General features: G+C 42.3%; 4 protein-coding genes across 5 annotated transcripts; 2 read left to right on the forward strand and 2 right to left on the reverse strand.

The window, feature by feature from the left end:
• Positions 1-13,394: 13,394 nt before the first annotated feature.
• LOC140070563 (uncharacterized) lies at positions 13,395-16,008 on the reverse strand. Its single transcript, XM_072117212.1, has 2 exons — positions 13,895-16,008; positions 13,395-13,628 (listed from the first exon to the last, which is right to left on the reverse strand). The coding sequence occupies exons 1-2, from the start codon at positions 16,006-16,008 to the stop codon at positions 13,538-13,540; spliced, it is 2,205 nt and encodes a 734-aa protein (XP_071973313.1). The 3' UTR covers positions 13,395-13,537.
• A 3,952-nt stretch (positions 16,009-19,960) lies between these two features.
• On the reverse strand, positions 19,961-44,040 carry C7H16orf87 (chromosome 7 C16orf87 homolog). 2 transcript variants are annotated; one of them, XM_072117214.1, is made up of 5 exons: positions 43,827-44,030; positions 35,333-35,429; positions 34,957-35,139; positions 33,801-33,914; positions 19,961-20,461 (listed from the first exon to the last, which is right to left on the reverse strand). In XM_072117214.1, exons 1-5 carry the CDS (start codon positions 43,890-43,892, stop codon positions 20,343-20,345), a joined length of 579 nt encoding a protein of 192 aa, XP_071973315.1. In that variant the 5' UTR covers positions 43,893-44,030; the 3' UTR covers positions 19,961-20,342. The 2 variants fall into 2 exon arrangements, with proteins under 2 accessions (XP_071973315.1, XP_071973314.1); XM_072117213.1 differs by lacking the exon at positions 33,801-33,914 and having other exon boundaries at positions 19,967-20,461; positions 43,827-44,040.
• Positions 44,041-48,718: 4,678 nt separating this feature from the next.
• Positions 48,719-65,735, forward strand: GPT2 (glutamic--pyruvic transaminase 2). Its single transcript, XM_072117215.1, has 11 exons — positions 48,719-49,010; positions 52,596-52,685; positions 52,769-52,877; positions 52,954-53,087; positions 54,349-54,592; positions 58,674-58,753; positions 58,966-59,102; positions 60,280-60,454; positions 61,131-61,286; positions 61,506-61,618; positions 63,509-65,735. The coding sequence occupies exons 1-11, from the start codon at positions 48,795-48,797 to the stop codon at positions 63,597-63,599; spliced, it is 1,545 nt and encodes a 514-aa protein (XP_071973316.1). The 5' UTR covers positions 48,719-48,794; the 3' UTR covers positions 63,600-65,735.
• Positions 65,736-80,362: 14,627 nt separating this feature from the next.
• Positions 80,363-85,874, forward strand: LOC140068889 (borealin-2-like). Its single transcript, XM_072114250.1, has 10 exons — positions 80,363-80,598; positions 82,187-82,315; positions 82,564-82,607; positions 82,688-82,739; positions 82,813-82,898; positions 84,416-84,483; positions 84,865-84,948; positions 85,051-85,168; positions 85,368-85,454; positions 85,696-85,874. The coding sequence occupies exons 1-10, from the start codon at positions 80,460-80,462 to the stop codon at positions 85,756-85,758; spliced, it is 870 nt and encodes a 289-aa protein (XP_071970351.1). The 5' UTR covers positions 80,363-80,459; the 3' UTR covers positions 85,759-85,874.
• The last annotated feature ends 15,299 nt before the right edge of the window (positions 85,875-101,173 follow it).

A 101,173-nucleotide genomic window follows, 5' to 3' on the forward strand; every position in this document is an offset into this window, starting at 1 on the left:
CCTATGTACAAGAATATAACTACTATAAAACTGCTTCCTAAAGCCCAGCCCCAATATTCATCCAGCCCCCCAATATACACCCTGCCAGCCTCAGTATATAGCCAACCTGCAATTATACAGCCAGCCCCCCAGTATACAGTAAGCCAGCCTCAGTATATAGCCAGCCAGCCCCAGTATATAGCCAGTCACTACCCCCAGTATATAGCCAGCCAGCCCCCCCAGTATACAGCCAGCCTGCCCCCTGCATACATCCAGCCAGTTCCCTGCCCAGCACATAAAAATAATAAACCATGTACTCACCTTTCCGACGCTCCCCTGCAGCTCTGCTACTTGACGCAGTCCAGCCGGCAGTAACAAGTCCGTTCACAACAGTGGCGCACAGACTATGATGTCAGCCGATTGCCGATGTCATAGTCTGTGCGCAGCCGGGGTGCATGGAGCTGTCACTGCCGGCCAGACTGCATCAAGTAGCGGAGCTGCAGGTGAGTACATGGTTTTTTATTTTAAGACCGGCCCCACCAGCCACAGACTGGCCCCACATCAGACCCAGACCACTCGGCCCACTGGGATTTCCTCCGGTGGGCTATATGGCCAGTTTAGCCCTTGTCACAATATTACATATAAATATACACACACAAACGTATATATACACATATACTACCACGTAAAAAATACACATAATTCACTTACAGTTTACACATACATACTCACACACCAACCTATCGAAATACACATACATACACATACCGTATATACTATTAGCACAAACACATGTACTTACAATATTACCACATACATTTAATACCACATACATACAAATATCCATATACAAACACTCATACACAGTCACACATCTTGAATTTACAGTTTACACATACATTTATACATGCATCATTTATATGAGAACAGAAAGAAATGCAGGCAAGCAACTGCTGCAGAAATTTAAAGAAAAGGCCCGGAAAAAGAGGGGAACACAACTCATTACAGTTAAAAGCAGTTTCCTACTCTTTACATGCTGTGCAGTGAGTGCAACCCCCTCCAGCATCATCTGACTGCACTGGGAAGAGGAGGGGGAGATGATTAGAGCCTCTGAGCTGTTTCCTTCTCCTAAACACTCGGCCATCTATGAAGGTCAACATGCAAGCCGCTGCTTTGATATAGCAGCAGCAGGCAGATTCTCTAGCTAAACATTTTGGACAGGCGAGCAAACAGGTTACATAAAATGAAGTTTGAATCATGACATTAACTTGACAGTGGTCAGCCAACATGTCTGCTGTATCTAAGATGGCAGACAGTCCCTTATTCTGGGATTTCTTAAGTCAAGATGGCGTCCGAAACCAGTGCGATCTCCTTAACAGATGGCTATGGGCCCCTGAGTATTGTGGGGCCCATGGCAGCTGCCCAAATCCTCCCAAAGAAGATCTGTCATTGCTAGCAGTTTTACCTGTACACAATGGAGGACAATATTATGAGTTATATTTTGTTCATAGGATAGGATGAGTGTTATAATCGGAATGATCTTATATGCCAGTAGTAGTGATATAAAGTTAATATTCCTGTGCATAGATGGCAGTATTCTAGTTATTATGTATCTGTCCATAGAGGGCAGTATACTTAGTTCTAATTTTTGTACACATGAAGCAGAATTAGCAATTATATTCTAAAACTTAGGTATTATATTTTCTTGTCCATAGGGTTTATGACAATTTTGTTTACGTAGGAAACTGCAATATAGTAGTAATATTCTTGTGCATGGGATTCTCTACTATAGTAGCTATATTCTCATCTAAAGATGGCAGTATTATAGTAGGTATATTCATATGCATGAGATGCATTATTATAGCAGTTATATTCTCATCCATATGAGCAGTATTATAGTAGTTCTATTCTCCCTGGCATGCAAAGTGTCTTTTCACTTTCAGTATGTTATCATTGCTAGGCTATAGGTCCTTCATATCTGACCCAATCTAAGTAATATCTTTATGGTTGTTTTGTCCTGATCCTTACATACAAAAGCTATAACATAAGAAATCTGAAACTTATAACGCAATCAAACTGGGATTGATTTTTGTGAATTTTGACACAATGGACTTCATGCACAAAACATTACACGTTTTCATTATATTTTAGAAACTTTGAGAAGTTTAAAAACGTTGTTTTTTTTTACTTTACATTTTTTATCGATTTTCCAAAAGTTACAAGCATATAAAGTGAGGTTAATCTTTATATAAAGCAAATGTTTACAAATATGCATAGATTATAACAGGAATTTTAAGAGTAGATAAATAAATCGTAAGGAAAATAGAACAGACGAGGAGAACAGAAAAGTAGGCGACCTTGCTAGAGATTTCGCAATGTGAGTATAGATATAGATTAGTATTTTAAGGCTAAACAGTGATTACATTATATAAGGAGGTGTTTTCTTATGTCATAAACTTAAAAAAGTTAAAGAATTCATCAACTTTAGTCCTGAAAACTTACATTTGGTCTTGGATACCAGCCATGGAGATATCTAGAGTTAGACACAAGCATAAATCACAGAGATTTCCAGTACAAGAGGCAATAGAGGAGACTGAGTGTCCGAGTGGGAATACCCCGAGATCTGATAATGGATATAAAAGTTATCCCAGTGGTGGTAACAGCAGTCAACACCCATTGGGCACCTCTGGGAGAAGGACCTGGCTGTACGTTGCTAAGATTATTATTAAAGGTCATTCCCTACAAGCCCCAGCCAAAAGTGTACACTAAGTCTAGGAAATAAAAATAGCACTAGCCAATGCATCATTCCGTTATTTCAGGTGCCTAGTGTCTCCGAAGCCAAAATGAAGTATTTAGCATCTTCTACTACATATGTGGCAGAGTCAAATGTATCCTAATCACAATGAATATCATTGCAATATCAGGCTCTATTATTTTATACTATTTGTACATTAGAACAAAGCACTGGTCATTTGTCCTCTGCTTTGAAAATCTCAATAATCACAAGTTGCCACTCACACGGTTGTTGCTATGGTCGCAAAACATACGGGGCACGGGCCCCGATGCATATGTAAAGAATTTTCAGTAGTATCCACTCAATTACATAACCCCACCACATTTGCTTGTGCCAAAAACAACTGTACGTAATACTTACAGCTACAGAAAACACATGAGAAATTTCTTCTTGTTACAACCAGTGCCTGCAGGTGATGTGTCTTCTATCTTCTCCATTAAGCCCAGTGTTATCATGTCTCCCCTGCCATGTGTCCTCGCTGTGGAGCTTACTACACAGATTCTTCATTGTTCCCACATCTTGGTCCCCACATAGTGTTATCATGTTGCTATCCCTAATACTCTATCTCAAATAATTTTATAGACCTACACGGAAAGTCCTCCTGCAGAAATAATAAATGGTTCTTAGAATAATATATAAACTAAATAATATCCACCCCCACTGAATAATTCACCCTCACTAAATAAGTCTCCCCAGTAAGTAATGTCCCTCACAGCCAGCAGTATATATAACAGTCCCTAGTAATGTCTTACACACACCCCAGTAATGTCCCAGTCCCACACAGCCCCCAGTATATGTCTCCCACAGACCCCAGTATATAATATCCCCCACAGTGCCCAGTATGATGTTCCCCACATCCCCCAGCATCTGATGTCCTCCCATCTTTCAATGCTGAAAGATCCAGGATACAAGGCCAGGTCTTTTGATCTAGTGACGCCCCTGCTAAGTGGTGATCTCTAAACAACAATATAAAACTCATAGGCACAGGCACTGTATATAAAAACAACTATCAGGTAACCACTGCCTGATCGAAGTATAGTAGAGAATTTCTGCTGGTGGTTCCTGAGAATATAAATTGTAACACATTGAAGAGGGTTTCCACTTTCAGCAAATAATTAACATTGTTTGTGTAATTAAAAGTTATAAGGGCACATTTCACTATGTGCAGGTTTCCTGTGTAGTGTGCAGGATGCGCCAGATTCATGATTTGCGGCGCCCGTTCTACATGAATAAACTTTTTTTCGGTGCACCTTTAACATGGGCGTGCAACACACTTCTGTCATACTTTGCATGTTAAATGTGGCGCACGGTCCGACTGAGCACCGAAAAAGCCCATTTGAATTTAGAAATTTGTGTCGCATGAAGAATAGAGCAGCTGCGACACAAAAGTATTGTGAAATACATGTGCAAGCAGTTTGCACATAAAACAACTTGCAAACTCCAACAGTGTTGAAGCATAAAAATGTCTTTATTGATTTGGTAAAACTTTGCTACTGCTTGAATGCTGGTGGACCAAAATACACCTTTCCAGTAGTACTGTTTCATCATACTTTATTCTGAATATTTAAAAACAAATTCATAAACCTGCCTGACAGGTAAAGCCCTGCTTACACAAAGAGAGTTATTATAATAAAGCTTTTATTTATTTTCCAATGAAAAGGTTTTAGTGTGTCAATTAAGTGTTAAAACCTGCAACTTTACAGTAAGTGTCTTTTTTAATATTTTTAACTGGTTATTTTATTAAAGGGAACCTAGAGAGATCTTTTTTAAAGATGACAGGTTCCAATTGAGACAGAAATGTCCTTATCACACATGTTTTTACATCATCTCTAAGTTACTTAGTTTTAGAAATATATTCAATTATAAAATTTACCTGGCTCCCTGCCCGCTCGTGCATCAAAGTCCTGGGGGCTGTGCCTTTCATATTGTAACGGGTGCCTGCTCGTTCGAATCTTCGCTCCACTCGTCCCCCCACTCATTAGCATTCACCTCACATTCTCCCTCTATTCCCTCTCCCACCCATTACATGGGCTCATTGAATAAGCAAACCTCGAGCTTACGCGATGAGCCATGTAATTCTGGCATGTATAATGCCTCAATGCTCACTGCGCATGCTTCGCTTTGTACTCTACCTATGTATGCACTATGGAGGCATGTAAACTCACTGCACAGTTTGCATACAACCTTGGTGCCTATAAAGCCAGCGTACAAAGCGATGCATGCTGAGTGGCAGCAAGGCACGGCGAGCCAATCGCTGCTCACTGCACGTGTCAGAATTACATGGCTCACTGTGCAAGCTCCAGGTTTGCTTGTGCGGTGAGCCCATGTCTTGGGTGGAGGGGGAATAGAGGGAGGGGTGTGTGGGGTCAATACTAATGAGCAGTGGGACAAGCGGAGTGAAGATTCAAACGGGCAAGTTCCCCTTTGCAATATGAGAGGCGCAGCCCCCAGGACTTTAATGTGTGAGCTGGTAGGGAGCCAGGTAAATTTTATAGTAGGCTATTACTAAAACTAAGTAGCTTAGAGATTATGTAAAATTCAAGTGTGATAAGGACTTTTCCCTGTCTCTATTTGAACCTGTCATCTTTGAAAATGTGTGCTCTGGTGACAGGTTCCCTTTAAATCTGAGATAATTGTGAACTCATAGGTGGTTGCCATACATCCACTAGAGCATAGCAAAATTGAAACGTGAGAGAACTGGTGCTAGCAGCCATGTGAGAAGAACATAAACCCTGCATTGAGGGAAGCTGTGGCTGAGATGGCAACACATCATACCCTCCTGTGATCTTTCATTGTAAAACCCCCTTAATGCCTTCCTGCAAATGGACATAACTGTACGTACAAATGTACAGTAACTCGTAGTACTGGTGTGCAGTTACAGACATTACAGAGAAGCTGTACTTACACAGATGCTACTGGAACTTAGTACCTCTACGACATTTGTGGAGAGAGAGCTAGAAACGTCAGCAGTTGTACACTATGTTGGCGGACCAAGTTGGGTCAAGAATAAATTATATAGAGACGTAGCACCATGGTGCTCTGCAGAGAACCTTTGCTCATATGCATATTTTATAAAGATTTATTTCTTCTAAATGCGGCAATTGAGAGTTATACTATCAGATCAGTGCAGCCAGGGAGGGGACGTGGAGGTGAGTTTTAAGCATCTACCATCAGCCGTCTAGTTGATAACCCTGAAAACATGCTACTGTCTCTAAATCTGAAATGTTTCAAGTTTGCGCTATGGTTGGTATACACTGGGGCACATTTGCTTACCGGGCCGCTGGAGTTCACTGAAAGTGCATTGTCCATGTATAATGCATTGTGCATTGTTCACTGAGATTGTGCCCCGATATCCTGCATGTGGCGCTTCCCCGCTCAGGTCCGACAGAGTTCACCATCTTTTTAGTGGTGCATGTAAGCGCTTGAGCTTGCGACACAATTTGAAAGTTAAATCCCGTGCTCAGTCCAAATCAGTCGGATCATCTGACGGCATGCCCCCCACATGGAAACCAGCGTAGCTATGCCAAAAATCATTCGTGTGCGCCAAAATCCTGCCGCAGACACATGTTAAGTACCTGTCCAAGCCGTGTAATCCCCAAGAGCGGTGCACAGTCCGACGAAAGTGCGCTCCACGACCCTTAGTAAATGAGCCCCACTCTCTGAATTGACAGTTTTTAAGAGGAAGGCAGTTTGATTTGAAGACATCATGCTGACTGGTGTGAGATAAATGGATTTAAATAGTACAATGGCCTCTATATGTTTAGTACATGACTTTGACCACAGCCTGGCAGTCCAGAAAAATGCTCTTTTCTTTTATATATAGCAGCAGCTCCATCAAGTGGTAAAAAATTGAAGTGTGCCTGTACTGTGCTAAAACAAATATCCCAATACTTTGCACTCAATGGGGATATTTATCATGCCCCGGGTATGATAGCCCTGGCATTTTCGCAACGCGATACATCAAGAGGCTTCAAGCAGGGTCCTGCGCATTGTTTATTTCTATGCCAGGCCCTGCCTGGTGTACAAATGAATGCAGCCGGCAACTTTTCGCCGACTGGCCGCGCCGCTCCTTCACACCCCTTCACATCCCACTTGCATAAAGGTGGCAGAGAGGGTTAAATGACAGTGATCGATACATAAGACACACAGCCACAATATAGAGATGCTGCTAGGTTAAGGCCATTACATAGTAGATATGGTCTTCTGCTGTGCACTGTATAGCTCCTAGAACAGCTTAGTGTGCACTTCTCGGATGTTGAATCCCAACCATTTATCTGATGTTGATGACTGAGAAAATTTAAAATGCCCTATTTAGCTAATATATGGGCCACCACAAGGAATTTCTTGTCTTCCAAATGCCAGATTTGTGGGCCCCTAACCCTGTGCTCATTAGTTTCTGTATCAATTCCACACAATTTTCTAGATCTCTGCTTGCTGTCTTTCTATAGAAAGTTTCTATGTTTACTTTCTGTGGATAGAAGTCTGTCCCACACAGTGTAGGGCTTGTTAGCAGCACAGAGAGTAATCAGAGCTGTGTGTTATAACGAGCCGTGCACCTGTGTGACATCACATGACCAGGGACAGATCTACTGGATGTACCCATAGATTTTCATAAAATGACACCAAGCAGAGATCTAGAAAACCATATACTGGAAGTTTATTAGGAAATTGTATTACTTTTCATCATACAAACAATAACTATTATTTATTGAAATGGGACACCTCTTTAAGACTATCATGGGCCTACAAACAGTATTCTGCCCAACGGTCTACAGTTTTTATATGAGCTAATGTTTAGTGCATATAAGTTACTTAACAAAACTTCTTACATAGAAACTATAATGTAACTAAATGTATTATATGGGAACAGTAAAAAAAAAAACATCTTACTACATAGATACAGTATTGGAACCAATATGGTGCAAGAGTGAGAAAGACATCTTTATACTGCACACAGTTACCAATGACACCATAAAGGCATAGTCAGCACCCTGTAATAGTAAGGGTGGTAAGGTGTGAACCCTTTTTTAGGCCATTTTTAAGCAGTCCGTTAAAAAAACGCATCCGTTTTTTTACCTTTTTTGTCCATTTTCTAATTACCTTAATTAAGATAATTGGGGGAAATGGTCAAAAATGCATGCTTTTTTTAACCGACTGCTTAAAAACGGCCTAAAAACTAGTTCAACACGCCACATGTGCCACCATTCTAAGGGTTAATTTAAAATAGCAAAATAGATCTACTTACTCCTCTACTCTGCTGTGCTCACTGTTTGTTTTACACAAAATATGGACAGCTATGGTTATTATACATTTATGATAGTCGATGTGTAGAATGAAACAAAAAGTATACCCTAAATCTTCAAAATGAATTTAAAAAATTGTTGCAAAATTACAATGATTAGGAAACATCTTTATAAATTTATATGAATTACAAATTCAAGATAAAAGCGTCAAGATTGGTTATCAAAGGCTACCATAGGAGGGGTTAATTATCCCAAACAGGTGAGATTTAGAGTATGTACATTAGCCACAAGATGGCACTATAGTGTAACACAAAACAACCAGCTATGCTGTAAAGCATAAATACCAAAAGGCAACTTGTGGATGAGTTTTTGACTGGGTCCTCATCAAAATCGAATAGTTTTTTAACAAAAAAGGCCTGTAAATGGCCTCACTAAGACCCATTGGTCAAATACTTGGTAGCAATTATTTGTTTCCCATTAAAACTAATAACTTTTATTTGTTCTATCTAAAACTTATGAACAAATGACACTTACAAAGAGAGTTAAAAATCTACAGACAAGGACTCATATCTGTCTGGTTCTAGAGATATATATTTTTTTGTGGCTTAAGTATTGTGTGTTGTGCTTATTAACATATAAAACCAGTACTTATATATAGTGAGATGTGGCAAAGGGATAGTATCACCTTAGAATTCCATGGTAACCAGATGGAGGGTTCCAGGGTGATCACAGTACCAATGACTCTGATGTTATTCTCAAATAAAGTTTTTTATTGTATAACTTGGTAAGACTGGGCTCTTCTCCATTTACAAACAGGCATGACATACATTAAAACATGCGGTTTTTAAATGCAGTTTTTTGGTGCGAGGAGATATGTCATACATCAGCATGACATCAGAGTGTAAATAAAAACATTTAGTATAGTGGTAATTATTCATAACTTTTTATTGGATATGCATTAAAAACCAACATCAAAATAATATCAAATAACAGTAAAATCATCAAGGGCATCCAGCCCAGATGGTCACAGTATCACTGGCATCAAACAATGTACACACCAAATCCTCATATAGAAAGTCTCTTGTTCTCTTACAGACACATAGATTTAGTAGAAAATATTTGCATCTCACCGTACATGCTGGTGTCTGTACAGAGCTACCTGGTGGGTTCCTGGGTCGGGAGTATAAGTCCTCTCCTGGGGAGGAATGGATGTGAGGAGAAATCAAAGGTGCCCCTACACTCTCCCTGTCGTCCCGGAGTTGACTCCCGCCCTTACAAGGGCAGCTAGAGACCAGCTAGGGATCATGAGTATGCCCACTTCACTTGGGCCCCGCTGCAGAGTACTTATCACTATATTAGCCACTCTGCACATTTGATACCCCTTAGTGACCCCATAACAGGGGCCACTGTATCTAATTTTTAATGTCCGCATTTCACCGATGTAGACCCTCTGATGAATCCCATGTGTGAAGAAACGCATCAGCGTGGGGGGATGCGGAGGTATTTTTGATTTTTCATAGGGCAAGTCTTAATGGTACTGCCCTTGTAAGGGCGGGAGTCAACTCCGGGACGACAGGGAGAGTGTAGGGGCACCTTTGATTTCTCCTCACATCCATTCCTCCCCAGGAGAGGACTTATACTCCCGACCCAGGAACCCACCAGGTAGCTCTGTACAGACACCAGCATGTATGGTGAGATGCAAATATTTTCTACTAAATCTATGTGTCTGTAAGAGATCAAGAGACTTTCTATCTGAGGATTTGGTGTGTACATTGTTTGATCCCAGTGATACTGTGACCATCCGGGCTGGATGCACTGGATCATTTTACTGTTATTTGATATTATTTTGATGTTGGTTTTTAATGCATATCCAATAAAAAGTTATGAATTTTAGTTATCTCACTTGACTAGCTGGTATAAGATTGATATTTGCAAGGTGAGAGCAACGTTGGCCCCCCAAAACTGTGTATGGCAACCTTGCTTGGTGTCTATATATTGATTTTTGGCTATTTTGGTAGTCATTCATAAAAAATCAGTGGGACTTAGGTGCTTCATTTAAAACAGGATATCTAAAATACCGCATCACATAACCATAATTATGATTACATTCAGTGCTTATCTAAAAACAGTAGGAGGCACACAATATCAATAAATAAACACCTATATGAGTCGTAAGAGAAAAAGACTCAATAAAATACATTTTAATAATAGTTTAAATAGACACCCACAATATTTAGCTAGTTGTTATGATTTCGCTTATATTTGAATTCCGATTGTCATGATAGTATTGTTTCAGTCATTTCGTTGAGACCGGTTGGTTTAAAGGTATTGAGCCTATATATCCAGTAGATCTCTTTCCCTTTTAGAAGCTCAAATCTGTTATTTATTTCAGCATTAATATAATCAATCGGGGTGATGGTAATCTTCCCTTCACCTTTATGTTTAATGGCGCAATGTCTAGTTCGCCTTTCTGCTTTTGGTCCTTAGCGGCTTCTGTAGTCAAAGTAATGATGATTGACAGCAAGACTCCCGTAAGTCACACAACCTCATAACCATCTATTCAGACGGACACTCGGAATCCAAATATAAGCGAAATCATAACAACTAGCTGAATAATATAAGCACTGAATGTAATCATAATTATGGTTATGTGATGCGGTATTTTAGATATCCTGTTTTAAATGAAGCACCTAAGTCCCGCTGATTTTTTATGAATGACTACCACTATACTATATGTTTTTATTTACACTATGATGTCATGCTGACGTATGACAGATCTCTTTCTCGTGCCAAAAAACTGCATTTAAAAACTGCATGTTTTAATGTATGTCATGCTTGTTTGTAACTGGAGAAGAGCCCAGTCCGGGCTCCAAACTCGTCTTACCAAGTTTTACAATAAAAAAACTTTATTTGAGAATACCATCTTTACGTCAAAATCATTGGTGCTGTGATCACCCTGGAACCCTCCATCTGGTTACGGTATCTTTCCCGCTGACATGAAGTCCAGGAAAGCTGCCTAATACCACTCGAGACGTTACCCAAGGCTATCTCCTCGTGTTGTACCGATAGTACAACCAAAATAGGTGAGCAACATTTCATTTAAAGCAAAGAGAATATATTGTCTTGCCTAATATGGATTTACACATGTGGTGCCTGTAACGCACTTCTCTCCTCTCTCCCCTTCTTAGAATTCCATGGGGTGCTGAGTTTATTTTCCTCTCTTGTTTATAACTAAGAGTGATTCAGTCTGTAATATACTCCTGCATCAACATTCAATATGATCTGAATGGGATGCCAGATATTATTTTTTATATCAAGGTACCGTATATACTTGAGTATAAGCCGACCCGAGTATAAGCCGAGACCCCTAATTTTACCACCAAAAACTGGGAAAACCTATTGACTTGAGTATAAGCAGAGGGTGGGAAATGGATTGGTCACAACCCCCCCCCCCCCAGTATATAGCCAGCCAGCCCCCTATAGTATACAGCCTGCGCCCAGTAGTATACAGAGCTGCCCAGCCTGCCCCCAGTAGTATACAGCGCTGCCCATAAAAAAAATAATAAACTTATATACTCACCCTCCGGTGGCCCCGATCTGCAGCGCTGCTCCTCAGATGTCGCGCGGATCCTCTTCTGGCTTCCGCGCCGTCTACTGTACATCGCGCTGGGTGCCGCCAGAGCAATGGCATCGCCCAGCACGATGTACAGAAGACGTGCACGGAAGCCAGAAGAGGACCCACGCGGACATCGGGGGTGCAGCACTGCAGATCAGGGCCACCGGAGGGTGAGTATATAAGTTTATTATTTTTCAAGTGTTGTATTTTAACTTCTGACTCGTGTATAAGCCGAGGGGACGTTTTTCAGCACATTTTTTGTGCTGAAAAACTCGGCTTATACACGAGTATATATGGGTATTTTTTAACCCCGTTCAAAGGTGATAAGAGGAGTAAGGAGTACCTTTAGATCGCAGGTGAGTATGGTGATGCCGTTTTTTCAACACTGGATGTCACTAGTGAGTAGTTTATATTTATTCTTTAGCTATTTAAAGTTGTTACAATGATACAAGGTTGTTAATTCACACTGGTATCCATTTGTCAATAGCTCTCAAGTTGTATCAATATTCGTAATAGCGCCACTTTCTATCTCAACTGCAATCTCCAAGGACGGCAGTCACTTCAATTAGCGCTCATGTGCCTAGACACACAGTCTCATGCCTCTCTCACACACACATTCACACAAAATTCTGCCACTAAACTACAGCTATTAGATTTCATCATCTGAGTCCTATGTCTGAACACTAGAGCCCCCCCCCCCCCCCCAGTGTGACATCACTGCTGCAGCCTGTGGCGCAGAAGACAAAGGTAATTATATATTTGGTAGTACATGAGAAACAAGCAGAACTTCTTTGTTTTTGTTTATTAACTGCCCCTACTCCAATATCTATTAATCTCAAATGACCCCTTTAAAACATTAATGGTAAATTACACACACACACATATTTTATATTACAGGCGGTCCCCTTCCTAAGGACACCCAGCTTACAGACGACCCCTAGTTAAAGACGGGCCTCTCTGCCCACTGTGACCTCTGGTGAAGCTCTCTGAATGTTCTACTATAGTCCCAGTCTGCAATAATGCAAAGGTGTCTGTAATGAAGCTTTTATGGTAATCCTCAGTCCAATCGCAGCAAAAATTTGGGAAACTCCCATGGTGACTGGGGCAAAAAAAATTTTGTCTGGATCTACAATTATAAAATGGTGAATTAGTACTCACCGGTAATTCGGTTTCCATCTAGTCCTCCATGACGGCCCACTTGGAGGATGCCCCTTGACCTCTGTAGGGACAGGAAGCAGAGAGGTTAAAAGCCTCCCCCCCGCATCCTCCCGCCAGTGTCTACCAAATAACTACACCGGTGGAAGGTAACGAAAAAAAAAAAATTTTTTATTTGTATGTTAAATATTCACATACATCTTATGGTACAGTAAAACCATAGGGAGGGAAATATATAGGCCGTCATGGAGGACTAGATGGAAACCGAATTACCGGTGAGTACTAATTCACCATTTCCAAAACGTCCTCCATGACGGCCCACTTGGAGATCTACCAGATTAGTAGAAACTCTAGGGTGGGATAACTGCCTGTAGAACCTTCCTTCCGAAGGAGAGGTCCTGTGAACTTGGTAAATCCAGACGATAGTGTTTAATGAATGTAGATGTTGACGCCCAGGTGGCCGCTTTGCAGATCTGCTCAAGTGATGCGCCTCTTCTTTCGGCCCAGGAGGCTGACATAGCCCTGGTGGAATGAGCCTTTAGATTAGAAGGAACTTCCTTCCCTTGTAAGGTATAGCATGTGGAAATGGCCGACTTAAGCCATCTTGCTATTGAGATCTTGGAAGCTTTTCTCCCCTTATTTTTCCCCTGGAATTGAATAAATAAGTTATGATCAATGCGCCAGGGTTCTGTAGCCTGCAGATAAGCTAGTACAACCCTTCTTACGTCTAGAAGATGCCATGAGGCTTCGTCATTCGAAGAAGGATTTTCGTAGAAGGACGGGAGGGTAATCTCCTGGTTCCGGTGGAAATCTGATACCACTTTGGGAACGAACCCGGGGTCTAGAGTAAGAATAATACAGTCAGGAAGAATGCGCATATAGGGTTCCCTGATGGAAATAGCCTGGAGCTCCCCCAACCTCTTGGCTGTGGTAACAGCAATCAGTAGAGTAGTTTTTAGCGTTAAATTTTTAATGTTAGAACTCTCCAGAGGTTTGAAAGGAGGTCTGGAAAGAGCGTCTAACACTAGGGTGAGATCCCACGTAGGGGTCCTCCTGAGAACCTGAGGTCTGATTCTGGAGGAGGCCGATATAAAACGCTTGACCCACCTGTGGTCCGCTAAGGGGAAATCGAAAAAGGCTCCCAGGGCCGAGACCTGCACCTTCAAGGTGCTAGTGGATAGGCCCAATTCCAGGCCCTTCTGAAGAAAGTCCAGGATCTGGAAAATATTTGGGTTGAGTTGAGATGGAGGATTATCCCCACAGAAAGACACAAATTTCTTCCAAATTTTGTGATATATGTTAAAAGTAACTTTTTTCCTACTTGCCTTGAGTGTGGTTACCACCGCTCTGGAGAGGCCCTGTGATCTTAAAAAATCGGACTCAGGATCCACGCCGCCAATTGTAGCTTCTCCGGGTCTGGATGGAAGATAGGACCCTGACGTAGAAGATCCTTCCTTGGAGGCAATATCACTGGTTGTTGGATGGCCAGGGATGTCAGCAAAGGGTACCAGCCCTTTTTTGGCCAGTTCGGGCAGATGAGTATTACCCTTGCCTGGTCCATAAGGATCTTCCTGAGGACCCTTGCGACCAAGGGAATAGGGGGAAAGGCGTAGGAGAGAGGTTCGGTCCAAGGATGACTGAAGGCGTCTAGTCGATCCTTCGGCTCCCTTGCCTCCAGAGAGAAGTATAGATGACACATTGAATTCTCCCTTGTGGCGAATAAGTCGACTTGCGGAGTGCCCCAGAGCTCTGTCAACTGGCTGAAGATTTCCTGATTTAAGCACCATTCGTTGGGAGAAATCACTCTCCTGCTGAGGAAGTCTGCCTCCGTATTCAAAACTCCTCTTAGGTGAGTTGCGGAAAGAGATAGTAGGTTTTCTTCTGCCCAGAAAAAGATGGTGCGAGTCAGGGAGGAAAGGGCTATTGACCTCGTACCTCCTTGTCGCCTTAGATAAGACACCGCCGTGGTGTTGTCTGTTAGGATATGGACATGTTGATTCTTCACTAGAAGAGGGTTGGACCTTAAGGCTTCCCAGACGGCTCGTAGTTCCCGATAGTTTGAAGGTTTCTTTGCAAGTGACGGGGTCCAGGGTCCCTGGGCGTAATGCGAAGGGAAGACTGCTCCCCAGCCTAGGCTGCTTGCATCGGTCGTGATGGTCAGACACGGAAGGCAGTGCCAGGCAACCCCTTTCTCCAGATGTTTTGTTTCCAACCACCATTGCAGATCTCTTTTTACCGAGGATGGAATGATGATTTTCCTGTCCAATCCCGAGGTTCTCCGGTTCCAAGAACGGAGAATCCAGCTTTGCAGAGTGCGACAATGGCTCTGGCTCCAAGCTACGGATGAAATGCAGGCCGTGAGGAGACCCAGGATTTTCATTGCTCCTCTGATTGTAATGGAGGTCTTCCTCCTGAATGAGCGAATCTGGAGTCTTAACCCGTCGGCTTTTTCCTGAGGGAGAAAGGACATCATGAGAGTAGAGTTCAACATTACCCCTAGGAACTTCTTGTGAGTAGAGGGAGACAGATCGGATTTTTGGAGGTTGATTATCCACCCCAGATCTGAGAGTTTTCTCATGGTAAAATCTCTTGCTGTGATAAGATCTGATCTGTTCTTCCCTATAATCAGAAGGTCGTCTAAATATGGTACAATAGACACCCTCTGTAGCCTCAGGAAAGCAACAACCTCCACCATGACTTTTGTAAAAACTCTCGGAGCTGAAGAAATACCAAAGGGTAGAGCCCGGAATTGAAAGTGGAGGATAGAACCCTCTGGAGAAAAGACTGAAAATCTGAGGAACTTTTGAGAGGAGTGGTGAATAGGAATGTGGTAGTAGGCGTCCCGAAGGTCTATCGTGCACATATAGTGGTCGGTATATATAAGCTGAGTAGCGGATCTTACCGATTCCATATGAAATCTCCTGTAAGTGATGAAGTTGTTTAGGGATTTCAGATTTATAATCAGCCTGTTCGACCCGTTTGGTTTCTTGACCAGGAATAGTGGAGAGTAGAAGCCCGACTTTTCTTGGTCCTGCGGAACTGGAATCACCACTCCGGATTGAATGAGGGATGATACCTCCTGCCAAATAAGAAAATGGGTAGAAGGAGAAGTATAGGATGAAGGCGAGACAAATCTTGAGGGGGGGTAGGTACTGAATTCTATTTTGTAACCGGAACTGATGATGTTCAAGACCCAAGGATTTGAGGTGATATTTGTCCATTGAGTGATGAACTGTAGAAGACGCCCCCCCACTCTGGCGTCATTGCTTCTTTCCCCCCGAGTTGTCTGGAGGATTGGAGAACAGAAACCCCCTACCTCTGCCTCCCTTAGGGTAGCTCCAGCGCCCCTGTTTACCTTTCCCACGAAAGGAATCTTTAGGGTTCTTGAAGGGGCGAAAGGAAGGTTTCCTGGAGGATGTCTTGTTTTCTGGAAACCCCTTCTTCTTATCAGAGGCTTTTTCTAGGATGTTATCTAATTCAGGACCGAAAACGAAATCTCCTGTGAACGGGATGCTGCAGAGTTTTGATTTTGATCGTATATCGCCGCCCCACTGTTTCAGCCATAAGGCTCTTCTTGCTGCGTTTGTTAATGCACCTTCCTTTGCAGCAAAGCGGACGCCCTCGGCGGAGGCATCTGCTAAGAATGCCGTGGCGGATCTTAGGAGCGGAATGCTGTCCAGTAAGGATGCTCTGGGGGTACCTTCTCTAATATGTGATTCCAGCTCGTTCAGCCAGAAGTAGAGGGTCCTTGCAACTGATGTAGCTGATATGTTAGATTTTAAGCTAAGCATCGACGTCTCCCAGGCTTTTTTAAGAAGCGCGTCAGATTTTCGGTCCATAGGATCCCTAAGCTGAGCGGAGTCCTCGAAGGGAAGGTCTGTTTTTTTGACCACCTTTGTCACCTGTACATCTACTTTCGGAACAGAGTCCCAAACTTTAGAGACCTCTTGATCAAAGACGAGGCGTCTCTTAAAGCTCTTAGAGGTTAGGATCTTCTTCTCTGGGTCTTTCCATTCCTCTGTAATCAACCCTTTCAAGGTTTCGTTAACCGGAAAAACACGTTGTTTTTTAGCCCTTAGGCCCCCGAACAACTCGTCCTCCCGAGACATACAGGGAACTTCTTCTTCGATATTCAAAGTTTCGCGGATTGCTTTCAAGAGGTTATCCAGATCATCTATCTGGAACAGGTGACGAGAATCCAATCTCTGACTGAAGTCCTGGGAATCTTGCTCTTCAGTATCTGCCAGGGAACAAGACGGACCCTCTGAATCATAGATTTCTTCATCTGATGAAGAGATGTCCGCCAGTCTAGGTTTTTTAGGAGGCGGATCTTTTTGTGTAGCTGACGCCACAGATGCTGTCACTTTATCTTCAATAAAGGATTTTAACTCATCCATGAAAGAAACTTTTCAGACCGCATAAATTCATCAATACATGGTCTGCATATAGGTTTTACATATGATTCGGGCAAAACCTGGAGGCACATATTACATTTCCTAGCAGGGGTCCTACTCTTGATAGAACGGTCGGACTTGCTGGATTTCTCAGACCTCTCAGGTCTGTCCTCTTTGCCTTTCCCCTTAGACCCTTGTTCTTTATCCTAAGGGGGAAAGGTGAGGAAATTTAACTAACTTGGGGCTCAATATGTATCATAGATACCATAAGACCATACCATACAGCACCACTTACGTGACCAGAAGGGTGGAGTAGGCCCAAGTCTGCCTCATCAGCCATAGTAAGGAAGTCTGGGACGGCACAACCACAGTACACTGTAACACTACGAGTGAACGCCAAAACTAGCAACCCACCTCGTTAAATACCTTATCGGGGAGCCCATCCCCCATGCAGGTGTCGGTACAGCGGTACAGCAGTCCTCCGTGACGATTCGGCCTACTTCCGGTCGCGACCGGAAGTCGTCACGGAGCGCAAAGGACGCCTGGGAACGGAGGTTCCCCCAGGCGCCACGCGTCCTCGCGTAAGCCCTGCTCGGCCGCGGGTGAAGACGGAAGATCCGGATCCACCTAGAGCCAGGGAGGAACCCCCGGGGAAGAGTCCAGCCGTGGCCCCGATCCGGAGGGGAACTACGACCTGCAATAGGCCGGCGTAACCCCAGGTAAGTGCTCTCTTGTATAGGAACAAAACGTCCCTCCCCCCCCACTTGGAGGAGAGAGAGACCCTCTCTACCTGCCCTCTGTAGGGACAGGAAGACACTGGCGGGAGGATGCGGGGGGGAGGCTTTTAACCTCTCTGCTTCCTGTCCCTACAGAGGTCAAGGGGCATCCTCCAAGTGGGCCGTCATGGAGGACGTTTTGGAAATATACAGTTTTGACATACTAATTCCACTTAAGGTTCCACAAACCTATGGAACCTATCTTGTACGTAACCCTGCCTGTATATACTTACACACACATACCCATTGTATACACTACATATCTATTTATTAATCTCTCATACTGGATACAAACACACACACTTCATAGATTGCTCACACAGACTCTATAAATACATACAATGGTGCACATTTACTAAGAACAGTGCAAACTGCACTATGGGGGTCATTTACTAAGGGCCAGATTCACGTTTTCCCTACGTGTTTCCCGAATATTTCCGATTTGCATCGATTTTCCCTGTATTGCCCCGGGTTTTTGGCGCACGCGTTCGGATTGTGGCGCATGGGCACTGGCATTTAACCGCCACATTTAAAAAAAAAAATTAAAAAGTGTTGCGGGACTCGCGCTTACCTTCACTAGGAATAGGCCGGTGAACTTCAGTGCATTCCGGCGGGCCTCGAGGAACATCAGCGCAGCAGCGCCACCTGGTGGACGTCGGGAAGTACCTTAGTGAATCCCAGCCGGACCCAAATCCACCACAGAGAACGCGCCGCTGGATCGCCAATGGACAGGGTAAGTAAATCTGCCCCAATGTGTAGTTTGCCTGTGAGCAGAGTGAGCCAAATTCAGGATTTGTCGCGCACGTTCTTTATGAATCAACTTTTTTCCGGTGCACTGCCCTGACAGAGTGCACCACTTTTTTTTGGTGTAATTTTAACATAGGGTGTGCAACACATTTCTGACTTTACACAAATGTCTGCACTGAAGGGGGTGTTCTGGTGTTCAGTAGGACCGTGTGCCAGATTTAACATGTAATGTGAAGAATAGTGCAGCGGCGCCACAAAACAGTCACGTGCGACAAAGTGTGGTGCAGGGACTTCTTAGTTTGCACCTAAAAGAATGTCTAAAGTACACCAGAAAACTGCCACACGTTGCAAAAATTGCAATAATTAACCCAAAACACCTGAAAAGGCTTACTAAGGGTGATGTCAGACATGCCCCTTTGTCTGCGTTCGCAAACGCAAACAAAGCCGCACCCACCGGGGCGGGCCGCGGCCTGATCGTATCGGCGTTTCTATGGAAACACCTGCAATCGGGAACGAGTCACCAGTGTTTTGCGTTAATTAAATGAAAAACACCGGCGTCTCGTTCCCGATCACAGGCGTTTCCATAGAAACGCTGATGCGATCAGGCCACGGCTCGCCCCGGTGGGTGCTGTTTTGTCTGCAATGGCAACCCCAAGGCTGCATTCACACATGGCGTTAATGCATGTGTTTACAAACGCATCACAACAGATGAGAAGAGGAGATTTTCCTTATAACATCGCCGTCAACATTAACATTGACAAATCTCATCTTCTCAGCTGTTGTGATGCATTTGAAAATGCATGCATTGCGTGAAATGCGCCACGTGTGAAAATGGACCAAACCCAAAAACACTGATGCGTTCTGTCATGACTTACCATATTTACTAGAGTATAAGCTGACCCGAGTATAAGCCAAGGCACCTAATTTTACACTGAGAAGACTAGAGTGATAGGAGCTAAAACAGCAATAACACTGTGTAAAATTGTAAAGTAAGGGGTTAACATGATCTTTATTGTGTTAACATCACTAGGAGATAGAAATGTGAGTTTTCTTTTGTGGAGAAACTCCTTTAAGGAGACTGACGAGATGAACCCCTAGTGCTGGCCAATCCAATTAGACAGAAAACAAGTGAAGATATGAGGAGGGGTCAATTGTTGAGCTTTTTAGTTTCCGGTCCCTCAGGAGGCAAGAATGCCTCCTTGAAGTGTAGTCAATTGCATTTCCCTTTAAATTTGAAGATATTAGAGAGAAAAAAAAAAACGAGCCTTTGCTGTGATGAGAGCACCTGTTTAATATATAAAGGGTATATAAACTGTACATTTGTCAGACACTTTGTTTAATTTATAAAATTGCAATATATATTTTCTTTATTTATATCAAGCATTTAAATATATGCATTCTGCCTGGATGAATCTTCTAAAACAGCATAAAATCACCATGTTAAAAAAGAAGGAAAACAAAACAGCTGACATGTAAAATATTAGAATATTGCTCTACCAAAAAATAAACACAAAAACCCATAAAAGTCTTTAGTGCAGGGTTGTCCTTGAATCGTTTCCTGTAGACACAGAGGTCTGGGTTTTGGTATTGACAGTCACATGGATTCAATAGCAGTGGTGGTAGTGATACTCTCCACGGTCATAGAATGAGTCGCTGATTTAAGATTTTTCTGTTTATCTCTGCCAGTGCCACTGAAAACACAAAAGCCTTTTCATCTGAAAGGTTGGCGTACATATCCACCTCCTTCTCTTGTTTTTCTGCAAGAAAAAAAAAAAAGGAATTTGATATGAGGCAACTTACACACAACCATGTTGGCACCTGTCAGTAAGAGTTTCCAGGGACACCACCATAGGACAAGTTGGGTTTCTTTGAGAGAGACAATTTGTAATAGCCGAAGTTACCTTTTCAAAAAAAGAAAATCTAGTTTAAGTACAGGCACATATAAGAATCTTTGTAGTATATCAGATTAGAAAAAAAAAGTTTCCTTTTCCACTCATCTGCCCTTTAAGTATCCTCTTTCTCCCAAAGGGATATTTTCTTGAAAGTCTTTCCTAAATCTGTCTTGCCCAAGCTGCAGCTAACAAATGTATCAGGTGATACACAGGTATAGGTAGAGGATGCTGAAGCAAAATACATAGTTAAATGTAAATAAAGCAACATATACAAAATAAACCAGACAATAAGTAGAATAAATGGAGTATGGTTTATAGTGACAGGTACAAATAAGACTAATATGGGGCATATAACATATTATAACACATTTAAAGAAGACCTTTCACCACCTCACTTATATGGAGATTAGCATACCATTCTGTAGGGCAGTGATGGCGAACCTTTTAGGGAGTGAGTGCCGAAACTACAAGAAAAAGCCACATATTTTTCACTAAGTGCTGAATGCCAATTTAAATTAACTCACAGGTTTCAAACATATTGGCAACCTGAGGACACCATTACAGTAGAAAGAAGGAGAAATTGAGATTATTATTGTAGTTTCCCTCTAAGGTCCCCTTAACTCCTTAATGACGCAGCCGGTTTTTAAGTTAATGCTCAGACTTTTTCTTAAAATTTGACCAGTTTCTCTTCCTGTGGTAATAACTTTTCAACACTTTAAGATATCCTTGTGATTTTGAGATTGTTTTCTCGAGAGATATTGTAGTTTATGTTAGTATTATCATTTCGGTGATCAGTTTCTTTTTTGGGGGGTAAAAATGCTATAATTTAGGAAAAATTTGAAAAAAAATGACAATTTTCAAATTTCAAATGTTATACTTTTTAGACAAAAAGTCATAACACACATGTTTTTTGTAGAAACCTTTTGCCATTGGTCTTATTCTTATTTCCATAATTTGTTTTACATTTCCATTTTTTTTACGGATCTGAGAAGGTTTCAAGTTTTAGTTGCAACTTCTCAGATTTTCAAGAGATTTGAAAAATGCTAAATTTTTTGTGACCAATTCAGTTTGGAAGTGCCCTATAAAGGCTTATGTACTATACACCCCCACAAGTAACACCATTTTATGAACCTAACATCTCAAACTTTTCAAATCAGCATTTGAGAAGTCTGTTAACCCTTTAAATGTTTCTCTGGAAGCAAACAAAAATGGATTGGAAATTTAGAAATTTCAATTTTTGAATAAGATTATTTTCATTTAGCCCTAAAATGGACAAATTCAGAAGGAAATTGAGGTAAATATACATCCCAAAATTGTTGCCCTGCTTCTTCCGAGTATGGTAATACCAGACATGTGGATGTCAGCTGCTGTTTCACTGCACAGTGATGTCCAGAACAGAGTTTGTACCATTGGGTTTTTGGAAGGCCAATTTGACTACAAATGTTTTGTGGTGCCACAGTGTACTTGAAGAGCCCCTGAAGTAACAGTATAATAGAAAACTCCTAAAGATGTCCCATTTAGGAAACTAGACCCCTCAAAGAATTTATCTGGGGTTGGGGGTGAGCATTTTTACCCCCAACATGCTGGCCAAAATCTAATGCAAAGTAAATTGTGCAGAGTGAAAGATGCATTTTTATCTCAAAATGTCATTTTAGTGCCTAATATATTGTGCCCAACCCATGCCACTTTAGACAAACACCCCAAAAATCATTCTGCAGGTTGTCCCGAGTACGGCAATACCACATATGTGGCAATAATTGACAGGCTGGGCACACAGCAGGGCTGAGAAGGGAAGGAGCGAAATTTAGCTTTTGCAGCTCCGTTTTTACACATTTGGATTTAGAGTGCCATGTCATGTTCGCAGAGCCCGTGAGTTACCAGTGCAATAGAAACCCCCGAGAAATTATACCATTTTGGAAACTACACCCCTCAAAGACTTATCTGGGGTTGGAGGTGAGCATTTTAACCCCCAACATGCTGGCCAAAATCTAATGCAAAGTAAATGGTGCAGAGTAAAAAATGTGTTTTTATCTCAAAAATGTAATATTACTGCCTAATATATTGTATCCCACCCATGCCACTTTAGACAAACACCCCAAAAATCATTCTGTGGGTCGTCCCGAGTACGGCAATACCACACATGTGCCAAAAATTGACAGACTGGGCACACAGCAGGGATGAGAAGGGAAGGAGCAAAATTTTGCTTTTGAAGCTCCATTTTCACCTGTCTGGATTTGGAGTGCCATGTCATGTTTGCAGGGTCCGTGAGGTACCAGTGCAATAGAAACCCCTGAGAAATTATACAATTTTGGAAACTAGACCCCTCAAAGAATTTATCTGGGGTTGTGTCGAGCATTTTAACCTCCAACATGATGGTCAAAATTTAATGCAAAGTAAATGGTGCATATTAAAAATTGCGTTTTTATCTCAAAAATGTAATTTTAGCACCTAATATACTGTGCCCAACCCATGCCACTTTAGACAAACACCCCAAAAATCATTCTTTGGGTTGTCCCGAGTACGGCAATACCACACATGTGCCAAAAATTGACAGGCTGGGCAAACGGCAGGGCTGAGAAGGGAAGGAGCGAAATTTTGCTTCTGCAGCTCCGCTTTCACACGTTTGGATTTCGAGGGTCATGTCATGTTCGCAGGGCCCGTGAGGTACCAGTGCTATAGAAACCCCCAAGAAAGTATACCATTTTAGAAACTACACCCCTCAAAGAATTTATCTTGGGGTGTGGTAAGCATTTTAACCCCCAACATGATGGTCAAAATTTAATGCAAAGTAAATGGTGCATATTAAAAATTGCATTTTTATCTCAAAAATGTCATTTTAGCACCTAATTTACTGTGTCCAACTCATGTCACTTCAGACAAACACCCCAAAAATAATTCTTTGGGTTGTTCCGAGTACGGCAATACCACACATGTGGCAAAAATTTACAGGCTGGGCACACGGCAGGGCTGAGAAGGGAAGGAGCGAAATTTTGCTTTTGGAGCACCCTTGTCACTAGACTATTGTACTGGTACACCCCAACACCAGAAACCCCCAAGTAGTGACCCCATTTTAGGAAAGGGCAGCCTTCAAAGAATTTATCTAGGGTTGTATGAACATTTCAACCCCTGAGATGCTGGGTCAAATGTAATACAAAATTATGGGGGCAGTGTAAAAATTGCATTGTTTTCTCAAATGTGCCAAAGTAGGAAGAAATGTATTCAGCCCAACTCATCCCACTGTGGATAAACACCCCAAAAATCATTCAGTGGGTTACTTCGGGTATGGCAATGCCCCATGTGTAGCAATAGTCTACAGGCTGGGGACACGGCAGGCCGGAGAAGGGACAAGCAAAATCTAGCTTTTGGAGCACCCGTTTCACTAGACTGGTGTTGGGGTGCCCCTGAGGTACCAGTACAATAGAAACCCCATTTTAGGAAAGAGCAACCCTCAAAGAATTTATTTAGGGTTGTATGAGCATTTTAACCCATAAGATCCTGGCTCAAATGTAACACAAATTGAACGGTGTGGAGTAAAATTTGCTTTGCAATTTCTCTATGTTTGTAATTGTAGTGTCAAAAGTATTTTACCCAATTCATGCAACTGGAGGCAAACACCCCAAAAATCATCATGCAGGTTCTCCCGGGTACATGCCAATAATCTACAAAGATGGAGACAGGGCAGGGCTCGGAAGACAATGGCATTTGGAGTACATTTACATTTTTTTTGGCACCATAAAACATTTGTAGATGCCCTCAGGGATCAGTACAGTAGGAACCCCTGAGAACTGACCCTATTTAAAAACGACATCCCTCCATGAATTAATCTAGGGGTGTAGTGAGCATTTTAACCCCAAGGATGATGCATAATGGATAGTACAAAATATCTATTATGTCATCTTGTGCCCAGCTCCTGCCACGGGAGATAAACGCCCCAAGAATCATTATGCAACCTCTCTCTTGTCCTTGTATCTAGGCACTTCAGCACTACTACGAAAGTGCCTTCTCGGGGGTTCCTCAGAGTCGCTTTATGAGGAAGAGGTACACAAACAAAATGTCCCCACACTCGTCCCCACTAGCAGACTCCATATCGGAGGCCATATAATTATATACCTCCAAGTCAGTGTATGACTTCTGGGACATGGTGGGGGTAGTACACAACCTACGCAGAACAACGCCTGCCCCACCACGCAACGCCTGCCCCACCACGCCTGCCGGCTGCAGCGCCGCTCAGATCCTCTATGCATCGCGCTCATTCAGCGCGATGCAGGGAGGATCGGAGAAGGGAGAAGCGGTAAAGAACCGCATCTCCCTTCTCCCTAGGGTCTCCGGGTGCCTCTGACACCCGGAGACCGGGTCCTGCTCCCGCGATTAGCGCGGGAGCAGCAGAAACTGCAGCGACGTCTAAAGACGTCGCTGCAGACTCCGGACCTGCGCCCGCTGACGTCTAAAGTCAGCGGGCGGTCCAAAAGGAGTTAACAGGATGAATTACAGGTCTGGAGAAGGGACTACAATAATAATCCAGCTCTGTCGCACATCCTTGGTCCTCCTGCACTTCACTTTAAAACAGCACTGAACATGGCACTTCTTGGGATTCCTTTGACAGCAGGAGGAGGTCTTGAGTTGTGAATGGTGACCTTTGTGCTGGGTGATGGTCTGGGTGCCCACAGTGAGGGCTCAAAGTGCCACCCCTGGCACCCGTGCCATAGGTTCGCCACCACTGCTGTAGGGGCTGCTACATAGATTCACAGACACTTTGAATTTTCCTTCTAGCCCCCACGGTTGCAGAGTTATTAGTCCCGAGATGTGACCATTATAATCTGTGTTTGGTCAGAGGGGAGGAGCCGGGGCTGGAGCTGGGGGCGTGTCTTATGCTAATCTTCTCTCATACTGTCAGTGGTGAGATGTAATTTCTCTATGTGTATCTAAAGGCCTCATAAATGTGATGCAAACGCCACATAAGAGTAAACGTGATACAAACGGCGCGTGAACGGGCCGCAAGGGCCGCATAAGCCCAAAACGGGCCGCATAAGCCCAAACGTGCAGCAAGGGTTGCATAAGTGCAAACGTGCCGTAAACGATGCGTAAACATGATGCAAATGCTGCATAAGCATAACACAAACACCGTGTAAGTGTATCCATGACGCAAACCTCGCAAAAGCGCAAACGTGCCGCAAAAGCGCAAACATGCAGCAAGGGTTGCATAAGTGCAAACGTGCCGCAAACGCCTCGTAAACGGTGCGTAAACATGATGCAAATGCTGCATAAGCATAACACAAACACCGTGTAAGCGTATCCATGACGCAAACCTCGCAAAAGCGCAAACGTGCCGCAAAAGCGCAAACATGCAGCAAGGGTTGCATAAGTGCAAACGTGCCGCAAACGCCTCGTAAACGGTGCGTAAACATGATGCAAATGCTGCATAAGCATAACACAAACACCGTGTAAGCGTATCCATGACGCATACCTCGCAAAAGCGCAAACGTGCCGCAAAAACGCAAACGTGATGCAAACGGCGCATAAACATGATGCAAATGCTGCATAAGCATAACGCAAATGCTGCATAAGCGCAAACGTGCCGCAAATGCTGCATAAGCGCAAACGTGCCGCAAATGCTGCATAAACGCAAACGTGCCGCAAATGCTGCATAAACGCAAACGTGCCGCAAAGGCTGCATAAACGCAAACGTGCCGCAAAGGCTGCATAAACGCAAACGTGCCGCAAAGGCTGCATAAACGCAAACGTGACGCAAGCGACGTGTAAGCGTAAATGTGACGCAAACGGCGCGCACGCGTGCTGCAAACGGCGCGCACGCGTGCTGCAAACGGCGCGCACGCGTGACGCAAACGGCGCGCAAGCGTGACGCAAACGGCGCGCAAGCGTGACGCAAACGCTGTTTAAGCATATCCATGATGCAAACGCCAGCATAAGCGCAAACGTGCCGCAAACGCAGCATAAGCGCAAACGTGCCGCAAACGCAGCATAAGCGCAAACGTGACGCAAACGCAGCATAAGCGCAAACGTGCCGCAAACGCAGCGTAAGCGCAAACGTGCCGCAAACGCAGCATAAGCGCAAACGTGCCGCAAACGCAGCATAAGCGCAAACGTGCCGCAAACGCAGCATAAGCGCAAACGTGCCGCAAACGCAGCATAAGCGCAAACGTGCCGCAAACGCAGCATAAGCGCAAACGTGGCGCAAACGCAGCATAAGCGCAAACGTGGCGCAAACGCAGCATAAGCGCAAACGTCCCGCAAACGCAGCATAAGCGCAAACGTGACGCAAACGCAGCATAAGTGCAAACGTGCCGCAAACGCAGCATAAGCGCAAACGTGACACAAACGCAGCATAAGCGCAAACGTGACGCAAACGCAGCATAAGCGCAAACGTGACGCAAACGCAGCATAAGCGCAAAAGCCTCGGAAACGCATAAATGTGACGCAAACGCCTCGGAAACGTGCTGCAAACGCCGCATAAGTGTAACCGTGGCGCAAAAGCAAGGGAAGCATGACGCAAACGCTGCGTAAATGCAACCGCAAGCAAAACTGACAAAACATTGTGATTATGTTAACACAATGTCAAGAGAATATGAGCAGAATGTGTGTGAACACAGCTATTAGAAAAACTCACAGCTCAATATTCATAACAGCTTCTCTGACATTGCCGGCCACTGATTGACAGTATGAGAGAAGATTAGCATAATACACACCTCCAGCTCCAGCCCCAGCTCCTCCTCTCTGACCAAACACTGATTAAAATGGTCAGACACTGGGAATGATGTCTCCGCAACCCTGGGGGTTAGAAGGAAAATTCAAAGTGCCCCTGAATCTGTGTAGCCGCCCCTACAGGATGGTATGATAATCTGTACATGTGTGAGGTGGTGAAAGTCCTCTTTAAAGGGATATTCTCGTCTGGGCATTCCCATTCCGTTTCATTAATCTGCCACTAATAAATAAATAAATTATTACACACACACACATTTTTTTAAATTAGATGTTACTAAAAAAAATATTTTACATTTCTGAAGATAATTTATCATAAATGTAGTCATATGGCTCCTTAGAAACAACTATGCGTCCTTGGATATGACCACCTCTGCTGGGGGGATTGTACAAAATGTATGTCCGAAAATTACTGCATGTCTAACAGCCGTCTTGTGGTAATGAAAGCTGAAGCCAGGTGGTCAAACAGGACTCAACTGCTCATGTCTGGCCACCGCTGCCAAAATGTGAGGTGGTCATATCCAAGGAAGCTATCTTGTTTCTAAGGGGCAACATTTATGAAAACATTATGTTCACACAAGAACATTTTTTTTTAATAACATCCAATTGAAGAAACTTTTACATATGGCAAATGAATGAAATTAAATGTGAATGCCCAGATGGAAATACCCCTTTAAGGCCTTTTCAGACATTACTTATATACCCTACTGCTTATTTTTTTTTTTATTGTTTGCAGTACAAGGCAGACAGTTCATTACAATAGATAACAGAATCAGACCCACGTGAAGAGTGCATGTTGATCATGGATAGTGGCCCAGGTGTAAAAAAGGAGCAGTGAAAATAGCCCCATTGGCTACAATGGGGTCCTTATCCAGTTCACTGTAAACACAACAGTTACATATGCTAGTATGAATAGGCCCCCTTGTGATATACCTTCACCTAGCTCTGGATATAACAAGCACACCTTCCAATTCTGTACCTTTCTGCCCATTACAATTCCAAAAATGTGCGTAACCTTGCAGTCTTGTGACCTGATTGCTGCTTTTTGGCATTGCAGAAACCAGATATTTTAAATGCAGATCTGGATGTGATTAGAGAGATATATATATATATATGATACAACTCATACCAGACCTGCAGCAACCTACAGAAACTGTAAACATTTAAAGCCATTATTGTATTTCAGAAATCAGTACTGCAGGTAATAGTAAACTGTGTAATATATTTTATTAAAATAAAAAATTTTCTTGGTCTGGTTTTCCCCCTTTTTCCTTCCATGCAGTGATCAATGTATCTGAAGTCTGAACACAGGGGAAAGACATAAATAATATTTGATAATCCAGATTTGTAAAGATATGTCATCAAGTGAAATACTATCCATGTTATTAGAAACAGAAAACTCCTCCATCTATGTGCTATCTGTGCAAATGTGTACAAGGGGAAAGTTTATCACAACACAGGTAACTATTATTACCTGCACTATTCATGTATGAAATAAGAATAGGGGTAGTAAAGTATACACTGTAGGGTAAAAAAAGAAACAACACATTAAAGAATAATCATATGATGTCCTTCAGGGTGGAAATATCTACGGGTACGGTCACAACACGGTCAGCCTTTTCCAATTAACACATTTTGACGATAGTTCATTACAAAATTATTATTTTGTTACTGATTCATGATCATGAAAATGTGTTATTAAGATGCAGCCTCCTGTATCATGACATCCCCATATATTTCCACCCTAAAAGGGTATTCCCATCTCTGGTTCACTCTCTACCCCCGTCTTCACCATGCTGTGGTGGTCAGAATTGCATTACTCCAGTAAAGATGAATTTACAGGAGGAGTTACAGAAATGACACAGCATGAGGAGCTGCACCATTTCCTCAATTCCTAATTCCTAAAGTTAAAGATACCGCATAGTTTGCTATACTATTCCTAAAACTCCAGTTCACCTCCATGCGAGTTGCGGAAACTGTAGAACAGGCAGTTTTACGTGTATCCATAATTCCAATAACTGCAGGGTGATGGAAACAGGGTTCTCCGTTTTCTGCCCTTAAATATGATAAGATCACCATTCATGGATGTGACACAATGATTCCCAACATATAAATGTGTATTACATACATTCTAACTTTGTGCGTATAAATATAATATACAAACACTTGCAAGAAACAATCAGGTTGACGCTCAAACATACTATAAACCCATTGTATAAACAGGACATAAAATTGTAAGACAAGACTGTTTTTAATGTCTTACAAGATTATAACCATTTATAAGATTTGTGTGATCTTATAATCATTTTGCTGTGAGACCGTGACGAACACATATCTTCCTAAAACGCAGTGTCGTTCCTATGCACATCAGTGTGAAACAAGTGCGGTTTTAAAAATAGAATTCTAAAAAGCTGGACTTCCTTGCTTTTCTCTGGCTTCTGGATTCTCATCCGAGCACAGAATTTTTGTGGAGTAGGGTGAGCTGAACTTTTCCTTTGTTAGAAAATTCCAACATCCCCAATGACATGAGTCCAGGAGGACTCAGGGGGTGTTTTGCAGGGTGACAAGACTAGACTTGTGGTAGCTCATGATTTTCTCTACCTAGCCCTCTGGAGAGCAATACAAGTTTATTTTTGTATCCATTACCCATATAACAGCTCCCCTATCCAAGCTAATGGAGTTTAGTGTCAGCATTGATGTTTAGCCTTAACCCCTTAAGGACGCAGCCATTTTACAGCTTAAGGCTCAGTCCCATTTTTTAGATTCTGACCTGCGTCTCTTTATATGGTTATAACTTTTGAACACTGTTACTTATCAAAGCGATTCTGAGATAGTTTTTTCCCCACATGTTGTACTTCATTTTAGTGGTAAATTTTGGCTGATAAGTTTTGCGTTTATTTACAAAGAAAAAAAAAATGATGAATTTTTAGAAAAATTTGCCATTTTCGAAATTCAAAATCACCGTTTTCACCGTTTTGAGGCAGATAGATTTACCACCTAAATAACTTGCAGAATAACATTTCCCATTTGTCTACTTTACATTATCATAATTTCTGAAATGTTTGGATAATTTATTTTGACGTCACGCGGCCTACAAATCGAATAGTGATTTTCCGTATTTTCGGAATTGACTATTTTGGGGATAAATACTGTTTGAAATCAAATTTTACATATTTAGCAACAAAACCCCCTATATAACCAACCCATTTTCAAATCTGCACCCCTCAAACTATCAGAAACAGCATTTACAAAGATTGTTAACCCCTTGAGATCTTCATAGTAATTGAATCAAAATGGCGGTGAAATTTAGAAATTTTGTCGGTTATACGTTCATTTAGCCCTAAAATTTACACATTTCCAAAAGATAAAAAGAGAAAACTCGACATAAAATTAGTTCTACAATTTCTCCTGAGTGCAGCGACCCCCCACACGTGGCCGTTACTTGTGTTATGGGGGCACAGCGAGGCGCAGAAGGGAAGGAGCACCCTGCAGCTGCCAGGATTTTAGTATTCTCGTTGCCCCCTTTTGAAGGCTATAACATTTTTGCTTTTCCGTTATTTGGGCCATATGACGGCATTTTTTTTGCGGGACGAGATGCTTTTTCCAGTGTTGCCATTTTGGGGTTGGTATCACCTATTGTTGAAAATTTAGGAACTTTTTTTGAGGTCATGAGTAGAAAAGCATCAATTCTGTACTGGATTTTTTACTTTTTTTTTTTCGTGTTCACCGTATAGTCTAATAATCCTGTTATCTTTATTCTATGGGTCGATACGATTACGGGGATACCAGACATGAATATTTTTTCTTATGTTTTACAAAATTTGCCAAATAAAACCCTAATGTGGGGAAAAATCTATCATTTTTGCTTTGCCGTCTTCCAAGTGGCATAACATTGTTACATTTTTGGCTACAGAGCTGGTTGATGGCTTGTTTTTTGCGGAACATGTTGTTCTTTGATCAACAAAACATATGTACTCCAGAATGATATTGTTGCACTTTTTATTGCATTTTTAGTGGGATATAATAGGTAAAAATCATAATTTTTGGCGGGTTTTTAACTTTTTTTTTTACGGCGTTCATCATATGGGTTCAATAGTTATTTAGTTTTATTCTATGGATTGTTACGGACGCGGTGATACTATATATGTGGGGTTTGTGTTATGATTTAGACTTTTTTGAGCGTTATATGTCTCTTTATATGTTTTGAGGCTTATGGGCATTTTTAGTGATTTATAAAGTAATTTTTTATTGAAAAACATTATTTTTTAAATTTTTTTACATGATCCACCATGGGATATGAACAAGCAATCATCTGATTGCTTGTTCTTGATAATACTCTGCAATACTAATGTATTGCAGGGTATTAGCAGTGCCAGCCTACGCAAATGCATAGGCTGACACTTTGCCTTTAAGATGACGTCACAGACGCCATCTTAAAGGCAATGCCTTCAGGCTTCTCTGGGGTCCCGATCGGAACCCAGAGGAGCCAAAACAGCGATCACCCCCCCCCCCCCCCCCCGAAAACGGTGCGGGGGGGGGGGGGGGGGCGATCGTGGGGTAAAGACCCCCAGAAGGCATGTTAAATTTAACCTGCATTTAACGGGTTAAACACCCGCGATCGGAGCCCACTCCGACCGCGGGTGTTAGCCGGGGATGTCAGCGGTAGATTACCGCTGAAATCCCACGGCTAACGATGCCGGTTCGGCTGCTGTACAGCGCTGAACCGGCATCGTCTCTGCGCAGTAGCTGTACTGCGCTGAGCGCTATTCGCAGGACTCAGCGCAGTACAGCTACGGCGCAGAGCGCTAAGGAGTTATAGGTTTTTTTTCCACCGAACAAGTTAGGCCCTATCCATCGTTATGAAACCCCCACTGGTCACAAGTACGCGGGTAGGGGGGCCAATGGGGTCCGAGTTACCTCCGTTGGACCCCTAGTCGCTCCCCAAGATGAGAAAAGCAGACACGGGTGCATGTCCAATTTATCTCTATGGAGCTGAAGGAAATTGCCTACTGCGGCGCTCGGCAATCTATGTCAGCTCCATAGAGATGAATGGAGCAGTACGGACATATGCGGCCGTCTGTTCCGTTCATCTCAGGGAGTGATGAGGGGTCTAACGGAGGTGCCTCAGACCCCATCGGAGCCCCCCCCCCCTCCCGTTCTGTCTGGATCTGGATGATTTCATCACCGAAAAACCAACCAATCCGCAAATTAGGTCCTATCCTATGAATAGGGCCTTACTTGTTTTGTAGGAAAATCCCTTTTAGGCTGCATTCACATGTGTGATTTCTCCAGTTCTGTATTTACCGTACATTCCGGCGCATAAGACGACCCCCCTACTTTCCTGTTTAAAATATAGAGTTTAAGATATATTCGCCGTATAAGACTACCCCTTTTCCAACGCATACAAAACACCGGTAAAAATTAAAAAAAAAACAGATTTGAATTTAACATGGTCCTTTTTTTAATTTAAATTCTTATGACATGCAGGTATATAGCAGGAAAACTGTCGCTCATAAACATAAGGCATACAACAACAACATTACCATCATCCATTTTACTGTAAATGTTACCATACTGTACCTTAAATTTTTATTTTATTAAATATTCCATGCCATGTACTCAGAAGCGGGAAAAAAATTCCAAATGCAATGAAAATGGTGAAAAAACGCATTTGCACTAATAACTTTTTTATACTTTGGTGTACGGAACTGTGGGTGGTGTAATTTTTTGCGAAATTTGATAATATTTTCAATGATATCCTTTTTAGGACTGTACGACCTTTTGATCACTTTTTATAGATTTTTTTATATTTTTCAAAATGGCAAAAAAGTGCCATTTTCGACTTTGGGCGCCATTTTCCGTTACGGGGTTAAACGCATTGAAAAACCGTTATCATATTTTGATAGATCGGGCATTTTCGGACGCGTCGATACCTAATGCGTTTATGATTTTTACTGTTTATTTATATTTATGTCAGTTCTAGGGAAAGGGGGGCGATTTGAAATTTTAGGTTTTTTTATTATTTTTTTTTTTTTTTTTACTTTTTTTTATTTATACTATTTTTCAGACTCCCTAGGGTACTTTAACCCTAGGTTGTCTGATCGATCCTACCATATACTGCCATACTACAGTATGGCAGTATATGGGGATTTTCCTCATTCATTACAATCAGCACATTGTAATGAAGGGGTTAAAACGAAATAGGCTACCATGGATACCACGGGTATCACGGGTGTTACCGGTAAGCCTTTGCTGCAATATGCTCACATATGTTACAGTACAGTGACAAATACAGTCATTCTATGCATGACTGTATTGCCAATAGGAATGAATAGTAACATATTCTGCCCGTAAATACGGTCGTTTTTGTACACGGTAGTGAATGCAATTATTTTCTGCAAAAGTCTACAATCACCACAAAAAAAACCCAAGTGCTTTTCCGAGCAATTGCCAACTCAATACAATTGCTTACAAGCCATTACATTACCTTCACCAATCCACTGTTGCCTCCTGCTTCCTCTGTCTCCCCGCTGTACTCTCACATCTTCTGCGTATCTTGCTGTTGACCCTTCAGATCCAGAGTCCTTACTGCTCCTCCCCGCTGCCGAGCAAGACTAATGGGTTAGGGTTAAGCAGCATGAAGGGAGAAGATGACATGTGGTGGTGATGGGGATGCAAGATTAGACAAAAGCATAAGAGATTCCTACCAAAAAGGAGTGTTAATATTTGATATGATTTGTGCAAGGAAAAGTTAAACAATTTTCCAACATACTTTCTGCTTGAGGTCTTGCTTTAAGGGCCCCCATAACAACCATATCAAATATTTGCTGAAAGTGGACAACCCCTTTAAGACATGGATAACGACAACTACAGATCTTATTCTGGGAAAAAAAAAATCCCCCTTGGTTGTTATCCTGCACTACCCAAAACGTATCACTTATTTCACTTTAGAGGGGTGGTTGGGCCATAAAAGCTGTGTTTAGTAAGTGTTAGGCTGCAAAGAGTAAGGACAGTGAATAAGCATTAGGAGGCTGGGAGTGTGATGATAGGGAGGCCCTTACCTGCATATATCCAGCGGTGAACGTCACCACAATGCTATTTGAGCAAGTGATCAAAAACAACATTGAATTTGCAAGTGTTTATCTGGAAACCACTGTGTGACACCCACTCTACAAATATGTTCCTACAAATTCAGATTATTTCTCCAGAGCAATCTGTTCACATCCAAAGCTGCATTCAGTGCACTTACAGTTTATCTCATATTTTGCAGGATACAGGCAAACACCCAGCATACTATGATCATGAACTGGCAAAAAAGCAGCACTGATGTTACATCCTACAACAAAAAGGATAACCTCCAGACTCCTATGGAGGTCACATCAAGAACTTTTATAAACATATACAGAGGTATTTTTCATTTGAACAAGGGGGAATATTAATTCAGCCTTTTTCAAAGCTTATCAACCCGTGAAATTTATTTTCTTTATTAAAGATTGGTGTCTAAATGTTTCCTCGAGGCTACAAAAAAAAAAGGACGTTATAAATGAAAGAAATAAAATCATTATGGAGGAAAAAAAATGTCATAATGACCATGGTGAAGTTTTTATTTACCACAAGTAAATCACTTTTAATGAACCATTTACCTTTTTCTTCCTCTTGCTTTTTGGTGCCCACTGTCTTTGGCCGTCCCCTGCCTCGGCGTATAGGGTCTGACTGGCTATTTGATCGGGACCTCCTCCTGTTCTCCAAGTCTTTACTGACTGTGTAGTTTGCTCTTTCCCTCTTGATTCGCTCAGTTCGCCGTCTCTTAGGATCAGATCGATTTTCTGAATGAAGAGAAGAAGTTGGGTTTCCCAAATTTTAATGCAGTTTTATTATTAAAAGTAAATATTCTGTCCCTCCCATTCAGAAACCAGAAAGGTTCACAGATGAAAAAGTATCCCCTCAAATGCCACATCTGGCTGTGTGGTAAAATGTCTAATCTGCACTGATGGTGGAAGTCAAGCACCTGACACATACCTGAGGTGGGGGGCACTCGGTCTGTCTGTCTGCCGTGTAGAAGTTTTCTACTGATGAAAATATATCCACAAGGGCAAGACTTGCAGGCTACAGGAACCTGGAAGACACATAAGAAAGTTTAAATAACACATGGAAGACTGTAGTGATACTTTTCTACTGGGCAAGGGGGCAGTTTACATCTCAGTTTTACAATTTGTTATAAACTGTGTGGGGCACATTTCTTGGGGCACGTTCACACATGGCACTAGGGCAGGCCTTGGTTTGAGGTCATATGTTTTCCAGTGAAACAAGTGTGATGGGTAACACGCACCTGGTTTTGTTTAAAAGCAAGACAAATGTGTGAACGCAGCCTTACAGTATTGGGGGGAGATTGTTAGGGGCAGCAGCAGGATTACACTCTGAGAGAACCAAGCTACAGGGACAATGAGGAACATAAGACGTGGTGATGCCTAATGGAGAAGATGGAGGACACGTCACCTGCAGTCACTGGATGTAACAAGTAGGAATTTCTCCTGTGGTTTCTGTAACTGTATATACCCTCAGTAAAGTTGTTATTGTCACAACCATATGTCAGGAGGTTATATACAGGAGTGGGCATTACTGAAAGTGTGATACACATGCATTGTGGCCGTGCCCTGGATCGTTTACCACCCTAGCAACGCCCCTGCAAACAGCCCATTAAAATAACAGCCATGAGCACTGATCTATTTATTATTGCATTTAATGCCGCCGTGTGAAATACTTTGAAAGGACGACACTCAGAGCTGCTGGAATACTGGCACTTGAAGCATAGATCAGACACAGAGGTGCCAAGTGGTGTAAATCAAATACACATTGCGGCATTCACCATGAAATCAAAATATAACCTCTGCACCACTTTCCACGGCTAGAATATCCTCCATGGTCAGGGTAGTAGAGGGGTCCAGGCCCAAAAAAAGCCCTCCAGCTTGGAAAGGCTCTGGGTGGAATTTAAGGAGGTAAACTGTTCCTTGTGTGTGTCTTATTTGGCAATCATGTAAGAACATAATCCAGGGAACCCAGAGGAACTCCCCAGAGAAGGGCAAAACTATAGCAGAGTATCTGTCCCAGGAACTGTAAAAGCATTCTAAAGCAGGACAAGCAAAGATCATCTCCATTTAGGACTGTACAGGTAGATCCAAACTATCCATGCTACTGTTGTATGTGGAGAAAACATAAAATAATAGACATGCAAGAGACTTCTGTATAAACCCACCAGCTTCCCCCCTGAGAACAGTTGCAGCATAACTCATATTTAGCAAATAAGTCAATGAATAATATAAATTTTTTTCTATCTTTGTCTTCCAATGTCATATTTACTGATATTCATGACAACCACCAGCATCCGTATACTCGGTAGGCCTAGTATTTTATGTATAGATATTGCTAACCAGAGACGGCAGCTTGCAGGGTGTACCATGCTGAATGGTTTATTAAGAGTACGGTATTTCCATTTAGTAGGAAACTTTCCACTGGCACAGTAATAAAATTACCAACTGTGCAATTTATACCCCCCTCCTCCCCCCGAGAGGGGGCATCCAGCCAAGGGGCAGCTGGGACAAGCCAAGAGCTGTGAAGAGCACCAGGAATGATCTGGATGACAAATGGACCCCACAATTAAATAGACTGTGTGAAATGGCCACACAATACAGCCCTAACTATGATGCTCAGGGAAAATGGTCAATTTCCAACATTCCTATATTGAATATTTTCCCAGTCTGCTAAAAAGCAAACAAACTTTTTATATTTGGAAAATCTTAAGGTAAAACTTATTTCTGATATGGGAACAGTTATAATCTATTTGGCATCAAATGTGACTGCCAATAAAACCCAGATATATACAGTGGAAACCTGGATTAGGAGCATAATTTTTTCCGGTAACATACTTGTAATCCAAATCACTCTTCTATCAAAGCAAGTTTTCCCATAGAAAATCATTAAAACCCAGATGATTTTTGTTTCACACCACAAAAATATTTATGTTTAGTACAACTAGCACCTTTATTTCTTCTACATTATTATTGTTATACAATTTTGTGAGAGAGGGGGGCACAGTAAAGCAGGGGGTGGGAAGGGCTCACATTATACTTGTATTATGAAAATCTGCTTGTAATATGCAAGTATGTCTTGCAAAGCACTGGCAGACCAGATAATCCAGGCTCCCACCGATTGTTAGTTCAGTACCGAACAAGTACTTGATAAAAGTAACAAGTTGTTTCAACTTCCTTTCAATCCTTTCCTTTTCAAGTAAAACAGAGTGTGAAATGTATCTTAAAAACACAAAGAATAAGCCAAAAGGGAGTGCAGACTGAAGGTGCCAAACCTCCTGCACCAGCAGGTATGCATGATCCCGACTGTACCTACAGTAATATACGGTAAGTACATGATGCCTTCTAAGCGCAAACATTCATGAGCCATATGCCCAAAAATAAAGATGACCTGTGATTATCACAAGACATCTCAGCAGCTGAATAGTTAAAACAAGGTGTCATCTAGAAGACACAGCATTCCCCCAGGCTCAGGCCAAGCCTCTCACAGGAATTGCTAACTATTGCATATTGTGTGCTCATGCTATTGTCCCATGGGACAAAGCCGGGCAAAGACACTGAGATGAGTAGGGTTTTCTTTACGAGTATTGAGGAAAGAGAAAAAATGCAGATATCACCTCTGCAAGGTGTCCAGATGATGATTTTCAGCCAAGGTAAATGTGACTAATAAATCTCATATACACACGGTTTTAAAATAGCTGTGCAAGAGGGACCTGAAGTGCAGATTTTAAAAGGGTATTCCAAAATTCTTTTTACCTATGGATAGGCCATCAATTTTACAATGGAGGGATCCGACTGCTGGTACTCCCACCATCAGATATTTAAAGGCGTCCGCAACACTCCAATTAGTGCCACTTGTAAGTTTGTAGCTTAGTTTCATTCAAGTGAATGTTTTGATTGCAAGCACATCTGCTGTACAATGTATATGGCGATCCACTTCAAAGAATGAAGTATTCAATGATTATGGCGCTCGGCATACAGCTCCATTGAGATTAACGGGACAGCCAGCGAATTGCAACCAGCTGCTCCGGCCATCATGGTGGTGCTACGAAGGGTACATTGGACACCCGTTCTCGTTATCCATGGAGGTCCCATCACAAAGACTCCCACCAATCAGAAAGTTGGGCCTTAGCAGGATAGGGCCTAACTTGCTCCCTGGGAAAACCCCTTTAATATGACACCAAATGCATTATTCTAGGTACCATAGAACTGATGAGTCATCTAAAGTGACACTGACCACCCTCCCCATCACTTGAATCAGCTCAGGCCAAACATGACTTTTCCCAGCTCATTTCATATAAATTTAGAAGCACATTTTTGTCATTTGTAAATGGGCAATTTCTAGAAAGGACACTTCATACCCTACCTGAGGAGCCTAGACGTTCAATGGGGTAAAACCTGGTGACATTGTCCCTTTAAAGTGTAACTGTAAAACTACTGACAAAAAATATTTAGTACAGCTGGAGAGAACCATTGATAACAATTCCAATGATGCCTGTCAAATGCTGTTGGCTTCTTCCTAGCTTGAGATACATCTGGTATATTTAACATTAGATTCAGATTCAACTATTCCTGATGTGGGTGGGCACTTCCAGGTTGTGACATCAGCTCAGGGCAATGAAGCCAGAACAGGACATCATGTTTGTAATTGACCGCTCTTAACCCAAAGTCATTTTTTGTTTTCGAATTTCCATTTTTCCCTGGCCAACTTCAAGAATCTATAACTTTATTTTTCCATGTAAAGAGCTGTGTGAGGGCTTGTTTTCTGCATAACAAATTGCACTTCATAGTGATGGTATTTAATGCAGTGAAAGGAGTCAAAAAGCCGCATTTGCGCCATTTTCTTGTGGTCTAGGATTTTACGACTTTCACTGCGCACGCCAAATGACATGTCTACTCTAGCTTTTGGATCGTTACGATCATGGAGATACCAAATTTATATAGGTTTTATAGTGCTTTCATACATTTACAAAAATTAAAAGCTCCTCTGCAAAAATAAAATGCTTCATTTTGCCATCTTCTGGCGCTAATAACTTTTTTATAACTTCGGTGTACAGAGTGGTGTCGTTTTTTTGCAAATTTTGATGACATTTTCAATGCTTCGATTTTTAGGACTGTACAGTCTTTGGATCACTTTTTATTGATTTTTTAAATATTTTTCAAAATGGGAAACAGTTGCATTTTCGACTTGGTATGACCCAAGGCTGTCATGTTACCAGATCGCCGCTACCTGATTTATACCAAGATGGCGGCGCCCGTGGCGAAGGCAGTGTAAAAACCCGTGATGAGTGCTAGCACCAATCGCGGGCGTTACTGGTGGATTTTTGCTTCAATACCCTGTGAGCCCTCTCCAAACCTTGCCAGGTAACATGTGACGTACTATTACATCACAGGTCACTAAGGGGTTAAGCGCATCCTACAGCCCCCCTCAACAAGCGTCCTGTTGTCTCTAGCTGTACTATATGGTTTCCCATGGCAACTCGACCGCATGGCAAATGGTAAAGTAAAGGGAAAGGGAAAGGGAAAGGTAAGATCTCAGCTACAGATAGCTAATTATAGTAAATTAGAGAATTGCTTATTTTTGCTTAGTGCAGAGTTAGGCAAAAGTAGTTTTTTTGCTGTAAATTTTAATGTAACGAAAAATGTTATGGTTTTTATCTCATTGGATTTCAAGAATACTTGCAGTCCTATATACAAATGGTAAACTGAAGCAAGTTTACTTTGCAGGGTATCTGGAACATAAAAACCTAAAGCTGAGGGGTCAGATATAGCCTGGTGTAAATTTCCAGAGCACAATAGCTACACAGCAATCCGGGTGGAGATAAGAAGCAAACTAAGTGGGTCAGAGAGCAAAGGCTCCAAGTCACATGTCATCTATGAAAGATGTGTTCTTTAGGTCATACAGTGGAAGCCTGTGTTTTGGGGATGTTTAGTACAAACATTCCCACTTAAATACTGTATGTACTTTCCCTATCTGCCCAATACCATGTGCATGTTTCAGAACAATAACCTTTACAACTTCCAGCTGGAAAAAAGCAGTAAAATCAATTTTAGTAAATGCTAAGTTGCAATACACACCTTATGGGGCAGATCATCAATTACCCGTCTACTTTAAGGGATGTATGGGGAGTCTCATATACTGCTTATATAAATGTGCTGGTGGAAAACCAGCGCCTGCCCGGTGGTTTAACTCCGCACACAATGAAGAGTGTCATTTCTTGGAATGCAGGCCGAGGATCAGAACTAAACACACATCTTGGATAACAAACTCAGCAAATGGAATAAATTCCAGAGCTGTGGAAAAAATGTAACAAGTTCTTACACTAAACCAGGAACATAGAGAGAAGCAGGATAAATGCTGTGCTCTCCATGTACAAATATATCTCAACAAAAAGGGTTCTATAACTTTCAAGGTGTTCAGTTTATTTTATCTTATTTGTATTATTAATAGTGTACGGGAGAAGGGATGAAAAATAAAAAATAATAAAAATATACTCGCCATTTTAGTTTACTTTTCCCAGCTGTTTAGGAAGCCGACTGCTGTAGCCAACCGTAGACCTTTGACACACCATACCGAATGCCATTTGTGCCAATGTCATTGCTGAAGCCTGTGACTGGAGGCCTGTGATTGTGGCCTGCCGGAATGGGACTTCATCACTGAACTCAGGATAGAAATGGGAACACCCACCACTGAATATTGAAATGAGATTTTTATTTTAATGGCCGTGTTTCAGCCCTCAATCAAATCAATAGGCCACATTTTGTCCAGAATAATATGTCCATGACCAAGTGCAAGGCCTATACAATATTCAAAGGAAAAAAATTCCTGTGATATGCTCTGCCTCCTCTATACCACCCTCTGCAGGCTCCTTTCTTCTGCTCGCCCCACTACCTGCATCAGTGACCCCATCCTCTCACATCTCATACAGTCCCACTCCCCAGTTGTCACTCCTCACCTGACTGAAATCTTCACCCTCTCTCTTCAGGTGCCTTTCCCTCATCTTTCAACCATTCTGTAATTACCCCATTACTAAAGAAACCTTCACTGGACCCATCCAATGCTACTAACTACAGACCAGTTTCTAACCTCCCTTTCATCTCCAAACTCCTGGCACGCCTGTTCTATTCTCGACTTTTCCCATTTTACTCTCAGATAACTCCCTCCTTGACCCCCTACAGCCTGGTTTCCGCTCTATGCACTCTACTGAAACTGCCCTTACTAAAGTCTCCAACGATCTTCTCTCTGCTAAATCCATAGATGACTATTCTCTGCTCATTTTTCTGGATCTCTCAGCAGCGTTTGATACTGTGGATCACCAGCTCCAGGCTTCTCTGTAGTCCCATTCACTTTGGACTTTGTATATAAGATGACAGCTTATAACTGGGTCAAGCAGCAGCACCTCCAATTATTTTATAATATATTCCCTTATGAGGAATGGCAGGATCATTATATAAGCTTTTTACCTCTTCTCATGGACTGTAAGCTGTTGCGAGCAGGGACCTCACTCCACAAGAACGTTTGTGGTCTGTTACGCTTTATTTTATTTGTATATGTCCCCTATGATTTGTTCTACGCAATATGTTGGCGCTAAATAAATAGAGATTATTATTATTGTTGAACGACACTAGCTCTCTATAGACTCAAGTACAAAAAACTTGTAATCAGAAGCAGATTTCCACTGCTGCTAAGCAACCAGCTAGATGGAATAGATCAGCGATTATAGTGGCAAGAAGAAAAAAAAAACAGGTTACAGATTGACACAATGATATAATGGAGAATATGGAGTGTTTTTGGCAGAAGTGTCCCTTTAAATGTAACATATATAATTGTTTATGAATAACAAGGTGACTGTAGACACTAAGCAGTCATGTTGGCAGCAGTCATTTTTGGGCACAGTGGGATCTTATTTTCTAGGAGGTGCTCCTTTATATAATTTCTATACTAGTTATCATACAGGAAGCCCATTAGGTGTAGTATACAGTAATAGTCCATTATCTCAATGCCCTATGGTTCAGCATCACACTCTAAATTGGGAGTGATGATCACAAATACCTCAAAACAGCAGAGCACTGGAATAAATATTATCACTGGATAAAAGCTTTGTGGTGGTAGTACCATGAACCACAAACCAGTTATTTTACCAAATAAATGTAAATGGTGGCAGCATATAAAATATTAGTGGAATAATTAGCCCCTTTTGTAAAATTAAAATATGTTTTTATAAAAGTGCATATTCTGGACTACCAAGAAATGAATAGCCTGATTTACAATAAAATAATACAGCAACCCTTCCTGTCCATACAATTCCTATGCAGTTTGTAGCCCATGAACTAAACCAGGCCTAGACATGCTTCCCCTATGTAACACAACACATGGTGTTAACCCCTCCCTCCCCACACAGCTCTTCTTACTTCCACTCTTCACTATGACTCCTCCAGGCAAATACTCTTTACAGTAATTATTAACTGTTCTCTCAGTGCAAAAACCTGAAATCTGATCTCAGCCCCCACAGCACATGGAGGAGGCCACTCAGCACTACACAAGCCATATCATGAGAGTGAACTGCCCCAATCCATGAAGAATTTTCTATGAAGGACTTATTTCACTCCAGCACTGGCATCAAAGGGATAACACAAAATGTTAAAAAACAGAAGAAAAAGATATGATAAACATTGATACATTCTGTAAATGGGCTGTGGCCACAGTATAACATCTAAAAGATCAATACATTCAGAAGTTCTCTACCAGTCTCCATACTAAAAAAAAAAACAAAAAAACCCTACAATAAATCAACACATTCTAAATATGTAAGTGAACCCCCACAACAATGACCTCCGAAACTCGACCCCTTTATTCCAGGATAATGTTTCCTGTATGAGAACTGATATCCCCATCACCTGAATTCCATGGCATCATTTTAACAGTTATTATGTACATTATATGTATTACTGTAACTACAATGTAATAATATAAATATGTCCAACACACAGAAATATAAATACACAGATCTAATATAAATATAGAAAATAAATAGCTAGATGACACTGGGCCACTATAAAACATAGTACATGACTATGTAATAATTGAAAAAAATACAAATATAACCAAAATATTAATATATTGGCTACCTAAATAATATATTGCTACACAAATATAGAAAGTGTTAAGATAAAAGGTACATAATATTAGGGTTGTGGTAGACAGATTACATCCTCAAACCCCTGCAGCGCAGACAATAGTAAAAATATTGGTCTGTACATAATATAATATTTCCATAAGAGGATATTACAGAATACCGGCTGCCTGCCCCATTAGAGCCGGATATATAATAATAGACAGCTAGTGCTGCAGCGCCCACCCCCTGCAGGCAAGGTGAGAGGGCAGGAGCCGAGCTGTGGGCACCTCTGGAGCGGTGGGCTGCCCTCACCTGTTGGTCGCACTGCGGGCAGGACTTGGTGGCCATCTTCACTTTCTTGGCTCTGGCCGTGGACATGCTCCCTCTCGCAGGGCGCGTCCACGACGCTCGCCCCCCGTTTTCCCCGCCTGTCGTGGACGCGCACAAGTTGATGACGTCTGACGTCCGGTCAGGATTGGATCTAACACAGTGGGTGGATGGAATGGGCGTAGAATTCTGCAAGTCATTCAAACCACATCTAGTGTGTAATCAAGATGATCTGTGTTTCCTGTCATCAACCAATTAGCTTGCAGCTTTATTTTCACAACCTACCTGAAATAGCTAATACGGAAGCTGGAATCTGATTGGCTTCAATGGGCAGCACTGGCATAAATTGTGTTAATAAAGATTTGTTGAAGCCATGTGTGAAGGCCTCATTGAGAGGCACCATTTCATAATAATAATCTTTATATAGCACCATCAAATTCTGCAGCACTTTACAAATCACAGGGGATATATACAAATATAATATTACATTATAGAGCACAAACAGTCCGGATATGGAACAATAGGAGTGAGGGTCACCATTTGGGAATTGATATCAGTCCACATTGACGCCTTTTTCATCTGGCCACTCCGCTTCTTTATGGAGAGGAGAGGGGTGAGCAGTCTAATCCTGTAATACTTTCTAACCTTATGTACACTTTAACTAACTTATACTCAAGTTTTTGACAGAGGCTACTGGGGCTTGGAGTAGCCTCTCCATGCTGTTGGAGCAAAGTCTACTCCATACCCCAGTAGTCTGCTGTCCCTCCTACCTGTGCCTCATAGTTGCACTTCTGTTGTGGCGATATGCACGTGTGTGGCACTGAAGCCAAAGAACAGAAGCCCGCTCCACGCCCCAGTAACATATCTCCCAACCATCCCAGATTCGGCGGGACTGGAGGACGGAGGAGGCTGGAGGATAGGAGAAGGCCGAAGGATGGGGCTACGGGAGGAGGACTGGAGGCCACAGGAGGAGGCTGGAGGACAGGAGGCTACAGGAAGAGGCTGGAGGACTGGAGGCCACAAGAGGAGGCTAAAGGACTGGAGGACAGAAAACCACAGGAAGAGAAGGATGGACGACAGGTGAAGGCAGGAGATGGGGCTACAAGAGGAGGCTGGGGGACACATGAGGAAACTAGAGGACAGGAGGCAACAGGGGGAGGCTGGAGCATAGGAGGGGAAAGCTGGAGGACATGATGCCACAGTTGGAGGCTGGAATACAGGGGGCCACGGGAGAAGGCTGGAGGATGGGGCTACAGGAGGAGGACTGGGGGCCTCAGGAGGAGGCTGGAGGACATGGGGCCACAGGAGGAGGCTGGAAGACAGGGGCTACAGGAGAAGACTAGAGGACCGGAGAAGGCTGGAGGACAGGCCACAGGTGGAGGACACAGGAGAAGGATAAAGGACAGGAGGAGGATGGAGGACAGGAGGCCACAAGAAGAGGAGGATGGAGGACAGGAGAAGGCTGGAGGATGGGGCTACAGGAGCATCCTGGAGGAATAGAGACCACAGGGGGAGACTGGAGAACAGAGGGGCTGGAGGACAGGAGGGGGAGGCTGGAGGACAAGGGGCCACAGGAGGAGGCTGGAAGATAGGCGACCACAGGAGAAGGCTGGAGGACAGAGGGCCACAGGAGGAGGACTGGAGGAGGCTGGAGGACACAGGTACAGGAGTATAGAGGACAGGAGGCCACACCGTGTGAGAAGGGGTGGGGGTAGGAGTACAGATAGTATTATGTATGTATGTTTGGGGAGATAAATAAAAGAGGAAAACTAAATGTAAAGGGAGGATAAAATTAATGTTGCATTAGGAGGTATTATATGGGTCCATGGGGGGTTGGCCACAGGAAGGGGGCGTTATACTATGTAGGGGCCATTAAGGTCGATATTACACTATGCTTGTGGGTGGGACAATGGGCATGGTTTCTAAAAAAGGGGGATGGGCAATTTGTCCTTTCTCTCGTCCCAAAATTTTGGAGGTAATGCACTAGCCTTGGCCAGAAATTAGCATATTAATTATATAAAGTGTAGATCAGATTAGAAAACATTATAGGATAAGGTAAAGATAGTTTAGGGCTGAACCCACCATCAGATATACTTTAATCGGTTTCCTTTAACATCTTGTTGACAAAAAGTTATCGCTATGTACAACATGAGTAAATGTAATTTATACTGAAACCAAAAGGATGCCTTCACCTTACAGTATATGTTGTACATTCAGAATTTTCACTTGATACATTTTATTATTGTCTTTTGAGGCCGTTTTTGCCTTAAAATCTGCTTGGATCTGTAGCATCCAGTTGAGATTCGTCCAGGATGGGATTTATAGTGCGTTACAGTAATATATGATGCAAGAATTCCCTACTTCTGTGCAAAACAGCAGTGCCACACACTGTAATCCTGTCCCCGGCACAAAGCTTTTCCTTAGGTAAGCGGCACAAGTGGCGTTTTTAACCCGTTTTCGGGCCGTTTTTAAGCATTGCGTAAAAAAATGCATGTGTTTAAAAACATGTGCAAAACGCAAATGCAGACCAAACCATTACTTTAATGCAAAACACCGACAGCTCGTTACCAATCGCAGGCATTTCCATAGCAACGGCAATGCGATCGGGCCGCCCCGATGGGTGCGGTTTGGTTTTTCGTTTACAAATGCAGCCAAAACGCAACGCGGGACAGCGCCCTTAGGCCGTTTTTAAGCAGTCCGTTAAAAAAAAGCATGCGTTTTTGAAAACGCATCAGTTTTTGACCGTTTCTTCCAATTATCTTAACTAAGATAGTTGGAAAACAGACAAAAACTGTCAAAAACAGATGCGTTTTCAAAAACGCATTTGTTTTTTAAACACGTGGGTTTTTTAACGGACTGCTTTAAAGGGAACCTACCACCACGATTCTTCCTATAAAGGTAGAACGGGTGGTAGGTGGATGAATGGGACGTGAGGATAGCCCTTTTTTGGGCTAATCCTCACATCCCGGCTATCCTTTACGCTACTCCACGCCCCAGTAGCCTCGTTCCTCCGCCTACCGTGTAATCTTCGGCGCGCAGCTCCTCGTAGCTGTGCGCCCTCGTCCGAGTACCCGGCGTTCTACACATGCGCAGTAGCGCTGGCCTCGGAGCTACGGCCGCGCACCCGTAGGGCTGCGTTCTGCACATGCGCAGAACGCAGGGTATTCGGACGAGGGCGCGTAGCTATGAGGAGCTGATCGCCAGAAATTACATGGTAGGCGGAGGAACGAGGCTACTGGGGCGTGGAGTAGCCTCATGTCCGGCTACTCCACGCCCCAGTAGCCTCTTAAAAAAATTTGCATATACCAGCATTAAAGTTTACTAAACAAAAAAGCCCAAAAAGGGCTATCCTCACGTCCCATTCATCCACCTACCACCCGTTCTACCTTTATGTGTAGAATCGTTTTTGTTAGTGTTTTAAACCGCTGTATCGTGGTTCAAAACACTTTTTAAACTTTATGGCCGAAGCTGCTTCGGCGCACCATGCGCGCGACCCTCCTTCACTTCCTATGTAGCCGCGCACGGTCGCACGCATGGTGTACCGAAGCAGCTTCGGCCATAAAGTTTAAAAAGTGTTTTAAACCGCGGTACAGCGGTTTAAAACACTAACAATAATAAGCTACGGCACCAGCTCACCCGGAGCTGCTGCTCGGTATTGCCTTCTTACACCTACCACTTCAAGTGATAGGTTTCCTTTAAAAACGAACCAAAATCTCGTTCAGTCGCCACGTGTGCCATCACCCTCAGTATTTCTTGTTTTTGGTCCAACTTGGGTCAGTGCTAAAGAAATTCGATCCTGGACGACTCCAGAAAATTACTGAATCTGGGAAAACCTTGCGCTGGGATCCTCATAAAAATCTAGACTTCACGTACAAGCTGAAGACTTCAGCTTGTACGTGATGCTTGTGGAAGAGCTGTGGGATTACGTCTGGGGTAAATCCCCCAGCCTTTTTGCGAGCATCAGTCTGCATTCACACGTAGCATTTACATTGCATTTTGATATGCAATACAACAGCTTATGGGAGGTAATTTACCTAATTACATTGCTGTTCATATTTGCGTTTTGTAAGCGCAATGTAACATAGCCTCATGGTGCAGACACACATTGCACTAGTGTTGTGTTTCCTAAAGCAGCCTGTGTACATATGGTGGCACAATCCCAACGGACTACACGCACTACATTGGACAGCAGTACCTGGGTTATATAAAAGTTTTGTATATATAGGCGGTCCCCTACTTAAGAACACACAAATTACAGACGACCCCTAGTACATACAGACCTCTGGCCGTTGGTAATTTACTGTACTTTAGCCCTAGGCGACAATAAAACTTGTCTGTAACCAAGGGACTAACTGTATATTATTTCTGTATAATGCAGAGACTCCTGTCCACTGCTCTGTGTGCCGCACGTTCAGATTGTGCCACCACAAGGGGACCATTTTTAAAAGGACTAAAAACGCATGCTTTAAACGGTCCGGGTGCCAGCACCCAAAGGCATGTTTACAGGGGCTGCACCTGTTCGTGTAAAAAAGCCCTAAGTGACAGCTCACTGATTTGCTGCGGATGAAATCTGTGTATTGGAGAGGCGTTTCCTCTGCAGATCTTTTCTGCATTGTGTGTAGGTGATTGCCATAAATCCTAAACGCTAAATGCCACTATGTTATCCACAGCGCATATCCTCATAGTGCACCACTGGTTGCCTTATAGTTACAAGTATGTGATGACATTTTTTTTACATTTTATTCTATGAAGTAGTTGCCTATAGCAACAGGGATTGGGCTGAGAGGTTATTACAGAAACCACTGTTGGCAGGCCTTGTAGTACCGGTATTCTGCCTTTAGAGGTCGCTGTAGACACAGAGCCATTGCCGGTGTAATGTGGACACTACAGATCACGTGGTCTTGACGCGGCGGAGTTGGTTGCAGTAGCGGTAGCGGGTCACTCTGCCGGGACATGAGGGGCGGTGTGCGCGCTGTGCTGCAGGACCTACTAAGGGGCCATGCTCCCCGCTCATACAGCAGCTCGGCCGCCGAGGCCCCGGCTGTGCGCCCTCCTCGGGACAGGATCCTCACCCTGCAGTCCATGAACCCGCAGGTCCGGGCAGTGGAGTATGCGGTGCGGGGACCCATCGTGGTGAAAGCCGGGGAGATAGAGCGGGAGCTGCAGCAGGTGAGCGGCCACTAGCTGGTTACTATGGGGCACTGTTAGCAGAGAAGCCTGGCGGGATGTCATGGCAACCAGTACATGGCAGATAGGGGGCTTCTAGCCTGTAGACCCCTAGTAATGACCACTGGCTACAGCAGTCTTCCTGCTACATGTCTGAGTTTCCCGTATAAGTCTCTTCTTGCTGTCAATGAATGAGAACCATATACACATGTACACATACACCACACACAAGGCAGTGGTGCGCGCCTTAGTAGAGAACCAAGCCTCTTCATAAACCAGTTGTAACAAGTAGTAGTAACTTGGCACCCGGATATAGTGAATTATTATTAATAATAATACACAGCGATTGTAATGTTTCGGAGCACACATTGTATGGATCCATTGTAGTCTGTGAAGAATAAAGTTACAATTGATAAACAATGTGACTGTTACATCCCTGAACAGAACTCTAACATATGTAACAAAAACTGGAAGCAAGTTGTATGCCGTCCTGTGCATGTATTCCTGGAAACTTGAAGGTAATATTCACTCACCGGATTGCAATGGGAAACCGGGAATAGAAAGCAGTGTGTATGGCGCCTTGTGGACCTTCCTCCGCGGACGTACCATTGTGATCTGGTGATTGAGTATTGTTTTAAGATCTTCTATTTACAATTCAAGTATTCATAGGTTCCAGGCGTACACTATATCTTACAGAGTTTTGCAGTCATTGCTTTCGCTTAGGATAGATTTAGGCTGTAGACAATTGTAGAAAATCCATATACCCGCAGAATCTCTCCACTCTCCTAGGCAAAGGGCCTTGCTTCCAATCCGGAGGACCTCTAGATGGAAATTAAGGTGCACACATAGTGCATGTAACCCAAGAGTATGTAAGAAGATTAAAGATACGCCAACGTCATGCCCCGGACGTAGCCACAACCTGGCGATAACCGGGATCGGGCACTTTGGCGTGATTATTATTACAGACTCATTTTTAAACTCTGTGAGTACATCCTAATAAAGCTTCTTGCATATCCTTGGGTAAGCTGCACTGTGTATGCAGCTTCATTTCCATCTAGAGTATTTTTTACATTCCTGATGTGTATGTGGATTTACCTCTTTCTTCTGCGGTTCCGGACATGAATAGTGTGTGGAGTCTTACAGATATAACTTGGTTTCTTCTAAATATTTCTACCACATTTTAAGTGTTTAAGCACTAACCATACTTTTTAAGGAGACGTCTGTGGACGTTCTCTATGGGTTCTTTGCTCCTCTGAGCAATATCTCAGTCTAGTGAAATATTACTAATTGTAGCAAATACTCATCCGTGAGAAGTATTGGGTATGAACTTGATTAAACTAGTGGGAATAACAGAAATGCCATTTTTGGGCGAGTGTGATCAGTCCATCAGGTTTGACAGAGCAGTCACTGCCAGAGGGATGGGACTTGAAGACTATTTGTACCTATTTGTGATGCTAGAAGTCTGTGCTTCCCCAGAAGACAACAGCACTGTACTGAATTACATTATTGTTGGCATTCCTAGCATCAGATAGAACTGTGATGTTTGGAGTCCTTTCCCCAGGGCAGTGTTCAGTCCGTGTATCATGTTGAGAATACATTTGTCTAAATGGTGATCTAGGCACAAACTATAGAGATGAAAGAAACTGCTTTCTCATCTTGGTGGAACTGAGATGAGATGAAACTTCTGCCATCATCACTTGTTCCGGGCAGGAAATCTCTTGAACAGGCAGCCAGAACATGTGCTATTCCTGACCCTGCCGTGTGAATGACTTCATCACTGGCTCATCGTCAGCCGTTCTGTGTGTACAAACAGGATTCATCCCCCTGTAACCGTAGACGTAATGATGATACAAGCAAGTTCTGTTCAGAATGGGAGCTTATGGTGCAGTCCTCCTGTGGCTATGTATACTGTAGATGTATAGATCTAGAATCTGTCATCCTCTATATTATTTCTGTGCACAACTTTGGAGATATCTTATTTTCATGCATAGAATGACCTGGTCTACGCTGAATATCTGGACACGATCCCACTTCACTCTCATACCCAGCTTTGTTCCTACCTGCAGGGGAGGATATTTGCACAATACTGAGCAGGGGGATCTGTAGATACTTGCTTAAAATGAAGAATTACGTTATATACTCAGTGATTAATCCCTGTAACCAATGTTAATGTCATTCGTATCTGTCATACCACTTGGTTACTGTACAAAGAAAATGCTGAACATATGAGCAGATTAAGGAAATGATTTTTAGTGCAGTGAGATCTGAGGAAAATCTAATATTTCTGTAAATTTGTGCCGCTCCACAATAGACTCTTTGTAAGACATCCAGTTACCATGGCAACACCCGAGCCCTCGACCCTGCAGGTTCTGGGTGTATATGCAAATCACAGCATTAAAGGGATGAACATGTGCCCCCCCCCCCCCCACACTTCTTATATCAGTTTAGCTGTAATTTGAAATAGGTGACCTACCTTTTTGCATTGCTATACTGAGCTTCCTCCTTGTTGTCCATCTGTTCTGCAATTTCTGTGGCCACATTAGTACAGGCTTTGATGTACATTGTAACCCTAGCCAAATTTTTTTTTACTCACTGTGACAACTGTATTGTAAACATTTTGGGCTGTCATAAGAACAAGGATTAACTATAAAGCTTTATTGCAGAAACCTTTGATAACTTGGGCTACATTCACACGAACGTATGGGGGAAGTATATACGGTGTATATACGTCCCCCATACACTTCAGTGGCCTCACGGTGCTGTACGAGAGCCCTGGCACTGATTTATGCCTGCCGTACTACAGTACGGTGGACATACATAGTGTGAATGTTGCCTTATACAGTTTATCATTGTACACAAATCCTATCAAGAAAGAGATGGACCTATACCAAACAGTAATGGGCATGTGCCATACGTAAGAAGGGGCACAGTACTGTTGTAAAACCATCCGCTCTTAGCAAATACAATACCGAAAAAGGAAGAGAAAATGAGCACCAATGGTAATAATAAAACCGCAATTTTATTAGGTATAATTAAAAAGGGGTAACATGTAACAAGACAGAGTGATTACGCAGCAAGCATATGTGGGTGCTGAGCAGCGGGAAACGTTCAGTGAGCTATAAGGTTATACAAATATGATAAGCAAAGTGCATAGAACTGAACATACAATGAAAAAGTATTATTGCATCACAATTGTAAGTGGTACACAGACAGCCATAAAACGTAGTGGTAATACCTGAAATCCGGTGGCAATAAAGTGCAGGGAATGGGCAGGGAATATACTCTGCATGACAGACAACGGTATTGAATTGAATTGAGTTTATCATTGTAGTCTGGGGCTAAAGTTCAGTAAATTACCAACATCCAGAAGTCCATCTGCAACTATGGGTCATCTTTAAGTCAGGTGTTCTTAAGGCGGGGGTACTACATGTACTTGCAGTCTGTTTGTTAATCAGGAAGCTCTGTAAGAACAGAGTAAAGAGGCGCTGCAAGGCATGGTTGGAGACTGCAAAAAGGAATTGGTGTCCCGTAAATTCTGGAATATTGTGTCAAATTCAGTAAAATAGTGATGCATTATCTTGTGTATAGGGAATCAAAAAACCATTCAGTGAAGTCATCAAGGCGAACATTGGGGACGCTCACGCTATGGGACAGCAGCCAATCACATTTCTTCGGCAGGTAACAATTTCCATGTAGCTTACGTTTTGTCACCTATGGCTGTCACTTATATTTGTATTGATCCCTGACTGCTCATGCTGCAGGTTGTCGCTCTTTGCACATATCCTGATCTGTTAGATAGCCCTCGGTTTCCGGAAGATGCTAAAGTCCGGGCCAGGCGCATCCTAGAGTCGTGTGGTGGACAAAGCCTTGGTGAGTGAGTTGTAAGTGCACCCCCAGCTAGAGCTGCATGGTGCAGTGCTGTTAATGTGCCCACTTTTCTTTGCAGGATCCTACAGTGCCAGTCAGGGGGTGACCTGTATTCGTGAAGACGTTGCACGGTATATTGAGAGAAGGGATGGAGGTGTTCCTGCAGATCCAGACAACATCTTTCTCACCACTGGAGCTAGTGATGGCATTGCAGTAAGTTCTGCCCATAAACTGGTGACGGGTTGATATGACAGACACTGAAAATGGGTTTATAAACCACAATTTTCATTGGATTTGGCAACGTTGTAACTTTTCATGGATTACTTTTAGTATCTTGATCATGGTCCAGTCCACTGATGGCTAACCTATGACGTGTGTCAGAGGTGAAACGGGGGCATATCTTTGCTGGCACAGGACAAGCTGACAGCATCCGGAGGGGAGCAACTCTCCTGCTGAGTGAGGTGTGAATGGTGGCAATCTTACCTCTGTTAGTGAAGGCCATGTCAGGGAATTTTAAAAAGTTTATCTCGTTCCTTACCACTATGTGACTTTATATGTTGTAGTGTGGTTAAGACCACATGCAGATGAAAGTATGGGGACCATTGCTACGGCCACACTATTTGCCATCACCTTTTGGCACCCGGTCATTGTGCTATACTTTGCCGTATTACGACTCTGGCTCTGACACTCATCTTTCAATGTGGAGGAGTGAGGAGCACTCACCCCTCCTCTATCCTGTACATGATTGTATGCTCGCCTGGGCTACGGCCCGGGTGAGCATACGTTTGTGTGCAAGAAACTGAAGGGTGCTGGCATGTAGACAATACAAGACACCAGGTGCTTGTTACCGATCCTATGCATTTCCATAGAAACGCTTATTTGATTGGGCCATAGGCATGCCCCTGTGCACTTTGATTCAGTTTCACAATGACATTTTTTTTTTTTTTTCACATCAGTGATTTTTCATTGAACCCATTTTGGCTTATGGACACACATAGAATGGTTTTCTCTTCCCGGCTTCAGTGATTTTTTTTTTTTAACTGATTCCAAACTGACTCATTCTTTTTAAAGGGCTTTTTTTACACTTCAGTTTTTTTTTTTGATCAGTTGTTGTCAGCGATCTAAACTGATCGCTGTTCAGTGAAAAAAGTGAAGTTTGAAAAAGCTCATTCTGACCCATTCTTTTCAATCTGTGTGTCCATAAGCCAAAAATAAGGCACTATATAAATAATAATAATTACGGTATTATTATTACATCCTTGGCTGAGCCCTCTCCATAGAGAACAGGTGTCAGTTGTATTATAAAACGGATACCGTCGTTAACTGATTGGTAATGACACTAATCACAGTACCGTAATTAACCTGTCAGGTGCTATATTGCCGACTATGGGCAAAGAGGAAGTATAATATGTGAGCCATTACCTGGACATGACATATAGTCACATGTACAGTAAGTGTCCTGTTTGTATTTCAGAGCATCCTGAAGATCCTTGTATCTGGGGAGGGAAATTCACGGACAGGGGTTATGATTCCAATCCCTCAGTATCCTTTATACTCTGCTGCTATATCAGAGCTGAATGCCGTGCAGGTGAACTATTACCTGGATGAGGACCACTGCTGGGCTCTAGATGTCAATGAACTGAAGAGAGCCTTAAACCAGGCCAAGCAATACTCCAATCCAAAAGTGCTTTGTATTATAAATCCCGGAAACCCAACAGGTAAGTGCGCTGGAGTTGGGAGTCTTCTGGACTGCCTTGTGCTGAGATGTGGCTAGGGGAGGCTGGCAAATAATGTCACTGTCATATTCCAACCCCTTGAATGGTCACATGGTTGTGGTAAATAGAAGCAGATCCTCAAATACCGACTGAATGTAGATGACATCTATGGGGCATCAAAAACAATCAATTCAAGGTCCTGCCCATTGAATAATAATGAGAGTGGCCAGACAAATTACTTAATGATGTACATACACTCACCGGCCACTTTATTAGGTACACCATGCCAGTAACAGGTTGGACCCCCTTTTTGCCTTCAGAACTGCCTCAATTCTCCGTGGCATAGATTCAACAAGGTGCTGGAAGCATTCCTCAGAGATTTTGGTCCATATTGACATGATGGCATCACACAGTTGCCGCAGTTTTGTCGGCTGCACATCCATGATGCGAATCTCCCGTTCCACCACATCCCAAAGATGCTCTATTGGATTGAGATCTGGTGACTGTGGAGGCCATTTGAGTACAGTGAACTCATTGTCATGTTCAAGAAACCAGTCTGAGAGGATTCCAGCTTTATGACATGGCTCATTATCCTGCTGAAAGTAGCCATCAGATGTTGGGTACATTGTGGTCATAAAGGGATGGACATGGTCAGCAACAATACTCAGGTAGGCTGTGGCATTGCAACGATGCTCAATTGGTACCAAGCGGCCCAAAGAGTGCCAAGAAAATATTCCCCACACCATGACACCACCACCAGCCTGAACCGTTGATACAAGGCAGGATGGATCCATGCTTTCATGTTGTTGACGCCAAATTCTGACCCTACCGTCCAGATGTCGCAGCAGAAATCGAGACTCATCAGACCAGGCAACGTTTTTCCAATCTTCTACTGTCCAATTTCGATGAGCTTGTGCAAATTGTAGCCTCAGTTTCCTGTTCTTAGCTGAAAGGAGTGGCACCCGGTGTGGTCTTCTGCTGCTGTAGCCCATCTGCCTCAAAGTTCGAAGCACTGTGCGTTCAGAGATGCTCTTCTGCCTACCTTGGTTGTAACGGGTGGCGATTTGAGTCACTGTTGCCTTTCTATCAGCTCGAACCAGTCTGCCCATTCTCCTCTGACCTCTGGCATCAACAAGGCATTTCTGCCCACAGAACTGCTGCTCACTGGATGTTTTTTCTTTTTCGGACCATTCTCTGTAAACCCGAGATGGTTGTGCGTGAAAATCCCAGTAGATCAGCAGTTTCTGAAATACTCAGACCAGCCCTTCTGGCACCAACAACCATGCCACGTTCAAAGGCACTCAAATCACCTTTCTTCCCCATACTGATGCTCGGTTTGAACTGCAGGAGATTGTCTTGACCATGTATACATGCCTAAATGCACTGAGTTGCCGCCATGTGATTGGCTGATTAGAAATTAAGTGTTAACGAGCAGTTGGACAGGTGTACCTAATAAAGTGGCCGGTGAGTGTATAACCATCACTCCTGGACATCCGTAAATCACTGTGATATTCTCTTACCTGCGCTAGCACCCTGAAAGTCTGCCTTGTTTATTGCAATTCTTTATTGTTTTGCAGGTCATTTGCCAATTGCGTAAAAAACAAAAAGCACACGGACAAAATCTACATTTGTGTGCTTGTAGTGGAACAGAATTTTAAAGGATAAGCAGTGTAGTAGTTACCTGTCACATGGTAAAAGATGTTTGATTTGCCAGCATCAAACTACACAACAGGAGGAACTGAGCAGATCTAGATACAGGGAAAGAGTGATAAGGGGGAGCGGCGGGTATTATTACAGCCACGCCCCACTTTTCACACTGGATACATTAAGAGGTATAGGATACATTAAGAGGTTTAGGTTTTGGTCCTGGCATAGTTGTGACTTTTGGAAAAATTGTGAAGTTTATTCTGGGTAATGAGTGTTTGCCGTCTATCTCTGTAAACATGCTCACACAGGGAAGTTGGCTAGTCGCTGATGTTAGCGGGTTATACCAGGTCTCTTCCCTCATGCTGTACATCAACCTGCTTGTGTGCTGGCATCGATAGAAATCTCTTTTGGTGCCCCAGGGATTTTGGCTGTACTGAGGTGCGCATGTTATGTTCCAGTTTTGCTGGGAAAGCCAGACATCTCTTGCTTGAGGGCAGAGGTGTAATTTGTCATGTGAATTTAGCTGTCTCAAGTGATGTCGCTGAGGTCCGTGCACATTTTTCCCGCTTCCAAAACAAAATGTCAATAACTACTGAGTTGTTTAATATTACTTCTATTGACTGGTGCCATAGTCACAGTATAATCTGATTTAGAAGGGCTGTCCACTTTCTGCGAATAATTGGTATGGTTTGTGTAAGGAAAAGTTATACAATTTTCCAGTATACATTCTGTAACAATTGCTCACCATTTTCTATATCTCTGCTTGCTGGAAAGATTCTATGGTTACTTCCAAAGGGATTATGAGATCGGGTTTTTTTTCCCCTACATGTTGTACTTCATTTTACTGGTAAATGTTGGCTGATAAGTTTTGCGTTTATTTAAAAAAACAAAAAATTTTAAATGCTATTTTCAAAATTCGAAATCATCATTTTTTCAGGCGGATAGATTTACCACCTAATTGCTGAATAACATTTCCCATATGTCTACTTTACATTTTCATAATTTTTTAACTGTTTGGATAATTTATTTTGATGTCACGCGGCTTACAAATCGAATATCTATTTTCTGTATTTTCAGAATTTACTATTTTGAATAAAATTTTACATATTTAGCAATAAAACCGCCCTTATAACCAACCCATTTTCAAATCTGCACCCCTTAAACTATCAGAAACAACTTTTAGGAAAATTGTTAACCCCTGGAGATCTTCATAGTAATTGAATCAAAATTGAGGTGAAATTTAGAATGGTCAAATTTTGTCGGTAATACGTTCATTTAGCCCTTTTTCTCATTGGCACCTTCTATAGGCTAAAAATTTTTAGCTTTATCGTTATTGGGGCCATGCGACGGCATTTTCTTTGTGGGATGAGATGCTTTTTTCCAGTGTTACCATTTTAGAGCTGTTATCTCCTCCTATTGTTGAAAATTTAGGAACTTTTTTATGAAGTCAGGAGTAAAAAAGCATCAATTCTGTATTAGATTTTTTTTTTTTGGTGTTCACCGTATAGCCTAATAATCATGTAATCTTTATTCTATGGGTCGATACCATGCATGAATATTTTTTCTTACGTTTTACTAAATTTGCAAAATAAAATCCTAATGTGGGGAAAAATCTATCATTTTTGCATTGCTCTCTTCCAAGTGGCATAACATTTTTACTTGTTTGACTACAGAGGTTTTTTTTTTTTTGCGAGACATGTTGTACTTTGCAACCGTATAATTCTGGAGTACATATGTTTTTTAATGACTTTATTTTCGTGGGATTAAATAGTTAAAAATGATAATTTTTGGCAGGTTTTTTTCCTTTTTTTTTTTTTTACACAGCGTTCATTGTATTGGTTCAATAATTATTTACGTTTATTCTGAGGGTTGTTACGGACGCAGTAATACTATATATGAAGGGTTTGTGTTATGATTTAGATCTTCTTTTTTTTTTTTTTTTTTTTTTTTTTTTTGCATTATATGTATCTTTATATGTTTTGGGGCTTCTGGGCATTTTTATTGATTTATTTTTTTAACTTTTTCCACCATGGGACATGAACAACCGATCATCTGACTGCTTGTTGATGATAATACTCTGCAATACCTATGTATTGCAGGGTATTAGCTGTGTGCATGCTGACACTGTGCCTTCTAAGATGACGTCATAGATCGGCCCCCAGGGCTGCCATAGCAATGATCAGCATCCCCGCCCACCTAAATGCAAGTTAAATGGCAAGCGGGTGTTACTCGCCGCTGAGTGCTAAGGCTTTTTATTAAAAGCAGATTTCTAGAAAACCATGATGAATTGATAGAGAAAGTATGTATGTGTGTGTGTGTGTGTGTGTATATCTATAATCACAAACTATATAATTTATTAGCTGAAAGTCGACATCCTCTTTAATGATCTGGCTGAGTCTATATAGAAAATGATTACAGTACATCATTGCTATTTTAGGACAGGTGCAGAGCAGGCGCTGCATAGAAGAAGTCATTCATTTTGCCTGGAAGGAAGGGCTGTTTCTGCTGGCAGATGAGGCAAGTACCTTTATTTCCTAGGACACTACAATAACCCCTGACTAAGGCCATCACTCTGAACAAAGTTCCTGTTATGCCACCCTGCTATGTGGCAGTAGTAGCGGAGTGGCAGTCTGCGGAGTGGGGCATGACCCAGAGATTCGGTGAACACCACAGGACATCCTCTTACCCGCTGACAGCTTCTTATCTGTTTTCATTTTGTACATTTCTAGGTCTATCAGGACAATGTGTATTCTCAGGACTGCCAGTTTCATTCCTTCAAGAAAGTCTTGTATGAGATGGGCCCAGAATACAGCAGCAATGTGGAGCTTGCCTCTTTCCACTCCACCTCCAAGGGTTACATGGGCGAGTAAGTGCCATCCCTAAAAATGGGAAACTGAAATGTAACAATGAACAGTCATTCATAACTACCAAGAACAAACCATTTTTAGGAAGTTGACCATGTTTAACCCCATAATGCAATAAGACGTACCTGTAAGTTTTGTTGTGCATGGGTGAGCATGAAGAGGGCTCACGGGCTGAGCCCTCTTCATACTCACCCAGATGCTTACTTCACAATGAAGCAAGCGACCGTCGTTAACACCCACGGTCAGTTAACCCTTTGACCGCCGCCATCTTGGCTGCGATCGTTGCTCCCTTTGAAGTCATCGGAGAGCGTCAATCCGTTGCCATGAAGGCCTCAGGTTACACAAAGATCCAAGGCTATCATGTTTTAGGCAATCTATTGCAGTGTGCGATTTGCACATTATAATAGATGGTGTGCAAAATCCCCATATGCTGCCATACTGCAGTATGGCAGTATATGGTAGGGTCGATCAGTCAACCTAGGGTTAAAGAAAAATAGTTAAAAATATAAAAAAAAGTTTTTAAAAAAAATTATATATATTTAAAAAAAACCTAAAAATTAAAATCGCCCCCCTTTCCCTAGAAGTCATATAAATAAACAGTAAAAAATCTTAAACACATTGGGTATTACTGCGTCCGAAAATGCTGATCCATCAAAATATAATAACTGTTTTTGACTGCGTTTAACCCCATAACGGAAAATAGCGCCCAAAGTCGCAAATGGAATTTTTTTTTTGCCATTTTGAAAAATATCAAAAATTCTATAAAAAGTGACCAAAAGGTTGTACTGTCCTAAAAATAGAAGCATTGAAAACCCCTACACATGCGTATAACAGGTTATGTCGGCTTTGGTAGGAGTTCTGTGCATGATATCATTGATCAGTTTGAGTGACTTTAATGGCTATTTTATAGTACATTGTAAGTAGAAGCCTCTACCAGACGACCACTCGCCAGAAGTTTGTTCATTTGGCGACATTTCAACCGTGAACGCACTTATTCCTAGTGTAAATGGTCACCTTACACAGTGAAGATGTTGGTGAAAACGTGCATTTCTTCTTATTACCAGTCAACAGCCTTCGCGACAATGCTGGGAATCTTTCAGAAGCTTGAGAGCCTCAGGTTGGAAATCACTAATGTTGACCCTTGGGCTGGATGTTAAAGTGGACACTTGTGTTTTTCAGGTGTGGTTATCGTGGTGGGTACATGGAGGTGTTGAACCTACACCCTGATATTAAAGCACAGCTGGTAAAGATGCTGTCTGTGCGCCTGTGCCCACCTGTATCTGGCCAGGCAGCCATGGATGTGGTCGTAAATCCTCCTCAACCCAACGAAGATTCTTACCCACAATTCATCCAGGTAGGTGTGGTGCGGCCCCCATGGTACTTAAAGGGAACCTGTCAACAGGAGACCCATTTTTAGCACTCCCCCAGTCCCCACAGAGCATAGTACATGTACTGCCAAAGTGTTTTTGTATTAAAAAAAAAATTGGTTTTACAGAAAAAAAGATATGTTATATTGTACCTTTCATTAGCATCTGCTGTGTTACTAGGCACTCGTCCACTGGGAGTGGCTGGAAAGGAGCAGTTCCCCCCCACCCTTGGGAAACATGTGACCTTTTCAAATATATGAATAACTCCCCTCACTTGGGATTGGCTGTAGAGGAGCAGGGGGTGTCGCTAAGCCCTATGATGGGTGTTTTCATATATTTGAAAAGGTCACATGGAGAAGCTGTTTCCCAAGGGTGGGGGGGAAACTGCTCCTCTCCAGTGGACGAGTGCATAGTCACACAGCAGATGCTAATGAAAGGTACAATATAACATATCTTTTTTTCTGTAAAACCAATTTTTAATACAAAAACACTTTGGCAGAGTATGTACTATGGTCTGTGGGGACTGGGGGAGTGCTAAAAATGGGTCTCCTGGTGACAGGTTCCCTTTAACCAGTTACCCTGCTTTCTTTAGATAGAAGTGAATGCAAATGGAAGCCTGTGGTGGGAATAATAATGACCTCAGACTTCTAACTTATCTTGCAGGAAAAGGAAGCTGTTCTCTCTACTCTGGCTCACAAGGCTAAACTAACTGAAGAATTGTTTAACCAGGTTCCGGGCATTAAGTGTAACCCTCTGCAGGGTGCCATGTATGCCTTTCCCCGGGTATTTATCCCTCCCCTTGCTGTAGAGAAGGCTGAGGTCAGTGTGAAATAATGTACCATGATGCATATTCCATGCTTTGCTAGTTCTATGGCCAGGAGCTACAGATTGCAGTGACTGCAGCATATCCTAGTGCTTACTATGAGAAATGGTTTAGAGGGAAATATCATTTTCAGTTTTGTCTTTGCGGTTGCCATTATGATTGAGGCTGCACATGGGGCTAAATGTAAAACAGGACTGATTTTTCTATATCCTCAGGAATTACAGATGGCCCCTGACATGTTTTACTGCATGCGTTTACTGGAGGAAACTGGTATCTGTGTCGTTCCTGGAAGCGGCTTTGGGCAGCGAGATGGAACGTTTCACTTTAGGTAAGTTTCTTTCTGTACGTTTTTCTGTATTTATTGTTTTGTTTTTTTTTTCTCGGCTTTTAAATGTGAGAAGAAAGGATTAGAGAAACAAACAGGCCAAACCTCACAATTTACTACATGCTGGCAAAGGGGCAAAGAATTTTGGAAAACTGCCAACCTCAAAGGTTGAGTCTGTCATTCCTCCAGTTGTAAACCACTGTTGCTGGGCCGAACCTGTGCTGACTGTGGTTGCCTCCTCTTATGGTCTGGTGCTGAGATGTTTGAGGGGTCGGAGGATGAGCAGAGCACCAGATTAATCAGAGCTGCCCCATGGTCTTCATTAATCTGGTGCGTGCTCCCTGCACTGCTCAGAAAGTGTGCACCTTTTTTTTTTGTTCATGCCGAAGAATTGTGGCACACGTCATTAATAAGTACGGTGCAAACTCCAACTAAGCGCTAACATGCCCCTGCGCATGCACATTTGTTTCTGTCTTGTCTGGCACATTGCAGACACAAAACAAAACTGGCGCAGACACTTTATAAATACATGTGCAAGCAGCTTGCTTGTTCTTTTCAGTGCAAAGTCAGACAGAACCTGGCACAAACACTTTAATAAATGTGGGACAGTCTGTAATGGCCTCATATCTGCTGGCTGCTCCTAACACTGTACCAAGGTCCCAACCCATGAAGCAGCTACCTTTTAGCTGCTGCTATAGCACAAGATAAGGCCAAACCACTTAGCAGGCCTGCTGTGAAACCTCCTTGTATAGTATCACAATAGTCCGCCCTGCTGCTGTGAAATGGACTGAGCAATTTTAACACCTGAATATGCTTTGATTTTTATCCATCCATTGGAGCTCTGGCTGTAAGTTTCTGGTTGTTGTCCTGGTGGAACCCACACCCCAATCTCGGGTCCTTTGCAGAATCTTACAGGTTTTCCATTAGACCTCCTATAAGTTTCCTTATTTTACGCTTGAAAGTTGGGACAAAATTCTGTTGGGTTAGCATTATTTTTGGCACTCTGACTTTAGAGTGTGTAGCTTTGTGCCATAAAGTCCAAATATGTACATGACCAGTAGTCCTGCTGGCAGATTCTTCCACCTGAGCTACGAATCTCTGCACCTTCTCCTGTGACCCTGTGCCTTTGTGCTGACACAGCCAATAACAATGCTTCTTACACACTATTGATGTTAAAGGCACTGGCTACTCTTTTTAATATGACTTTCCCAGGTGCTTTTACTGGCTTGTAGATAATTCCCAAACTAGTTAGATTTTTCCAGTGACTAAGTGACTGTCCATAATATGGGGAACACCCACAGGGATAGAAGCCGTACAGTGCAATTTTTCCCACATAGCCACTGTGAATATTCCACCCAGCCGTATTTTAATACATTTATTTTTTTTTCTCCTCCATTGGAAGGATATGTTAGAAGCATTCCTGATGTATCCGTACAAAGGAGGGCTACAACATATATCTCATGGACATAGCTGATCGGGTGTCTTCCCAGTGAGGTAACTCACCATATTTGGACAATCACATCACTCGGGAATTGCCCACAGCGAACACTAAGCAGAGTATCAGAGTACAGAGGGCTCAATACTTATGCATGGCACTATTCAGTTTTTAATTACCAAAAATGTATAAAAGCATGTAGAATTTTCCCTAGACTTCATAAATACTTCATACTTTGTTTGCCCTTCCACCTAAAATACCAACAAAATACATTGAGATTTCTGAATAATCTTTTATTATGATGAAAAGTTGAAGGAATATTACTACTTTTGCAACCCAGTGTATTTTGCATCTATTCCATTATCTCTCCTTTGGCTTTTCCATAGATTAAAAGGGCTGGTAACAAAATATGAGTACACAAGTTTCTACACTGAGCCTGACATCTTCTTTTATTACAGAATGACTATTCTTCCACCTGTGGAGAAGCTGAGACACTTGTTACAGAGTGTGAAAGATTTCCACATTCGTTTCCTGGAAGAATTCTCCTGAATGTTGCTGAAGGCCATCGTCACTGAATCTATACCGCCATGTTCACCTGCATGTATCCGGGGACTGGCAACAGGACATAATCCAACCATATTTGGGGTACAGGGGGTTTAAGGCTGAGGTTACATGGCTTACATAGGTACTCTACAATAATACATGAACAAACCCTGCTGCCTTATTAGACTGTTACAATTTGGTACATTCTTCTTATTTGGGCACCTTTTTTTGGGCTAGTACTTGTTTTATAAACTGTTACAAGGTGTCAGTGAAGTGTCAGCTCCTGGCTCTCTATCTATATTAGTGTTGTAATTATTTAATGCTTTATATAATAGTTTACAAAATAAATTGTCTTGTCAGCCATGTTTTATAAAACTAAAAAAAAACTGTTTTCAAGCTGACTGGTACAGGGCAGGTCTAAGGTCAGGAAACTCCCAAATCTATTAAGATTCATTTTAGGTGGCATGACCCTAACCCGAACTGCAGGATTATCAGACGCTCGTAAAAAAATGTAGCTGGATTGAATGATGCAAGAAATTATTGTAAAATTATTTTAAACCACATAAATGAGTTTTGGGCATCAATCATAAATGGTTTAAATGTATAAATAGCTGAACAGTAACCATAATATAAATCTTTAATATAGATGTATGTGGGCAGCAATAACTTGTGAAAAGATCTGTGAATTTTTGTTATGATTTCTATTTTTAATGTTTTTTACAAAGTGCTTTTAGGTGAGGATGTAAGTGCATGGTCACAATGTTGTGTGTTATATTGGGTGATATCCAAGCTTTCTATTCACTGATGCATGAATGGCATAAATGAATTGTAATACATTTGGGAGAATCATTATGCCTTCTCTGCTAGTTCCCCCCAGTGTGCAGAGTTTTACAGCACTGAATACAGTTTTACAAGACTTGCTGGTATAAGTAAAAATGTTATAGAGCAGTGTTGGCGAACCTATGGCACGGGTGCCAGAGGTGGCACTCTGAGCCCTCTCAGTGGGCACTCAGGCTGTTGCCCCAGCTTAGAATTCACCAAACAGGACTTCTGCAGGCCCAGGTAGCACTGGACGTGAACCACCCTGGGTCTACCTGAGACTGCAGAAAGAGAAGGTGTGGACAGGGTCAGATTATCATTGGAGCCACTGAAGCTCCTGCTCTTGGCCACACAATTCTTCCTGTTCAGTTGGTTGTCAAGGGAAGTACCAATAGCAATCTGAATTTTCCAACTTTCTGTCAACGATATTGGTGTCCTCCAGACCGCTGAAATCTGCATATAGCTGTATAGCACGGAGCAAGAAGATTTTAATAATGTAATGCTAGAATTGCTGTGTTGGCACTTTGCAATAAATAAGTGGGTCGGGTTTGCATTTTGGGCACTCTGTCTCTAAAAGGTTCGCCATCACTGTTATAGAGAATAGGAAATGATATACCTTAATGGTATTTAGTATATTTTTTGTACTTATATTTTAGTATTTTATATGTAGAGAATCCTCTCCTCTTCTCTATGGATTTTTACTTTTAAAACTGTGTATTCATTACTATAAAATACCACACACTAAGTATTGCAATTGATTTATGCCATTCATGCATCAGTGAATATAAAACTTGACTATTAACCATTATAACACACGAGCTTCTGAGCTTACACTTTCACCTAAAAACATTTTGTAGAATCCATCACAACCAAAATTCACTCATCTTTTTGTTTTTGTTTTTTTAACTTATTGGTGCCCACAAGCATCTCTTCTTAGCTTTTACAACTCCTAGTGCTAGTAGTGCAACCTCAAACCTATCACAATTTTTTTTTTTATACAAACTATGTCCATATACTTTTGAACAGTGAGAACATATATAACATTTATAACATTGGACCTACATGCGGGTTATGATTATTTGGATACTCCTTGTAATTCCTGCCTGAAATGCATTCATATGGATTAAAATAGATAATTTACAATACTTTCTTGTATCGTTCATTGTTGACTTGATGACCAAACTATTCCAGCTACAGGAATCCATTCATTTGAAGATATGTTTCCTGACTTTTAGTTCATCCACTTATGTTTACATTCTAGTAGTGAATGTCATTTACCCTTACACTTGTTACTTTAACAAAGAATAAAACTGTTTTCAGAAATGTGTTTTCTAATATACTCACATTGATTGGTTAAGAATAATAGCAGTAAACATTTTAGCACTTTGGAAGTGTGATGGGTTTTATTGTCCCCTGATTGAGATCTGGTCTGAGGGCACATTCCCTACAAGTTATAGAATGACATAAATCCATGCGACACATAACATTTGAAACACTGTACAGTGATGACTAAGCTTGTACTCACTGACAGACCTCTCGTTCCCGCTTTCTCTCTATCTCTCGTTCTCTCATTTTCAATATCGTGATCAGGGCTTCAATGTGCTCTGATTGTGTGTACCAGATGTCCTACTGGAAGTCTCTATATTTGTGAAGCGGGGCAGTTTAGAACAAGGAAGAACTCTCATTGTGGCATCATAAAAGAAAAATGAACAGATCTACCTGTGCCAAAACATTTTTGATGCCCGGACCACAATATTGTAAAGATAGACTTACATTTTATGTATATGTTGAGAGGATTCCTGATCTATATTCGCAACGGAAGACTGCAATGTATCCCATTGTGCTGGCATACTGTGGAATCCTTCTCCCATCTCATACAGTGGGATATATATTCATGTTGTCTTCCATCAATATTTACAAATTTGTGCAAATTTATGACTATAAAAAAAAAGTGAGAGAACTCACGTTTTTCATGGATGTACGTATAGAGACCCTTTGCTGTGGTTTTAGAGGAGGATGTCCGAAAGCTGCATTACCAGCTTTGAGGGGCCACACTAGTACCCAGAATCCTAGATGCATTAAAAGCCACCGTACAGCTTGGTCCTCAGGCTCCATTCACATGTGGAGTTTTTTCATGCTTTTTCTGTTGCATTTTGGATGCATTTTGGACACTACCATGTTTATTACCATTAAACTGCAAGTAATTTCATGTAATAAACAAGGCAGCGTCTTTCACAATACAAAAACGCATTAAAAGAATTGCCAGGTGTGAATGCATCCTCGCTCTGCCACAGCACAGCCAACATCCGAAACCAGAGCACCAGATACCGGGAGTGGTGGGCACTTGTTTTTTGTGCTTGCTGTCTCTTGCACCATTGTTGCTGGCAGCATTCATTGGCTCTGCATTTTACCAAGTTGTCTGTTGTATTTCTGCTACCTCTTTTAAAAGTCTGCTGTCAGCACACTTGTGCGTTTTTATGTATTTCAGTTTGAGATGCATAAGAATGTGCAGGATTTTTTGGAGTGGGGGAAGAGTGGGCGATTTGCAAAATTTCTTTTGTGACTTTTTAAAACAATTTACCAACTGGCACCTATACCACACTAAACATAATTTCCTAACCTTCCCTGCTGTGTGTAATAGTGTAAAATGGATCCCCCTCATACTTCTGTTAACCCTGCATTTGGGGGAGGCATTCAATAGAAAAAAAAAACCTCTTCTGGTTGAACTACATATTCTGTATCAAAGTCTAACGCAGTGATTTAAAAATGCCTTTGCAATATAGGCAGAGACAGACAGAAAAAAAATAAACCAAATACAGGCTATAATTTTATGACAAGAAGAATAAAGAATGGCAGTCGAAGTAGCTTCATTAAATCAGTGGCAGGAACAACAACCCCACATATATTTCAGGGTCACTTAAAAAAATTGAATTAAGCCGTAACAGGCACAAGCAAGCCGCACACAATCGCAATAATGTGCAAAATAGCAGCTACTTTGCAAACAAGGGTAATCCGTGTGAAAGCAAGTATGGGTCAATTGTAGTTGGATTTGCACCTTTAAGGTAATTTAAATAAAAGTTCTCCTTACAGTGACTGTCAACTGATGCTCCATTAGGGAGATTCTACAGTTGGGAGTCTGTTCCTTCTGGAATAGATATGCAGGATTAAAACCAAATCTATATAATGACTGAAGGCTTCCTTATAAAGTAGCTAAAAGTGTTGTGGTTTTCCTTACCCCATGCTGGAAAACTTAGCATATTTTCTCTTCATATTAGAAACATCTGTAATTAAGTTAGAGCCTCCTGTGCCAGATCATTTTAGGTGATAGGGGAAGGGTTTTTAAGTCTTTACCAGATGGTACTACTGGTGTGAGGGGCAACATTCTGGTGACAGGTAGTCTTTAAAAGTCACTATTCTCCTATATAATACAAGGATAAAAAAAAAGTGCAAAGCCAAGCCAAAATCTGGATAACTGAGGTACATTTGGCACATTTCATTCAAAATTGCAACTAAAGAAAAGCTGCAACAAGATAAATGTGCCTAAAAAGTCACACAAATGAGGTAAGACTGAACACCAGAACTAAGTTACATGCCCCCACATAATGTGGTGAACTCAGTTTATTGGGCATGATTGGAAGGCTGCTTTCTCGTGCAGCATTTCAGCATTTTAAAGGACATCTACCACCAGGATGAACGGTTGTAAACCAAGCACATTGACATGCTGGCGTGTACCGCCTGGAATTGAAATTAGGATTGAAAACATGACTAGGATGATTTTAAGGAAAGTGTTTATTGGATTAGCGCAGCAATGCTGGAGGATGCTAAAAATACAAAAATAGACACATTAAAAGAACCTAATCACAGACTATATAAGCTACTTACATTGCAAAATCCAATCTGAAGGGTGAAAGCTATTGTAGAGGAGTGAATTCAAGTGTGTCACCACCAAACACTGAAGTGAATCACATATTCCCTGAAAGCCAAACCATGAAAATATTGTCCACATAGCGCAAATATAATTTGATTTGTTTGATGAAAGGGTTGTTAAAATATTGGCTAGGGTATACACAACAGTGCTGCAAGGCTGTAGTGCTAACCACTGAGCCACTGTGCTGCCTGAGAGGATCGGGACAGTGACTAACAGGTAAGACAGAAAAGCAAATCCCAACCACTATAGGTTGACCATGGGGGTAAAGAGGGACTTGTGTACTTTAGTGAGGAAGTACCAATTAGGATATGTGGAATGAGAAAGTAATAACTTTAAAGCTGTATTTTCTGAGAGGACTCCCTTCTTCACACTATGTCTCAAACAGGATTGAAGGCGGGTGCAGAACTTCATTGTTGGGTGACTGGGCAATGGTAAATACGTATCAGTATTGCCTAGAAGTTGTTGTGCCTCTTGCACATCATAGTCACTGGGCATCAAAACCACGTAACCCCCTTTGTCAGACGGTTTTATTAGAATATCTTTTAGCCACCTAAGGGCTTGCTTTTCACCTACGGTAATATTCTGAGGCACCTCTGGGTATATTAAAGCTTTGATATCTTCCCATACACATTAGTAAAATCTATCGATCGTAGCACCAGCTGGCAAGGAGGGACAAATCGTGGACTTGACACCACTTTTAAAATTTTCAACCTGAAGGATGTTGTTAAGAGAGGATGCATGAAATTGTTCATCAGGACTAGTGATACCCATCAATAACATCCTTACAGACATGTCAGTGGGCAAAAGTACAAGGAATCTCCCTTGTTTCTCAAAGGAGTAGCCATTGGATATTTCAGGAATATTTTCCGGATATTTCATTTTCATATGGCTTTAAAATACCAGATCAAAACAGTCGACTAAAGCAAAACCTAAGCCTTTTCAGAGCAACAAGAGACAGACAAAGGAAAGAACTGTAGAAGGGTACAAAAATATTTCTGGTGCATTGAAACTTCCAGGTCCACAACAGTCTCCATCATCTCTAAATGGGAGAGCTTTGAAATAAAACAGAACTCAGTCGCAAACTAAGCTTAACTTTCAGCACTTTAGTTTGTACCACTGTGATGTGATACAGAATAAAATGCCGACTCACCCGTTCTTCTGGTGCTTAAGTGTATCCGAACTCCAGGTTACCGGTACTCCAGGTACTCTCGGAAACCGGCCTCCGTCCACAGGCCAGACAAACCGAAAACAAAAGGTATGGAATCCAGCGCTCTGTACCTCACTCGGAGACGGTCCAATATCAAAATTCTTCCTTTATTCAATAAAATTCAATGTGTTTCAACATGAGGTGTCTTAATCATGATCTCATGTGTACATGGTAACAAACACTTTTAAAACACAGGTCACATCCATCCGGATCGTGAAGCACAGGATACAGGTAGTATAAAAAAACACATAATCTAATAAACACAAATACAGAATAGGACAACGATATCTATGGTGACATGATACATGGAAATTCATATAGTTACATGGGGAGAAACAAAAACGAAACTTTGACATATTAGTCGCATATTGCTAAACTATGCATAGCATAGCAAAGCATTGTTTAAAGAACAATGTACCGTATGTGTTACTCAGAAATAAATATTCGTCCAAGACTTTTAAATCAAGCAACTAAACAACGTTAATACATTGCATACAATCTCCGTCTAGTCTTGGTGTGGTGTTAATAGAGACAAAAAATAAAACATAGTTCGATACCTAAAATCTTAACAAATAACAAGCAACTAACGATTTAAAAGTTTATATTTCATATCTGCCCCCCTGACCGGCCGAAACACCCTTTCAATGCCAGTTCAGGCGAAACCATCTGTTTGCTTATTGTGAAAATCCCTGAAATGTTTAGAGGAAATATTCAAGGAGTTATTGCTCATGTCCGATAAGTGTCTCTGAATTCTGCTTTTTAAGGGGCCAGCTGTATGCCCCACATATTGTTTATTGTACTTAAGACAAGAAGCTACATTTATAACATTGGATGTAGTGCAGTTAATATATGACTTGATATTGTGACTAGCACCCGTAACCATAGATGTGACCGTATTTCCCATTTTGATATGATCGTAGACTTTACACTGTTTATGTCCACATCTGTAATTTCCCTTAAATGTGAGGCAGAATGATTTTTTTACTTCCTCACTAAGGAACATACTTGGTGTTAGGATCACTAGAAGGGTTTCCGATTTTATTGACCTGAATGTGGCTCCAGTACTGTCAAATATGCGAGCTAGGATGAGAGTGTGGAAAAAAACTACCTCTTTCTCCTCTGGGGCGGGCTAATCTTATCAAAATGACCTTAATGCCACAATTACTATACGTACTGCACAACTCCCCGGTATGGATACCAAAATATTGGTTCCAGAGAATTCACGGACAATTCAGGGAATTGATCTGGAAACAAGGGGCTTCTCGTATCAAACTTACTCCTCGTATGCATGGGCATATTGGGGGACATTATCACTGGTGTCGCTACTGGAGACAGGGAAGTTAGGGAACAGTGCAAGGCAATATCCTACTCTGGCATTGATGAACAAGGTGTGGCGGACTTATAAACAAATAGTGGGGGTGGGGCCCTGGACCAAGTATACGCCTCTGTGGAATAATCCGTATTTGGGAGAGGTATTCATGTTGGACGACACAAGACGGTGGGAACAGAAAGGGGTTAAATACTTACACCAATTATATGTAGACTCTATATTGAAATCGTTTCAGCAGCTGGAGGAGGAGTTTGAGGTTCCCAGGCAGATGTTCTACCAATATCTACAATTAAGGCACAGCTTACAGTCGCAGTTTGAGTCAGGGGAAGTAGAGATTTCTCCACTAGGTGATGACTGGGGTGGTTCAGGCTAAATCCATGAGAGGGCTAATTTCTTTACTATATGGAGAAATATTGGACAAGGTGCTGGGGGACCAGATGAATGGGACACGGCAAAAGTGGGAAAGGGATGTGGGTGAGTTGGAAGAGGAGGAGTGGGAGGAGGCACTAGAATCCCCCTGTAAACTATCGCTGAACGTGGCACAGAGGCAGTCACAGTTATTCTTGGTTCATAGAGCTTATCGTACTCCAGTCCTGTTGAAGAAAATGGGGATCCGTAGTGAGGCTAGGTGTCCGTGATGTTTAATGGATGAGGCTGACATCATACACGTGTTTTGGTCATGTCCGGCGCTGAGAGACCTATGGGACAGGGCTAATAGACTACTGGAAAGAGTGTTTGGAGTGATAGTGGGGTCTGACCCAAAGGTGTGTGTACTGGGCTGTGTGGGGAAACTGTAGAGTACCAGGGCACAACAACAGGCGATAGCCAAGATCCTATATCAAGTGCGGAAGACAATAGCTACACATTGGCTGGATACTGCGCCTCCTGGTATATCAGAAGTTAAGAGAATGGTAAAGGTCACAATTCGTATGGAAATGGAGGTTTACCTCAAACGTAATACATTAGGGAAATTCGAAAAGCAGTGGAGTAAATGGTTGGATTGCCCAAGACTAGGGTCAGAGGAGCTGCTCAGAAGGTGGAGACAGGTGTGCCCAGGGGGACTGTTAGGGGGCAGGCAGGAATTGGCATAACGCGGGGGCGGGTTGTGTGGTACAGCAAAAAGTGAGTTTAATCCTAGACTAGGAGGGACCGGACCGCTGGGCGGGGAGAGGTTTGTTAAGGAAGGGAGAGGAGGGGTTGGTTTATGGTTATGGTCATGAGCTGTAATTTGTACATTGAAGTCTGTACTAATATACATGTTTTTCCTTCAAAATGGATGTTTATTTATATGCTTTAATAAAGACCATCTGATTTTAAAAAAAGGAACAAACTTGGTGAAAGATTATTACCCAATGTAGGTGCCCACTTAGCAATGTACCTTACCCCAGAAGAAACAATCCGACATAAGGTATGGGGAAAAACTATTTTGGAGTATTGGTTATTGAATGAAATGACAAAAGTAACTTCTTGCTTTACTGTTTCCCTTTTGTTACCTTTGCTGCTTTTTATACCCAACAGTGAATTCTGTGTGATATTTTTAATTTTCTGAGTGGCCATTGCTATATCTCGACTCTTATATTGTCGAGATTCTAGACGTTTACTTAAGTTCAGATTTTCTCGTACAAAATCACTGTCCAATGTGCAATTACGACGTACACTCACCGGCCACTTTATTAGGTACACCTGTCCAACTGCTCGTTAACACTTAATTTCTAAACAGCCAATCACATGGCGGCAACTCATTGCATTTAGGCATGTAGACATGGTCAAGACAATCTCCTGCAGTTCAAACCGAGCATCAGTATGGGGAAGAAAGGTGATTTGAGTGCCTTTGAACGTGGCATGGTTGTTGGTGGCAGAAGGGCTGGTCTGAGTATTTCAGAAACTGCTGATCTACTGGGATTTTCACGCACAACCATCTCTAGGGTTTACAGAGAATGGTCCGAAAAAGAAAAAACATCCAGTGAGCGGCAGTTCTGTGGGCGGAAATGCCTTGTTGATGCCAGAGGACAGAGGAGAATGGGCAGACTGGTTCGAGTTGATAGAAAGGCAACAGTGACTCAAATCACTACCCGTTACAACCAAGGTAGGCAGAAGAGCATCTCTGAACGCACAGTACGCCGAACTTTGAGGCAGATGGGCTACAGCAGCAGAAGACCACACCGGGTGCCACTCCTTTCAGCTAAGAACAGGAAACTAAGGCTACTATTTGCACAAGCTCATCAAAATTGGACAGTAGAAGATTGGAAAAACGTTGCCTGGTCTGATGAGTCTCGATTTCTGCTGCGACATTCGGATGGTAGGGTCAGAATTTGGCGTTAACAACATGAAAGCATGGATCCATCCTGCCTTGTATCAACGGTTCAGGCTGGTGGTGGTGGTGTCATGGTGTGGGGAATATTTTCTTGGCACTCTTTGGGCCCCTTGGTACCAATTGAGCATCGTTGCAACGCCACAGCCTACCTGAGTATTGTTGCTGACCATGTCCATCCCTTTATGACCACAATGTACCCTGTAACATCTGATGGCTACTTTCAGCAGGATAATGCGCCATGTCATAAAGCTGGAATCATCTCAGACTGGTTTCTTGAACATGACAATGAGTTCACTGTACTCAAATGGCCTCCACAGTCACCAGATCTCAATCCAATAGAGCATCTTTGGAATGTGGTGAAACGGGAGATTCGCATCATGGATGTGCAGCCGACAAATCTGCGGCAACTGTGTGATGCCATCATGTCAATATGGACCAAAATCTCTGAGGAATGCTTCCAGCACCTTGTTGAATCTATGTCACGAAGAATTGAGGCAGTTCTGAAGGCAAAAGGGAGTCCAACCCGTTACTAGCATGGTGTACCTAATGAAGTGGCCGGTGAGTGTTTTTGTACCATTTCCCCATAGGGGATGTTTTTGATCACATGCCTCGGATGGCAAGAAGTTGCATTGCCTGAAACTTTTTTTTCTTAAGGGTCTAACAATCACCTTATTCTCTTCTCCCATGAGAGTAACGTCCAAAAAATTAATAGACACGCCTCCAAACTCAGAGATAAATTTTAAGTTCAAATGATTGTTGTGCAAAAATCCAAGAAAGGTCGTGAACATAATTTCGGAATCAGCTCAAACCCACACCAGGTCATCGATATACCTGCCAAACCAGGCTATCGATCCCCGATGTGGGTTTTCGGATCCGGATGGATGTGGGCTTCTACCTGAGGTCTTCTGATTTTCCGTTGATTTGGGTTCTCGCTAGCTCTCATTGTAGGATATTTCCCGCCCATACCACCTGACCTGTGACATCACGAGGCGGGTGTTCTAAAAGTGATTGTTACCATGTACACATGAGATCATGATTAAGACACATAGGGTCGAAACGCGTTGATCCTTATATCGGATGTACTTATCTGCATTATTTTTATTGAATAAAGGAAGAATTTTGATATTGGACCGTCTCCAAGTCTGGTACAGAGTGCTGGATTCCATACCTTTGTTTACTGTGATGTGGTATATATAATTTCCAATTGGAAAAATGGGGGAAGTAACGGGGGGAACAATTTGCAAGGGTAAAACATAACTTTCAATTTACTATTGAAAACATTTATTGTGGTCGGATATGTACAATAAAATAACACAAGCTTTTATGGTAAATACACATTTAATATACTTTAGTCTGTGCCTGAAAGTAGTAAAGCGGGTGGACCCCCTAGTTTAGTTTCACGACTTTCTGTGCTCTTTTTAGAGTATGGAGGGAAAATACATATTGAGGATTTATGTGGCAGGATAGTCGGAGACAGGAAAACCTTTAAGCTGTGTCCACATGGTAAGTTTAACGAAACACGACGGAACACAATGTTACCTCAACTCTGTCTCTATCAGTCCAAGGCTGCATTCACACGACCGTCAGAGGGACGTATATAAGAATAGGAAACGAATCGCCATTTAGGAAAGAAATTGTTCATTACACATGTATAGGTAACTTCCATATATGGACTGACACTAATGAATATAAGTTCCTCTCCTTATGATACTGAATATGTGTTTTTCTAATAAGGACTTTAATATATTATCAAACTTCTACTACAAGATTGGTTTATATTTGTTATGTTAATAATTCCCATAGTATTTGTTAGAAACTTGTGAAACTTGTGAAAACTTGTGAATTAAGCTCTTAAGGTAGATTTATCCATTCATCACATCACAATAGAAATTATCAGAAATTTAGTTCTCACACATCAAAACACAAGACAATCACATGCACCTATTCATTAAATATCTTCACAACATTTTCTCTGCTTCTATCACTTTTTGATCCAAAGACACTATAGGTCACATCACTTTTTCGATTTAAAATAGGATCATCACATTCACATTAAATATTTAACACAACCCCAATTTAGCACCATACACAATTTAAAACACCATCTTGGAGTTACTTTCTGGAGATCTTTTGAATAAATAAACTTATTTGCATGCCTAACACACTTCGTAACACAAGTCAATCAAATAGGACGTATTCACAAGAACACAGTAATTATTATCCAAGGCCAATTCACATCCCCAGGGAGAGTGGCAACAATAGGTATATACATTGGATATAACCGTCTCTCCAGTTATCCGTACTTTTTGCTAATTATATTCAACATTATTACCTGTGAGCGCATCCCAGCCACTGACGCCGCCAGGTGACGATTCTTCCGACAAGCACTCAGGCGCATGCGCATGCCCAGCCAGGTGAGACAGAATGTCTCCCTGTCTTGGGACTGCGCAGGCGCAGTAGTGGCCGGAAGAAGGTCGTCGCCATCTTACTACAGGCGGAAAAAGTGTCAGGGCATGCGCCAATTAGCAGGTGACTACACTAAGTAAATGACTGACAGACATTTCCACCCATCACAGTCCCCTTAGAAATCACATGACACATACCCCAGGCCTTAAATAACTGGACGTACCTCTCAGTTAACACGCCTCCTGAGGAAGCAGTAAGCGAAACGCGCGTCGGGGCGCGGGGCAGACAAACAGCCATAGCAAGGTAATAATCCTCATACCATTGATTGTAAATGAGAAAAATGCACTTTATTGCCTAGCACTTTATTACATAATACAATGCACTTTATCATCTAGTATAATGTTTAAAGGCACAACGAATATATATAGGATAAATTGCTGAGGTCTCCCCCATCAATTTGGGACCATCTTTTAACCTGTTGAAGTTAATGTCTGTATTGGTTTTATTTTGATATGAAATAAAAGAATTTATAAGATTTTTAAACTTATTAACTTTGAGTTCCCCTCTTTGTTTGGGTGTTTAATTGAAGTATAGGGGGGAATCTCCTGAAACATACTAGAGGACATATCGTGTTTTGGTTACGTATATATATACGTCCGCAAGCTTACACAGGGTAAAGTTAGGACATGTCTCTCTATGCGCCATGCATTGCTATGGAGAGGGCTCACCCCTCCTCCTCTCCATCATGGCGAACATATGCATACGTTCGTGTGAATGCAGCCTAAGGCAGATCACGTCAGAGTTTGATCAGGGTGCGATCAGGGTTTGGTCAGTGAAAACGCACATTTTGCATCAGCGTGACTTGCAAAAGTAGAGCATGATGAGATTTAAACGCGCGTTAAAAAAAACGGGTGTGTGTATGAAAAAAATGCAAGTCTGAAAAGACCCATTGATTACAATGGGTCAGAGTGCAATGCAGATTCTGCGCGTCAAAAGCACGCGCAGAAAACGCGCGTGAAAGGGGCCTAACTGTTTTGTATTCTGGTGGCCTATGGATCCGACCATAAACTAAGCCCTTACTGTTGTTGGATTGCCCCACTTTGCGCATCTTCTACAGATTTGTATTAAATATAGTACACCTGCCCCTATAGCATTGTGCCCCTAATGCCCCCCAGTTTTACTGCAACTCTGAAATTTCCAGCTTTCCCTCTTCAATCGTTTAATTGCCCCCCCCCCCCCATAGAATCATCTTAAGCCCCTTCTACACTGGCGTTTTTCACGCGCGAGTTCTGCGCGTGCATTTGACGCGCAGAACTTGCATTGCACTCTGTCCCATTGTATTCAATGGGTCTTTCTCCATTAGCGTTGTTTTTGATACAATATATATGTGTGAAGAACACATTGCAGATGTATTTAAACATCTGCAATGTGTTCTTCACACACATATATATTGTTCTTCACATGCTATTTTGTTCGCGCCGTTCCGCGCGTATCTCCCGACAAGTAAGCAGATGTGCCGAACATCTGTAATCTATTCTGCACTGTGTTCTGCACTGTGTTTTTATCTTAAATGATCCTGTGTTCACTGTGTTCACTGTGTACAATGATTTTATTCTATTCTTCACTGTTCTTCACATCTGCTAAATTGACGGGAGATAATATACACGCGGAACAGTGAAGAATAGATCGCAGATGTTTGCAAATTATCAGAAGACATTATTTTTCAATTAAATAACACATTTTAATCCCAAACCATGGTCCCTTTGAAAAATGCTCGAGTCTCCCATTGAATCGCGCGTGAAAAATGCGCCGAAAACGCAAAAAAAACGCTAACAACACGCGCATGAAAAACGCAAAAACGCTAATTACTCCAAGGAAAAATGGAACAAAAATGCAGCCAAAAACGTCAGTTTTTCACGCATTGCACCCTGACGTGAAACGCAACGCTAGTGTGGAAGAAGCCTTAAGAACTCAGTATGTAAATCCCAGCACAGGCGATGACGTGAAGTGCTGATGTCCCATGTATTGCCATGTAGCAGAGGAGGGAGCTAACTTATTGCTCCCTGTTCTTACACAGCTTTCTATAGTTTCAGTCAGTATCCTCAGGCTGCATTCACACATTGCGTTTTCATAGCAGTTTTTAACCCCTTAAGGACGCAGGGTTTTTTCGCTCATTTCTCGCTCTCCACCTTCAAAAATCCATAACTTTTCCATTTTTACGTGTACAGACCTGTGTGAGGGCTTATTTTGTGCGTAACAAATTTTAATTTCCCGTAATGTTATTTATTTTATCTTGCCATGTACTGCGAAGCTGAAAAAAAATTCCAAATGTGGAAACATTGAAAAAAAACCGCACGTCACGTTCTTGTGGGCTCAGTTTTTACGACTTTGACTGTGCACTCAAAATAACACCTCAGCTTTATTCTTTGGTTCGGTGCGATTGCGGTGATACCAAATTTATATAGGTTTTATTGTGTTTTAATACATTTTCAAAAATTAAACGAATGTGTACAAAAAAGAAAAAAAAATTTTGCCATCTTCTGAAGCTAATAACTTTTTCAAACTTTGGCGCACGGAGCTGTGTGAGGTGTAATTTTTTTGCGAAATGAGCCGACGTTTTCATTGCTACCACTTTGAGGTCTGTGCGACATATTGATCATTTTTTATTCCATTTTTTATGTGATGTAAAAAGGTTTAAAAGTTGCATTTCGGACATTTGGGCGCAATTTCCCGTCTCGGAGGTCACCGCCGACCATAACCGTTTTTATATTTTGATAGACCGGGCGTTTTGGGACGCGGCGATACCTAATGTGTCTGTGATTTTTACTGGTCTAGGGAAAGGGGGGTGATTTGAATTTTTAATATTTTATTAGTTTTTTTTCTTTTTTTAACTTTTTTTTCTTTTTTTTTCACTATTTTTTAGACCATCTAGGGTACATTAACCCTAGATGGTCAGATCGCTGCTACCATATACTGCAATACTTCTGTATTGCAATATATGGCATTTTTGCAGCACATTCATTACAATGAGCCACTGGCTCATTGTAACGAATCTGCAGAAGCCATTAAGCCTCAGGTCAAAAGAAGACCTGAGGCTACCATTGCAAACGATCGCCGCCCCCCGATGACGTTCGGGGGCGCGGCGATCGTAACAAAGCACCGACCGCGTTTATTAGCGGTGGGGGTTTTCTTCAATATGCAAAAACCCCCACCTTTGTATGAAGAGGACTCAGCCCGTGAGCCCTCTTCATACATTCCCTATACTTCTGCACCGTAGAGCTACGGCGCAGAGCGTTAAGGGGTTAAAATATGTTTCACTCTAGGCACGTGTTAACATTGCGTTAACGTCATGTGTGAACGCACCATGAAACCACGTTCAACATTTTATTTGCTAAAATACAATGTAACCTCAGCGTGGGATCACGGTTGAAGCCTTTGGAAAACAATAACAAAACACAAGCCAAAAGCAGGTGTGGATCACGATGGGTGAGAAAGTATCATTGAGAGAAGCTGCTCCTCCTCATTTTTTCACTCCACTCCTAGTTTGGACATCAAAAACAGCATCAGAAAAAGTGAACGTGTTAATGCCGGTTGCATTTTGAGACGCAATCCACTTGTGTCCCTCGTGATCATACGTCAAGGTAACATTGCATCTCACTCGCATTGCTTTTATAATGTGTTTAGAGCAAAATCCAAAGGCCGCAATCACATGTTGCGTTTTTGTTCCGTTTACATTGCGCTTAGAAATGCATTTGAACAGTTGAGGGGAGAGGAGATTTGCCTAATTACATCGCTGTTAACATTTGCATTTACAAAACACAACCATTAACACAATGTTAACAAAATGTATATGTTAACACATGCGGAAACATTATGTTTATATTGCGTTTTGTTAACGCAAATGTTAATAGTAATGTAATTAGGCAAAATGCAACATGGGTACTCATCCAAAGGCTCCAAGATGTATTTATATGCTGAAGTGAGGGCGCTTTCACACGATGCGTTGCATCACTTTTTTTTATGCGTTTTTGACGCATTCAAAAGACTTGATCACATTCTGAGGTTACATTGCGTTTTAGGAGATGCAGTGTAAATGCAATGTAACCTCAGCATGTGATCAAGTCTGAGGCCCTATGAATGCATCAAAAATGCATTAAAAAAATGTAACAAATTGTGTGAACGCACCCTAAAAAGGTTATTTTCTATTTTCTTCACTCCACTCCAAAAGCTGCATCTGAAAAAGTCATTGGGGGACATTTACTATGGTGTTTCCGCCAGTTTTGTGGCGCTCTCACCAAATGTTCTGTTCTCAGACCTATTTATTAGCTGGCCGCACCAGAAAAAATGCCTTTTTCCGCCTGCTCCGACTCTTCTCCGAAAAGGGGCGTGGCTTTGGCGGAGTGGAAACTCAGACACAATATGTGTCGCAGCCCTTTTTGGGCGCTGAAAACTGGCGGAAAGTAGACCAAAAGAAAACTGGTCTAGCAGGGACTGTTGGACACATTTCTGGTGCTCGGGACACATTTTGGTCCCAGGGAAAGAAAATGGTCTCGGCGCCAGAAATGTCTCTGCACAGCTACACAATATTAAATGTGTGTCTTCTTTCCGAGAGCAGGTCGGTAACAAAGCCAGTGCAGACACCGACACTTTATGTAAATGTCCCCCATTGTGTGAACCCACCCTCATATGGTAGATTGTTAAACTCCGCCCTCACCTGCTGGATTGTCAGACTCCGCCCCTGTATTAGCAGCCACAGGTGTTCCACTGCAGTCTCACTTCCTTGTATTAAGAGCAGCTCTCTGTTAGGTTTGTGCAGTTGCCTCTCAGTCTGCGGGTTGTTAGTGAATTATAGCTGGTTAATAATGCCTCCAAAGAGAAATAGAAAGAAGTTGGGGTCCCGGGCTGAGGGCAGTGGTGATTCAGGGCTTGGATTGGTTGATCCTCTCCAGGAGCAGAAAAATGAGAAAATCCGTCTCTTCATGCAGGACTTTATACAGCAAAGTGAGTATTATCAAGAAATGGTTCTTAAAGAGCCCCTCCAGAGCTGACTGATTAGCTTCAAGGTCTCCAGTTGTGAAATAAAGTCTCTTAGGCCGACGACACACGTGGCATTTTGAATGGACTGTTTCAAAACGGCACAAAGATGGGTTCAAAACGCCATGTGTGCCGCCGGCCTTAGGCTTCATCCACATGTTCAGTTTTTCAGATGCAGTTTTTGATGCCCAAGCTAGGTGTGGAGTTAAGATGGAGTAGCACTACTTAAAGGGGTTGTCCCATGAACCAAGTTTGGCCTTATCCGCAGGATGGGGGTCTCGGTGAAGGGCTGGGGGTCCCACACCTCATGAGAACGAGGGGATGGGTGAGGTACCTCAGTCGGACCCCTTTTCGTTTATGACCGCTCTGGTCCATTCATCTTTATGACGCTGACAGAGATTGCTGAGCACAGAGCTCAACAATTTCCATCAGCTCCAGTGAGATGTATGGCGCAGAATGGTTATGTGCGGCCGTCTGCTCCATTAATCTCCAGGAGCGACAAGGGGTCCAACTGAGTTGCCTGGGACCCCTCGTTCTTGTGATCTGTGGGGTCCTGTGGATAGGGCCTAACTTGGTTTGAGGGACAACCCCTTTAATGATAAGTCCTCTCCCATTTTGAACCACACCTGCTTTTGCTGAATGTGTGGCTGCACCCTTAGGGTGAAGACACACATGGCGTTTTTGGGCCGTTTTTGGGCCGTTTTTACTAAGTGCGTTTTCAGATCGTTAAAAACGCATGGGTTAAAAAACGCATCCGTTTTTTAAAAACGCATGCGGTTTTTGAAAACGCATGCGTTTTTGTCCGTTTTTCCGAAATTGCGCAATGAAAAACGGACAAAACGCATGCGTTTTCAAAAAACGCATGCGTTTTTAAAAAACGGATGCGTTTTTTAACGCATGCGTTTTTAACGATCTGAAAACGCATTTAGTAAAAACGGCCCAAAAACGGCCCAAAAACGCCATGTGTGTCTTCACCCTTAATGTACTCTGACAGTCCAGGCTGTGATGAGGAGCCCCCAAAGCCCCCCGTCTTATCTAATGAGGAGTCCCCAATTATAACCGCGCCGATACTTAATGTTTAAAGGAAGCACAAGGGTTGCATCCGAACTTTAAAGGGGTTTTGTGTGCAGCCTAACCACTATCCAGAGATGTGACCTATATGAACATTCGTATTTGCATCCTTAGAATCAAAACCCATATTGACAAGCAATGGAAGGTTTGTTACTGTTGTATCCAAGCTATTGCATTTTCTGTGAGCTTAATACAGCAAAGGCAACTGTCTCATTGACTTATGGTTTGCTCCACTGCATTAGCTCGGTTCAATTACAGTTGATTGTCTCGTTAGAATAATCAGATTTTAATTGTATGAAGTATTGGAGTGTATTCACTAAAAGGGTCTCTGCAAGCTCCAATCTTTTGAATGGGACATTTGCAAGACACAGAAGCATATGGGTCTGGCCATTTTAAACGATTGTATGGGTCTCCTAAGTGTAATTGGGCTATCATGTTGTGTCCCATGCATGCCCCACTCTTTTTCTTCTCAACATTCATCCAGAAAAGGAGCGTATGGGGGAGGTCAAGAAGGAGCTGGAGGTTCTCACCATGCTTCCAGACCAAATCCTGGAGGTGGAACTACTGAAGATGCCCATGTCAATAAGACAGATGAAAGTTGGAGAGTATTACAGTGAGTAGAATATATTGCACCATGGGCGGTTTTGAACATTGGTCCTTTTAATTTTCACTGAAAATGTTTGTTCTTGTATATAACCTACCAAGACCCTCCTTGGTTATATTTCTGATAGCTGTGTGATGACCAACACGTCTCGCGCTAAGCCCTAGGCAACAGATCTGCATAAATGGACACAATTCTTTTTTTTCTTTTTGTGACTCTTGTAAGTCAAGTAAAATGGTCAACTTTTCCCTGTGTTTCAGAGTTAATGGAAATGAACAAGGCAGAGTCTACACCTGTTGTGAAGGTGAGCGGGTCACCATATTTTGTGTCCCTGGTGTTTGCTCCAAAGTTGTGATTTGTATGATGCTGAATCCTCTGTTGCAGGTCGACAATCTGGATGAAGAGGTAAAGCTTGTACGAAAGAACAGCAAGAAAGGTATGTTTGGGCACCAGAAGCTGGATCACCCTTTTGGTAGTATGTATGGTTTACCATTATTCTACTCTCACAGTAAAGGTGACCACATCTGTAGAATATCATGACCATGTTGCCTCTAAAGTGATGTCCACAACACAGAAGAATAGGACAATCCAAAAGGTGAGCATGGGCTTGAGACCCTTAAATTAAAGAACCTTTGATAACTTTAGCTTGTACTTAGCACTGTAAGGTGAACCCTAGCAAACTTGAAATATTTGTGCCAGAAGACATGGTTTGTATGCCAGTCCCTTGTCGGCACATATCTCCTGCAAACTGTGTAACAGTAACATGCACTCACCGGCCACTTTATTAGGTACACCTGTCCAACTGCTCGTTAACACTTAATTTCTAATCTGCCAATCACATGGCGGCAACTCAGTGCATTTAGGCATGTATACATGGTCAAGACAATCTCCTGCAGTTCAAACCGAGCATCAGTATGGAGAAGAAAGGTGATTTGAGTGCATTTGAACATGGCATGGTTGTTGGTGCCAGAAGGGCTGGTCTGAGTATTTCAGAAACTGCTGATCTACTGGGATTTTCACGCACAACCATCTCTAGGGTTTACAGAGAATGGTCCGAAAAAGAAAAAACATCCAGTGAGCGGCAGTTCTGTGGGCAGAAATGCCTTGTTGATGCCAGAGGAGAATGGGCAGACTGGTTCGAGTTGATAGAAAGGCAACAGTGACTCAAATCGCCACCCGTTACAACCAAGGTAGGCAGAAGAGCATCTCTGAACGCACAGTACGTCGAACTTTGAGGCAGATGGGCTACAGCAGCAGAAGACCACACCGGGTGCCACTCCTTTCAGCTAAGAACAGGAAACTGAGGCTACTATTTGCACAAGCTCATCAAAATTGGACAGTAGAAGATTGGAAAAACGTTGCCTGGTCTGATGAGTCAACATGAAAGCATGGATCCATCCTGCCTTGTATCAACGGTTCACGCTGGTGGTGGTGGTGTCATGGTGTGGGGAATATTTTCTTGGCACTCTTTGGGCCCCTTGGTACCAATTGAGCATCGTTGCAACGCCACAGCCTACCTGAGTATTGTTGCTGACCATGTCCATCCATTTATGACCACAATGTACCCAACATCTGATGGCTACTTTCAGCAGGATAATGCGCCATGTCATAAAGCTGGAATCATCTCAGACTGGTTTCTTGAACATGACAATGAGTTCACTGTACTCAAATGGCCTCCACAGTCACCAGATCTCAATCCAATAGAGCATCTTTGGGATGTGGTGGAACGGGAGATTCGCATCATGGATGTGCAGCCGACAAATCTGCGGCAACTGTGTGATGCCATCATGTCAATATGGACCAAAATCTCTGAGGAATGCTTCCAGCACCTTGTTGAATCTATGCCACGAAGAATTGAGGCAGTTCTGAAGGCAAAAGGGGGTCCAACCCGTTACTAGCATGGTGTACCTAATAAAGTGGCCGGTGAGTGTTTGTCCAACATAATAAGCTCTACTTGTCCATTAGTGGTTCAAGACTGGTTTATGAAAGGCCATTCTTGATGGATATCCCCTAATGTCTCTCTACACTGCAAATACATGCGGTGTGTTTTTGTTTAAATAAACACTTATAGGGTGCAGTTGCCAATATACCTTCTTATTCTTTCCATTTTAGGTTCCAAAAAGTAAATCTCTTGTGTCGTTGACTAACGATACTGGCAAGAAACCAACCTCTTTAACAAGGTAATTCCAATTTAAGGGTAGGCTCTGGGTGATATCTTGTTATATCGGGCCTTGCAATGATTTGCTCTCCCATGCTTAAAACTGAAATTGGACCAACTCATCTCCTACACTTTGCGTTCTTTACATATTTTTTGCTCCAAAATACTTAGGAGTGGTTGGGACTGGGATGGTGGCAAGCTAACATATGCACATGATTGAAGTACCGTAGTCTTGTCTTTGGCATAATATCACAGGGCAGAAATACAGTCTGTCATAATCGCTGGAATTGGTTAGTAAACAAACTGAAGACCTGTGCCTATATATTAGCTCACTGACCTTGCATCGAAATTTGTGTCTTTATAAAAAGATTTTAAATAGAGAAATTCTTCTTCCCTCTTATAGGTCAGTGTCTGCAACACCACTAAATAAAGCTCCCAAGAAGATGATGTCAACTTCATCCTGCAGACCTGTTTCCAGAACCTCGAGGTACCCAAATTCATACTCTAATCTCTGTGGGTGCTGTCTGCTGGTTAATCATCTATGATTTGCAGATTGACTAAATGAATTATTTTTTTTTCTTTCACTCAGAAATGCAACAGCCCCTTCAACCCGATCCTCAAGAAACCGAGCCTTCTCATCACTAAGTGACAACTTGCCATTACATGAAGGACTTCCTTTTGTTCATATACCACTGGTGGATGGGCAGGTAATGGCATGTCACCCAGACTATATTTGGGCTAGTTGCATAGTTGAGATCATAATGGTGGATTTTTATTTTTATTTATTTTTTATTTCCCTCGTCTGAAGAGTAACACTTTGTAGCAGGGGATAAGACTAACAAGAACGCTTTAGTCTCTGCGCATTCTGCCTCATTGATATGTTTTGGCTTCCCTTCTTTTCTTCAGACTTTATCCTCCGCGTATGATGACCTGGAGTCTCTGGATGTGGAGCTGCTGAGGAAAGACACGGTGCAGCACATACACACACTTGTGGTGAGCAGTTGTGATATTGCAGCATAAAGTTAATTTAGAAATGGAAACTTGTAAATCTGGGCTGTATACGTAAGTATTATAGGACCTAAGTCTGGAATTCCCTTCCCACATATGATACTAAGATACTGAAAAGGCACTTGTTTTTATGTGTATTTGGAAAATGAACAGATGTATGAAGATTTTGTGGGTGATGGTCTTTCTCAGTATACATTTAATAGGTGGCTTCTTCTTGTTTTCTCAGGATCAGCTCACCAGCCTATGTGCCAAAGCATCAACTCAGCACCTTGTGGGTGGCCATGGGTAAATGACACTAACTGGAGATCCACCAGTGGGTGATGGCAGTGGGTCATCTCAAGCTGTTTTTATACATTTTATTTATGTAAATGATTTTGTAATAAATGAAAAAAAAAATCTTTCACATCCTGAGCATCTTAATGTTTGTCACTCTGTGAAGGGTATGTAAGACCTTAATCGCTTAAACCAGTGTTCTAAAGTATCAGGAATTATACTTTTCCACATCAATATACGTAAAATGATACTAATAGAAAATGACAGGTTCCCTTTAACCCCTTAAGGACGCAGGGTATTTTTGCTCATTTCTTGCTCTCAATCTTCAAAAATCCATAACTTATTCATTTTTCCGTGTACAGGGCTTATTTTGTGCGTAACAAATTTTACTTTCCCATGATTTTATTTATTATTCCATGCTGTGTACTGGGAAGTCGGGTACGGTACGATCGCGGTGATACCAAATTTATACAGGCTTTATGGCGTTTTAATACATTTTCAAAAATAAAACTAATGTGTACAAAATTAAAAAAATAAATAATTTTGCCATCTTCTGCTAATAACTTTTTCATACTTTGGTGTACGGAGCTGTGTGATATGTCATTTTTTGCGAAATAAAACGACGTTTTCATTACTACCATTTTGAGGACTGTGCGACATTTAGATAACTTTTTTTTTTTTTTTTTCCCTCTTCCATTATTTCTTAGACCATCTAGTGTACATTAACCCTAGATGGTCTGATCGATCCTACCATATACTGCAATACAACTGTATTGCAGTATATGGCATTTCTGCACACTATACATTTCACAGTGCCTCCGACCCCGGGTGTTAGCGATGGGTCTTTGCTCTTACAGCCCATCTCTGTATGACGAGGGCTCGGCCCGTGAGCCCTCTTCATATACCCTTCATAGCTCCGTGGCGGATATATCCGCCACGGAGCGTGAAGGGGTTAAATCTGACCTTCTGTGTGAGAGAGAGATACCTCAGCTCTCAACCCCCCACTGTTGTGCTCCTTCACAGGAACAGAGCTCAGTGGGGGGGGGTCTGAGGAGTGAGCAGCACAGACAAGTTGCCCTTTAAAAAGTAGAATTTCAATATTTGCAGAAGATACAAAAGTAATACGGAGGTATATAGTATAACATTTTATAGAGGAATTTGTGTAGGCTTGGGCAAAAAAATAGCTGAGGTTTAATATAAATCTGCAACTTGGGGTTATACAGTGTGGACGGTTTATGGCTTAACCTCATTGCACTGTACAAATACCTGAATGGCCAGTTCAGGGCCATTCATACTATGAACTTTTTATCTTTAGGCCTGTGGCCACGACAAAAGCGTCCTCTACATCTCGAGGCGAGGTGGCTCTACCATACCCTTAGACAAGGGTTCTTTACTGTAAGTTGACAATGATACTGTGGAACTTGCTGCTGGAGTAGGTTGTTATGGATGATATTTTGTACCTGGATGCCTTTCTGTAGAACAAAAAAAATTAGGTGTTATGGGGGAAAATTGGGATTTTTGTACTTTGTGTAAAATCTGTTTCTCATCACTACATAAGAGGGGGGGGGGAGGTGTTGGTGGGCTATACCCTTATGTCAGTTTGTGCAACCGCAGTATGAGCAAAATTTTTTAAAAAAAGGAACCAACATGGCCTGAACTCAAAAACAGAGCAAGTCCTGGAAAGGACATAATGTAAAGCACGAGGGTAGGATCTGTGTCCCCCACTGTGGCAACGGGAACAGATTTTGTGGCAAGTACAAAAATCCCAATTTCTTGCACTAACATTTAAGGGGTTATCTGGGTTTAAAAAATTTCTTCTGGGAGGGCTATTTAAACACAATAAACATGTACTTACCTCCTCCGGTGCTGCCGATGTCCCGCGCCGCGGCCGGTCTTCTCTGTGCGCTGGTTTCATTACACCGGCGGCCGGATGCTCCCATGCGCACCATCTCCCAGCGCTTACAACGCTGAGAGATGGGGACGGATGGGAGGAGCCGTCCACATCGGGGACCGGAAGCTCCCTGTGCGCGGCTTCCGTGCCCCTGTAAACAAGCAGGGGCACGGATCGAAGGGACCGCGGCGTGGGACATCAGCGGTGCCGGAGGAGGTAAGTCCATGTTTATTATGTTTAACTAGCCCTCCCCAGCCCGGCCATAAAAAAATTTTTTAAACCCGGATAACCCCTTTAAGAAAGGCTGCACCCTGGGACATCCAGACCAGTCCCTTAAGGGAGGACACTACGTACACAGCTGCCTGATGCGCTTCAAGGGAAATGCATGTGACAGAACTTGGGCTCTGGTCCATACCTTCTCTAATACACATATGCTGATGAAGGACTTGGGACATCCAAAGGGCTTGAATCTACCATATAATGACATTGGTAGCTTTGAAATCATGTACATGGGAGTACTGATGCTTCACAGAAGGTGTCACAACCACATTGACTGCAAACAGTTGAAGGGGTTTGCCCATGAAAGAAAATTTGCTAATTTCTGTCCTCTAGTAGTGATTACACAAAGAGGATCATTTTTAACTCTTTACTTTACAATGTATACTCCCAGGTTTCTTGCTGTTTTGGCTCCATCACTCAGTGATGGTCAGTGTAAAATTCCAGGCAACTTTCTTAGGAGAACTCTTACTTCCCAACCCTAGTCACAAGCCTCTCACGCAGCCAAACCAGTTCACTATGCTGTACTGAAGAGACCCAACCAGGAGGAAATAGTGCTGTATACAGTTGGGAGTCTGTTCCTTCTGGAGTAGATATACTGGTTTGGTTTTAATCCTGCATCATGTTATATGTCAAGGGAGCTGCTTTACAAGGTAACATGGAGCATGAATGGCTAGAAGACTCCACACGCTTCATGGTGGCATTCATTAGCAGTTTCGCAAGGAGAGCTCTTACTTCTCAAACAGCAGACTCTCTAAGCAAACATATTACGATGTCTCTTGTGATGTGGTATACAGTTTTCTGAAAATGTAGTTAGATTATAAGGGTTATCTACACATTAATTTAGCGTCTGAACATTCACTAGTATCTGACACTTAGAAAGATGAGACAGATCAGAGATGAGATGCATGAAATGTATATAACATTATAAGCACTACAAAAATAGAAGAGGCCACAGCCAGGGGTGAACCAAGCCTTTCTGCTGCCCAAGATGAGCCATAGAGAGATTGCACCCCCCTCCATATATGTAATATAATGCCGCTCGCAGCGTGCAGCCATGTGGTATAAAATGCTTGCAGCATGCCGCCATGTAATATAAAATGCATACAGCATTCCGGCATGTAGTATAAAATGCATAGTGTGCTGCCATGTAGTATAAAACTAAAACTTGCAATTGTTTTAGGGCTTTTATGCCACTGACAAGGTGCAGAAGCCCTGAAAAATATCACCAATACTGCATATACATACAACATATATACACACATACAGTATATACAACATCTACACATATACCAGCAGTATATACAGCATATACATACAGCAAATATACACACCATACATATACCATATACAGAATATATATACATCTATACATGCATATGTACATACTTACACATATATATTATATATACATACCTTACCTTACTTTTTTCCTTCTTCTACAGTCCTGGCGGGTTTGGCCTTGTCCTCCGAACCGAGCGGGGGGGCGGGGAACTGGAGTCGTGAGCGGACAGGTGGGGTTGCGGTCATGGGGACATGCCGGCCAGAGGTTGGATATGTGCTGGCCAGAGAAATTCTCAATTCGGCTCATTGCAGGGGCACCCCTGGCCACAGCATCAGATGAGGTGAAGGTGAACCCTTTATTCATTTCTTATTCATTTAACGTTGCAATTGTTATGCTCTCTTGTGCATAAAGGTTTCGCCTTCTTCACCTCATCGGATGCTATGGCCTCTTCTATTTTTGTATGGACCTTGGATGGGAATGCCTTGATTCCAGGCTGCAAGCACCATTCACACGGCCGAATCATAGGGGGGGCGCACAGGGAGCGAGCCCCGGGGCCCCCACCAAATGTGGGCGATTCGAGCTGTCGCATGACCACCCGATTCGCCCACTGTGTATTTGGGTCTGGGCTGACCGCTGTAGCACATGGGGGCATACTAATGCTGAATGCTATGGCAGAGCCAGGGAACAATAAGTTCCCTGCTCTGCCATTTGACGATCCGTGGAAACCAAGATGGCCGCACCCTGTGTTCATGGCGCCGGCATCTTGGTACACCTCCGAAGATAACCACGAGGGAAGAAGACGAGGATGGCGCGCATCGGGGGAATGGAGGAAGGTGATGTACAATTTTATTTATAAAATAAACTGTATATAACTGTATATAGTTATCATTGGTGGTGTATATAGTTATTATAAAAGGTGTGTATATATTTATTATTGGAGCTGTTGTGTAAATAGTTATAATAGGGGGGTGCATATAGTTAGTTATTATAGGAGGTGTTGTGTATATAGTTATAATAGGGGAACTGTAGATAGTTACTTATTATAGGGTGGTGTATATAGTTATAATAAGGGGTATATTGTTAGTTATTATAGGGGAGTGCATATAGATATTATGGGGAGTATATAGTTATTATAGGAGGTGTTGTGTAGTTATAATAGGGGAACTGTAGATATTATAGGGTGGTGTATATAGTTATAATGGGTATATTGTTAGTTATTATAGGGGAGTGCATATAGTTATGGGGGGTATATAGTTATAGGAGGTGTTGTGTATATAGTTATAATAGGGGAACTGTAGATATTATAGGGTGGTGTATATAGTTATTATAAGGGGTATATTGTTAGTTATTATAGGGGGTGCATATAGTTATTATGGGGGTATATAGTTATAGGAGGTGTTGTGTATATAGTTATAATAGGGGAACTGTATATAGTTAGTTATTATAGAGTGGTGTATATAGTTATTATAGGGAACTGTATATAGTTATTATAGGAGGTTATTATAGTTATTATGGGCTCTGTATATAGCAAAAGAGTAGAGCAGCACTGTGAAAATCTGATTCAAATCCATGTGGGTGCAAGCTTCTAGGGGTCCGACTCACAATCCCAAGGTCCACAGTCCAAAATCCAAGACAAGGAAGCAGCACTCCATGAAAACTAGTGTTTTATTTCACCAGTGGAAAGAGTACAATGTTTCAGCTATCTCAATGTAGTCATTATCAAGCATGATAATGGCTACATTGAGACAGCTGAAACATTGTACTCTTTCCACTGGTGAAATAAAACACTAGTTTTCACTGAGTGCTGCTTCCTTGTCTTGGATTTTGGACTGGGGCTCTGTATATAGTTGTTATAGGGGGACTTTATATAGTTAACGCTGGGGGTGCATATAGTTATTGTTAGGGGGTGTATATAGTGATTGCTCGGGGAGCTGTATGGAGAAAATTTGCTTACCCAAATTTCCATTTCTTTTAGTCCGTGAGGCAGCACACATATGGGATTCTTCCCCTAGGTACAACTCAGAAGAGAACAGGTTAACAAGCAGTAGTAGACAATTAAATACTTAGTGTCTTAGCTGACTCCACCTATATAAGGCCGGAGCACACACACAACCCTTGTATGGTATATAGCAATAACGTTTCATCATTTAAGGGCGGGAAAGTTGTGCTGCCTCACGGACTAAAAGAAATGGAAATTTCGGCAAGCAAATTTCCTCCTTCTTTTTCGTCCATTCGGCAGTACACATATGGGACTTGGCAAGCAGTACTTATGGGGAGGGATCTTAGTCGCCTGCTGAAGCACCACCTTATGTAAGGCTGAAACTTTAGGAGACAGAGAAGTCCATCCTGCAGAGATTTATAGACAAGGATGGAGAGGACCACGTGGCTGCTCTGTAGAACTGATAGACGTGACAGAGCTCAGCTAAAGGGGCTGATGTAGAGTTGGCTCTCAGCTGGTATGGAGCTTCATGACCGGAGAGACTCGACAGCATCTCATGGAGTCCATGATCCATGTGGACAATTTGCCCCCTTATAAAAGTTCTTTTAAAATGTATTGTTTAAAAGAATTGTTCTGAAGACTGTAGAAATCGTTGGATGAAGGCTGAGCAGGAAAGTAACATGTTGCTTTTTGGCAGAATGTTAAGGTAGGAATCCTTGAAGGACATTGCTTGGAGTTCTGCAGTCTTCCTGGACTGCATAAACATGAACATGATAGGCTGGCTGGAGGATTCTTCTGGCTTTAGGCTTTTAGTGGAGACAAAAGATACATCCTTTGTGAGTAGGCGCCCTGGACCTCCACTCAGCGCCGTCCGGGATGTGTCATGTGACGTCACATGTCTTCATGCAGGAAGAAGATAGTACGGCGCGCTGCCTGGACACACAGGTGGAGCCAGGTGCGGCAGGCTTAAGGACGGGCAGCCCTCTCATCGTTGCGGCTGCAGCAGTAATGGTCAATAGGGCCAGGCCCACCTAGGTACACGACGTGCATAATTTATGATTTGGTCGTGGGTCCTGGGCTGGCCTATAGCATCACTGCTACGGTTGGTACGGCGATAGTAACGCCACTGATAGCGTGTATTCTGGATATCAGAAATATGACTAAGGATATCAAGTGTCAACAGCTGAAGATTTGCCTCTGCTTAGGGCAGGGTTTTGCATTCTCTTGTAAGTTGGGACTTCAGAAACCTCTTGAGGTGATCCAGGCGTCTGATGGTGAGGCATGCAGGGTGATGAACCACAAGGCCCAGCAGATGGGAGATGCAGGAGCGATCTCATGTGCCGGATACATGGTGGCCGATGTACACCACTCAGCTATTACCCCTGTAAGGGCAGGATAGCTGTACAGGTTCCTCCAGGCCAGAGACCAGCAGTGCTATGGTATACAGCCTGAGCTGCGGCCAATGCAGGAGGGGATCCAGTCGTCTGCTGGTGAGGCACGCAGGGTGATGAACCACAAGGCCCAGCAGATGGGAGATGCAGGAGCAATCTCATGTGCCGGATACATGGTGGCGATGTACACCACTCAGCTATTACCCCTGTAAGGGCAGGATAGCTGTACAGGCTCCTCCAGGCCAGAGACCAGCAGTGCTATGGTATACAGCCTGAGCTGCGGCCTATGCAGGAGGGGATCCAGTCGTCTGATGGTGAGGCACGCAGGGTGATGAACCAAAAGGCCCAGCAGGTAGGAGATGCAGGAGCGATCTCATGTGCCGGATACATGGTTGCCGATGTACACCACTCAGCTATTACCCCTGTAAGCGCAGGATAGCTGTACAGGCTCCTCCAGGCCAGAGACCAGCAGTGCTATGGTATACAGCCTGGGCTGCGGCCTATGCAGGAGGGGATCCAGGCGTCTGCTGGTGAGGCACGCAGGGTGATGAACCACAAGGCCCAGCAGGTAGGAGATGCAGGAGCGATCTCATTTGCCTGGGACATGGTGGCTGATGTACACCACAGCCTCAGCTATTGCCCCTGTAAAGACAGGATAGCTGTACAGGCTCCTCCGGGAGCGTATACAGCCCGGGCTGGTCCATCCAAGTGTTCTGTGTAAAGACACAGAGGACCTAGAAAACTTATTATCTAGATAGTGTGTTTTTTTTTTTCTGTGTAGACACACAGGACCTGAACTCTTCTCTCATACCTAAGAGAAAAAGAAATACAAGGGTTGTGTGTGTGCTCCGGCCTTATATAGGTGGAGTCAGCCAAGACACTAATTGTTAAATTGTCTACTACTGCTTGTTAACCTGTTCTCTTCTGAGTTGTACCTAGGGGAAGAATCCCATATGTGTGCTGCCGAACGGACGAAAAAGAAATAGTGATTGTTGGGGGTTGTATATAGTGGTTGCTGGGGGAGCTGTATACAGTGATTGCCAGGAGATGTATATAGTGATTGCTGGGGGAGCTGTATATAGTTATTGTTAGGGGGTTGTATATAGTGGTTGCTGGGGGAGCTGTATATAATGATTGTTAGGGGGGTTGTATATAGTGGTTGCTGGGGGAGCTGTATATAGTGATTGCTGAGGGAGCTGTATATAGTGATTGATTGCTGGGGGAGCTGTATATAGTGATTGCTGGGGGACTGTATATAATGATTGGGGGGGCAGTATTTAGTGATTGCTGGGGGGGCAGTATATAGTGATTGCTGGGGGGCTGTATATAGTTATTGCTGGGTCCCTTTGTATAGCGATTTCTGTTCCCTGTCTGGACTACATTTAATGGGGGCCCCCACCAGATTTGGCACCAAGGGCCCCCACCAATCTTAATTCGGCCCTGACCATTCATATAACTTTTCATGATAGATGTAGGTTGCTGTTGTTTCTCTTTTTATTCTCAGCAGTATGACATCTAAGCTACACACACACTGTCAGATCTGTACTCCTTCCTCTGTACTCTCCTCACATTGGCAGGAAGTCTCTGTGTGAACTCCTCCTGGAATGCAAGGGTGGGGGCTAGAGCCAAAAATGTGTACACCAGGACTGATGGACAGGTTGGAATTATATCTCTACATGGCACAGCCTGATAGACCCCTTGAACGTGCCATGTATATCATCAACTACTACGGAGCCCTGTCTGGTCTATACATTAACTGGGAATAAATATTAAGGAGGGATTCTTTCCAGAGATATATCCCCAGAGCCACATCTGCCATGAGGTGGGGTGAAGTCCTCCCTCAGATGGCAGATTGCAGACCCTTTTAGAGGTGGAATTTTGCTGCCAGTAGTACGGATTCGCCAATGACTGGCAAGTCCGTATTACCTGAAAAAATCAATTACATCGGTGCCCTTAAGGTGCTGCTCTACTTGATGAGCAGAGTGGTGCAGCACTTGATGAGGGAGAGGAGCTGCGGGGGAGTGCCAGGGCTGGAGCCTGAAGGTGAGTACAAGGTTTATTTTTTATTTTTGGGGTGTCATGGCTATATATATATACAGGGGAGGCTAAATTAGGGCACCTAATACATTTTGGTTTGCTGTTTAATACTATAATTTCTTTGGGTGACTATATAAAGGATGTTTTATGTGGAGAATAGTGTGTTCAGTCATGTGAGGATAATATATATTAAGAACATGCTTTATTATACTAAGTTACTGTGGTATTTTAGGGGCACAGTGTGGAGTTGTGCTGCATAGAGCTGAAGACTTTTAACTATGAATTTAGCAGAGAAAAACCATGGACGGGAAAAATTATAAAGAAGTCCTCTTCCTGATGGAGCAGATCACCTTTAGGGTACTAGATGTCATTAATGTCTGTGTCACTGATGGACTACTAGCGTGTAAGGTAGCATAATAGGGCGCAGGAAACAGCATTTTCAAGCTAGAATAGACCCTGTACATCCCTCACACATGATTTAAATGTGGCTCCTCTACTAACTCTGTTTAAATCTAAGTTTTAAACTTGTTCAAAGTTTCCGCTATCAAGGAACTTCAGTCTCTTATGATTCCAAATTGCCACTGGCCAAACTGCAGAGGCCTAAAGCACTTGCTGGCATAGCTTTGCCGGAACTGCACTTATATTATTTAACGGGCCAATTGCGCTTTTGGGAACATGGTTGACAGGGCCGGCTCCAGGTTTTAGTGGGCCCCTGGGCGTCCTGTGCACCCCCCCCCCCCCGCTCTCCCTGTATACACACTGACCCCCCCGCTCCCTCTGTATACACACTGACCCCTCCCCCTGTATACACACTGACCCCACTCTCCCCTTCCCCCCCCCCCCCCACTGTATACACACTTGATGTGGGGTGCCATAGATGTAGATTTGCCCCGCCTCCTTTCTTTCAGTTAATCCAGTTAATTTTCCATATTACAAACCTTTTGGAAGGAAGTAGTGGATGTCCTATCTGGCTTTCTGGAACAAACTATTCCACTAGATCTAAATATTTGTTTATTTGACTTATTGAATGAAGAAATGTGGACATATTACACTATAATTTTCCTTAGAGAGGCACTCTTTATGGTGAGTAAAGCAATTGGTTTGCGATGGATGGCTCCTACTCATTGTTCTAACCAGTGGGTAACTATTCCTTCGAGATATAGTAACTATTACTATTCCTTCGAGATATAATAATAATAATAATCAACATCTTTATATAGCACCATCAAATTCCATAGCGCTTTACAAATCACATACGGTTACTATAAATGGTTATCACAGGATAAGAGATTACACAGATGATGATTTTGTTTTTGTATGTTTATTATATTCTGCTATACCAGATTTGTGTCCTGATGTATAAAACATTTACACGCTAATGTATCCATTTAATTGTAATCGATTCTGCCAAGTTTTCTGTTTATTTTCCAAATAAACAAGTTTAAAAAACCAGAGTGAATTGGGGAATGTGTTATTTTGTTATCCTAGGTATATTTAAAAAACTTGTCTTTGTGGGAATACACCTTTAAAGACATAGTTGGAAATGTGACCTGTAGATAAAGATGCAATTCCTGCCTTTTTTTAACTGTACCTCTGGTTCTGTAGTTCACAGAAACACAATGATGTGATCTAAAACATGAGATTCTTAAATAGGATACCAAAGCATGTTTCTGGGTATTTTAGAACCAGAGATGAAGGTGTCTGAAGTGACACCTCTAAACAGCCTCTAAACTTCTCAAAATATGCCTCGTTTCAGCTCACTTTCGCAGGACATTTCATACCCTACCTGAGGGGGCTAGTGTTTTAATTGGGTAAAATCTGGCGACTGGGTTACATTAGAGCCTGAAGACATTAAAGTTGAGTCAAACAATTTGTTTGTTCTTATAAGAGATGAGCAAAATGATCTACATTTCTCAAAAAGGAAGGCATGAATCCTAGCGATTATGTGGTAACAAAGTCCCAAGGCATCTTTCTATCATGGCTCCCACAACCACATAGTTTTATTTGATACTGAATGCAATATAAAAAAGCGAGAATTAGGCTCACCAGTAATTCCTTTTCCATTTAGTCCAACATGACACCAACCTGGAGGATTACCCCTTGACCTCTGCAGGGACAGGAAGAAGAAAGGTTAAATGTCGTCGTCCCCCCCACTGCATCCCTCTCCAGTGTCTACCAAATAACTACACCAAGAAAGGATGCCAGAGATTTATTATTATGTTACATTACACACAACAAACCATACAGTAATGCCTTAAGGGTTGGGAAAAAAATTCCAGGCTGTCATGGTGGACTAAATGGAAAACAAATTGCCCGTGGGTCTAATTCTCACTTTCCATGGCCCACCTGGAGATATACCAGAAGATTTTGACATTTTAATGAGGGACTACTGCTTGTAGAATTTTTCTAGCAAATGATAACTCTCTAGCAGAGTGTAAGTCCAATCGACAGTGTTTGGCAAAAGTTCCACTGCTGGACCAAGACGCAGCTTTACAAATCTGATCCAGAGATGCTCCTGCTCTTTCCACTGAGGAAGTGGCTACTGCCCTGGTAGAGTGGGCTTTTAAGATTCATAGTTGCTTCTAGGCTTTGGAGGGTATAGCAATCCCGGATAGTTTAATCCAGTGGGTGATTGACAATTTTCTTCCTTTATTCTTGCCCTGGAACTGAAGAAACAGGTTTGAATCTTTTCGCCAACTGTTATTTCTAGATGAAGTAGTGTAGTACTATTCTCCTCACATCTAGTGCATGACAGTTGGCTTCATAGTTTCATAGTTTATACGGTTGAAAAAAGACACTTGTCCATCAAGCTCAACCAAGGAAGGGTAGGGATTGGATGAGGAAGGGATTTAGGGGAAACAATTCTATATAGCATAACAATCAATGTTATTTAGGTGTAAAAAGGCATCTAGATCCTTCTTGAAGCTCTCTGCTGTCCCTGCTGTGACCAGCGCCTGAGGCAGGCTATTCCACAGATTGACAGTTCTCATAGTAAAAAAAGCCCTGTCGCCTCTGGTGATTAAACCTTGATTTCTCAAAACGGAGACAGTGCCCCCTCGTCTTTTGATTTGATTTTATCTGAAACAACTTACCCACCATATTTTTTGTATGGACCATTCATATACTTGTATAAACTAATCATGTCCCCTCGTAGTCGTCTCTTTTCCAGACTAAATAAATCTAGTTGTTTTAATCTTTCCTCATAACTAAGACCCTCCATATCCCTTATCATTTTTGTGGCTCTACGGTGAACCCTCTCCACCTCCAGGGCATCCTTTTTATGGACCGGTGCCCAGAACTGAACAGCATATTCCAGGTGAGGCCGAACCAATGCCTTGTATAGTGGTAATATTACATCCCTATCACCAGAGTCCATACCACTTTTGATACATGACAATATCTTACTAACTTTAGAGGCAGCTGATTGACATTGCATGCTGTTATTCAATTTATGATCTACTAGTACCCCCAGGTCCTTCTCAACAATGGACTCTCCCAGATTTACTCCCCCAAGGACATATTTTGCCTTTGGATTATTGGCCCCCAGGTGCATAACATTACATTTAACCACATTAAATCTCATTTGCCAAGTGGATGACCAAACATTCAGTTTGTCCAAGTCACCCTATGGCAGCCTATGAAAATCCTCCATAGACTGTATTACACTACACAGTTTGGTTTTATCTGCAAAATAATAGTGAGTCAAGAACAGAATCCTGAGGTACACCACTCATAACTGGTGACCATTCCGAGAAGGAATCATTGTCCACAACTCTCTGGATACGATCCTTCAGCCAGTTTTCAATCCAATTGCAAATGATTTCTGCCAAACCAATAGCCCTAATTTTACCCATCAGGTGTCTATAAGGGACAGTGTCAAATGCCTTTGCAAAGTCCAGGAACACAATATCCACAGCTGCTCCTCCATCCAGGCACCTGCTCCTCTTCATAGAAGCAGATCAGGTTAGTTTGACAACTTCTATTCTTAGAAAACCCATGCTGGCTGTCACTATTTGATGTCACATACTCTAGTATATAGTCTTTTACTAACCCTTCCAGTATTTTCCATACAATGGAAGTTAAGCTTACAGGCCTGTAATTGCCTGGCAAAGTTCTAGAGCCCTTTTTATATATTGGCACCACATTTGCCTTGCACCAGTCACTTGGCACCACACCAGACATTATGGAATCCCTGAAGATTTTAGACAGTGGTACAGCAATAACAGAACTGAGTTCTTTAAGAACTCTGGGGTGTAACCCATCTGGTCCAGGAGCTTTGTACACATTGATTTTATTGAGCTTAGATTGGATCATGTCTACATTTAGCCAGTCTAGTATATTACAGGGTGCATGACCCGCACTGGCACCACCCAAGTCAGAAGTTCTTTCTTCTATTGTATAAACGGAGCTAAAAAACCTATTAAGTATCTCCACCTTCTCTTGGTCTCCAGTCACCGATGCCCCATTTTCAGAATATAGGGGTCCAACCTGTTCTGACCCATTTTTTTTGCATTGGTATACCTAAAAAATTTCTTGGGATTTGTTTTACTATCTTAAGCCACCTGTCTTTCATTTTGTATTTTGGATGATTTGATTTCCTTTTTACAGATTTTGGTAAGTTTTTTGTAAGTATTGAAAGCCTCAGGTGACCCGTCAGATTTATATTTTTTAAATGCCCTGTTTTTCATTAATTGCCCTTTTAACTGTAGCTGTAAGCCACGCGGGGTGTAATCTAGCCCGTCTATACTTGTTACCTATTAGAATAGCTTTAGAAGTATAAAAACCCAGGATAGATTTGAATTTCTCCCATTTAACATTAGTATCATCATGTGACAGTATCTGATCCCAGTCTATATCCTGTAGTGCAGCCCTGAATTTTTGGAAATTAGCCCTCTTAAAATTAAAATTTTTAGATTTTCCCACCTGTTTCTGCTTTTTAAAGTTTAAGAGGAAAATAATTATATTATGATCGCTGTTCCCAATGGGTTCCCGGATACTGACATTTTGGACAATCTCTGCATCTCCCCTGGAGATTTTGGATTCTGGCAAAAGGAGGGGAGGATAATCTCCTGACTACGATGAAAGTCTGTTGCCACTTTGGGGAGAAAACTGGATTAGAGAGATCCTGTCATCAGAAATTTTGAGAAGTTGAAATTCAAGCACTTTCTATAAATTAAACTTATCTCCTAGCTTTTGTTATAGGAAAAAGGAAGGCAGTTTTTAATGTAATGTTTCTAATGCTTGGGTTCTCTAAGGGTACGAAGGGGTCATGTATAAGACCTTTCAAGACTATTGATAATTCCCATGGGGGTGTTTGATGGGAATGTTTTTGTAAGTGTAGCAGATGCTTTTATAACCCTTTTTACCCACCTATGTTCAGCCAGAGAGACATCAAAGAAGAGACTGAGGGCTGAGACCTGGGCTTTTAACCAATTAAGGACTGGGCCCTTTCCTATTTTTTCATGTCCATTTTTCACTCCCCACCTTCAAAAATCTATAACTTTTTTATTCTTACACATAAAGAGCTGTGTGACAGCTTGTTTTCTGCGTAACAAATTGCACTTCATAGTGATGGTATTAAATATTCCATGCCATGTACTCGGAAGCGGGAAACATTTCCAAATGCGGTGAAAAAACACATTTGTGACATTTTCTTGTGGGCTTGGAGCGCCCAAAATGACGTCTTTTTTATTCTTTGGGTTGGTAAGATTATGGGGATACCAAATTTGTATAGGTTTAATAATGTTTTCATACATTTACAAAAATTAAAACCTCCTGCACAAAATATTTTTTTTATTTTGCCATCTATTGGCGCTAATAACTTTTTTATACTTTGGTGTACGGAGTTGTGGGTGGTGTCATTTTTTCCGACATTTGATAATATTTTCAATGATATCATTTTTAGGACTGTATGACCTTTTGATCACTTTTTATAGATTTTTTTTATATTTTTCAAAATGGCAAAAAAGTGGCATTTTTGACTTTGGGCACCATTTTCCGTTACGGGGTTAAACGCATTGAAAAACCGTTATCATATTTTGATAGATCGGGCATTTTCGGACGCATCGATACCTAATGCGTTTTTGATTTTTAGTGTTTATTTATATTTATGTCAGTTCTAGAGAAAGGGGGGTGATTTGAATTTTTAGGTTTTTTTATTATAATTTTTTTTTTAACTTTTTTATTTTTTTTTCAGACTCCCTAGGGTACTTTAACCCTAGGTTGTCTGATCTATCCTATCATATACTGCCATACTACAGTATGTGCCGCCATCTTTTTGAGGCTGCCAGCAGCTTTGCCAGCAGCAATCGCTGTGACAGCTAGCACCGATCGCGGGTGTTACCGGTAAGCCTTTGCTGCAGTATGCAGCAAAGACTTACCGGCTATGGAGAGGACTTAGCCCGTGAGCCCTCTCCATGCAGTGGCGAACCAGTTAATGTGCTGGTCTTCAAGCCTTTGAAATTCCAGTATCTGCTGTATGTTAGGAGAAGATTAGAGATGAGCGAACATGCTCGTCCGAGCTTGATGCTCGGTCGAGCATTAGCGTACTCGAAACTGCTCGTTGCTCGGACGAATACTTCGCCCGCTCGAGAAAATGGCAGCTCCCGCCGT

This window comes from Engystomops pustulosus, chromosome 7 (assembly GCF_040894005.1).
Source record: "Engystomops pustulosus chromosome 7, aEngPut4.maternal, whole genome shotgun sequence".
NCBI classification, from domain to species: Eukaryota; Metazoa; Chordata; class Amphibia; order Anura; family Leptodactylidae; genus Engystomops; species Engystomops pustulosus.

Bases quoted from the DNA above. Each gene is read 5' to 3' on its own strand.
- LOC140070563 (XM_072117212.1), bottom strand. From the start codon at position 16,008: ATGGACAAATATCACCTCAAATCCTTGGGTCTTGAACATCATCAGTTC. The intron at 13,629-13,894 runs GTGGGTCAAGCG...TTCTTACTCTAG, and splicing joins TTCCCCTTAGCGGACCACAG to ACCCCGGGTTCGTTCCCAAA.
- C7H16orf87 (XM_072117214.1), bottom strand. From the start codon at position 43,892: ATGTCCACGGCCAGAGCCAAGAAAGTGAAGATGGCCACCAAGTCCTGC. The intron at 35,140-35,332 runs GTATGTGTCAGG...CTCTTCATTCAG, and splicing joins CCGAGTGCCCCCCACCTCAG to AAAATCGATCTGATCCTAAG. The intron at 20,462-33,800 runs GTAATGTAATGG...TTTTTCTTGCAG, and splicing joins GCAACAGTGGATTGGTGAAG to AAAAACAAGAGAAGGAGGTG.
- GPT2 (XM_072117215.1), top strand. From the start codon at position 48,795: ATGAGGGGCGGTGTGCGCGCTGTGCTGCAGGACCTACTAAGGGGCCAT. The intron at 60,455-61,130 runs GTAGGTGTGGTG...CTTATCTTGCAG, and splicing joins CTTACCCACAATTCATCCAG to GAAAAGGAAGCTGTTCTCTC. The intron at 61,619-63,508 runs GTAAGTTTCTTT...CTTTTATTACAG, and splicing joins GATGGAACGTTTCACTTTAG to AATGACTATTCTTCCACCTG.
- LOC140068889 (XM_072114250.1), top strand. From the start codon at position 80,460: ATGCCTCCAAAGAGAAATAGAAAGAAGTTGGGGTCCCGGGCTGAGGGC. The intron at 80,599-82,186 runs GTGAGTATTATC...ACATTCATCCAG, and splicing joins GCAGGACTTTATACAGCAAA to AAAAGGAGCGTATGGGGGAG. The intron at 85,169-85,367 runs GTAATGGCATGT...TCTTTTCTTCAG, and splicing joins TACCACTGGTGGATGGGCAG to ACTTTATCCTCCGCGTATGA.